This window comes from Glycine soja, chromosome 9 (genome assembly GCF_004193775.1).
Source record: "Glycine soja cultivar W05 chromosome 9, ASM419377v2, whole genome shotgun sequence".
In the NCBI taxonomy this organism is placed as follows: Eukaryota; Viridiplantae; Streptophyta; class Magnoliopsida; order Fabales; family Fabaceae; genus Glycine; species Glycine soja.
The window spans coordinates 7,450,458-7,572,720 of record NC_041010.1 but is presented as its reverse complement, the minus strand read 5'-3'; the positions used below and the strand labels follow the sequence as shown (position 1 = coordinate 7,572,720).

The 122,263-nt window shown below is 31.9% G+C and overlaps 8 protein-coding genes, 2 long non-coding RNA genes and 1 pseudogene across 19 annotated transcripts; 6 read left to right on the top strand and 5 right to left on the bottom strand.

Moving 5' to 3' along the window:
- Window positions 1–19,478: 19,478 nt before the first annotated feature.
- LOC114425934 lies at window positions 19,479–20,158 on the bottom strand. The gene is made up of 3 exons (XR_003669321.1): window positions 20,063–20,158; window positions 19,659–19,710; window positions 19,479–19,549 (listed from the first exon to the last, which is right to left on the bottom strand). It is a non-coding gene; the product is annotated as an uncharacterized LOC114425934 (long non-coding RNA).
- An 8,522-nt stretch (window positions 20,159–28,680) lies between these two features.
- Window positions 28,681–29,614, top strand: LOC114366880. The gene has a single exon (XM_028323904.1). The coding sequence runs from the start codon at window positions 28,806–28,808 to the stop codon at window positions 29,424–29,426; it is 621 nt and encodes a 206-aa protein (XP_028179705.1). The 5' UTR covers window positions 28,681–28,805; the 3' UTR covers window positions 29,427–29,614.
- A 4,451-nt stretch (window positions 29,615–34,065) lies between these two features.
- On the bottom strand, window positions 34,066–40,328 carry LOC114367322. Its single transcript, XM_028324482.1, has 3 exons — window positions 39,957–40,328; window positions 34,763–35,135; window positions 34,066–34,684 (listed from the first exon to the last, which is right to left on the bottom strand). The coding sequence occupies exons 2-3, from the start codon at window positions 35,129–35,131 to the stop codon at window positions 34,169–34,171; spliced, it is 885 nt and encodes a 294-aa protein (XP_028180283.1). The 5' UTR covers window positions 35,132–35,135; window positions 39,957–40,328; the 3' UTR covers window positions 34,066–34,168.
- LOC114367321 (protein ALP1-like) lies at window positions 35,211–36,897 on the bottom strand. Its single transcript, XM_028324480.1, has 3 exons — window positions 36,237–36,897; window positions 35,934–36,159; window positions 35,211–35,846 (listed from the first exon to the last, which is right to left on the bottom strand). Exons 1-3 carry the CDS (start codon window positions 36,771–36,773, stop codon window positions 35,353–35,355), a joined length of 1,257 nt encoding a protein of 418 aa, XP_028180281.1. The 5' UTR covers window positions 36,774–36,897; the 3' UTR covers window positions 35,211–35,352.
- Window positions 40,329–40,402: 74 nt separating the features above from the next.
- On the top strand, window positions 40,403–46,644 carry LOC114367312. The gene is made up of 3 exons (XM_028324468.1): window positions 40,403–40,753; window positions 45,575–45,947; window positions 46,026–46,644. Exons 2-3 carry the CDS (start codon window positions 45,579–45,581, stop codon window positions 46,539–46,541), a joined length of 885 nt encoding a protein of 294 aa, XP_028180269.1. The 5' UTR covers window positions 40,403–40,753; window positions 45,575–45,578; the 3' UTR covers window positions 46,542–46,644.
- Window positions 43,813–45,498, top strand: LOC114367311 (protein ALP1-like). Its single transcript, XM_028324467.1, has 3 exons — window positions 43,813–44,473; window positions 44,551–44,776; window positions 44,864–45,498. Exons 1-3 carry the CDS (start codon window positions 43,937–43,939, stop codon window positions 45,355–45,357), a joined length of 1,257 nt encoding a protein of 418 aa, XP_028180268.1. The 5' UTR covers window positions 43,813–43,936; the 3' UTR covers window positions 45,358–45,498.
- Window positions 46,645–47,403: 759 nt separating the features above from the next.
- Window positions 47,404–52,814, top strand: LOC114367482. The gene is made up of 3 exons (XR_003657219.1): window positions 47,404–48,092; window positions 48,298–48,428; window positions 49,007–52,814. It is a non-coding gene; the product is annotated as an uncharacterized LOC114367482 (long non-coding RNA).
- A 118-nt stretch (window positions 52,815–52,932) lies between these two features.
- Window positions 52,933–56,034, top strand: LOC114367443 (copper-transporting ATPase PAA1, chloroplastic-like). 10 transcript variants are annotated; one of them, XM_028324632.1, is made up of 3 exons: window positions 52,933–53,726; window positions 54,563–54,692; window positions 55,483–56,034. In XM_028324632.1, the coding sequence occupies exons 1-2, from the start codon at window positions 53,382–53,384 to the stop codon at window positions 54,671–54,673; spliced, it is 456 nt and encodes a 151-aa protein (XP_028180433.1). In that variant the 5' UTR covers window positions 52,933–53,381; the 3' UTR covers window positions 54,674–54,692; window positions 55,483–56,034. The 10 variants fall into 10 exon arrangements, with proteins under 10 accessions (XP_028180433.1, XP_028180434.1, XP_028180426.1 ...); XM_028324633.1 differs by having other exon boundaries at window positions 52,934–53,726; window positions 54,573–54,692; XM_028324625.1 differs by having other exon boundaries at window positions 52,937–53,789; window positions 54,563–54,687.
- Window positions 56,035–59,971: 3,937 nt separating this feature from the next.
- On the top strand, window positions 59,972–61,188 carry LOC114367258 (pectinesterase inhibitor 3-like). The gene has a single exon (XM_028324408.1). The coding sequence runs from the start codon at window positions 60,301–60,303 to the stop codon at window positions 60,943–60,945; it is 645 nt and encodes a 214-aa protein (XP_028180209.1). The 5' UTR covers window positions 59,972–60,300; the 3' UTR covers window positions 60,946–61,188.
- An 8,572-nt stretch (window positions 61,189–69,760) lies between these two features.
- LOC114368106 (3-oxoacyl-[acyl-carrier-protein] synthase II, chloroplastic-like) lies at window positions 69,761–72,749 on the bottom strand. Its single transcript, XM_028325466.1, has 5 exons — window positions 72,505–72,749; window positions 71,538–71,685; window positions 71,263–71,458; window positions 70,331–70,434; window positions 69,761–69,886 (listed from the first exon to the last, which is right to left on the bottom strand). Exons 1-5 carry the CDS (start codon window positions 72,747–72,749, stop codon window positions 69,761–69,763), a joined length of 819 nt encoding a protein of 272 aa, XP_028181267.1.
- Window positions 72,750–84,486: 11,737 nt separating this feature from the next.
- On the bottom strand, window positions 84,487–87,180 carry LOC114368105 (annotated as a pseudogene).
- Window positions 87,181–122,263: the final 35,083 nt, after the last annotated feature.

The window sequence follows — 122,263 nt, the reverse complement described above, 5'->3', positions numbered from 1 at the left end:
GTGTAGATCCTTGTTTGTTTTTGTTGTGCTTGTTCTTGTTTTTTTCTTTTTTTGTTCTAGTGCAGGTCTAACAGACTACAAGAACCAACAAGTGGCGTCGTCTGTGGGGACAAGATCAAGAAAGATGGGAACAACAAAGTACAATATTGAGAAGTTCTCAGGGGAAAATGACTTTGGGTTATGGAGGATCAAGATGGAAGCAATCTTGATTCAACATGGCTGTGCAAAAGATCTTAAAGGAGAAGAAAGGATGTCTGAATCTCTAAGCTCAAAGGAGAAATTAGAAATGATTGATAGAGCCAGAAGTGCAATCATTCTATGTCTTGGAGATAAAGCTTTAAGAGAAGTTGCAAGAGAAAAGATAGCAGCCTCAATGTGGTTGAAACTGGAGTCCTTGTATATGACAGAGTCCCTTGCAAATCGGCTATGCTTAAAGCAACAACTGTACACCTTCAAGATGACAGAATCAAGAATAGTCACTGAGCAATCGGCCGATTTCAATTAGATCCTTGATGATTTGGAAAATATTGAAGTAAAGCTTGAAGATGAGGATAAAGCTCTTTTGCTTTTGAATTCCTTACCAAAATCCTTTGAACATTTCAAGGATTCAATTATTTATGGCAAAGATCAAGACATTACCCTAAAAGAAGTCCATGCCTCAATAAGGACCAAGGAGATGCAAAAACAGCAAGACTCCAAATCTAAGGATAATGGTGAAAGCTTGAATGTTTCAAGGGGAAGGAGTGAAAAGAAGGGACCAAAAGGAAAAAAATCCAAATCAAGGTCAAGGGATTCACAGAATGGCCAGAAAACAAATTTCAAATGCTTTAATTTTCACAAGATTGCTCATTTCAAGAAAGACTGCCCAGACATGATTAAGAAAGGATCTATGGACTTTACTGACATAGTTGAAGCCTCTGATGGTTATGAGAGTGCAGATGTTTTAGTAGTATCAAATACCAAAACACAAACAAAATGGATTATGGATTCTGGATGCTCATATCACAGCTTCCTGAGGAATGACTATTTTGAAACTCTGGAATTAAAGACAACAGGAACTATATTACTAGGAGACAACTATCCTTGCAAGGTACAAGACATTGGAACTGTGAGATTAAAGATGTTTGATAATAGAGATTACCTACTAAAAGATGTAAGGTAAATTTCTGAACTCAAAAGAAATCTTATATCCATAAACATGTTTGATGATCTAGGATATTTTACTAAAACTTTGAATGGTGTTCTTAAGGTTTCAAATGGATCTTTAGTCATAGCTAAGGGTAACAAGAATAAAAGTAATGACTTGTTTATTCTTGAAGGTTCCACTATTATTGGACATGCATCAGTAACTAGTAATACTTTGATGAACAAAACTAAACTTTGGCATCTGAGATTAGGTCATGTTAGTGAAAGAGGATTACATGAACTTGAGAAACAAAATCTGTTAGGTGGTGATAAACTAGATAAACTTGAATTTTGTGATCATTTTGTACTTGGTAAATCACATAGAATAAGCTTTGGCACTGGTATTCATGTTTCATCTAGGCCTTTTGAGTATATGCATTCTGATTTATGGGGACCATCTAGAATAAACTTGAATTTCATGATCAATGTGATGATGATGAGCTGCCATCTCTCGTGGATGTAGGCACATTGTTGAACCACGTAAAATCTGGTGTAGATCCTTGTTTGTTTTTGTTGTGCTTGTTCTTGTTTTTTTCTTTTTTGATCTAGTGCAGGTCTAACAGACTACAAGAACCAACAGTAAGGCTACCTAATGGCTATGGAGTAATATGAAAATGAATATTGGTAATGGAAATAATGTGTTGTTCTAGAAAGATAGATGGCTACGAAGCCAAAACTTGCAGTCTAAATTTCCTAGACTGTATTTGAAATATGTGCAACAGGAAAGTTTGGTTAGAAACTTTAGTTTTTGGGCTTATGGGAGGTGATTTTGGAGTTTTCCCTTGAGGAGGGAGTTTTTTTATGTGAGGAAGGAAGTTTTTGGATGAGCTAACGGTAGAGATTAACTCTCTTACTCCTAAACAATTACTATAAGACTGTTGGAAATGGTTAGGGAATAGCTTCACAGTGAGAAGTGCTTATAATTCTGTTGGAACCCCAAAACTTGGATAATGCTAATTTTTTCAAGTAGTTGTGGTCAATTCCTATCCCATAAAAATGGCATCATGGGTTTGGCGATAAGCGCTTAATAGAATTCCATCAAACGATAACCTGATATAAAGAGGTGTTTCTATGAAAATTTCAGGTATTAATTGCCCCCTATGCCGATCTTAACAAATGTGTGGTGGCATTTTTGTTAATAAATGGAAGTTTTTAACATCAGTTTTGAGAGAACTGATGTTAAGTACTATACTCAACATTGGATTTATTTAAAACCAATGTTGAGTGTCATGCATCAACATCAGTTTTATGAGAATCGATGTTGAGTCTCGCTCGTTAACAACGGTTTTTTGTAAAAACCGATGTTGTGCTTGACCCTAAATATCTAAGTGTTCAATTTTGCTCACATTCCAGCTCTCACGTCCAAACCTCTTACATTGTCCCGTTTTTATGCCCAAAACTCTCGAGCCCTAGCCTTTCGTTGCCATCTTTGTTATTGTCGCTGCCATTGTTTTGCCAATCATTGCCTCTATCGTCGTGCTCCATCATCATCATCTTAGCCTATCCCCAAAGACACTCCTTCTAACTTATTGCCTTTGTTGGGTTCCAAACCTTAATCCTCAGTCATGAATCATGTGGTTATGTGCAACTTCAAGTCATGCTTCAAATTCCTTGATCCGTTCTCTCTCTCTCTCTCTCTTTCTCTCTCTCTCTCTTTGCATATTCATATTTGTGTGTGTGTGTGTGTGTGTTGGAATTTTTTCTTATGTTAATTTTTGTAGATTACGGAGAGGCTTTGAGATCCTCGAGGTCTTCACCAAGGTGCCTTGCCAGTTCTTATTCTCCACTCTAACAGTGTTTGCCAACGACCCTTTATTCGCTTTCTTACTGTTAGTATTCTCTTTCTCTCTCTCTCTTTGTTCGCCAATTCATTGTACTCATATATTCATTATTCACAGAGACAAGAATGATTCTGAAGATCAATAAGGATGGACATATACTTATTGGTTGCATAAATATACTTTCTATATTTTTATTTATTTATTTTGGTATTGTTTTATCTTTATTGACCCAAAGATATTAAAAGAAGAAAAGAAAAAGTAACATTTTAGATGGGGTGAACAATATTGTTTTTTCCTTGTGTAAAAGTTTAGAGAGAAATTTTCCATCTAAAACCATATTGTTGGATCGAGTGGCCTCAGAATAATTAAGAAGGGGGGGGGGGGGTTGAATTAATTATTCCTAGAACTTTACCAATTAAAAATTACTCTTTTAAGGCTTTTACTAAATTGTTAAAAGAATGAGGAGTAGAAGAGAAAACTTAACAGAAAGTAAAAGCGGAAATTAAATGCACAGCGGAAAGTAAAAGAGTAGGGAAGAAGGAAACAAACACACAAGAGTTTTTATACTGGTTCGGCAACAACCCGTGCCTACCTCCAGTCCCCAAGCGACCTGCGGTCCTTGATATTTCTTTCAACCTTGTAAAAATCCATTTACAAGCAAAGATCCACAAGGGATGTACCCTCCCTTGTTCTCTTTGAACCTAGTGGATGTACCTGCCACTAGAACTGATCCATAAGAGATGTACCCTCTCTTGTTCTCAGTCAAACCCAAGTAGATGTACCATCTACTTGTACCACAAAGGATGTACCCTCCAATGTGTTAAGACAAAGATCTCAGGCTGTTACACCTTTGATACTTTGTGAATGGGGATACAAAAGAATTCTCAGGCGGTTAAACCTTTGAACGCTTTTGTATTAGGGAATGGGAAGAATCAAAAGAATTCTTAGACTGTGTCGTTTTGAATTCTTTGACAAGGGAGAAGGGAGACACAAAAGAATTCAGGCGGTTAGTCCCTTGTTCTTTTGGAAAAGAGATAAGAGAGACACAAAAAGAATTCAGGCGATTAGTCCTTGGCAAATTCTTTTTGGCAAAGGGAGAAGAGAATGAAAAGATGAACAGCACAAGTTTTCAAGGTTTAGAAAACCAGAAAACTTCAGAAAGCTTTTGGTACAAAGAAGAAGAAGAAAAAGTTCAAAGAGATTTCAAGGCTTGTAAATGATTGATTGGAAAAGTAAAAAGTATTCAAGATTATTGAAATGTGAAACAAAGCCTTGCTTTTGTAGACTCTCCACGTCTGGTCAAGAAGACCATTCAGAAGAGTTATAACTTTTAGAAAAACTTAAAACCCATTTGAAAAAGTCAAAACCTTTTTGAAGAGTTACATCTTTTGATTTTTCAGAAACAGTCACTGGTAATCGATTACCAAATAAGTGTAATCGATTACACAAGGCTTTTGAGTGAAAGGATGTGACTCTTCACATTTAAATTTGAATTTCAACGTTCAAGGGCACTGGTAATCGATTACCAAAACATTGTAATCGATTACAGCCTTTTGAAAATATTTGGAACGTTGTAAATTCAGTTTGAAAACTTTTTCAAACTCATTTTGCTACTGGTAATCGATTACAACAATATGGTAATCGATTACCAGGGAGTAAAAACTCTTTGGTAAAGGTTTTTTCAAAAACTCATGTGCTATTCAAAGTTTTGAAAAAACTTTTTAATACTTATCTTGATTGAGTCTTTTCTTCATTCTTGAATGTTGAGTCTTGAATCTTGATCTTGATTCTTGAGATCTTGAGCCTTGATTCTTGATTCTTTATTGTAGGCTTTCTTCTTGAGTCTTGAATTCTTCTTGATTCTTGAACTCTTGACTTGTTCTTGATTCTCTTGAGATGGATGTTCTTTGATTCACTTGAGATGGATATTCTTTGATTCACTTGAGCTTTTTGTTCATCACTTTTGTCATCATCTTTGGTTGTCATCATTGTTATTATCAAAACACCTTTGAATCATTGTTGATTCATCATGAAGCTTTGCTTCCACACATATCATGTCAAAATATTTATAGGTCTTTGCAAAAAAAAGAAAAAAGACTACCAATTGAATAATATTCAAACTCATAACCTCACAAAACTAATTTAAAGTAATTAATTAAATGTGCAATATTACACTTTTTCTTCTTCTTTCAAGGAACCTATTCCTAAATTCCACTCTCTAAATTGGAAATATGCATGAAAACGCATTAAGCGCAAAAGGGGAAAAAATTATGCATTTCAGGAAATAAAGTTCCATAGAGGTACAATATTAAATAAACTGTGTTGAAATTATTAAAGGTTTGAGTTTTGAAAGCATCACTTGTGGAGAAAAGTTAACAATACTTGAATTGCTTCTTCATGCTCCTTCCTTCCCCCTCTTTGTTTTTCTCTACCAAACAAACATATTGGAAACCCTAACCTTATTTATTTAAACTTTGACATTAACGATGGAACTTCGTAAAATTTAGAGTTTTTTTATTTATTTAATTGGGCTCAAGTTCTAATAGAAAAACATCATTGGTCCCAATTGTATTCCACAAATCCTAGTAATCCTTTTTCCCCCTTTTATAGTCGTTTATGTCAAAAATGTCCAATAAAATAGAAAAAAATGCTTTTATTTCCTTTGTTAACTCATCAACTTAGTTCATTTATCGATTGCATAGCACTCAAAATTTTTGTTTCATTGTTTTTCTCATTTAAAGTAAAAAAATAAATTAAAATTTGCTTTTGGCCTTACTTATCATTAGACGACCCCCTGACCCAACTCTATTCCTATTTCGAAGCTTATGAAGTGTGTTTTCCCGGTCACTAACCCATTATCGACATCTGTAGTATAACACCAAATGGCCCAATGGGTGTAGCTCAATTAACACTTAGCAACACATGCTTAGTTTGTGGGAGGAGACATGGACTTGATTCCCGCATAATACACTCATGGGGAGGGATAATGAGCTTCAAGTGTGGCTAAGCCCCAACCAAGGATTAGTCTCATAGCTGGTCCAAGGATCGAAACTTGTAGGGATACCTTGACGTACCACTGGGGAGTCCAAGACCCTGATTATAGTAGTACCAAACCAAAAAAAAAAAGTATAATACCAAATGATCAAGTGTTTTCTGAATTTTAATGCAAATATCTAAGAGGGTGTTTTGGTTACTCAATAATGGCGCATGTATTTATAATTTGAACATTAAATCTATAAAGGACACAAAAGCTACTTGTATTTGATTCATTAGAACGAATGTCAATCTTCCCTCAACTTTCAGCCAAACACATTAATGTAGACACATCCAAATAAGTGTAAACAAACACATCTAGTAGTGTTATGTTATTATTCTTTTAACAGTTGCACACCCAGATATAAGCGGTTTCAAATCACCTGTTGCCTAACTGTGTCCTAAATTCTTGTCCCTCCAATAATACAGTGACACGTCATTTAAAATAGTATTATGGATTAATTTTATCTTTCTTACATTACCCTAATGCCCTCATCCTTGTTACTCTATTAACAACGCATGAGGACAAAGCACCAAATAGAACCAGACTAACTCATGCTACGAACACACCATCACCAACAATGCTTTGCTTTTAATCTCTTGTTGAATCATGAGATTGCTCCCGCGTTTTCATTGGAGAGTTGTAAGACACAAACCAATAAAGAACAGCCAAAGACACTTTTTTGTTGATGTCAGTGATGTGTTCGTTAAACTAAACCGAATGCAAGTTTGTTAAAGTGTAATATTGATGCTTCTATATTTACGGATATGAGAATCTATGGCATACGAGTGTGCATTCAAAATGAAGGTGAGTTTATTGTTGCTCGCATTTCCTATCATTCTAGAGTTATTCCCATTCTTGAAGCCAAGGCATTTGCTTTCTTGGCTTCCATATCTTGGACCCTTAATATGCGTCTTGATGGAACCCTGATTTGTGGATCCAATTTTTAGCATCAGCAAACTGGAAAACCAATTTGGGACTCTATGAAATTAGGGAAAATAAAAGGATAAAGTGGAATTAGAGAAGGAGATGGAAAAAACAACACCACAATCTTGAAAGATTGATAAGTTGAGGATGATTCGCCACAAAGAATAAAATTCTTCGATAAGAACCTAAGGTTTCACACAAGAACCAAGAAAGACATCCTTTTAATTGTGTCTAATATAAAATTTCATGAAAATTGCGGCAAATTTCCCCAGATGGGGTGCTTTTACAAAATATTTCCCCAAAGGGGGTCCTTTCGAAAAATATTACATGGGGGGGCTGTTTTCTACGTACTTTGCATGGGTTCTATAGCAAACCGCCACTTGTAGTGGCGAGTTTGCTGGGCAGAGCCACGTGGCCTGGAAAACGCCACTCGTAGTGGCGAGTTCCCTGCAGGTGGAAGTTGCCACCATGAGTGGCGAGTTAGGGCAGGCTTTTGGAAACCGCCAGTCAAACTGGCGGTTTGGCTGGTGCAGGCTTTTGCAGCGTTTACAGGTTGCTTTTGTAGGGGGTGCAGGCCTAAAGGGGAGTTGCAACTGCAACTGGCGATTTGAGTGCAAGTTGCAACTCCCATTGGCGATTTAGGGCAGAGTAAGGGCTATAAATACATACTCAAATATCAGTTTTTCTCACGCTGTTGTTGGCTGTTTACTCAAACTTCAATGTACTCAAATTTCAGTTTCTTACGTTGTTGCCTGTTTGCTCAAACTTCAGTTTTTAAAAATTGTGAGTGTCAAGGAATTCTTCAAGGTTTTCTATTTACTTCTTAAGTCTATATTTTAATCAAGTTTGTAGTTTTGAAATTAATAATTTATGTTATAATTTGTTTTTAAGTATCTTGTTGTTTGCTAAGATTTGTCCGCATAAGGTTATAGAATTTGCTTTAATTTCTGTAGTAATTTTTTTTTTCATAACTGTGAGTCTTTAGGGATTTATCTGCATAAGGTTTGATATTTGAGGGTTAAATATTTGAATCCATGCCTGTTACACATGCAGATGGCCTTATTTGATTTTGGGCTCAACTTCACACCGTCACTATCCATGTTTGCATTATTTTCAAATTGTCATAATAAATTTGTTTATTGTGTTATTGACAAGGAGGAAAGAAAAACAATAGTACTTACCATACAGCAAATTTTTTAGTATCATTAATATAGGTTAGGTCTAACTAGAAAAAAAACGTGCATTTTGAAGTTATGTTAAATTTAAACATACTACTTTATTTATAGGTTATTAAAGTTTTTTTAATAAATTAAATATCAAAACATTATTAGTGTAAATTATTTATATTATTACTAAAAAAATAATACATTTATTTTTTGGAAGTAAAAATAATTTGTTCCTTTTTGGAAATTAATAATTTGTGTTATAATTTTATGTCAGTAATTCTTTAAAGCAGTTTGAATGTATATTTTTTTATTAATTGTATAATTAAATTAGTTTTGTATTTTATTTTGTAGTTTCCAGTAAAATAATTTGTATGATAATTTTTTTTAAGTAATTATTAATTAAAACTAAATTTCAGCTTTCAAGTAATTTTTTTTAAGTAATTTTTTTTATTTCTTAGTTTCCAGTAAAATAATTTGTATTATAATTTTTTAAGTAATTTTTTTTATTTCTTAGTTTCCAGTAAAATAATTTGTATTATAATTTTTGTAAGTAATTTTTAATTAAAACTAGATTTCAACTTTCAAGTAATTTTTTTTAAGTAATTTATTTTATTTAGTAGTTTCTAGTAAAATAATTTGTATTATAATTTTTTTTAAGTAATTTTTAATTAAAACTAGTTTTCAGTAAAATGATTTGTGTCATCAAATTTTTAATTAAATTTCTTCAGTGTTGGAGTATATTAAAAACTAGATTTCAGCTTTGAAAAAGTGTGAGCGTTCTTGAGATTTAAATTTGTCCTCATAAGGTTGAAATTTGCTTCGTAAGACTTTTTGTGATTACATTTGACTATTTTAAATTTATTATGAATAATTCATTAAAATATTGTTTTTGTAGGTACACGATGAATTCGGTTATAACAGTGTTGTATTTCAATGGAAGGATATATGAAGATAATGATGATGTAATATTTGAAGGCAGTAAAAAAGCGATTCAGATTAAACGTGGAATTAGTTTCAATGCTTTGAAGAAAAAAATTGGAGACAAGGTAAAGTTAGAAAATAATGAAATTATTTCTGCTATCAGTTGTAGATTTTTAGTGTCAGGAAAATATATTGCTTTGCAAATTTGCGATGACGAAGACGTTGAAACGATGCTGGAAAGTTTTAAACAACAACAAGAAATGTCAGTTCTAGAATTATACATAGAAAAGGATGTGGCTGGTGGTTCAATGTTTCATTCTGCAAATTCCCTTACATCATGTAGAAATTATTTATCTAATGATGACACACAACCACCGACAAATATGAGCAATTTAAATCTTCACGAAGATGATGATCATGATGATGATGATTATCTTGTGTCTAACTCATACGTTGAAGAGTCGTTAGACAAAGATGACAGTGTTGACGGTATATCAGATACCGACAGTGAAGTCCCCGACATGATTCCACCAGTAAGAATTGTTCACCCAGCAGAAGGTATGATTTCCTCTTAAAAAATAATTCACTCAATACATTTATTATTTCACAACAATTGTATTTACCAATTTATTTTCCAATAAATAAAATTTAAATTATATTACATTTATTACACAAATAAATTTAAAAAAATCCAAAAAATACAATGGAAACAAAAATTTAAACAATATACTAAAAAAAATTAAAAAAAATTAAAAAAATAAACTAAATAATATCAACATTCTAACTAAACCTAACATACTATATATATAACATAAATAATATCATACAAATCTAAAAAAATCTAAACCAAATAATAATAACATATCAATTAAAAAAACTTAAATAAATTCATATTAACAAATTAACTACAACTAATGTACGTATAACACAAATAATTTTATTATTTTAGGATACTACTTAAAATTTAAAATTATCACCTAAACTAAACAAACGTACTATATATATACTAACCAAAATCTACACATATATAAAACAAATAATACCATACTAATTTATAAAATCTAAACAAAATAATATTATCAAAAACTAATCTAAAGCAAAATTAATACTAACTTAAGATATGTATATTAACCTAACTAATATTCTTAAAATAATATTTATAAATTAACTAAAACTAACCTAACATATATATAACTTACAGCTTACAAAAATCTAACCTAAATAACATTAATATCTCAACTAAAATTAATTTAACATATATGCATATAACATAAAAGTATATACCAAACAACATAAAAATAAATTAACTTACCTCAAATACGTACTAAGACAAGCAACCAAAAAGTGTAGGCCAAAGAAGAACAAAAACTTCACCTACAATATATAAAAAATTTATCAATTAATATTAATATATCACACAAAAAAAAAAAACAAAATTTCAGTTAACAGCATACTCACTAATAACCCAAACCCGTAGCAACAAAATAAGGGAGCACTGGAAGCAAATAGCAATGGCAGAAGAAGCAATTCAGTGAAGAGTGAATGCAAAAACGAAGCAGACAAAAGGGGCACCTACATTGCTTTCTTTATAGGCCAGAATTTTTTTTTTGAAAAAGCCCAAATCGCCACCATGACTGGCGATTTCTCTGCACCTGCAAAACTGCTCCTGCACCACTACACCGTAGCTACACCGCTAGCCTACGCCTGAAGCTCCCCCCTGCAAAGCCAACCCGCTAGTCAAACTAGCGGTTTCTAAGACGCAGAGCAGACTCGCCAGAAGGACTGGCGACTTGCAGGTTGCAGGCAACTCGCCACTACGAGTGGCGTTTTCCAGGCCACGTGGCTCTGCCCAGCAAACTCGCCACTACGAGTGGCGGTTTGCTATAGAACCCATGCAAAGTACGTAGAAAACAGCCCCCCCATGTAATATTTTTCGAAAGGACCCCCTTTGGGGAAATATTTTGTAAAAGCACCCCATCTGGGGAAATTTGCCGAAAATTGCCAACAAAGTGTTTAAGAAGTCTATTTATAACTCCTACTAATTATCTTAAATTAGGCCCAAGGCTCAAGAACTAATCTAATAATTAAAAGACTTAAAATAACAATAAAAAAGATAGCAGCCCATTACAAGTCCAAAAATAGGCCCAAAATATAATTAAAAACGAAAATAAATCTTATTCTAAAAGTTGGCTAAGATAAATAAGTTTTTCTTCTTCTTCTCTTTCCTCCATGAGAGAATTTGGTCTCTCACCAAGCTTTTCTTGAAATCTCTTACTCCTTGCTCTAGTGATTGGTCCATCCATGTTAAGCCCACGTAAGTCAAACTCTTCCTCCTTGGATAGTCCTCTATCATACCCTACTTCGTGGGAAGAATTCGCCCTTGAATTGATGTTAAAGGTATCTACATCACAAAGAGTCAAGTCAGTAACATTAAAAGTGTTGCTCACACCGTAGTCTAGTGGTAAAGCAATTTTATATGCATTATAGTTTATGTGCTTTAAAACTTGAAAAAGACCATCTCCCTTTTCTTGAAGTTTAGATTTCCTTTTGTAAGTAAACTTATTCTTACTCAAGTGAATCCAAACCCAATCACCCAGTTTGATAACCATTTTATTTCTCCCCTTATTGGAATATCTAGCATATTGTTCAATCTTTTTTGAATTTGTGCTTCCCTCTTCTCATGCAAACTCTTAACAAAATTGGCTTTACAAAGCCCATCCCTATGCATCATAGCTGAAGTGTTAGGAAAAGGTAACAAATTAAGAGGGGACAATGGACTAGAATGGTAAACTACCTCAAAAGGAGAATAAGTAGTAGAGTTTACTACCCTATTATAAGAAAATTCATCATGGGGTAGGCATTCATTCCAAGTTTTCAAATTCTTACCTACCACATGCCTTAGAAGTTGAGATAGATTTTGATTTACCAAGATGACAGGCATAGCACATGGGCTCAAGATTTCTTTCACCCATCCTTTTTCCATCAAGCTCTCCACTTGCCTTTGGATCTCTTTTATCTCTTCCGGATTGCTTCCATATGTTGGCTTATTTGGTAAGGATACTCCTAGAATGAGATCAATTTGGTGCTCTATCCCTCTCAAAGGAGGTAACCCATGAGGGGTGTCTTTAGGAAAGACATCCCCAAACTCTTTCAATAATTCTTCCACACCTATAGGCAAAAAACTAACAATAGAAGACAAATAATAATCATGAGGCATTAGTAAATACATAGGTTGCCTAGCTAGCATCACTCTTTTCACCTCTTTTTCTCTCATGAACAAGGTTTGTATTTTTCTCTCTTGATTTTCATCTTTTTTTTTAGTTTCACTCTTTTTTATCTCCACTCTTTTCTTTCTTTTCTCTCCTTTCATGTTTCTCTCTCTTTTCATCACTTTTGTTTTTCTCTTTTTTTCTCTCTTGTTCTTTTTTCACTCTCATTTTTTTTATCCTCACAAACCTCACTTAGAGACAAAGGTTTAAGGGTAACCTTTTGCCCTTTATTTACAAATGAAAAATTGTTTGTGACACCATTGTGGACAACATCCCTATCATACTGTCAAGGCCTTCCAAGTAAGAGATGACTAGCCTCCATAGGGACTACATCAAACAGTATCTCATCAACACATTTTCCAATGGAGAAGCATATCAAAACTTCTCTATCTACAACTAGCTCCCCAATCTCACTCAACCATTGTAGTTTGTAAGGCCTAGGGTGAGGGGAAGTTTTAAAAGCAAGCTTTTCAATCAATCTTTGGCTAGCTACATTAGTGCAACTACCGCCATCAATAATCAAAGAGCATATTTTCCCCATGACCATGCACATAGTATGAAAAATGTTCTCCCTTTGAGTGTCATCTCTATCCTTACACACACTCCTCATTAACCTCCTAACCATCAAAATATCACCTTCTAAGGGTTATACATCACATTCACTTTCACTCTCACTAGAAGAGCTAGAAGAAAATGCACTAGTGATATCCCCATTACCCAACACAAGCATAGTCCTTCTGTTAGGACATTGGGAGGCAATATGACCCTTTCCTAAACACTTAAAACATTTAATAGAACTCGCCTTTGAAGAAGTGGGAGTAGGGTTAGAATTATTTTTACCAAGGGCAACACCTTTTTCATGAGATTTGAATGAAGATCCTCCCTCCTTCTTGAATGTCTCCTTATCTTTCCAAGTTGAAGAGCCATAGGAGGACTTTTTGTATGTTTGCTTCCTCTTTAGTTGCTGCTCCACCTTGATAGCTTGATGAATGAGATCCTCCAAAGAGGTATAGTGGTGCAACTCTACAATGTCTTGGATTTCCCTATTGAGACCATGCAAAAACCTTGTCATGGTGGCCTCTTGAGACTCCTCAATTTGAGCCCTAATCAAGGAAATCTCTATCTCTTTGTAATACTCATCCACACTCTTATTTCCTTGAATTAATCTTTGGAGCTAGTTGTGAAGGTCTCTCCCATAATAGGACGACACAAATCTCTCTCTCAAAACTCTCTTCATGTCTTGCCAAGTATTAATCAACGGCCTTCTCATCCTCTCAACATCACTCCTCACTTGATTCCACCAAACTAAGACATATCCCTCAAACTCCGGGGAGGCCAATTTGATCTTTTTCTCTTCATTGTAGTTGTAGCAAGCAAAGACATGCTCAACCTTCATCTCTTACTCAAGATACACTTCTGGATCATAAGTCCCTTTTAAAGTAGGGATCTTCACCTTCACTCCCTTCCTTTCTTTGTCTACCTCCATATCTTCTATGATTTCTTCTCTCCCTATACCTCTCATTCTTCCATCCTCTCTCATCCTCTTCATACCCCTAATCTTATCCATGAGAATAATTAGATGATCTTACCTTTTTTCTTCGCTCTATATTTTCAATCCTTACACTTAAAACTTCTTTACTCCTATGTATTCTTCCCAAACTTTGCCCATTCTCCTTTCTCATTCTCTCCATCCTTTCTTCATTTTCATAACTCATTCTTCTCATTTGATCACCAAGTTTAATAATCTCCGGCATGAGCCTTGCGGTTTTTGGAGATGGTGGAGTAGCATCTCCACTTGTATCCTACAAGAAAAGTTAGTGCACAAGTAAAAAATTGAATAGGACCTCGCCACTCAACTTGGTGTTTCACTCAAGTTCACTCATGTATCACTCTTTCAAGGCTTTTTCTTTTATAATATGCGCTCTTGCCTTTTACCACTCTTGCTTCTTTTCAGTTCTTATGCAGAACCTTCAAGCTCAAAATCAAGAAATATTCAATGTGAAATATGTCACAAATCAAAACTCAACTCAAGAAGTCAAGAAAAGAAATACTCTAAGACAAAACTAAGGAATTTTAAAGACGGGCAAAAATAATGAAAGGAATACTCAAAAGGAATGTCAAGGAAGACAAACTAAAAGACTCCAGAATGAAGAAAAGGATTGTCCAAAAATTGAACTATACTAGATGTAAATAACCAACATGACACAATTTTTTTTGAAAAAGATGTAAAAACAATAAAGACTTTGAATGTTGATTTTGTTTTTTTTATACGTTTTATTTTGCTCTTTTTTCATTTTTTTCTTCTTCCTTTTTTTGGCACACAATTCAAATTTGAATGCAAATGTGATTGGGAAAATCCAAATCTAGACTGTAACAAAATTTTGCCTCCAAATCTGAAAACTGGATTTCTTTCTTTTTTTAACTTCTTTCTTTCCTTTTTTTTTGCACGAATTTTAATGCTATATTTATATAAAAAAAGATATTGATACTAGATATAGTTCAGAAAAGAAAGATAGACTCAAAGGAATAAAACAAAGGAAGATAAAATAATAATATAGAGTTAAACAAAAAAATTGATCGAACAAACAAAGGAGAAAACTCACGTGAAACAGAAAACACAAAGGATAGATAATACCTGATTTCAAGAACTAAAGCTCTGGTACCAATTGATGAAACCTCGATTTGTGGATCCAATTTTTGACATCATCAAACTGGAAAACCAATTTGGGACTCAATGAAATTGGAGAAAATAAAAGAATAAAGTGAAATTAGAAAGGAGATGGAAAGAACAACGTTGCAATCTTGGGAGATTGATAAGTTGAAGATGATTCGCCACAATGAATAGAATTCTTTGATAAGAACCTAATATTTCACACAAGAATCAAGAGAGACACTCTCTTAATTGTGTCTAACATGAAATTTCATGAAAACTGTCAATAAAGTGTTTAAAGAGTCTATTTATAATTCCTACTAATAATCCTAAATTAGGCCCAAGGCCCAATAACTAATCTAATAATTAAAAGACTTAAAATAACAATAAAAAAGATAGCAGCTCATTGCAAGTCCAAAAATAGGCTCAAAAATATAATTAAAAAAGAAAATAAATCTTATTCTATAAGTTGACTAAGATAAATGAGTTTCGCTTCTTCTCTTTCCTCCATGAGAGAATTTAGTCTCTCGCTAAGTTCTTCTTGAAATCTCTTACTCCTTACTCTTGGTTCATCCATGTTGAACCCACCTAAGTCAAACTCTTCTTCCTTGGATAGTCCTCTATCATGCGTCTCCACAATGTTGATTCTGAAATCAATTGCAAGCAAAGTTTATGAGAGCATGCTGGCCATCTCTTGCATGAACGCAAAGACTGACATGGCTTTATTTTGTCTTTATGTGGAGAAAATTTTCACTTGATTAACAACTCTTTAGTGAGTTTAGTTCATAGACAAGTAAATCTAGTCACTCATTTTTTTAGCAAGAGCATTTTGATTCTATGCTAGTCCAGAATCTTTTTAGAACATTCCTACATGTATAATTAATGTTATTCCTAGTTGGAGAAATTTATGTAAAGAGGCCCTAACACACCAACAAATGGAATAGAGCGAAAGCAAGAAGAGTGAGTGCATATTTAGTTATTCGTTTTGAAGGATTGGATTCACGCCAACTTGAATATTAGATTGTGTAGCTTCTAAATTTCATCCGTTTTAGATGTGAAAATCATAGGTTACATGCGTTGAAAATGTAAGACCAAACACAAGTAGAAACTCATTATTGACTTGTGTGATTGTCATGCTAACATGTCACTTATTTTTTTTATTATCATAATTATAAATGAACTTAAGCTTAATTTGTTCGGTATAATTTTTTTAATTTTATACAATTAAAATATCATGTAATTAACTAATTGTAATATTTTAATTTTTGTTTTAGAAAAATATAATTACTTTTATAAATAATAAAATTCGGTGTGTATAAGCAAATAGTTTAATTGAATGTTTTCGAAAAGATAGGATGACATCAATCATATCAATGTTCATATCTAGACGAACACCAACCAAGGACTGCCCCTACCAAACACCACTCTAAGTAGGGCCCATTTGAATGCAGCCCAAAAGATCTTTTATCATCTTATCTACTGGTAAAAGATCTTTTTTATTTTTTAAGAGTGTTTGGTTATTAATTTTTTTTTTAGCTTTTACAAAAGTAAAAGCTCTCAGCAGATCTTGTTCTGTAGCTCAAAATTTCCAGCTTGTGAAATTTTGCTTTTCAGGAATCTATCCCTTAAACAATGCTTGGACAATTATGTCCTCAAAAAATTTCAAAATGACAAAGCATGCCCTCCTCATTTTCTAAACCCTCAAAATTTCTCTCTCAGGTTCCTCACAACGTGCATGTTGTGCCTTCCTCAATTCTCTCTCGTGCTTCGATCTCCTTCCTCATCCTTTCCGATCTCCTTCCTCATCTCTTTCGATCATCCTTCGTCATCTCCTCTTCTTCCTTTGTTAGCATCTCATGTGATGTGCCATTATTTTCTCCTATTTCTTAACCCTTTTTGCACCATTTTAAGTACTGATTAGTCTTAATTGTCAAATTAATTAGGTAGTTTTATTATTTGGGCCCATTCAGCTAATTTGATGTTTTTAATCTAATTTCAGGAATTAATGAAGCATTGGGCTTGAATCCAGAATTGGGCTTGGACTTGAAAAGTGCAGACTATTTTATTCTACAAAATTAGATCTTATCTTATCTTTATCTTATCTAGATATTATTTAGATTTGATCTCATCTAAATGTTATTTAATCTAGATCTTATCTTATCTAGATTTGAATTTAATTTATTTATGGGCTTGGATTTAAAACAGATTTGTAAGCTTTGGGGCTGGAAAACTATATAACAGCACCAAGGTTCTAGTTTAGGCCCTTTCTCCTCTCTTCTCTTCTCTCTCCTATTTTCGTTTTTTAGTTTTAGGCTTTTCTTTGAGACATCTTTTCGTTTTACAATTCCAGTAGCAATAAAATTTTGTTCTTCAATTTATAAGTTCGTTCTCTATTGATTAATGGAAGGCTAAGTCCCCAGCGTTCCTTTCTCTTGAGGATCAAGCACAGTTCTCTTTGAGGTTTTATTATTACTGTTACATTCTGTTCAGTTTTTCCTCTTCACTAATTACTCTGAATTTGCTATTTTTAATTCATGCATGCTTAGTGTTTGATTAATTGTCTCTGCGCTTAATTTACGTTCATGCTTAATGATCATTTATGAGTAATTGGTGTATGTGATGCTTAATCACATAATGAATGCCTTATGTTGAATTTCGCTTAGTAATTTAATTTAGGGTTGGATTGAGTGGTTAAACTGATAAAGGATAAATTCTCGCAACCTAGGATAAGAGACTTGCTTGTGAATCAAGCGAAAGCAACATATTTTAATTATGATATTTTCTAATTCAATTGTACTCGTTGTTTAATTTACAAAAGCAAACAACCCCCCCCCCCCAATTCGTTACTATTTTCCTACTATCTGTTATGAACATTTGGTTTATCATTGCTCGTTGGGAAACGACCTAGGATCACTTCCTAGATACTACATTTTTAATGTTTATTTGATTCGGGTACGGCCTCGATCAACAAGTTAACCAATTCTTCATTAATTTCTTTTTCTTCTCATTAAATTTTGAATTGTTATTGATTAGGGTTGTACTTTTGTTTGTTTCATTAAGCTTGTGAAATGTCTCTCAATCAAGTTCCTGTGAAAAGAAAGAAAGCAGAATGGTGTGATAAAAATACTGAGGTTATGTTGAAAGTGTGCATAGAAGAGGTGAATGCTGGAAATAAACCTCATAGCCACTTCACTAAGCTTGGTTGGGCAAACATGCAGAAAAGTTCAATAAGACAACAAATTTGAAATATGAATATAAACAATTCAAAAATAGGTGGGATTCTTTAAAAAAGAAATGGCAATTATGGGCTAAGCTTATAGGGAAGGACACAGGTCTTGGCTGGGATGGGGAGAAGAAAACCATTGCAGCTAGTGATGAATGGTGAGAAGCCAAAATTCAGGTATGTATTATTCAACGAAAATAGAGTTTTTGTGCAGGCCACTCTTTTGTTTTTTATGTGTGATTCTTGACTTTGCGGCCAAAATTGGAGTTGCAGACTATTTTTTAGAAGCTTGTGTCTAAAATTTTGGTTGATAATTAGGTTGGTTATTACTCTATTACATGTTGCAATTGAGGTAGTTTACATGCAAAGAACTGAATGTGTTGATATAGTGATGTTTCTTTTAAAACCTAATGAAATGGAAATTTATTGGATAGTGCTATGTTCAAGAAGAGATTGTAATATGGTGAAGTAGCTGACATCAAATTGAATGGACATTGTCTGCTGCATGTTTATCTGCATCGTTTGGTATTGCATAAAGACATGTTTTGTTATCTGTAAATTTATAAAGGAATAATTCTCTTTCTATTGATTCATGTAAATCTATATAATATAACCAAAGATTGGTCTAATGGGTAAAAAATGAAATGCACCATGCTGGCAATTTGAGGTGTTGGTTGCCAGAACAATTTGAGGCTTGTGAGGAGCACAACCAATAAATCAGAGGGTAATGGTTCCTTTTGCAATGCTGATAGGACTTTGGGGGGGGGGAGTTGTTCTAAGTTGTTATGTGAGGAAAAACACATTAATTTTTTGGACCTAGGAAGACATTAGGTGCTGAACTATTTATCAACCATCCAAGTAGAATATATCATGTAAGTAGAATCACATTTAACTTTTTCCTAGGAAGACTTAGGGAAAACACATCAACCTTTTCCTAACCATTTATGGGTGCCATGAAGCCTGCATTTGCAGGGCATGGCCATATGATTGGTTTGTATTCTAGGCCTTCAAATGGGGACATGACAGGAACTAGCCACTGGTTCCCAGGTTGGGGGTAGACATAGCTTGGCGACTGTTTGGAATTTGAATTTGAATCTGCAGAGGCTAATGCAAGGTTTCCTAAATGATGGCCATAGTTTGGCAGCTAATTAGCATGACCTTTGGTTGTGTTGCTGATACAAGGAATGGGAATCTTCCCAACTACGCTGTTTGTAGTCTTCTCAACAGTATTGACCTTCACAAATTTATTGTCAAGTTTAACAACTGCTGATGGTTTTTGGCTGGCAAAGTCAGATTGAAACTTCTTGGTTGTGGATGTTTTTGGTGGTGGCTTGTTAAGTAAAAGGTTATCTTCAAGCAATACATGGGGTGAGCCTGCTATTAATCTTTGCACCTGCTTACAAGAAATGATTTAGTTACTTCTCATATTATGATGAGTGAAATTAAGGTGCATATATTTAATAGAACAAACAATCAAGAAGAATATCTAGTCTGGCAATTACCTTTATCAGTCTATGCAACTCAAACACTTGCTTGACAAAGATTTTCTATTGACTGAATAGAGCAATGTTCAGTATCAGGTCCAAGTAGGGATCAAAATACAAAAAAAAAACAAGACGATTTTAAAAAATGAAGGGACAAAAAGTGAGCACGTCAAGAAATAGTTCACTAGATTCAATCTGCATTAAAATTTGAGAAATGCAAGGTTGTAGGTTTGGAGGATGAATCTTGTTTGAGATTAAATAATGGAGGAAGACTAATGAAAAATTGAGGTTTGTCAAAAACTTAAAGAGATTATCTGTAAACAATAACAGACTCAACATAGTTCAGTTGTAAATTTAAGTAGCTTAACAAAAAGAGAGAAAGGCCATTTAATAAACACATATTACTAGACAAATAAACTTACTTAATGATAGTTCTTCTGACTTTCCAAACTTGTTGTTCACCTATAGCTCCTACAACATTGTCAGGGGAAATATCCATAGCCAATGTACATTCTGAGTTAGCTTTATTTACAGCATTAGAATGACTATATGTCTCTTCATCTTCATTCATGTCTATGTTGTCCAGGAAGCACTTTCTACCAATTTCTAACTCACCAGCACATTTATGTACATCACTAGTTATTGGCTTCTCAGTGTGATGGTCCCTTGAGTTTATTTGGTCCTCAAAAACTGCAAGCTCTTCATGTGTACGAACATTGCTACCTTGCAATGTTTTCAAGCTATCTATTAAAATACTTCTCTTTTCTTCCATCAAAGATCTATGCTTTTTATTCATTGATTTAGAATTCTTACCTTTCACCAATGAGATTAATGATGCATATGTCATGTCATCAAAACCATCTAATGAGTGAGGAAGCACTTTCTCTGGCTTCTGACCATTTTGACTCACTTCAGTATGATCCTCCATCCGGTTCTTCCCATATTGTGCTGACTTCAGGTCTACAGCACCAGGTGAATTCACCTTTCTAAATGAATTTGGACTTTTAAGCGAACAACTCAAATTACTATGAGAAAGTTTGTCTTCATCTTTAAAATTTTGGATGATGCTACAGGATGAGTTTTTTCTATGTGCAGAACCACAAGTTATAAAAGTATCTTCACCATCAAGTGTTCTCAGAGAATTCTTACTATTAATGAAATCATCTTGCTGAAACAAATCATGTTTACTGGTCAATGACAATGAGAACGAGAAGTTTAAATTTGGTAATTTGTAGGTTTCTTTGCTTCTCACTCATGACTCACCATGAATTTGGTTAAGTTAGTCTTTCTCGAATTATAGGTTTGACTCTTCTCAGCCATAATAGAAGGCACACTAAAGGTGCAAAATTGGATGCTTTGATTGCTACTGATCTGCAGCAGTGTAAACATCAAAAATAAAAATAGCTGCAAAGGATCAACAAAAAAACTTATTTTTAAAGATATGTAACTATGATCACATATGTGTTTATGTATGCTGCTAAGTGCTCCATGCTTTCCACTGAAGAAATGTGAAAAACAAAAATAAGAGAGATAGAAAGCAGAACTACTTGAGGGTTAAAAGATGGTACAACCATTTCCCTTTCCTTGCTTTCATCAGAAAAAAGAGTGATATTTATGATACAAAGATAAAAAAACATAAATATATAAGAAGGGAGCAGGAACAGATAGGTATTTGAGAATAAGACAATAAGAAAAATTGTTAAAAGAAAAGAGGTATGTCATTGTTGATACAATTATGTGCTTCCTTTGAATACCATTTTAAGAATACTTCAGTAGTATGAAAGCCGCCTATCCAATTAGAATTGTGAATAGGTTAGTCCAAGAGGCACCAAACTACTAACCAGTTAGGTGAAAGAAGAAGCACATATTGCAATTTAAGATTTCCATGTAAGCCGCATGAAAGCTGCATTTTATAGTTGAACAGACATAGTGGAGTACAATGAATGTAGCCATTGACTTATGCATAGTGTATACTTCAAATTTATCTTGTTGCGAGGATGGCGTGAATATATGCCAACTCCACTTTTTATAATAAACTACATTTTTTCTATTACTGCGAGAATCAAAGCTGCAAATATTTGCATCACTTGGGGACATGAAAACAGGAAAACCAACATATAAACCAAATAAAAGAACTGGCCAGTGGTGTGTATCCAAGTTAGAGTCAACTAAAGCCTTTTTTCTATACTAGAACATAATCAGCAATCTGCTACTAATAATTTATAAATGAGATTTTTCATCTAATGTGTTTTAGTGTGTTCAAGAGCTTATCTCATTTGTTTTTATTTTACCAAAGTACTCAACAAGAGAAGCAATAGCCTTTGGACTTATGCAGCAGTTTCTCATGACTATAAACAAACAAAACTTTTCTTCAAGTGGGGTTTGAGCAACTAGGTGTAGTGGCAAACAAGAAAGCAAGAGAAAGGCAAATGTAGTAAAAGGCTTACATGCTTTTTCTTGTCACTTCTAATTTGAGATCCAGGTTACTCACAACTTAAATGTTAGTATGAGTTAAGAGATAGAAAGTAGGGGAAAATATCAAGAAGTTGCGATTCCCTCTCCAATAGCAATTCTCAGTCATTTGTATTACCCAAATTTCTTTCTCTCTGATAATTTGAGGACACAAAAAGTGAAGGAAAAGAGAAAAAATAATTTAGTTTGAGGTTAATGGGTATCCATCAATCAATCAAGCAGGGGGAATTGATAAACAAATATGATCTTTACAAGCACAATGGTTATTCTTTCTTGTTTTCAGTAATATTCTCCAGCTTTTGTTGCTGTTATCTTTATTTTTTGGCCACAGCCCACAAGCATAGATTCCTCTGTCCTTACTATGTGCCTTAGAAATGGATGACGAGAATCTATGATGCAGGACTAAATGTAACCTGAGTAATATTTGAAGGCACTTCTATATATTATAACGAGATTGATTTTTATCTCTTAACTCTCATGCCAAATATATATTATAATTCTTATTTTTTATTTTATAGGAGGATCCTGAAGTAGCAAAGTTTAGAGAGCAAGGCCTCAAATTCTTACCTGAGATGGAATTCCTTTTTAAGGGTACTATTTGTATTGATTTTGCAGCATATGCACCATCTGAGGATTCAAGACAATACAAAGGATTCAACACAAGAACAGAAGAGACAAATGATAACATTGATGATAACACTGACATGGAAGTGAATGAGCCTGAGATAGACACGACAACTCAGAACACGTCTTTGGTAAAGGAAAATGGATAGAGGAAGAGAGGTAGAGAGGGTGACAAAAGAATTGGGTTTGCTGCCAAGATTTCCTCACAATTAGATCGTACTATTCAAACATTTGAATCTAGTGCATCTGCTCAAGACCCAACTAGCATTACTGCATGCATAGCAAAGTTGAAAGATCTACCAGGACTTGAGTGTGGGAGTGAACTATTTTACAAAGCTACTAGACTTATGAAAAAAAGGGCAAACATGATCACCTTTGTTGCTTTAGAAAAGCCTGAGCTACAACTTGGATGGATCAAGTCTGACACTTAAGCACAAGTTCCTTAGTTTCTCCTCTATCTGATATCATTGACACTTGCAAGTTTTCTTGGTTATGAACCTTGGTTGTGTTATGGATCTTAGTTTTTAATTTTAGTTATGTCATGGATCTTTGATTTTAATTTTTGTTATGTTATGGATCTTGGTTATGGTTTGGCTCTTGATTTTTATTTTCAGTTGTGTTATGAATTTTTTTTCCTTCTATAGGATGTCTTCATCATTATCATCAAATGACTCATCACTATCATCAAATGACTCTTCATCTGACGATGACGATCACATTACGAAGAACAAAGTGTTGATGTTTGTTGTAGCTAATGTTACCAATTACTTCATGAATTATGTTCTGAAAAATCCATGTAGGGATTCAAGCATGACAGGCCATCGTTGGGTATCTAAAATTCTAAATGGTCATCCAATACGTTGTTATCAGATGTTTAGAATGAAGAAACTTGTCTTTCTTGAATTATGTGATATCTTGGAAACCAAGTACAACTTAAAGAAAAATTGAAATGCCAGCATTTATGAGCAAGTTGGCTTGTTGTTATACATGTTGAGTCAACCAGGTTCTGTTCGTAATAGTGATAAAAGATTTCAACATTCAGGTGAAACAATATCTAGACATTTCCATAGTATCTTAGAAGTTGTGTGTATGTTTACAAAGGATATAATTAAGCCTGTTGATCCATTATTTAGAGATAATCCTGATGAGATTCTAAAAGATGCCAGATATCGCCCTTATTTTAGGGATTGTATTGGTGCAATATATGGTACTCATTGTTGGACCAAGTGGCCTTGGAATAATTAAGAATGGGGGGTTGAATTAATTATGAACGTGTCTTAACTAATTAAAAATCTATCATTCTTAATGTTACTAGATTCAATTAGGCTTTACTACTAAGTTATGTAATTTAAACAAAAGTAAAGTGTAAAATAAAAGTACACAACGGAAATTAATGAGTGTAGGGAAAAAGAAGACAAACACAAGAAGTTTATATTGGTTTGACAACAACCCATGCCTACATCCAGTCCCCAAGCAACTTGCGGTTCTTGAGATTTCTTTCAACCTTGTAAAATCCTTTACAAGCCAAAGATCCACAAGGGATGTACCCTCCCTTGTTCTCTTTGAAAACCCAAGTAGATGTACCCTCCACTTGAACTGGTCCACAAGAGATGTACCCTCTCTTATTCTCAGTATAACAATCCCCAAGTAGATGTACCCTCTACTTGTACCACAAAAGATGTACCCTCCAATGTGTTGGGACAAAGAATTCTCAGGCGGTTAGTCCTTTGAGATCTTTTGTTTAAGGGAAAGAGACAAATCAAAAGAATTCTCAGGCGGGGTCCTTTGAATTCTCTTGGAAAGGGAGAAGAGAGACACAAAAGAATTCAGGCGGTTAGTCCTTCGTTCTTTTGGAAAAGGGAGAAGAGAATGAAATAGATGATAGCACAAGTTTTTTAACAAAGAACTTTTCTTGGAAGAGAAAGTTTTGAACAAAAACTTTTAGAAAGATGAAGAGAAGATGAATAAGAAAAAATCTGTTGAAAGAGATGAAAGAAAATATTGAAAGATTGATTGAAAGAGATGATTAAAATCAATCTTTGTTTCATGCCAATGTCACATATTTATAATTTCTTGATGACTCAAGTCAAAACTTGTAACTCTTGGCAATTCCTTTAAAACTAATTACTTAAAAAGTTATGACTTTTAAAAGAATCTTTAGAAACAAGTCACTTGAAGAATTGTGACTTTTGGAAATGAGTTTTTCGAAAACAGTCACTGGTAATCGATTACCATTAAGGTGTAATCGATTACACATCAACAGATGTGACTCTTCATTTTGAATTTTGAAAATCTTAACTTTTTAAAACATTGGTAATCGATTACATCATTATGGTAATCGATTACAGCTTTGTAAATCAGTTTGAAAAATAATGCTGGCTACTGGTAATCGATTACTACCTTCTGGTAATCGATTACCAGAGAGTAAAACTCTTTGGTAAAAGATTTTGTGAAAACTTTATGTGCTACTCAATGTTTTGAAAAACTTTTTAGTACTTATCTTGATTGAGTCTTCTCTTGATTCTTGAATCTTGAGTCTTGAATCTTGATCTTGATTTTTCTTGAATCTTGATTCTTAAATCTTGATTCTTGAATCTTGATTCTTGAATCTTGAATCTTGAAACTTGAAACTTGATTCTTGAATCTTGAATCTTTGCTTGAAACTTTGCTTAACTCTTGATTCTTTGGCATCATCAAAATAACCTTGGAAGACATTGCTTCCACACTCATATACGAGTTTGTGTTCCCTCTCATCTACAAGAAGTCTATATTGGTCGGAAAGGCTACACTACCACTAATGTCATGGTTGTTTGTGACTTTAGCATGTGTTTCACTTATGTTTGGGCAGGTTATGCACATGATACTAAGATATTTATGGAGGCTTTACGTAAGCCTGCATTGCATTTTCTGCATCCTCCTCAAGGTAAATTGAAATTTATATATTATAAATATATGTATCATTATAATTTTGTGTTCTAACTTGCTCTATTGTTTTATTCTTTAGGTAAATATTATCTTGTTGATTCTAGTTACCCTACTTTTATGGGTTTTCTAGGACCGTGCAAGAAAACTAGGTATCATCTCTCACAATTTAGAATTTGGCCTAGAATCAAGGGGAGAGTTGAAGTTTTTAATTATTATCATTCTAGTCTTTGAAGTACAATTGAACGTGCATTTGGTTTATGTAAAGCAAGATGGAAGATATTGGGTAATATGCCACCTTTTGCTTTGAAAACACAAAACCAAATCATTGTTTCTTGCATGGCTATACATAACTTCATTCAAAGAAATGACAAGAGTGATGGAGAATTTGATTCACTAGATAAAGATAACGAATATATAGATAGTGATGAGGATGAAAGTGAAGTTGGTTCTAGTACTACAACATGAGAAGAATCGAATGCTCAAAGTACTCTATAAATGGAACGGTTTAGAGAATCTCTGAAGAGTATGTTTCCAACACGTATCTAATTTCTTTATTTTTTAATAATACAAGGTTGCATGTTTATGGCATGGGTACATTTGAACAATTTTTTATTGGAATGCATTATTGATCATATTATTACCAGGTTAATGACATTTTATATTTTGTTATAAATTATAATTACATAGATAATAATTAAATTATAAACTAGAATCTAAGTGATAATATTACTAAAATAATAATGTATTAATTACATTTTAAATATGAAAATTAATTATGTAGAAAGACATATAATTATATTTTTATAAGATACATTTATTTTATTTTTATAAAAATAGTTATTTTTAATCAAAAATTCTAAAAAATATATAACAATATTTTAAATATAATGATAAAGTTAAAATATTTTCATAAATGAAATAGAAGAAAAAGGTAATTTTTATTATTTTTAATAATATTTAATTATTTAATGCATTTAATAATTATATAATAATGTTTAAGTATTTAATTATTAGTTTTAATAATATCAAAGCATATAATATCCTTTTTGATAATTTTAATTATACAAAAGATCTTCTACAATTTCATCCAAACACCATATTATTTTAAATAAGCACTTATAAGAGTTTATCATCCAAATATCAAATTAATTTATATAAAAATAACTTTTCAGATAAGAACTTTTTGAATAAGTTCTTTACCTATAAGATCTTTTATAATAATGTATCTAAACATGCCCCTAATCACTTTCCTATAACATGCCAATATGTAATTATTATTATTATATTGATTTTTTTGTTTTTGAGAATGTATTATGTCGAACTTTGATTTTTTTCATAAATTTAGCATATGTTACCAACTAAATTATATGTTTTTCATAAATTTAACATATGTTACCTACTAAATTATATATATTGAATTATCATATTGATTATAATTCAATTAATTAATTATTCCTAGAATAATATACTAATATAAAGTAGCTAGCTTGTTTGTCTTGTTCTCTCCTACTGCCGCTGACTCACATCCACCAACATTTTTTTTTCATGCATTAAAAAGTTAATTAAATATAAGTTAAAAAGAACTTAGTTCATTCATTATAAAAAAATTAAAAAAAAAAACTTAGTTCATTAGATTATGAACGTGAGACCACCCAGAATTATCTCTGGGAGCAGATCAAGGTTTAGCCTAAGCATGTAAAAAAGATTCGCGCACATCCTTACGTGCCGCCACGTGTAATTAAATAACCCCTCACTAAAATTCAGATTTCCTCTATCTTATTCTTTCATTCTGCCGTGTACGGTGGGGAGGTAAAAAATGTGAAAAATAAAATAATTAAAAATAAGAAAGAAAGAAATAGATGAAAATAGAGTTAAAATATAAGTGTTTGATTTAAGAAAAATAGTTAAATGATTTTTTAAAACAATTGATTGTTAAAAGAATTGATTGCCTCTTTCAAGCAAACAGCATTCACTTAGCAAATGGTAGACAATCAATTATCAACAATTCATAATCTATTTTTTATATATAAGATATCTCCTATTCATTTCTTTGTTGTTTTGCAAAGAATTAAGAAAGTGTGGGATTTATTCACTTTTATTTCTCTCATCTGGTGGTTTAATATTACCAAACACATGTTTTTGTCTCATCTTATTTGAATGCAAGTGTGAATATAAAATTCTCATTAAGTATCAATAGATAAGTTGAATAATATATAAAAAAGACCCACAAATCTAATGTTTTATAAAATTTTGAATTGAATACAATATCAAATTTACTTGTTTTGCTTTACTCCCGTTAGTGGAGTTCTTTTCGATATTTTATCTGACTCATGTATATTTTTACTATATTTCTAAGTATTAAACTTAAGCGTAAGTCTTTCCCTAACACTTCCTAAAATAGTCATATTAATATATTATTGTTGTTGTGGCAATGGAGTGAATAAAGAGACTTGTGCTATGAAATAATACATAAATTTAATAAAATGTAAAATTTCTAAAGCTAAAAGATATAAAAAAGGAGAGAGTAAAGAATTTGATCTATCCAATAAAAAAGTAAATATATTTTAACAAATACATATTATGAGATGAGATTCTGAGGCTGTAAATACTTCATTTTTAACTCCAGAAATCCAATTTACTATACTTCTATAAAGCATGTAATATAGTAACTAATTATGCAATCCGTTTAATTAAAAACATATTATTAAATCAAATTAAATTAAATAATTACAAATCTATATAAGTTGTATTTTAAAACTTCACAGACTGAGCTAAGGAACAGTGCAGGCGACGAGAGTGGAACTGAAAGTCTGAAACAGATTCTTAACCACACACGTGTGAATGTGTTACTTCCAAAATGGTATTATCATATCATATTATATTATATATATTTTTATTTTTTTATTCTTAAAATAAAAATAACACCAATAAATAATAATTTTATTTATTTATTTATTGTGACTACTGACAGCTTACACTGTAACTGGCATCTTAGGTTCCGATTCTGGCATCTTTATTAGAGATCCCTACCTCACTTGTCGCTTCTCCCACCCTTTAAATCCTTTCCTTTCCTCTCACACAACACAAAAATTGTTAAATTCCCAATCCAATAGTTTTATTAGTTCATAAAAGGAAAAAGAAAATATGAATGTCTTGGATTCTAATGTGGAAGCTCTAGCCTTCAACTACTTGAGCTTCGGTTTTCTCACTGCCCTCAACAACCTATGGACCTGGCTCGCTCTCTTAACCGCCGCCCTCAGCTTCTGGAAGATTCGCTCCGCGGGCTGCCCCAAGCCCAGGCCCAAGACCGAGGCCCAAGCCCAACCTTTTTTCAGGCCTGAGGCTGTCGCGGATTTGTTAATAGTGGAGAAAACGGAGCCGACGAAACAACATGCAGCGACGGCTCCGTTTTCTCCACCGTTATTACGAGGAGAAAATAACAGTGAAGAAAACGGCGAGAGGAAGGGGAAGTTTACCGTTTATTACGAGGAGGAGGACATGGGCATGCAATGCACGTGCGATGAGAATGAGGGGTTGTTAACGGCGTGGAAAGAGAAAGAGGGGACCGAAACGGAGTGGTGGAATAGGTGGGAGAGGTTGTTGCAGTTGAGAAATGGGGAGAGCGAGAACGGGTGGTACAGGTGGCAGGACTTGACGGAGCTTAACGGCAGCGTCGTTAGGATATGGGACGGTGGGTTAAGTGGTTCTTCCGTTAGGGAATCGTGGTACAACAACTACAACTCTAGCTGTATGCATGTCTGGTAATGATAATAAGAATAGTGATGAAAAATAATAGTCCTTGTGTTGGATTTTAACTATTAAGCTTCTCTCCTTCAAGACTTTGGAGAGGTTGTTGAGATTTGAGAATTTGTATATATATGGTATTTTGGTAGTGGATATGCAATTTTTTATGAAGAAATTATGAAGTAGAGCAATAAATTAATTAAGCATCATCGTTGTTGTCGTTCACGCATTTGGGTTTTAATATTTGACACACAAATGCTCGAAATCGAGCTTTGTTTATGTTTTTTCTTAGGCTTGTTTATGTTTTTTAATTTGTATTTATCGGTCATTATTGTTTCTTTGGGAGTTGTGATGATACTAGTTTGCAATTTTTTTTATAATTTTAGTTTTTTTTTAATATAAATGCATTTTCACTAGGAATGAGATTAATTTTTTATTACAACCAGTTGATCCAATTAGTTATATGTAACTGCATTAAAAACCATTATCCTACTCAACTTGAATATAATATAATTGTCTTGGATAGAAGATTTATATCAAAAGTTTAATTAGATATCTCGAGTTCTTAGTATACAATCTAGAAATTTTGTTCAGTAGCAATAAAAAATAGTCTAATATTTTTTAAAAGCAAAAATCATATAAGCTTTATTAAAATGGTAATAAAAAATTAAAAATAATAAAATTTAAAAGAATAAAGGGATAAATTTGGTATTAATTTATTTTTTCTTTTATTTTTTATAACTATTAACATTCATCTTATTAAAAAAATTATCTTATGGGGATAATATTTATTTTTTGTGGAAAAAAATATTTATGCAATATATTCTAATAAAAGGAATTATTTTATGAAAACAATTATCTTAATTATCCTTCATATAGATCCGCCGCTGAAAGTGATATTATTGATAATAATTGTATTCGAACAAAATTGTTTTCTATAGAAGATAAATGTGATCCATTGTAAAATATAAATGTGTAACCACGAGGAGAGAAAATGAAGTTTGGAAGGGGCAAAGATTTATTGAAGAGTGAGATGGTTATTGTGTGTGGACGCAAAATGCCCAATATGTGTGACGTGAAAGAACGCAGAAGAAAAGGCCACATAGTACATTCTGAGAGTTTAGCTGAGTTGGGTAATGTCCCTTATGAGTCATTTTCATAATGGTCGTGGGGCCACTATATATGTTTGAAAAATTGACTGTTCCGTTAAGTGGACGTGGTTCCGGGTAACATCCGTCCGTTCTTAATCACATTACCTATGGAATTATGCTTAATTTTATAATGTTATAAATGAGAAAACTAACCCAAAAGTGAAGAGAAAGTTAAAAAATTAATTGATAAGTTGAAAGTTGAAAAATTAACTTTTTAAATTATAAATATTTTGTAAAATTAACGGTTGAAATATTTAAAAAAATATAAAATGACAAAAAAATAATAAAATTATAATTTATTTAAAAAATAACTAGAAAAATGAATGAATATATTACAGGGTGAAAAAAAATATAAAAAATTAAAGTTAGAAACTAACGTTTTAAAAAACATTACTTCTGTTATATTCGACAAAACATTTTATTTAATTTTTAACTTTTTTTACCGGTGAAATGTTTGTTTAATTATTTGACAAACAATTTTTTTTAGTAATTTTTAATTTTTTTTAAATGTTACTTGAATTAATGTCTCTAAAATGATAACTTTTAGCTAATTTTTAATTTTTGTGTTATTTTACACTTTTCACCTACTTCAATAGTTAGTTTTACCAAAAAATTTTAATTTAATAAATTAATTTTTTAACTTTTAATTAGTTTTCCAACTTCTAACTAATTTTTTGACTTGTTTTGGCAAATATAACCAGTTAACTTTTTAATTTTCAGATAGTTTTATCAACACATGTTTAAAAAATAATAGAATCTATTAAAAAATGTTTATTTATCAAATAGTTAAACGAATGATGTCTAGCTCCAAAATCAAACATGGACAATTACAATTCAAATGATATCAGCATGCCTTCTTCCATCATCAATTACTGGATACAAGAATGTAATCAAATTAACTATAATATTATTTTGATTACAATTAAAAAAATTAATTTATGGTATTATTAATTTAAATTTAAATAAAAAATTAATTTATGTAATAATTAATTTGATTACCGTTAAAAAACATAATATGTGTTGCCATTAATATAATTTATATTAAAATTAATTCAGATAAAAAAGATAACTTAATTTTGTAATTAATTTTTGTGAAAAAATACCTAATAAAACATATTTCCATTGTATATAAAGGAGTGCAAAAAAATTATACAACAAAAAATGTGTTTTCATTTTAGATTTTGTAAGCGGAAACAGGTTTTTATTGAATATTTTGTACTAACCTCCTCCTGTACTACACAAAAAACGTGATTTTGTTATTACATCTGGGCAAAAAAAAATATACAATGAAATTATGATTATGTTATAATAAGAGGGTGCAAAAATCATATAACAACGAAATCATAATTTTGTTATGTATTTTATTCAATAAAATCATAATTTCGTAGGAAAGATAATTCTGAAATAAAAAAAAATTCAACTCCTTGATAGGGGCCAAGAATAATTTGCATGGGATCAATAGTAATTCTCAAAATAGAATTGTGCCAATGAAGGAAATTAGCCTTCAAAATTTTAAACTTATAGCACTTTATTAGGTCCATAGGTAATCGGCCCCAACCAACCGAACGAGCACACATCCTTAGTGGATAAGGTGGTGGGATGGTTACCAACTCGATGATCTTCTCGAGTGGCAGATCCAAAAATTTTGTTTAGTAGGAATAAAAAATAATTTAATATTTCTTAAACGAAAACAATATAAACTCTATTAGAAGAGTATTAAAGAAAATAAAAAAAGTAAAAAATAAAAAGATAAAGTAAATACCATTTTTTGTTGATTATAACTTTTTATATTTATCTTTTTTAAGCAATTATCTTATTGGAGCAATACCTATTATTTGATGGGGGCAAAAATAATATTTATTTAATATATTCAAATACAAAAATTTACTTTGTGGGAACGATTGTGATCCGTGCTTTGCACATAGATCCACCTCTAAATTCTTCTCCATATACAGAGGCAGGGTAAGTTACACTCAATTCATCAATACACACCTCAGATAAATATTGACTTTACGATTAAAGTTCTTTTTCACGTACCTCTCCCGTATTAGAAAAGGAGCTTTGGACTGATAAAGTCCAACGGATTGGACAAGTGAAGAACTTAGAAATAACACTTATATTTAATTAGTTTTTAATTTTAAATAGTTGTAATTTTAATTTTTTAAATTAATTAATCAAAGACCCCTAAATTTTTTGGATGTACCCAAGAAAGTCTCTTATCACGTTTGTATTTTACTTTTAATTTTATGTTCATTTAATTTTAAAAAAAGAAAAATTAGTTAATAAGGAAAGATAAATATAAAATATAATAAAAAATTCTAAATAAGTTTTAAGAAAATAAATCCATAAAAATAGTTTTTTTTAGTTCGTAATTAATTTATATACTGAATAGAAAATATATTTTTTAAGGAAAATATAAAATACTAGAGACTTAGAATTCAGTCAGATATTTTCAAATATTTAAATATGTCGTCTCTCCATCTGATACGAGACGATTCATTACACAGCTTTTAACATGTAGACAGATGAATTTATACTAGGTACAATGTTTGAATATTCCTCCCTCGTGTCATGTTGAACGAGAATGATGGCTAATTGATAAGGATGAGAAGCCTATTTGTCTCTGAGATGAATATTTAAGTTGATTCTTTTTAATATCAAATTACTCTAAGAGTGTGTTTGGATGGGGGAATTTAATAGGGTAATTCAATTTTTTAAAGGATTTTAATTACTTTCCAATCAAATAAGATGTTTGGATAAAAAATTTTAAAAAAATTGAAATTTGAGGATTTTGATAAGAGTGTGTTTGGATGAGGAAATTTAAAATTCTAGAGAATTTTAAATTTTGAGAATTTCAAATTCTTTAATTTAAATTCCTTCATTTCTAAAATTTTGTGTTTGGATAAGAAATTAGATTTCTTCATTTTTAAAATTTTGTGTTTGGATGATGAAATTAAATTTCTTCATTTTCAAAATTTTGTGTTTGGATAAGGAAATTGAATTTCTTTATTTTTAAAATTTCTTATTTTGATAAAATAATCAAATGCATTCTCTTTTAAAATTTTATATTTTAATAAAACAATTTTTAATAAAATAATTATTTTTTTCATTAATAAATTCTATGTATTATTTGTCGAGTGTGATATTCCAATAAATATATACTATTTTAATCTATTTCAATTAAAAATATATAATTTAACTATTTAAATTATTATTTCATTTACGACACACTACACCACTCACAACATAAACAATATTTAGTATCATTTCACCTTAGAATGTTATTTAGAGGTCTATAGATGAAACTTATTTTTTTGCCAAAGTCATTGGTCAGTAATGCAATTACACCAAAAAAACTTAGACGGAAATAAAATCTAGTCACAAAATAAGTCCAACTTCCAAAATAATTTTAAATTTTCTAATTGCATTTGCTTCAACACAGGAATTCCTTCACATATTTTCTGCAAAAGAAGACATAATGTTAAGTGTCACTAAATAAATCATATTTATTAAAACATAATTTGTTATATAAAATGAAAGATATAAATGTAAAACATAATTATACAACATCAACATACTTGTCATGATATCAAACGTACCTGTAATTTGACATCAAGGCATAAAAGATAAGATGTAATCCTCTTTCTCATCCAATGGAAGAGCTTTTATAATCGCAAACTTAATGGGATTTTCTGTCAACCAATCAATTGCTCTATGTCTAAGTGCACCATTAAAATTAGGTATATTATCTAGCTCACTCACCACTTCATGTACCACTTCTTGAGCTTCTTTTATCTCCATCTTTTTTTTGTTCTCCATCTTCTTCTTAGTCACTTCAACAAATTCTTTCAATGACTCGGCTACTTCTTTCATTGAGGAAATCATCCCTTCTTTCTCTCCACTCTTACTTGGGCGAATGTTTTTTCTCGTGGCAGAACTTGATCCCTCTAAGTCAAAACTCACACTATGAATTGCTTCCTCTTCATTTGTTTCTTTGCTCATGATATCATCTGCATCTAATGCATTTTCTGCTCCGAGTCCAGTAGCTCTATCCTTTGCACATAGGTCAACAATATCATCCCAATTAGGAATGACTTTGAATCGAAATCGTTTGGCCTCTTCATGTGACTTGAAAAAAATAGAAACATGTTAATAACAACACAAATAATAACTACTATTGAATAAAATTAAAAGATAATTGGCTACCTTAACATATTCATTCCATGCAATTTCATTTTCAACGGTAATCATGTACTTTGTGCTATCCCAGTCAAATCCACTTTGACTAAGAATGTCACTCACAATTCCATACCATGTTCTCCAAAGCTTAAAACGATTCTTAACATTATCTGCCATGAGGTGAACTCCAAAACGCTTGGACAAAATTTGAGCTGCAGTACTGTATGCTACTGCTTTCCAATTTCCATCACCTTTATTGCCCAAATTTCTTTGATCTCTAAGCACATCAGCTAGCACACGTTCCATTTCCAAGTTCCATGCGAAGTAACTTCTTGTGTCCTCACTAGACATCTTTCTTTTTCCACCTGACTTGTTCTTCACATTGCTTGATTCCATTTCTCTAGACAAAAAAAAATAATCTCACATATATAATTACATATATATAAAGGTGAGACATGCCAAATTAGCATTCTACGAAAGTATAAAATTAACTACACATAGAAAGAAAACAAAATCCAAAGTATTATGAAATACAAAAATCCAAAGTATCACACATACATGAGTATAGAGTCAATTACACATAAGAAACAAAATCCAAATCCACTAAAAACATCTCTCTAATCAAAGTTTCTTCTTATTTGATAGGTGGCAAACATATTCATTGCTAAAGTATCACGGAATCTTGTCCATTCCTCAGTTGCTTGGATAGTTGTGACTTCATCTCCAATATTATTTGTGACTCTTTCCATTTGTTGATTGATTAACTCATTATCAACAATAGATAAAAGTTCCAAGTCTTGGGCTTCCAAAATTGGATCACTATGTTGTTCATCTCTTATGAAATTATGTAGCATGAAACAAGCATTAATAATTCTTATTTGTGTTTTTATATCAAAAAAAGAAGGAGTTCTTAATATACTCCATCTTTTCTTCAATACCCCAAATGACCTTTCAATAACATTCCTTGCACTTGCATGACGAAGATTAAATAACTCCTTGTAGTTTTGAGGAGTGTTTCCGATCCACTCATTAAGATGATATCTAGTCCCTCGATAAGGTGCTAAAAATCCAGGGCCATTTGTATACCCCGCATCCACAAGAAAATATTTACCTACAATGGTTAAAAAAAATATTATATATAAAAATATGCATATTTCTTTTATATGTTAAATAAAGTTTCATCATTTCATGATATTACCATTTGGTATATGGAGACAATTTTGACGACGCAAAGCATCTCGCAATACTCGAGAATCTCCTGCTGACCCTTCCCACCCGGGCAACACATATATAAACCTTAAATCTGGACCACAAACTCCTAAAACATTTGTAGAGATATCACCCTTTCTATTACGATATCTAGGTCTATCTTCTGCAGAAACTGTTACTGGAATATGTATCCCATCAAGTGCTCCAATCGAATTCTAAAAACATTCCAAAATAAAAAATAAGTCACAATCACTTAAAGTACCTTATAATTACTAACAAATGACAAACTTACCTTAAACCATCTCCATTTGTTTTCCACCGAGCCCTCTAGATTATACTCATAGAACTTCAAATATTCTTTGCTTACTTTCATTATAGCTCGCAGGACATTCTTGAATTGCCTACTAATTGTTTCCATGGATCTACAATAACTAAAGTGCACAACTCTATACTTTAGGTTGTGAGCAAGGATATGCAAAAACATTGCCACAGCTTCATCTATAGGAACATTTTTTGTTTTTACCAATTGCCCTTTCTCTTGTAAAATTCTACAAAGCTTAAAAAATGCCTTTTTACTGACCCTTAATTGTTCAATGCAATCAGTTTCTGTTCCCCTGTATAGACGATTGAGGAAACTATGCCTTTCTAATTCCAAATTTCGGGCAGGTTCCTTAACAAAATACTTGTCATGATACCAAGTCAGTGCACCCAAAAGCATAGTGACAACACTAACAATAATGAAAAATATTTGTTCAAGTTCTTCTTCCTCCTCTTCATCTCTTCTACGTTTTCTTGAAGTAGCCGAAGCATTAACTATACTACTTTCCATTTCTTGACTATCCACACTATATAACTAAAAGAAAAATAATATAATAACAAAGGATTAATTAAGAAGCTGATGCATATGCTTATCAAGAATAATGATAAAAATTCAATTGAACAATCAATAGAAATTCAAATACATCATTAACATCTCTTATCAAACATGTGTCATACTCAAGAAAAAAACAGACAAAGCAAGATGTGAAGGCAGAAAAGGACCACGTATATGCACTTTCTTCCTTCGTATGTAGTCCTCTCTTTTTTATGTTTATATATTGAAACACTAATCAATGCCAGGATATATCCATCTTAATTATACCGTTTAACTTGGTAGCACCAGTGTACTCTTTATCCTAGCTAAGAAGCCATGTATTAACAATTTAACATCTGGTTCAGGTTTAAGGCTCTACTATAAGACCCAGGACCAATATATCAATTACATAAAAATAAATTTTGCTTTCAAAATCATACATATAATAAAAAGAAATAAATTAAAGGAGTATAAAATAATTTAAAATTCAGTCCTACTGACGTGTGCTCAAAAAATTATAAAGAATTAATAAAGAATTAATATCTGAAACTTTACTCATTAAAAATACTATAACTAATGTTTTGTTTGACGACCAAAAAACTCTGAAAAAGAATCTAGCTACGTAATATATGAAGAATCCTGAAACTTTGCTTGATCAATTTTTTATGGAGGCACATGGCAGGGTTGTTGTCGGCTTGAGAATGGATAAAAGCATATCTGACAAGGATTCGGGAGCTCTTGTAGAAGGTTTTGATTTTTGTTTGCCTGAGGTTTTGATTCATGGGAGGTTCTTCTGAGTTTGAGACTTTGGATAGATAATATTGATCTTTACTCAATCCTTTCAAGGTCAGTTAATTAAGTCATTCATGTAATTAATTATTTCAATTTGTTTACTGTTATATCATTGCTATGTATTAAATATAAGGATTCATCACATCCAACAATAATTGATTCTTTTATTGGATTATTGAGCTAACCCAGTTGGCATTTCTGGTAGAATATTGGTTTATTCATTTTCTGTAAACAGGAAATGCAAGTTGGGTTATTTAAGTTCTACATTATTCTTTTCTTTAAGGAGAAGATTGGATTTTTTTTTTTTACTTCTGATTTAGTGTTTCTGGACTGGATCTGATTATATTCATTTTTTTCTTTATCAGTTGAACTCCATATGGTTTATTCATATACGATTGTAACACAAACTTAATACATACATGCTTTTAGTTTCTAACCAACATTCATGTATGACACAATGCTAGGACACCCTACATCTGCAAAAAAAAATATATTATTCATACATATGGTTTATTCATACATGCTTTAAGTAATTTGCACATATCTGGTGTACTCATAAATATATGGTTTATTCATACATGGTCAATTAGGATTATTATATAAATATATTCCTCTATGAGGAAATCAATAAATGAAAAATGAGTTTCTATTTTATCTTCTTCATAGTTTTTCTATAGTCTTTTATTGTGTTTTCTTAGGAGTAGTGGTAGTGTAGTATTCTGCACTCTAGTTTAGGCGTAGTTCAATATTACAAAATTAGTTTTTCTTGACTTATATATTTTAATTTTATCATACCTAAAGGCAGCCTAAAATAAGAAAGCGGGGGTGAACTTAAATTCCTAGAAGCCTAAAATTAGAAGGCGTTTATGAACTTAAACCCCATCAAGGAATGAATACCATGGTCCATATTCTATTTAGTATTGTATCAACAAATTTCCAATTACTAACATTGCTAATATATATAGTCTTTAATAGTGGTACAAGGATTTTAAAAGTGTCATGAGCACCTTAAAGTCTGAAATCCTGCAATAAGAAGACCTCTTCTCATTAAGTTCAGCTTTGGACATTTCTGTTCGATATAGGAGTAAACTATAGCAAACTAAATTAAGTGAAACCTAGCTGAAATAGCTCAATTAGGAAAGGGAAATTATGTCAAGATAAATGGCAAATCTGGTGTACTGTGAGTTATCCCTAGAAAGTTTGGAAACCGTATCATATAGTGTAATGGAAAAGGCAGAGACATATCAGATTATTGGAGATACCAAAATTCTTGTATTCAATAAGAGCAAGGATATCACTTTAAAGTTTAAACCAGCAGAATATATGCTAATGCTATGCTATCATTGTCAATCCAGCTTCATCATTACTGCATTTTGAAAACCATAGCAAAAAGTCTCTTTTTTCTCTATTTCTATAAGGTTCATCAGAGTATATATCCTAGTGTTTTAACTTGTTACATTCAAATTGTTCGTCTAGGACATGGGACATGAATCGAAGTTAACATATGTTGGATATCAATACTGTATATTTTAAAGTATAAGCATACAAAAAAAACAAAAAAACTGGTTCTTTTATTAATATACTAGAGAACTTCATTCTTAAATTCTGGATTGATAATCCTCTGTTAACACGAGTATAAAAAGCTACTCAAGAAGGAATTTATCAGCATGATGAGAAAGTTATTCACCTTCAACTTTGAAAGAAATTCCTGTAACTTGTAACAAATTTACAGGCTTCACTGTAAAGAACATGACAGGGCTCTCAGGTAAGATTTGTTTGGTTTTATTCCAATTTCTTTTGAAATATATTTTAAGCTGTTGAGATTATTGGTTCATTCCAATCTAGCAAAACTTACAATCTCACAGGAAGTAAAGTTAAGTTATATGAAGTGTAGTGGGGACATGCATGAATTTTATTTTGGTTTGGTTTTCAGATGATCTGAGGAACACGCACTTGAAAGAGTTTGAAGGAGCTTTCAAGTTAAGTCATATAGAATACATCTTGAAGCAATGTATAAATTAGTGACCAATATTTGTTTTAACAGCAACTAAATTCTTAAATTGATAAGATTTTCTCACTCTAAAGAAGAACAAGACAAAAACAACAGGAAGATCATAAACAACTAGTAAATAAATCTTGAAAATAGAATCTGTTGCACGAACAAGGCACAATAAGAATTAGAAATTCCAGCACAAACTACATATCATATGAAAATAGACAAGAAATAGATGAACACTGTGATTTCTAGATCTACGCCTTATTACGCTTAGATTGAACAATAAAGATAGAGATAGAAATAATAATCGTAGGAATAATGAAAAATGAACCATCTATTTGAAAAATGCATTGATGGAGGCGAGAACTGACCTTCCTTGTGATCGGCACCTTTTTCGGAATAATGCAGAGGGAGAAACGAAACTGTTGCAAGAGAAAGAGAAGAGTGAAAAACTTAGCAAGAATGAAGGATCGAGAGAGAACCTATCAAAATCCTAACACAATCACCTTCTTTTTCTTCTTCCTTTCCGATGCAGTCACCAGAAACCACCGATGCAGTCACCAGAAACCACCGCCGGCAGCTGAACAAGTGTGGAGGTTTCCGGCAGAAGCTGTTGCAAGAGAGAGAACGAAGGATTTTGAAAGAAGTTGTTGCAAGAGAATGAAAGAGCCAGAGAATGAAGGAGCCACAGAATGAAGGGTTTCGGGAGAAGCTACCTCAGAAAAGAATTTCAAATTCTTTCATAAATGGAAAGAATTTAAAATGCTAATATTTAAGTTAACTAAAAATCCATTTATGAAAGAATTTGAAATTCTTTTCTGAGGTAGCTTCTCCCGAAACCCTTCATTCTGTGGCTCCTTCATTCTCTGGCTCTTTCATTCTCTTGCAACAACTTCTTTCAAAATCCTTCGTTCTCTCTCTTGCAACAGCTTCTGCCGGAAACCTCCACACTTGTTCAGCTGCCGGCGGTGGTTTCTGGTGACTGCATCGGTGGTTTCTGGTGACTGCATCGGAAAGGAAGAAGAAAAAGAAGGTGATTGTGTTAGGATTTTGATAGGTTCTCTCTCGATCCTTCATTCTTGCTAAGTTTTTCACTCTTCTCTTTCTCTTGCAACAGTTTCGTTTCTCCCTCTGCATTATTCCGAAAAAGGTGCCGATCACAAGGAAGGTCAGTTCTCGCCTCCATCAATGCATTTTTCAAATAGATGGTTCATTTTTCATTATTCCTACGATTATTATTTCTATCTCTATCTTTATTGTTCAATCTAAGCGTAATAAGGCGTAGATCTAGAAATCACAGTGTTCATCTATTTCTTGTCTATTTTCATATGATATGTAGTTTGTGCTGGAATTTCTAATTCTTATTGTGCCTTGTTCGTGCAACAGATTCTATTTTCAAGATTTATTTACTAGTTGTTTATGATCTTCCTGTTGTTTTTGTCTTGTTCTTCTTTAGAGTGAGAAAATCTTATCAATTTAAGAATTTAGTTGCTGTTAAAACAAATATTGGTCACTAATTTATACATTGCTTCAAGATGTATTCTATATGACTTAACTTGAAAGCTCCTTCAAACTCTTTCAAGTGCGTGTTCCTCAGATCATCTGAAAACCAAACCAAAATAAAATTCATGCATGTCCCCACTACACTTCATATAACTTAACTTTACTTCCTGTGAGATTGTAAGTTTTGCTAGATTGGAATGAACCAATAATCTCAACAGCTTAAAATATATTTCAAAAGAAATTGGAATAAAACCAAACAAATCTTACCTGAGAGCCCTGTCATGTTCTTTACAGTGAAGCCTGTAAATTTGTTACAAGTTACAGGAATTTCTTTCAAAGTTGAAGGTGAATAACTTTCTCATCATGCTGATAAATTCCTTCTTGAGTAGCTTTTTATACTCGTGTTAACAGAGGATTATCAATCCAGAATTTAAGAATGAAGTTCTCTAGTATATTAATAAAAGAACCAGTTTTTTTGTTTTTTTTGTATGCTTATACTTTAAAATATACAGTATTGATATCCAACATATGTTAACTTCGATTCATGTCCCATGTCCTAGACGAACAATTTGAATGTAACAAGTTAAAACACTAGGATATATACTCTGATGAACCTTATAGAAATAGAGAAAAAAGAGACTTTTTGCTATGGTTTTCAAAATGCAGTAATGATGAAGCTGGATTGACAATGATAGCATAGCATTAGCATATATTCTGCTGGTTTAAACTTTAAAGTGATATCCTTGCTCTTATTGAATACAAGAATTTTGGTATCTCCAATAATCTGATATGTCTCTGCCTTTTCCATTACACTATATGATACGGTTTCCAAACTTTCTAGGGATAACTCACAGTACACCAGATTTGCCATTTATCTTGACATAATTTCCCTTTCCTAATTGAGCTATTTCAGCTAGGTTTCACTTAATTTAGTTTGCTATAGTTTACTCCTATATCGAACAGAAATGTCCAAAGCTGAACTTAATGAGAAGAGGTCTTCTTATTGCAGGATTTCAGACTTTAAGGTGCTCATGACACTTTTAAAATCCTTGTACCACTATTAAAGACTATATATATTAGCAATGTTAGTAATTGGAAATTTGTTGATACAATACTAAATAGAATATGGACCATGGTATTCATTCCTTGATGGGGTTTAAGTTCATAAACGCCTTCTAATTTTAGGCTTCTAGGAATTTAAGTTCACCCCCGCTTTCTTATTTTAGGCTGCCTTTAGGTATGATAAAATTAAAATATATAAGTCAAGAAAAACTAATTTTGTAATATTGAACTACGCCTAAACTAGAGTGCAGAATACTACACTACCACTACTCCTAAGAAAACACAATAAAAGACTATAGAAAAACTATGAAGAAGATAAAATAGAAACTCATTTTTCATTTATTGATTTCCTCATAGAGGAATATATTTATATAATAATCCTAATTGACCATGTATGAATAAACCATATATTTATGAGTACACCAGATATGTGCAAATTACTTAAAGCATGTATGAATAAACCATATGTATGAATAATATATTTTTTTTTGCAGATGTAGGGTGTCCTAGCATTGTGTCATACATGAATGTTGGTTAGAAACTAAAAGCATGTATGTATTAAGTTTGTGTTACAATCGTATATGAATAAACCATATGGAGTTCAACTGATAAAGAAAAAAATGAATATAATCAGATCCAGTCCAGAAACACTAAATCAGAAGTAAAAAAAAAAAATCCAATCTTCTCCTTAAAGAAAAGAATAATGTAGAACTTAAATAACCCAACTTGCATTTCCTGTTTACAGAAAATGAATAAACCAATATTCTACCAGAAATGCCAACTGGGTTAGCTCAATAATCCAATAAAAGAATCAATTATTGTTGGATGTGATGAATCCTTATATTTAATACATAGCAATGATATAACAGTAAACAAATTGAAATAATTAATTACATGAATGACTTAATTAACTGACCTTGAAAGGATTGAGTAAAGATCAATATTATCTATCCAAAGTCTCAAACTCAGAAGAACCTCCCATGAATCAAAACCTCAGGCAAACAAAAATCAAAACCTTCTACAAGAGCTCCCGAATCCTTGTCAGATATGCTTTTATCCATTCTCAAGCCGACAACAACCCTGCCATGTGCCTCCATAAAAAATTGATCAAGCAAAGTTTCAGGATTCTTCATATATTACGTAGCTAGATTCTTTTTCAGAGTTTTTTGGTCGTCAAACAAAACATTAGTTATAGTATTTTTAATGAGTAAAGTTTCAGATATTAATTCTTTATTAATTCTTTATAATTTTTTGAGCACACGTCAGTAGGACTGAATTTTAAATTATTTTATACTCCTTTAATTTATTTCTTTTTATTATATGTATGATTTTGAAAGCAAAATTTATTTTTATGTAATTGATATATTGGTCCTGGGTCTTATAGTAGAGCCTTAAACCTGAACCAGATGTTAAATTGTTAATACATGGCTTCTTAGCTAGGATAAAGAGTACACTGGTGCTACCAAGTTAAACGGTATAATTAAGATGGATATATCCTGGCATTGATTAGTGTTTCAATATATAAACATAAAAAAGAGAGGACTACATACGAAGGAAGAAAGTGCATATACGTGGTCCTTTTCTGCCTTCACATCTTGCTTTGTCTGTTTTTTTCTTGAGTATGACACATGTTTGATAAGAGATGTTAATGATGTATTTGAATTTCTATTGATTGTTCAATTGAATTTTTATCATTATTCTTGATAAGCATATGCATCAGCTTCTTAATTAATCCTTTGTTATTATATTATTTTTCTTTTAGTTATATAGTGTGGATAGTCAAGAAATGGAAAGTAGTATAGTTAATGCTTCGGCTACTTCAAGAAAACGTAGAAGAGATGAAGAGGAGGAAGAAGAACTTGAACAAATATTTTTCATTATTGTTAGTGTTGTCACTATGCTTTTGGGTGCACTGACTTGGTATCATGACAAGTATTTTGTTAAGGAACCTGCCCGAAATTTGGAATTAGAAAGGCATAGTTTCCTCAATCGTCTATACAGGGGAACAGAAACTGATTGCATTGAACAATTAAGGGTCAGTAAAAAGGCATTTTTTAAGCTTTGTAGAATTTTACAAGAGAAAGGGCAATTGGTAAAAACAAAAAATGTTCCTATAGATGAAGCTGTGGCAATGTTTTTGCATATCCTTGCTCACAACCTAAAGTATAGAGTTGTGCACTTTAGTTATTGTAGATCCATGGAAACAATTAGTAGGCAATTCAAGAATGTCCTGCGAGCTATAATGAAAGTAAGCAAAGAATATTTGAAGTTCTATGAGTATAATCTAGAGGGCTCGGTGGAAAACAAATGGAGATGGTTTAAGGTAAGTTTGTCATTTGTTAGTAATTATAAGGTACTTTAAGTGATTGTGACTTATTTTTTATTTTGGAATGTTTTTAGAATTCGATTGGAGCACTTGATGGGATACATATTCCAGTAACAGTTTCTGCAGAAGATAGACCTAGATATCGTAATAGAAAGGGTGATATCTCTACAAATGTTTTAGGAGTTTGTGGTCCAGATTTAAGGTTTATATATGTGTTGCCCGGGTGGGAAGGGTCAGCAGGAGATTCTCGAGTATTGCGAGATGCTTTGCGTCGTCAAAATTGTCTCCATATACCAAATGGTAATATCATGAAATGATGAAACTTTATTTAACATATAAAAGAAATATGCATATTTTTATATATAATATTTTTTTTAACCATTGTAGGTAAATATTTTCTTGTGGATGCGGGGTATACAAATGGCCCTGGATTTTTAGCACCTTATCGAGGGACTAGATATCATCTTAATGAGTGGATCGGAAACACTCCTCAAAACTACAAGGAGTTATTTAATCTTCGTCATGCAAGTGCAAGGAATGTTATTGAAAGGTCATTTGGGGTATTGAAGAAAAGATGGAGTATATTAAGAACTCCTTCTTTTTTTGATATAAAAACACAAATAAGAATTATTAATGCTTGTTTCATGCTACATAATTTCATAAGAGATGAACAACATAGTGATCCAATTTTGGAAGCCCAAGACTTGGAACTTTTATCTATTGTTGATAATGAGTTAATCAATCAACAAATGGAAAGAGTCACAAATAATATTGGAGATGAAGTCACAACTATCCAAGCAACTGAGGAATGGACAAGATTCCGTGATACTTTAGCAATGAATATGTTTGCCACCTATCAAATAAGAAGAAACTTTGATTAGAGAGATGTTTTTAGTGGATTTGGATTTTGTTTCTTATGTGTAATTGACTCTATACTCATGTATGTGTGATACTTTGGATTTTTGTATTTCATAATACTTTGGATTTTGTTTTCTTTCTATGTGTAGTTAATTTTATACTTTCGTAGAATGCTAATTTGGCATGTCTCACCTTTATATATATGTAATTATATATGTGAGATTATTTTTTTTTGTCTAGAGAAATGGAATCAAGCAATGTGAAGAACAAGTCAGGTGGAAAAAGAAAGATGTCTAGTGAGGACACAAGAAGTTACTTCGCATGGAACTTGGAAATGGAACGTGTGCTAGCTGATGTGCTTAGAGATCAAAGAAATTTGGGCAATAAAGGTGATGGAAATTGGAAAGCAGTAGCATACAGTACTGCAGCTCAAATTTTGTCCAAGCGTTTTGGAGTTCACCTCATGGCAGATAATGTTAAGAATCGTTTTAAGCTTTGGAGAACATGGTATGGAATTGTGAGTGACATTCTTAGTCAAAGTGGATTTGACTGGGATAGCACAAAGTACATGATTACCGTTGAAAATGAAATTGCATGGAATGAATATGTTAAGGTAGCCAATTATCTTTTAATTTTATTCAATAGTAGTTATTATTTGTGTTGTTATTAACATGTTTCTATTTTTTTCAAGTCACATGAAGAGGCCAAACGATTTCGATTCAAAGTCATTCCTAATTGGGATGATATTGTTGACCTATGTGCAAAGGATAGAGCTACTGGACTCGGAGCAGAAAATGCATTAGATGCAGATGATATCATGAGCAAAGAAACAAATGAAGAGGAAGCAATTCATAGTGTGAGTTTTGACTTAGAGGGATCAAGTTCTGCCACGAGAAAAAACATTCGCCCAAGTAAGAGTGGAGAGAAAGAAGGGATGATTTCCTCAATGAAAGAAGTAGCCGAGTCATTGAAAGAATTTGTTGAAGTGACTAAGAAGAAGATGGAGAACAAAAAAAAGATGGAGATAAAAGAAGCTCAAGAAGTGGTACATGAAGTGGTGAGTGAGCTAGATAATATACCTAATTTTAATGGTGCACTTAGACATAGAGCAATTGATTGGTTGACAGAAAATCCCATTAAGTTTGCGATTATAAAAGCTCTTCCATTGGATGAGAAAGAGGATTACATCTTATCTTTTATGCCTTGATGTCAAATTACAGGTACGTTTGATATCATGACAAGTATGTTGATGTTGTATAATTATGTTTTACATTTATATCTTTCATTTTATATAACAAATTATGTTTTAATAAATATGATTTATTTAGTGACACTTAACATTATGTCTTCTTTTGCAGAAAATATGTGAAGGAATTCCTGTGTTGAAGCAAATGCAATTAGAAAATTCAAAATTATTTTGGAAGTTGGACTTATTTTGTGACTAGATTTTATTTCCGTCTAAGTTTTTTTGGTGTAATTGCATTACTGACCAATGACTTTGGCAAAAAAATAAGTTTCATCTATAGACCTCTAAATAACATTCTAAGGTGAAATGATACTAAATATTGTTTATGTTGTGAGTGGTGTAGTGTGTCGTAAATGAAATAATAATTTAAATAGTTAAATTATATATTTTTAATTGAAATAGATTAAAATAGTATATATTTATTGGAATATCACACTCGACAAATAATACATAGAATTTATTAATGAAAAAAATAATTATTTTATTAAAAATTGTTTTATTAAAATATAAAATTTTAAAAGAGAATGCATTTGATTATTTTATCAAAATAAGAAATTTTAAAAATAAAGAAATTCAATTTCCTTATCCAAACACAAAATTTTGAAAATGAAGAAATTTAATTTCATCATCCAAACACAAAATTTTAAAAATGAAGAAATCTAATTTCTTATCCAAACACAAAATTTTAGAAATGAAGGAATTTAAATTAAAGAATTTGAAATTCTCAAAATTCAAAATTCTCTAGAATTTTAAATTTCCTCATCCAAACACACTCTAAGAGTAACTAAAAGACTTAATCCTCATTTTTATCATTCATATTTGTATTTCACATCTCTCAACCACTGCCTCCTACAGCGTTACGTTACAATTGCTCAGACGAGTCCTTTTACAGACTTGCAACGTACACAATGGCAAGGTTTTTGGAATAACATGAGAAGATGAAACTGAGTATAAAGGGAGGATGATACACTCACTCTTTTTTCCCTCACGGGCACCACCCTCACCTTCTTTCCCACTCTCTACACTCTAACTGAATTCTCTCACCCAAGATCAATGACCACATTATTTGCCTTTAAGCTATACCATGAGTTATCCCTAGCACCAATTGCTCAACCACTCTTTCACTTTCATCTCTTCCTCTCATGTTCTTTTCTCTCATACCCAGCACATACACCCCCTCACATATATATCACCCTCCTCACACAGCATAAAAAAAAAAAAGCATCACCTATTGGCAGCTAGCTATGCAAATATGAAACACCACAAGTGATAGAAAGTTTTCCACCCACTTACCCGTTCCAACACTTGGATCATACAGTAACTATATGGATTTGGTTAGAGGAATAGATTATCATCTAATTATGTTCTCTCTACCTAGCTAGACATCAAATTTATGAACAAAAATAAATCTATGGAAGAACTCTCTGCAAAAACTGTTGCTGTGAACATTATTTGTCGGCTTATTATCTTCCATTATTCTAAATGAGTTCTGGAAAAGCCATGCGTATAGAGGTAATTTTGTGATCTTTTATGCTTTTTTTTTAATATTTATGTGTCAACATATTTGATAAGTGTGCTTTTTGAATTTTGAATATAAAAAAATAGCATGGTTTCTAACACAAATGATTGTTATTGTTGTAGCAAGAGAATAAGTACCTATTGTTCTTTAATAACAGTCCATAAATTTAATTTGAATTCGGTTCATGAGAGAGGTTAGGTTTTCTAGAGTTGTTGTACAGAAAGAGAGAAATCGGAAGAGTTCCTTGCCGTGACAACTGACAAGGCAAATATGAAGAGAGGGCCATGGTTAAATTCCACCACTGCTTCTGATCCTCCAGTGCAAACTCAGTGAGTCTATCTTTTATGAGATTGATTTCTATAGCAGCCAGTTAGTTTTTCCTTATTTATTTTATCTGGTTTCCCAACTACAAAGTATGATGGTTTTGTGGGATACATTTGGTTATGGTACTAGTCATGTAAATGAAATTGAGATTATGTCATGTAAGTTGTTTTGTGGCTCCTTAATTATCATAACCATCATCATGCCATCATTCTTTTTCTTTTGGCTCATAAACATTGTTGGGATGAGTTGTTTGTCATTGACATATTGTCCCCTTTCTTGTCATCAAGCCTTCTAACAAATGCCTCTGCATCATTTTTGTAGTGTGTCTATATGTAGATAGATACTTATGGTCAGGCTATTTCGAATTTATTTGCTGATTTTAATCTTGTGCGAACTATTCAGCAAATTGGGTGGTGGCAATTGGGACAGATACACTCAATTGTGCTCTTCGAGCAGCTTATAATAACCCAGAGCGTGCTATAGATTACTCGTATTTTGTATGTCTTAATTGCTTATACTTTTTGACTGCTTAAATTTACTATTGTACATGTTAGGATTTATTCTTTTGCGTTTTTTTGGCAAGGAATCCCTGAAGCAGCAGAAGTTGTTGTGCCAGCCATTTCCTCACTGGTCAGGTAGTTAGACAACTGAAACAACTGGGATTTCTTCTGGAACAGTTTCTGTAGGATCTAATTCATCTCCCTTATATGTTTCCACAGGTTAATGAGAGTGCTTTTCCTTTTTTTCTCAATTTAAAAGGCTAAAAATGATAGAAATGGAATTTGACCTCAGAACATCCATGAACTAGTGCCCAAACTCATGAATCTGTTAGGCTTGTATCGGGAATTTAATTATATTTTTTTTAATATAAATATAGGAGAGTTCTTTTGATGTTTTCATAATAGAGTTCTGTGTGGGAAGAGAGGGGAGTAGCGACAACATAGTATTTTTCCATTATAAAAGGCCTGGTACATGAATCAAATAATGCTATGGGCTCTGTTAGAACTAAGTTTTCAATAAATCCATTTAGAGTAAACTCTTTTCAAATGGTTTTTCAGTAAGTTTTCTTTGATCTTCATCTGGCCTTTTGATTCCACCACTGCATTTTTATTATTAATTAAAAAAATCAACACCTTTTTTCAACACATTCTTACTATTAATTATTAATTAAACAAATTCAACGCATTTTTATGTTATTTTTTATATTTTCTTTACTATTATTTTTTATATTAGCTGCATCAAATGTATCATTGATGCGTTAATGCCTCCTGTTGCAGCTATATTGTAACAAAACATAGTATCATTGGGCTGTGTATCTAATTCTAGCATGATCCAGAGTAATTGATATGAAATTGTAAGCAGGCCATTCCTCATCAAGCATGTCACCTAAATTTATTGGGGTTTATAATAATACTTATGGTTGATTATTTCACCCCTTGACTGGGTGACATTTCTCAACTTCTCTTTTCAATGGATAGAAGGAATCCTATCCTTATTTTTTCATATGGGATCCCTTTTATCCACTCGAAAGAGGGGTTGAAAAATGTCGTCAGGCCAAGGTACAAAATAAACACTCATAAGTATTATAACCTCGATGAATTTAGGTAATATGCTTGAAGAGGAGTGGTCGATCTGCTTACGATTTCATATCAACAACTCTGGATCCCACTAGAATTAGCTACACACTACAACCCAATGAAACTATGTTTTGTTATAATATAGCTACACCAGGAGGCATTAGCATCAATGGTACATTTGATGCAACTAATGAAGCCTATCTCTATGTATGAATAAGAAGTCAGCTTTGTCGACAAGATTTCTACTAGCTACAACCACTTTGTTACCCCTTTCACTAATGCAGAGCCTAAAACACTTTTAGAGTTGGTTCAAGGGGTAAGAATTGAAAACCTCTTCTTTGATAACAACGCCAATGCCCACATTTTTGGATTGGATGACTGACTATTTCTCTAATGTTAGACTTTCATTATGCTTCCATTCTGTAACATTCAAGTAAGAAGGGTTGGATGGTGATTAAAATAGATCTAGAAAAAGCCTATGATAGATTGAACTATACGTTGGATAGAGAAACACTACAGGATATTGGCCTTCCTAATTCTTTCTTGGATCTAGTTTGGACTTGCATTATTACTCCTAGTATGTGTATGCTCTAGAATAGAGATGTTCTTAAGGAGTTTTGTCCTTCTCGTGTCATAAAACAAGGAGATCCTTTTCCTCATTATCTCTCTATCTTATGCATGGAAAGATTATCCCATATTATTAATTTGTTGGTGGATCATAAATTATGGATGCCCTTTCGTATTTCAAGACGAAGGCCTTACTTGTCTCATTTAGCCTTTGCTAATGACCTTATTCTAATTAGTAAGGTTTCTTTGAACCGGGTGGATAATATTCAAAATTTTCTCAAAATTTTTGGCAACAACTCAAGACAAGCGGTTAGACAAGAAAAAACCAATATCTTTTTCTCTAACAATATTCCCTTTAATGTAAATTAAAATCCAAATTAGTGATGCCTTTGACTTTCAAAGAACTGATAATCTAGGAAAGTATCTCGAGGTTTCTCTCTTGCACCACAAGGTAAATCGAGTTACGTATTAAGCAGTTTTGGATAATATGAACCAACGACTAAGTAGCTAGAAGGATAAACAACTTTCTTTTGTTGGGAGGTTAACTCTTACTAAATCAGTTTTGGCAACTTTAGCTTCATATACCATGCAAACAATCTTCTTACCTCGCCTTCTTTGTAAGGACCTAAATAAGAAGTCTAGAGGGTTCATATGGGGCGACATTGATGACCAAAGGAATATTCATATGGTGGCTTGGGAGAACATCTTCAAACCCAAATGTGAAGAAGGATTAGGCATTCATTCATCTCGCCATGCAAATAAAACATTTATGGTGAAAAGTTGTTGACAAATTTGTACTTTTCTTAATAAGTTGCAGGTCCACATGGTCAAATTAAAGTATATATAAATGAGGTTGAGATGTGCTCCCTCTTATATCTAACTGTCCTAATAGCCCCAACTTGACGTGGCATGTTAGGGATGGCAATAAAACCAACTTCTGGATGGATTTGTGGCTTCCTAAAGTGGATTAATGATAACCTGGTTGTCCAAAGTTTGCATGGAACCATCAAAATATCACTTTTGTAGTGTCTCTTTATGCCATTTGGTTCATAAGAAGTAATTTTGTGTTTCATCATCTTTTGTAGTTTTCAGTTTGGCCCAACTCAATGTAACCTTTGTGGCAAAATTGGACATCAAGTGTTCAAATGCATCCATAAGAAGACAGAAAAAGTTAGAAAGGCTGAGTACTTTTTTTTAGGACCCAAAAATATTTGGGTATCAAAATCTCAAACTATTCCTATTACATTTATCATTGGTAGGAAAAGGGTATGGTTTAAGCTCGTACCTAAAAAGTGGGTGCTCAAGGCACAAGACGAGGAAAAGGTCTATGTTCCTAGACCTAAAATCACTTGAAGGAGGATTTGTCACCTTTGAAGGGATGGGTAAAGAAGGCACTGTTGGTAAAGGAAAAATTGGTAAGACTCGACTACCCACCATAGATAACATCTTATGTGTTGAAGGAATCAAATATAATTTGTGAAGCGTAAGTCATTTTTTGCGAAAGTGGTTGCTCAAGGCACTGTTAGGAAAGGCAAAATTGGTAAGCTCTCTCTAAAAGTGACAATTTCTTACTTTTATTGTGGTTCATGCTCTAGAGATGGTAAAAGGAAGCTGATAGGGGCTGTTGAATGATGTGGTTGCTAAATGTGTAGACTCTTAAGGTAGAAAGCCAGAGCACCAAGGGCTAACACTATAGTAAGATATTGAACTTTAGTTGTAAATAATGGCATTTTGGTTGTGTCTATTTATATGAATAAAACTCTGTTCTTGCTTTTAAATAGCATTTTCCTATGAAAATATGAATTGGTCCTCTAAGTAATAAGAAATTAAATGTAAGACTATTGCAATTTCTTATTTCTCTTTGATTTTCTTATATTCATTAATTATTAACTAACTTTGTTTTTCTTAGTCTTAAATTACTCATGTTTATGTCCTCAACAAATTTTTCTTCCAGATTAGTTCTACAAGAAGTTCTAGACCAGAAGAGTGCATTTCCATGCTATATTTTGGAATGTTACCTTAATTCATCATGCTATGCAATATGCACACTGATTGTGATCGTAGTTTTTGCTTCTCAATTAGATAGTGTTAAGACCAAATTCTATCAAACTTTGTGATTTAAATTTTGTAAAATTTGGTGATAAATATAAGTGGCAAAACATTGAGGGATGTAATATGGCTTGAGCTATTTAGGGGCATTGGGATTAGATTTTAAATTAAAATTGTAATTTTTTTTTAAAAAAAAAACTTTCCACAACAATTGTAGAAGATCATTTGTGAAAGTTGTTTTTCCTAACGGTTTTCTTCAAAATCATATTTGAAAACGTATATTTTACATCGATTTTGGAGAAAATCATTATAAAAAACAACTTTCAAAGACGGTTTTCAAGAATGTTGTTTAGAGACTTTTTCTAATACCTTTCACTACTACAAAAGTCATTTATTATGACGAACCAACAAGGACGATCGACAGACTTCCGTCTTAGAATCTTAAGATTGTAAGTTCAAAGACGGTTATTTAAAAACCCGTCTTTGTATACATTGACCCTTCATTTTTTCTCTCTCTTATCTTATCTTCTCGGGTACTATGTACGTCTTTGTATACACATCGACCCTTTATTTTTTCTCTCTCTTATCTTATCTTCTCAAGTACTACGTCTTTGTATTCACTGACCCTTCATTTTCCTCTCTCTCATTGTTGCCTTCTGTATCTCCCTTTGTCTTTGTCGCTTTCTCTCTCTAGCAAGAACGACATGGGTGGATGTGGACGCCCTCGACGGCATCGATGAGGAGGATGCTTCACCCCACGTGCACATGAATTCTGTGTTCTCCATCAACACCACCGCGCACGTGGCGCTCTTCAGAGCGCTCCATCGAGCTCCTCAATGCGCCTTGCTCTGCCACAACCTAAAATGCCTCGTTACTTTCTATAACAGCAGCAACAACTACTGCCGCATTCCGTGCTCTTTTGGCTTCGTGCCGTCGCCGTCCTCGCTTCGATCCGTCCGCGGACTGCTCCTGCGAACGCTGCGTTGCATTTCGAGCTTCACGGCTTCCTTTGCTTCTCCTGCTGGTGGTGGAAATGGCAGCGCTGGAACCGGCGACAGTGGCAGAGGTGACGATTCTGGCAGTGAGTCTGGAGATGCTAATCTCAAACTGGTAGGAGACGCGACTCAGGAGCTTTCCGGACTTTCGCCTAATGTTATCATTCTTGATGTTTTGGTGTGAACTCTTCTTCACTCTGAGTAGATTTTTTTTGTTATTATTTTTATTTTTAGTAAAATAATAATTTAGTTTTGTTTATGTGTGTGATTGGGAATGGTATGTGGGGGATGTGCTACACTGACCTTGGAATTGCTTTGGGAACTTTATGTGCCTTGGAATTAAAAGCAGAAGACCTTGGAATTGCTTTGGGAACTTTATGTGCCTTGGAATTAAAAGCAGAAGGCAACAATGCCAGTATAAATTTATCAACTTTATCCTTTACCCTTGGAATTAAGTTGGATCACGTGATGCACATAATGATTTATACCTTAATAGATGGATGGTTTCACTTAGTGAACTTTGCTTCATATACCACTAATAAGAAAATTTTGTTTGTAGCAGATCAATTTAATTATGATTATGACTTAATTGCCCTTTGGTTTTCTGTCATAGACATAGGTTTAGTTTGGATAAACTTCTCCTTAAATACTTATAGGAGAAGAAACAAAGGTAAATTGAATCAAACTTCTCCTATAAGTTGAAACCGATATATACACTTTAAGTTAAAACAAGAGCTTCCAAAAAGGGTAAAGTGTATAAGTTGATTTTAACCTATCACTGATGTGCTGATGTTTTATTCCTTTTACTGCCTTATTTTCTTTTTCCATAAGTGCTTGTTAAGAAGTTTATCCAAACTTGGCCATAGTCATTTTTCTTTGTCTGAATTGATCTTGTGTTTACTCTATCAAGTTTAAATCATTTTATTCATTAATTAACTTACATTTGCTTAGGAACTTGCAGGGATCATTAAACTGTCAACATACTCAAGCTTTAGCTTGTTTGAATGTCGTAAAGTTGTTACCAGCTCCAAATCACCTGATTCTGGGAATAGACTGATTTAGTTCAACAAGGTCAGGTAAGGTATGTTCACATTTCTGTTTTAGTTGTATATACAATAAGTTTTTTAAGGAAAAAATATTTTAGTAATAAAACATATTTTTAGAAAAAAAATAGTTTGAACCAAATAATTTTTTTAAAATATTCTCGAGAATTTAAAAAGAAATTTCCAACTAATTTTAATAGTTAAATACATATTTTTTAAAGATACTCAAAAATATCATTTTCATCTAATATTTCTGGAAATATTATTTTCAGGAATCCTATATAAAGTTCTGTGAAACAAAAACTACCTAAAATTTGGATCAATGACCTTTTAATAGTGGCATGTGTACGTGATGAGTAGTATATTAACATCAACATCTATTAAACAACTTATAACTTAACAAAGGTGAGGATCAATTATGAAAATAAAAGGATGAATTATGAAAATAAAAGGAAAAATCAATAGAGATCAAAATCGAAATTTACTAATTTTATTGGGACAAACATATTTTACTTTTTACATTTGTCATGTTTAATTGCTGATATAACACTATTATTGGAAACTTGGAGAGGACTAGTTTTGCATACATTGACTTAATAAGGGACAATATTTACTAGTATAAATATTATAAATATTATGATTTGACATGAAAAGATAGATAAAAAAAATAAAAATTATTTATTAGATATTTAAAAAATATAATTGTTCATGTATGATCACTCTTTTCATTATACCAAGCTAGCAATTATGAAACAGCAAAGTTTCTCAATTATTTTATTGGTCCATACTACGTTGCAACCCAGCTATTCTTTCTATGATATGAGCTAGGTTACTTGTCTAATTATTACTGGCACGAACCTCTACAATTGCTGAATACGAGCCTTTCGTCCATAGGAACCCCACATTCAATTACCAGAAAGATGGTAGCTACTTTTCAGGGATGCATGGCTACCTAATGGTACAGTTTCACGTGGACATTGGGGCTACTCTCCTTATATTAATACAGCCAAACTTCAATAGTTGCTTATTCTTCTTGGCATGTTTAATTTTCGATTCCAATCACTTTCAGAGTTCCCGTTTTTCAAGTTTGTCAATTGGATTACGAAAAACTTCACAATCCGTAATCAAGCCAAGGGCACAAATTAAAAATGTTGGAGCCAATGGTGACTATGCTATGACCGATCGGGTCTTCCTACCCTAGTATATATGAACATTTATGATTATGGACAATGATGTTGGGTTCCTATGTCTTTCAGATATTCACATTCTTGCTTTTATTGATTGAGCCTAATTAAAAGGGCTATTGAATGGACCCCTATTGTGTATACTAGATATAACGTGATCATTATCTAATCCAAGGCTAGGTTTGTTTTCTGTCTAGTTTAATTAGTATGAGATTTTTATTTTTATGTATATATTATGCACTATAAAATTGTTGTGTTAGGAAAACTTTTTTTATAACATTTTATGTAACAAACATTAAATTGCAAATATATTGTAGGTCTATATATTACTAGTAATGCATACTAATAGTATGATTAAAATTAATGATAAATATTAGGATAAAATATTTTTTACTCATTGTAAATATAATTAAATTTATTTTTTCTTTAAAAAATGTATACTTGTTATAATTTAAAGTCAAATAAAGTGTCATGTAACTATTAGATAAATAGATATTCAAACTTTTGCAATATCATAAGAAATAAAATATGACATGAATAATAGTATAGTAAAGATAAAATTAAATTTTCTATTAATAATAATAAATCTTCTAATTTATTAATATTTGTAGTTTATTTATTTCTAAATTAATATTAAAAGCATGTAAAAATAAGAAGAGAGAGAAAACCTTTAGACTATCAGTGATTGCAAGTAAAAGTTACACTTAAAAGAAAATAAAATATAGATAATAAATTAATTGAAAGAATGAAAAAAATGTAAAAAAAATCATTTTTTATCAACAAAAGATAAAATATATTAAACTTAATTATACTATGGCGTTTAAGTATCATAATAATACAATTTTAGTCTCCAAAGTTTTAATTGTGTGAATTGAATTTCTGATATATTACAAATATCTAATTTTAGTCTCATAAGTTTCAATTGTATAAATTAAGTCCCTCAAATATAAGTAATTATGTGATTTTAATTTCTTCATTAGATAAAATTTGTTGATGTGATATTGATTAATGATATCTCACCTAATGAGATACTTATGTGATGTCATCATGATATGGTGATTAATTTAATATACTTGTGTGATTGATGATTTGACATTATAATTTTAGTTTCCTAAATTTCATAATTATATGATTTTAATCTCTCAAATTTTATAATTATACTATTTTAACATATTAACATGATGTCGTCATACAAATATCATATTAAATAACATATTATATATCAATTAATGTCACGTAAGTAAATTTTGATGGATTAAAGAACTAAAATCATATTTTTTAATGATAAAAAACATTAATATTAATAGAAAACAAAGAGGAGAGAAAAGAAGTGACCACCAGATAGCTTAAAAGCATTAGAGTCACAGTCATGCTTAATTAATGCAAAGTCACGGTTGGTGCCATGAACCCTATACATAAAATAACAATTCTAATTAGGAACCCTACTGGCACAATGAAACTCAATTGGAGGACTAAAATTGTAGTTTATTAAACTTTTATTTATATTCTATATCTAACAATGTTCTTCATGCAAAAAAATTATTAAGACTTCAATAAACGAGGCCCATATATATGCCTCAAATAAAGCACTTAAAGAAATATATATACATATGTGCATCTCTACATATGTTTATTTGGCAAGGAATATACATATTAGACTTAATATAAAAGGAACTTTTACCGAAACTTGATATAATTGTTAGTAATAGTACCGGTCTTAAATATGTAAGCTATAATCTAAATGTTTCATTAAACAAAAATCTAAATGTCAGTAAATATTTTAGCGATCATTTATACTGTCACTAGAACTTATAATAATTGTTGCATGCAATAAAAAAAAAACTTTTGCTGTAATTTTTTTAAAGATTAATATTATATGTTAATTTGTTAGTTTTTGTTGATAAAAAAAATTCAAATTCGATGATGACCTCTCCCTTTCCTTCTCCCTTCACTTTTGGTGTAGTTGTATACTTTATATATTAATTTTTTTTTAACTTTACAAATATCTTTAAAATGTACACGAGAAATTTATTAATAAGTGGAATAAAATTCCTTTTTTTTAACATAACATTTGCTGCATAAACACCGCCGATTTGACCTAATGTGGGGCACTTGCTTTTCACGCAATGCCATGAACTATTGTGGATTGCAGATATTGCAGATGCCTTGTTCCCAAGAGCTATATATACGTAGGTAGTTACATCGAGGATAACATATATATACTCTCTCTCTTTGCCGGCACTTAATGTTTAGGTTCAATAAAGAGGACTGAGAAAGGAGAAAGGAAAATGAAATGAAGTTATATACTACTATACATGCGAGTGCTGCAAGAAAAACCGTGTATCATTTAAGGGTACAACACAAATAATTCCTCCATAGTCTTCAATTATGAACACGCGTGCGTTACTCATTATTTTTCAAGCCTTATAATAATTAATGAAGATGAAACGGAATGATCCTTCATTGCCTACTAGAGTGCTTAGTAATGCAAAAGAAACTTACACATGCAACAAGTAACACATGTTTCACGACTCGGACCTTCACTTCTATGATCTTTAATAATATTTTTTTATATAATATTAAATAAAAATATTATTAAAACTTTTTCGACATTTAAAAAATATCATAAAATTATTAATATGTTTTATAGCATTTATCAAATGTTATATATAGTGTAAAAAAAATTGTGATATTTTTAAGCTTTAGTAACATAAACTTGATAAAATGTCAAACATTCAAACATTTGACAAAATTATTTGATATGTAGTAGTACTTATATATTTACTCTCTTCAACCTGCGCACAATTATTAAACATTCAAACTCGCCTTAATTAAAAACCTTGTCCCAATCCCTTGCCAATGCATAATAGTTGTCAAAGTAAATATCTTAATTCTTTAGTGCACTACTAAGCACTCATGCATTATTACACTTAATATTCTCAAAGCACACACATCGTATAAATAATTGTGTAAACATCGACCATCACGAGTAAGTTTCTTTTGCTGAGTCTTTTTATGCGGATTTGATAAAATCTGAAGTCCAACCTAAGCGTATATTAACCCCTAACTAACTACTATAACCATGACAGTCAACTTTAATTTGCTTGACTAATGCCGAATATAAGTACATAGTGCTCATTATACACTGTCCGGGACAACGTCTTTATTTATCAATTTATTATTTATTAACTTTTACAATATTCACTGTGACCTTGAGATAAGGTTGTGATACTTCACTTTCCACATACATTAATATTAAAAATATATATAACATGAGAATTGCACTTTTTATAATAAATTGTAAAATCAAGTTAATCACCAAGTTAAATAATTCTTTAGCTTATACTAATTAGCATAATTACAATTGAAATCTTACCAAAACATTACTGTATATATCACCAGCTGACTTGTTCTTTTTCTTGCAAATCAAACCCTCTTCACTGGTTAAGAAGCCAAATAATTATCATTTCATATAGGCTTGATTATAAATTTTATCATAACACTTTTATTATTTTACAAATTTTATTTTCACATATTTTACTACTCAACTTTCATATTTTCGTGAATTATATTAGTCAAGTTTTTATTTCACAAAATTTAGCGTCCAACTTTCCACACTTTCTACATTTCACAATTTTTGCAATCCAATATTTTTATTTTTGTTATACCATCACTTTGGTAACAAAATGATATAAAAAGTTTTTATTTTTTATTTTTTATAGTGATTGTAATTATAATTAATATAGAAATGTGATTTTTTATATCTGCTGTGGTTATAATCGATGTAAAAAGTTTTTTTTTTTTCTATCTCAAATATAATTACAATTGATATTAAAATATCAAAATCATCTATATTTGATAAAAAAAATTTGAAATCACCTAATTTGATATAAAATTTTACAAAACCATCTAATTTGATATTAAAAAAGTCATGTGGTGATCAAATAAGTAAAAATTGAAAACTTAGATGATAAAATTGATAAAAATAAAACTTAAATGATAAAAATTATCAAATAATAAAATTTACAATTAATCCTTCATATTATTTTCCCATGAAAGTATTCTTCCAGCTTTAAATAGAGTAGACTCGTGCCATTTCAATCCCAACATGAATATTTGAAGAAAAGCAAAATGTCGAAAAGGAGCATTCAGTGTAGCAAAACCTCTCATCATTAGCGTGGGATATGAATCATATATGATAGGCATTTCCCTAATTCCAAGATTTAAATAATACACCACTCTGAAGACCCATACACAATAGTGACAATACCCCTATAAAAACCCTATAATATTCCACCGCAAATACTGCTACAAAAGCATGATACAAAGTCCCTTCATTTATTGATTTCACAAAATCAAATCTCGCAGTACCAACAATACTGCCACCCCTAAAGCACTGACAACTCTTCTTCTTCACACTTCTCTTTCAGATCTACACAACACACACCAAAAAATAAATAAAATGCAACTCCAACTCACACTCTCCAGTCTCTTCCTCTCCCTTTTGTTAACAATAACATTAACATCTCCAACCTTGGCAGCACAAAGCAAGCCGCAGGATCTGGTCCGGTCCTCGTGCGTGCACGCGCGGTACCCGCGTCTGTGCCTGCACACCCTCTCCAACTATCCGGGCTCCGCCAACACGCCATTAGACGTGGCCCGGACAGCGCTGAAGGTGAGCCTAGCGCACACACGCCGGGCCTCCAAGTTCCTGCACGCGCTTTCTCATGACGATTCAATCATCATGAGAAAGCGTGAGCGCTCCGCGCTGCGAGACTGCACGGAGCAGATCTCGGACTCTATTGATCAGCTTCGGCGGAGTCTCGACGAGCTGCAGCATCTCCGCTCGGAGACATTCCGGTGGCAGATGAGCAACGCCCTGACGTGGGTCAGCGCCGCCCTCACCGATGGCGACACCTGCCTCGAAGGCTTCGGAGGGAATGCCAGGCCCGACGTCAAACGGAGAGTCACGGATGTTGCGAGGGTCACTAGCAATGCTTTGTATATGATTAATCGGCTGGGTCAAAGTAGGACCGGAAAGCCCAAGTACAAGCCCAGGCCCAGGACTCAGCCTGGCTCTGCCTCAAGTACTGAAAAATTGAATTAGATGGTCGCTGCGGGCTTGGAAGGATGAGCGTGGGAACTGGGAAGTGAAGCTACTTGGTCAAGAATAGTACGTGAAACTGTGATGTCTTGTTAATTAATTAGGTAACAACCACCGTCTGTTGTTAGTACCTAGTACACCGTGACCACTTTTGCATTTGTGTTTCTTGCTACAAATAAAATGATGTATATTATTACTATGTGTTATAATTATAATTATAATAATGCTAAATCCTTATTCAGTGTAGTAGTAGCTTTTTATTGGGAGGTATGTTTGTTTATTATTGATTAAAAATTATCAAAAATTAAAATTATAACAAGTTTTATTAAATATGAAAAGAAATTTATAAAAATATGAAAGGAAAAACATGTATAAAATTAAGGATTAAACCAAAATTGAAAAGTTTCTAAAATGTAAGAACTAGTAAAATTATAGTACGAAGGACAATGCATGTACCTAGCAATAGCATGGGGCTTTATTTATAATTGCTTAGATATGTGCGAGTCACAACCTTAACATCCAAGCACAATTATAAGGTAATTCAAACTTATCAGTCCGTTTAATTGTCGAATATCTTAGAATTGATCCCTAGTGTCTAGTGTCGAGGTGTTAGGGATCCTTTAAGTTATTTGAACTTAGCTACTAATGGTTGCTTTAAGTTGTGCTTTAAAATACAAGACTAAATTCAAAAGCATGGAGAAGATGTGAAGCATTGACCTACAATGAAAGTTTTTTAGACATACATCCTGCATAATAAAAAGTAGAACCACTAGAAAGAAAACTATTCAAAAATTGGGAAGACAATCATGTTTTTTATTCAAAGTACAAATATAAGCAATTATGTATGATTATAAGCATGATTTTAGGGGTAGCTTTAGTCAAGGGGTAGATATTAGAAGCTACACACAACTAATTAGGAATCATCAGAAGATGCACTCTAGAATAATTAAGTGAAGACAAATGTGTCTATGTTATTCAAAAGGACACACCACATCCTACAAGTCAAAAGGCATATACTAGTGTATTGAAACATTGATTTTGAAGCTAGAAGTTCTCTAGAAGACTTGAAGAAATTCAAAAGAAGGGATCTTACAGAAGACAACAAGTCCAAGCCAAAAACAAGCAACTAGAAGACTAAAGATTGAAGCACAATGCATTACAATAATCAAAGCATCTCCAGAGGACGTACTGCAGATCAATCTTTAGAAGAGTTCACATGCTGCAAAAGATAGAAAGCACACAATGGATACATTTCAAATTTGAAATGTGCAAGCTATCAATAACGACAAAGAAAAGTAAAACGACTCTAGAAGAGTTTGAAGTTGCAAAAGACTTGGAGGAGAAGATCAGAGTTGAACCACTAGTTGCATGAACTTGGACAACTCGTACAATATTTTGAATTTTCAAATTCTACCTCTAACAACCGTAAACAAATAACTCCAAGGTCAATATAAGCATTCAAATTTGAAGGAACAAATTGCAAGGAAGGAGCTCCAAATAGAGAGGGTAAGGTCGAAAAGGAGTCAATCTAGAATATCCCTATAAAAAGAATCCTTTCTAGCAAAAACACTTTATGCTAGAGCCAAATCCAAAAGAGTGTTTGTAAGCAATTTCATCATATAGGCCTCAGTAAAAGGTACCCCAAAAGATATAGTGTTCATCATCTTAGGATACATAAAGAGATTATTACTTTTGAAGTTGTGTACATACAAAGTAAGGGTTGTGTGAATCCAATAACAGTTGCTATTGAGGGTGTGAAGCTTGGAGAGGGTTTTTTGAAAAAATATTTGGGTAGATTTTGAAAAGGCTTAGAAAATACTTAAGGTTTTTCCTACAAAGGCAAGTAAAGAATATTGAGTGGAACTTGCAAATGATTAAAAAATTGGGTTATGGGTTTGCCTACAAAGGCAAGTAAAGAATACTAAGTGAAACCTATAAAAGTTTAGAATACTAGGTGTAAGAGCCCGCATGTGGAGGCTTTAGAAGAAAGAATACTACAATTGTGTGTTTGAGCTTAGTGGATAAAGCCTACAGATGTTAGTACTAGACATAGCCCAGATTGGGATAAATCAATATAATTAATTAGTATGTTGTATCCTTCTTTATTGTTTCTCTTTTACATAAACTTGTTGCATATCTCTTTTAGGTTTAGGAAAACCTTGTTTTAGAAAATTATAACTTTAATATTCCATTCAAAGGTTTTTCTAAATCAATTTCAACATTCAGAAGAAACAAGAAACATCTACTCCGCATCAAAAAGATAAAACCAAAACCTATGAAAAAAAATTGAGATTTTTCAGAGTAGCTTTTGAAACAATATTTAATGTTTTAATTTGGAGATGTTTTACTAGATCATTATTTTATCGAAGTTCATTAGAAGGATATAAATTGCTTCTAGCAACACTTCTCATTTCCTTATATATTGACATGTTGATGTGTCAAATCAAGACTAGAGTTAAAAAAATAATTTTTAATTAGACACCTATTAAAGAGTGTCACTATTAGAAAATATGCTTTCTACATCGGTTATTTATGACTTTCAACATCGGTTTTTAAACCGATGTTGAAAGTACCGACGTTGATAGTATTATCGTTAACATCGGTTTTTGAAAAACCGATGTTAACGTAAAATTACCAACATCGGTTATATAAATAATCGATGTTGCTAATATGAATTACACCCAGAAAATGTATATTAATGTTGAAAGTTAACATCGGTTTTTACAAAAAACCGATGTTAACGAATGTGTTACTGTTGACAGTTAACATCGGTTTTTACAGAAAAACCGATGTTAACCCACGTTAACATCGGTTCTTATAAAAAACCGATGTTAACGAATGTGTTATTATTGACAGTTAACATCGGTTTTTTCAAAAAACCGATGTTAACGGATGTGTTACTATTGACAGTTAACATCGGTTTTTTCAAAAAACCGATGTTAACGGATGTGTTATTATTGACAGTTAACATCGGTTTTTATAAAAAACCGATGTTAACGAATGTGTTACCATTGACAGTTAACATCGGTTGTTATAAAAAACCGATGTTAACCAAGTTAACATCGGGTTTTGCAAAAAACCGATGTTAACGGATGTGTTGCTATTGACAGTTAACATCGGTTATTTTTATAAAAAAAAAACCGATGTTAACCCACGTTAACATCGGTTTTTTATAAAAACCGATGTTGTTTTCAGGAATTTTTTTTAAATAATGTCTCTGTTTTTACAAAAAGAAACCAAAATTTAACCTGTAAATTTAAAATCAGACCACACAGCACACAACATATATCATTTGCATTCAGTTTTCAAATATATTTTAGCAAAAAACTAGCTATCAACAAAGGTTGTTCAATGTTAAGATGAAACTACAATTGTAAAAAATGTAATGTAAAGTACGTAAACTAATTAATTAAGCTAAAGTTACATAGTTGCCTAACATCCTATGTTTGATTTCTAACTTTTAGATAATACTGTGCCCACTGTATGCGAAGTGCCTTGAATCTCTCTGCTTCCAATGGTCTAACTTCATTAAAATACTGCATGATCAAATAAAAAAATAAATTAATGATGTAATAACAATTATAAAAAAACCAAATTTGTTTGTAATAAACAATTACCGTCTCCCAATTATTCCTGAAAGATCCTAAGATTATCGTGGACATCCAGTGCATCACGTAGTAGCCACATTCAGTGATTCCTTTTTGTCTATTACACTAAATACATAATGAAATTTGGATATTAATTAAACGTTAACTACAATTAGTGTACACACACATAAAATATATATAAGTAGAACTTTTATTTAAATCACGTACCTTAACAACAATCCACCTAGCAGCAGCCTTGGATTTCGGTTGTGGAGTATCATCAAGTCCTTTCAAAGCACTAGTGTTGAATATGAGGAACATTAAAATATTAATGTTGTTGAGTTATGCCAATGAAAATGTATTGAAAACAATACTGACCTGTTAATTATTCCCTTAAGGTAGTTGTCTGGCCTGTTATGTAAAAAACAAAACCAGACAACTAGGTTTTCCTTAGGCAGAATGATGACCATTTGCCAGTGTCCGCTGCAGTAGAGACGAATATGGGTTATTGTAGTAGTATAGATTATTTAAATTCAATTATTGTGTTTAACTTACCCATTCAAATAGGCTCCAAGGTAAACATCTCGTTTTGAACTCTGTATCCAACTCTTGATGTAACTTTCAGATTCAAATTGTGATTGCCCAGATCTCTGAATGGACTGTGGCTCGAGGAATCCATACACATCAGAATTCCCCGCTCGCACACTTGTCTCGGTCAGATGGCTGTGTTGTTAAGTCAAAGTTAATTATGTATGAATTTAAAACAATTACTTTGGTAATTAATAGTAATCTAAAATGACTTACAGAATCCACAACTGTATAACAGATATGCTGAGACATTGACCACCGTGTGCAATTTCAGGGAGATCTTCGTGCTTTATATACAACGGGAAGTTTTGATTAAACACCCCGAATATGGTAGCATCCCACATAACCTGGAGCGGCTTCAAAAACAGTTGTGGGATGGTCAATGTCATCAGGTACAGGGGATCGTCGACCTCTTCATCCGGGCTTTCTAGAGATTTTGCTGGAGACACAGCTGCCTGTTGATAAAACATAGTTAATTAGCAAGTTTTGATTATAGTGAACAAAATAATTGAAAAAAATAAACATATAATCAGAGTAAAATAATTGAAATAAATAAAATATTAAATAGAAAAAAAGATTTTCTTTCTAACCAATTAATATTTATTTTTTCACAAAGGTCAATTAATATTTAATTAATTCGACATTAACTTTTAGAAGGCGTTAGTATAAAAAAAAGCTTTTAAGAAACCGAAATTAAATGTGAATACATATGGAGAAACCGAAAAGATTTTCTCTCAATCTTTCTCTAATTTCCACCTACAACCCAACATCGGTATATGCTCATACTTTTCCTTTGCTAAATGAATAAAGTTAGTATTAAGGAATTAAAACAACAATGGCTTCATACCACATTCATCAGAAATGAGCATATAAATTCAACAATGTTTATTCGTCTTTGAAATCGTGAATAGAAGTCTCATTTTTCTAATTCCTCTTCTAGAACCATCTTTAAAATTTTGAGTATATTTTTTTTTACTAATCTCTTTTTAAATTAATCCTTGAAAATCTGAACATACTTCTCATTCTAATAGCTCTATCCCTAACACTCGCGTAAACTCCAACAACAACATCTTAACACACATTCCATGGAAGAGAATCAAAGTTTACAAGAAAACTAAAACATCCAAAAAAAGCCCTTTTACAATTTCGGATAATGTATGACTGATTTTGAAGTTGCTAAACTAAATCCTCACAAGTAGCTAGTGTGTTCAACAATTGAATAAGAGCAAAACAAGAAAAACAAAAACAAAGCCATTGCAATGCTTACCCGGTTGAAGACCATGAAACCAAGGTCAATATCAACCCCCTCGTCACTTTCTCCTGCTTATACATTTTATCATTCATAAACAGAAGAATAATAATACATAGTTTAATAGCAGCATAAAAACTGCCCAAAAAAACGGCATAAAAACTTTACGCAAAAAATAAAATCAAATGTAATCACATGAGATTACCTGGTTTGTGCTGAACGTGCAAGTGAAGGGTAACAAAGGAAGGTGAGTGAGTGAGTGAGAGTGGGGAAGGAAACAAAACAAAAGAGTGAGAGTCTTTGTCACTTCACGGAACTCAACTCCAGAGAAGAAAATCGGTTTCAACTATCACTTTGCGTCCGTATTATACCTCCACTTTTTTTTAAAAGAAAAGAAAACAATCTTATACCTCTCTTTATAAAGCGTTGCTTCCTTTCATTCTTTAAGCTGGGTTTGTTTTTAAGAAGAAAAAAAATAATACTACAGAGAAATTTTATATTTTTTATACTCTATTTGAATTTTAAAAAATTATTATATTTTTTATATTTCAGTAAATATAAAAAACTGGTAAAACAGTGAATTAGTAATTTCCTACTAGTATCATTCTTTAAGCTGGGTTTGTTTTTAAGAAGAAAAAAAATAATACTGCAGAGAAATTTTATATTTTTTATACTTTATTTGAATTTTAAAAAATTATTATATTTTTTATATTTCAGTAAATATAAAAAACTGGTAAAACAGTGATTAAAAAATCGGTTTCAGAATTTCCTACTAGTAGTTGGTTAAATTCTTGTAAAGTCATTAGTAAATTTTTTATCTGAAAAAATTACTTTATTCCAAGAGTCTATCTTTATTTATTTTTTAATGATAAATTAAAAATTCTAAGGGGAAGGAATGATATTTCTGTTTTCAAATTCTTTAATGAGCAATCACGTCATTCTGCTGTCTAGACCAAATTCTTTAATGAGCAATCACTTTATCCTTTTAAATTTTATAGTTTTTAATTTTTTATTACCATTTTTAGAAAAACTTATATAATTTTTTATTTGATATCAGTTTTGTAAAAAAAGTCACATACCTTAACTAAAAGATCCCACAAATCACTATTTTCTTTAAAGTAGAAAATCCTTTCTCAATTTACGTTTTAAGCTTCATTTTATGTTAGGCTGACATTGAATTGGTGCTCATAGAATATTAATTAAAAAATTTTAAAAAAATTATTATATAAATCACAAGAGATTATAAATACTTATCAGTATAATTTTTATTTAATTTTATTGAATACTACTACCAGTATAATTTTTATTTAATTTTATTATAAATACTTATCAATCAGTTGTTTTTAAGTGTATTTTCGGTTTAGCATCTCCTAATGTGAAATCCACGATTGCAGTGAAACTGTTAACTGATTTTATTTTTTTTTAATTTTTAACCAATTGACGTGGTATTTTATGTTCTTTAACATTTTTTTCTAAAAATATGTATCTTTTTAACGGCATGTATTTAATATTATGCAAGAATCATATCTTAAATTAATTTTTAGAATTTTTTTTATAAATAACAATGATTTTATATTTATTCTGAAATATGTCCATTGAAATAAATTATTTTATTGGTCAAAGAGATCTGACTAAACAATTATTTTTTTTTGTCTTTTCTTGGTTGAATAGTTATTATATATTTTTATGTTTAATTTTTACGAATAAAAAAAATTAATCAATCCGACCCTACACTTACTTGGATAGTAGTCATACACTACATTTGGACATTTGCAGTAGATCGATCTTTGACAAAGAAAAGTTACGCAAGATTTTGATTTCTATAAAGAAACCATATAATTTTTTTATATCATTCATTAGTTAAAATTTATTATTACTACAATTTTTAGGATAACTAACATGAAAAAAAAATTGTACATAATAATTTATTATTAAATATTAGTGTAAAAAATTAAATTATTAACATACACTATTTACTCTTTTTTTTAGTAGCATCCACTATTTACTCTTAACACAATGCATTTGGTAATAACCAAAATATTAAATTTCACCTCCATTTGTATGTTGGTCATTTAAGCAGTGAAGAAAAAACTTTGCTTAATCAAATGACAAAAAATATGGCGAAGTCTGATCAAATTTTGTTGATTAAATAATAATAAAATTAAATTTACGAAATTCATTTTAAAAATTTAGTTTAATTTTTAAATGTTTACCTTTTGAATTTATAATTGTTTCTTAATTATTATATTTTTTTAATTAAAATATAATTAATAACGCAATATATGATTTTTTAAAAATATATAAAAATTAAAAAAAAGTTTATATTAACATCGGTTTTTTGGAAAACCGATGTTAACATATCATACGTTAACATCGTTTTTTCAAAAACCGATGTTAACTAATGATGTTAACATCGGTTTTCCAAAAAACCGATGTTAACGTGTATGCATTAACATCGGTTTTTTGGAAAACCGATGTTAACATATTACACGTTAACATCAGTTTTTCAAAAACCGATGTTAACATCATTAGTTAACATCGATTTTTGAAAAACCGATGTTAACGTGTATGCATTAACATCGGTTTTTTGGAAAACCGATGTTAACATATTACACGTTAACATCGGTTTTTGAAAAACCGATGTTAACATGTATGCATTAACATCGGTTTTTTGGAAAACCGATGTTAACATATTATACGTTAACATCGGTTTTTTGGAAAACCGATGTTAAGAATGATACTTTATTTACAAATATGCCACCGCGTTTAACTTAACATCGGTTTTATACAAAATCGATGTTAATAAGCCGATGTTAAAACAACTTTTTGTAATAGTGTGTGTCACATGTGTCATACAAGTTTAATTCAATGTCATGAAATATATTTGAGACTTCAAGTAGTAAAATATTTGGACTTCATGTACATAATGTGAACTTTTGACACTTCAAAGTAATTATTGTCAAATCTTTTATAAGATACAATTTTGGGTTGATGAGAATCTTGAAAATCTTGCACTTTACTAATTTAATACAATAAGTTCCCTTAATTGTAGAAGACATTATTTCAACTTTTAATGGCAATATAGATTTATATTTTGTTAATAATAATAATAATAATAATAATAATAATAATAATAATAATAATGGGAAAAATAAATAAGAAAACAATAGGATTGTTATAGTAGTACAATATCCCAAGGGCGTGAAGCTTTAGAAGGATTACTATTTCTCCGTGAGAGTATATAAACAATGATTTGTGATTGAATGATAATGTAAAATTATATAATTATTTTACATTATTGGTGCATAACCATTTAACTCATAAAATAATTATATAATTATTCTAAACTTGTTTTAAGAAATAAAAGGTTGGTAAAATATGAGAAATCTACTATCTAAAGCAAATGTTGAAGAAAAATACTTACAGCTTCACCTCTAATGATATGGTTTGCAGCATTCAATATACAAAAATTGCTAGTGGCACGTGCTATAAAGATTGAATAATTAGGGCCCATCCACCCCTAAAGCTTTTATATGATAAATAAATAATTCGTTAGAAGCTATAGACAAATTAAAATTCAAGGCACCTATATAAATGTAATAATTTGGTCTGTATGTCTTGAAAAATCAAGTACTCCATCAGTTTTGGAGTTGAAAAGCCAAATGTTGAATGTCTACTAATGGGTGGTAATGACTATTAATGAGTGGTAATGCCAACTAATTGGTGGTAATGAGCTCACAACTTTCAATTTTCGTCTGATACACCATCTACAGAGAGAAAGTAAGAGCTTGGAAGAACCAAAACAAGACAGCTCTTTCATGGTAATGGCTAGAGGTATATTTTAATTTTTGTTTTTCCGCATTTATTAATGACCTGTGTTTCATTTTATAGTTTTTAACATCACATGTTAGAGATTTTAGTCTAACATGGTGTCAATAATATGTGCTAAATTTTATACACAAACCAGATCCACTGCGAGTATGGCCGAACTCATATTTGTTGTTGCAAGGGGTATAGTAAAAGGATTAATCCTCTTATATGAGACTCGAAAAGCATCATAAAATATATGTTCAACACAAATAAGATAGTAAGTATTTTGTAGAATATAGTGATAGCCTAACTATATTTGGATTGGTAGAAAGGGATATGATCAAATAAATTGAAATAAAATGGAACATAATAAAATAAAGGCTTAAATAATCTTTTGGTCACTATAAAAAAGAATTTTTATTTTATTTTAGTCCTTTAAAGATTATTTTTTTAGTCCTTATTGTTTATAAGCAACAAATGTTAGCTAATTACATTGACATTTCATTAACTTGTCACATTATCAAAGAGTCTAACTGAGTAGTCACATGTAATTTTTTTATATACTGCAGTTTTAACTTCCTCATCAATTAGTCTAATGTCATTAACTATTTTGAACAAGTAAAAATTTTGAAATGCAGCTCACAAAGTAAAAATTACATATAATGGTGTTGTTAGGTTTTTTGATGACGTGACAAGTCAGGAAGATATAAATATCATTGTTACTCTTCATTTAGCTTTGTTACTTGACAATAGTAACTAAAAGTCTAAAACCAATTTTTTTAAAAGGACTAAAATCAAAATAATTTTTTTTAGGACTAAAATTATAAAAAAAAAACTATTTTATAGGAATTATTTAAGTCTAAAATAAAACTTTTATTTCATTTACTTGGATGCTTTGCGATGTAATAAAACAAAATTTCAATTCATCTCATTTTTTCCAAATTGGGGAGAAAGATGAACGAAGGTAAATAATTGAATAAGACATAATAGGTGTCACATGCACATTTTCATTTCATTATTCTCATATTACCAATTCAAACAACAAAAACAAATTCCATTATATTTGTGTAAATGATTTACCTGTATGCCACCCAATTGAACCAATCAAAATCCCACATTTTTCTTTATTTAACTCATCCATTTTGTCATGAGTAATTCCACCATCCGCCAAGGCCTTTTTCCCTACTGTTAGCAAATACAACATATATTTATCCATCCTTTTTGAAAGTTTTCGTGCTACCCAACTATCAGTTGAAAAGGACTTGATCTCACCACCTATTCTCTGCAAACATAAATTATTGAGAACAAAAACTACACCACACAACAACGGAGAATGCGATTTGAAATAAAATATTATGTACCATTGAAAATTCTTCACAGTCAAAAGTATCAATCTTGATTATCCCACTAACACCCTCAAGTAAATTACTATAGAAGACATCTGGATCATGACCAAGTGATGTAACAACACTCATGCCTGTCATAACTACTTGCCTATGTTTTGCAAAGCTACAACCATCACTTTACCTTAAATTTTACAAATGCAAGGTACAATTCAATGATTATATGAATAATTGATCATGATTTAAACCATGGTCAAAGAATGGTTTTCATGCCAACACAATTGAGGAGTTTAAACTCCTACCATTTAAGAAATACTACTGGAAAAAACGTTTTCTATGTTGGTTAATTTACACATTCGACGTCGATTATTAACCGTTGTCATAAGCAACGTCATAGAAAGTCTCAACTTTTTACGACGGTTTCATAAAAAACCATCTTAGAAAAACATGTCCTTCTAAGATGATTATTAGCAAAAGAACCCTTTATAAGAACCGTTTTAGAATGATAGCATTCAAAGACGATTTTTAGCAAAGAACCACCTTAGAATGTTTTTTTAAAATATATATATATATATATATATATATATATATATATATATATATATATATATATATATATATTGACAATTCTAAGACGGTTTTTTAGATAACTGTCTTAGAATGTGTTTTTTTATAAAAAGAATTAAAAATTTAAGCAATTCTTTGAAATATTTTGCTTGACTAATAAAGAATCCATTTTTGGTTTGTTTTATTTGTAGTCCAAGTAAGAAATTCAACTCACCCATCATGGACATTTCAAATTCACTTTGCATATCATTAGAGAATTTTTTGCACAAGGAATCATTAGTAGCTCCAAAGATTATATCATCTATATATATTTGAACTAGGAGAATATCATGCATTTTTTTTTTTAAGGAAAAGTGTGGTATCAACCTTTTCTCTTGTAAAGCCCTTTTCTAAAAGAAATTTGCTCAATCGCTCATACCAAGCCTTAGGGGCTTGTTTTAAACCATATACAGCCTTCTTCAATTTAAAAACATGATTGAGCAAATCTGAATTTTCAAATCCATGAGGTTGATCAACATACACTTTTTCTTGAATAAATCCATTCAAAAATTCACTTTTAACGTCCATTTGATAAAGTTTGAAATCCAGTATTGATGCAAAGGCAAGTAACATTCTAATAGCTTCTAGTCTAGCTATAGGAGCATAAGTTTCTTCATAATCCATTCCTTCCTCTTGGTTATATCCTTTAGCCACTAATCTAGCCTTATTTCTAATGACTATTCCATGTTCATCCAATTTATTTCTAAATATCAATTTAGTTCCAATAATTGGATGTTCATTAGGTCTATCAACTAATTCACATACTTGATTTCTTTCAAATTGATTTAATTCTTCTTGCATAGTGTTAGTCGTCATTTACGACTAACTTTTGTATTGAAAATTTTTATAAAATTTATGGTTCTTTTTGTAGGTTTGTACATATTTTCATGACTAGTTTAATTTTTCCTCAGTAGATATTCCATATTTTGTGAATTAATGTGGTTCAACTTCAGTTTCAAGTAAAAAAAAGAATAAGAAAGTTAAAGCAGCTGGTGTCTCGCTAAGCAAGGCATATGTGCTTAACAAGTAACATCTACTAAGCGAGGCACTCAGCTCGCTTAGCGGGTTGAGAGAATCTGGAAGGAAATCTCAACTTTCAAGAGGATTCTAGGTTTAGGAGTGATTTTTAGGTTTCTAGAGGTGGAGGAGACATCCTCACCACAGTGTAATCTTAATTTTACTTCAAAAACCTCATCTTGTTGCCGAAAGGTGATAACTTGCAATGGAAGGCTAAGTCTCTTGTTGGGGATTTCTGCTGAGTTTTGATGTAAAACTTTTCACTATCTATTTTAAAGTTATTTTTATGTGTTCATTACTTCTATCTGCAATTAATTCTTGCATGTTTGTGGCTTAATCACCCATTTGTGTGTAAAGTTTGGATTTTTGGCATTGGAAAATGTTTTAAATCCTTAGAACTGGATAGAGCAGGCTAGAGAACTATATGTCTAGACATGGAGTGTAGGGATTTAGTTTTTAATATGCGGTAATCTTAATGCAATTCGTTTAGGCTAAGTTTGACGAGGAATCCTAGAACAAAGTTTAAATAGAATTAGTCCATTCACGCGAGGAATCAGTGTTTGGGGTATTTGCTCTCGGCATGAACACAAAAACAACCTTAAATAGAGAAAAACACATAATTACATCAAGTTGTTCAGCAGAAGGACCCAACGTTTTAATCATCTGTTTATCTCTCACGATTAGATAGCAAATTTTGTAGTTATTTTTAGAATTACATAAATTATCTTTTGTTATATTTTTTGGTTCCATACAAATGTCTGCTTATTGAACGAACTCTTTTCTGAATGAAACAAACTCCCTGTGATTCGATACTCGGTTCTTACCATTTTATATTACTTGCACGACTTAGTACACTTGCTGATTAATATCACAGTTGGGCGAGTCCAGCGAACACATAACAATAATCCAATGTTCTTCGATTATGGCTTCATTTATGTTTTTAGGTTCAATTAAAGAGACAAAATCCATGTTGTTGCATGCATCTTTAAGAGAACATCGAGTTGTTGCCCCTTTTGAGATGTCACCTATGATATTATCAAGAGGGTGATACCTTGAAGTTCTCCACTCCCTTGGAAGATCCACATTTATTTGATTTTCTTTGGATTGAGAATCTCTACTATTTCCATCTTCTTTATCTTTGTGGACTTCTTCATGAATATGCGTATCTTCTAATGTATCTGTAATATCATCAAGTATATCCTTTCTTGGCCTAATAGAATTAGTCTCATCAAAAGTGACATGAATTGATTCTTAAATAGTCATAGTTCTTTTATTATATATTCTAAAAGCTTTACTATTCAAAGAATAATCAAGAAATATACCTTCATCCGACTTTGCATCAAACTTGCCCAAGTTGTCTTTTCCATTATTTAACATAAAGCATTTACATCCAAAAATATGAAGATGGGAAATATTTGGTTTTCTCTCCTTATATAGTTCATATGGTGTTTTCTTTAAAATAGGTTTAATTAATGCTTTATTCATTTTATAACATGTAGTATTAACAGCCTCGACCCAAAAGTATTTAAGAAGATTTGTATCATTAAGCATGGTTCTTGCTAATTCTTCTAATGATCTATTTTTCCTTTCAACTACTCCATTTTGTTGAGGGGTTCTAGGTACAGAAAAATTAGTTCTATTCCATATTCATCACAAAATAATTCAAAGTCTTTATTCTCAAATTCCCCTCCATGATCACTTCTAATGGATGCAATGTTAAGATTTTTCTTATTTTGAATGATTTTGGCAAGTTTCTTAAAAGCATGAAATGCATCTCTTTTGTGAGCAAGAAATAGACTCCATGTAAATCTAGAATAATCATCTACTATGACAAGAGCATAATAATTTTCACCAAAGCTCATAGTTCTAGAAGGACCAAAGAGATCCATGTGCAAAAGGTGTAAGGGTCGAGTGGTTGAAACAACATTCTTTGATTTGAAAGAAACCCTTACTTGTTTTCCCTTTTGACATGCATCACACAATCTATCCTTTTCAAATTTGAGTTTTGGCAAGCCAATTACTAAATCTTTTGAAATTAATTTATTTAAGTGTTCCATATTTATATGAGCAATTCTCCTATGCCACAACCATGATTCATCCTCTTTACTTAGAAAGCATTGAGCATGATTTGGGATTTTATCTAGATTTATCATGTATACATTATTAGTCCTAGGTGCTACATATTTTATATTTTTTGTCATGTTTACTTTCAATAAAGCAGTAATGAGAATCAAATAACACACAAAAGCCTTTATCACATAGTTAACTAACACTTAATAAACTATGCCTACGACCATCAACAAGTAAAACATTTTCTATGGAGCTAGAGGGATTCGTACCTATTTTTCCAACTCTAAGAATTTTACCTTTGTTGTTGTCTCCATAGGTCACATGTCCACTATTTTTGGGAGAAATATGAGTAAACTTTGCTGCATCTCCCATCATGTTTTTGGAGCAACCACTATTAATGTACCAACTTTGCTTCAAGGAGTGCTTCAATCATATAACCATATTTTTTATTTAGGTACCCAAATTTTCTTGGGTCCTTGAATGTTAGTTTTGACTAATGATCCTTTTGGAATCCATACCATTTTTCCAATGTAATTATTATTCTTCCTAATATAACATGTTGAGGCACTATGACCTTTCTTACCACAGTAAAAGCATGTTAAGCAGGGAGAACTAGTCATTTGAGTAGAGGCAAATAAATTTTTGTACGCCTTTGTTGTTTTTCAGGATTATACCCTAAATCAGTCTTGTCAAAGACACATCTTTGTCTTCCTAATATAATATCTAAGTTATTTTTACCAAGAGTAAATTTTGCAAGAGCATTTTTTAAATCTACAATTTCTTCTTTAAATTTATTACAACATTTACATGAATAAGATGCTTCATTGTTTTCTAGTATTAAGCATTTTGTAGAAGGTTGGTTTTTATCTATTGATTTTAATGTTTTAACTTCAGATCTAAGATTTTCTAATTCTTTATTTAATTTCAAAATTTCCTTTTCTAAATTTTAGATGATTTTCTTAGAAAATGAAACTAATTTGGCAAGTTTAATAAATTCTTTATGCAAATCATTGAATGCATCTTGAAGATCATCAAAAGAAATAGATAAATCATAGTAAGAAGATGTTACCTCTTCTTCGCTTTCATAGTCTTTGGCCATGAAGCTTAGATTTACAATTTCATTTACTGAATCAGTTGATGAATCTTTGTCATTATCTTTCCAAGTGATATATTCTTTCTTTCCTTTCTTATCTTTGAAAGTTTTCTTGTCAGATTTTTCCATTTTTCTTCTAAAGATAGGACAATCAACTCTCAGGTGCCTAGGTTGATCGCATTCATAGCATTTTGGAACTGAGGAGGAATCTTCTCCCTTCTTCTTTGGATTGAGGTTCAATCTCATTCGATTTCCTTTGTTCCTCAGAAAATTATTTAATCCTTTTACAAAGAGACTGAAATCATCATCTTCTTCTAAATTATTTTTTTCATTCAAGTCTTCTTTGCCACTTTCTTCATGAATAGAAGATGAGGTTTTGAATGAAATTCCTTTCTTCTTTTTTTCATTCTCTTCATGTTGGTTGAGTTTCATAAGTTCAATTTCATGTTCTTGAAGCTTCCCAAAGAAAGTGGCAAAAGAATATTCAAAATAAATTTCTTTCAAACCAAAGATAAATAGTAATAAATAAAAGAAGTTTAAGGGAAGAGAGAAATGCAAACTTGATTTATACTGGTTCGGCCACTTCCCGTGCCTACGTCCAGTCCTCAAGCAACCCACTTGAGATTTTCCACTCTCTTGTAAAATCCTTTTACAAGTTCTGAACACACAAGGACAATCCTTCCTTTGTATTCAGAATTCCTTTACAACAAGAGACCATCGGTCTCTTAATCCCTTTTCAGAAGTAAGAAGAAGAGAAGAAGAAATCTCTCTTGAAAGAGATAGATTGTACAATGAAGATCAATCACAATTCCTTATTGCATATGCAAGTGTTTGACCAAGGAATCTTCAAGAGGATAAGACATTTTAATTCAGAAAAACTCTCTTAATCTTTTGAGAGGATAAAACTTTTTGAGCAATCAAAACTCTCTTACAATTCGTGTTTCCAAGTCACATATAAATAGACCTTTGATGGCCATTCATAAACCATTTGAATAGATGTAACTCTTGGAAGTTATTTCCTGAAAATCTCCTCTGGTAATCGATTACAGGATTTGTGTAATCGATTACAGGTTTTAATATTTGAATTAAAACGTTTATTAACTGCTGGTAATCGATTACCAATATTGTGTAATCGATTACACAGTCTAAAATTTGAATTCAAATATTTAGTAGCTGTTGTAAATCATTTTTGGCCACTGGTATTTGATTACATCCTCTGGTAATCGATTACTAGAGAGTAAATCTCTTGAAAAAGACTTTTTAACTTAAATTTCTTGGCCAAACCTTTTGCTACTTCAATAGGAATTCCCTTCCTATTTTAATATACTCTTTCTAAGACTCTAGAAACTGTCTTGATCATCCATCTTGAATATCTTTGTCTTGAATAAAGCTTTGAGAAACATGTAACCCTTTGGCAAGCTTTCCCTTTGGCATCATCAAAACATTCAACTTGATCCTTTGTCTACAATCTCCCCCTTTTTGATGATGACAATCCCTGAAATCAAGGCAAGTTATATACAAGATGATAGCACGTTCACACAACCCTTACTCCCCCTATCTTTTGGCATGTATGCCTAACTTTACTTAATGATAAATTTCTAATTGATTTCTAACCCAAGTTAAGTTCTCTCAAGTTCACTCCCCCTTTGGCAACATCAAAAAGAACTAAGCAACACAATCAAAATCCAAACAGAGCCAAACATTAAACCAAAATAAATCCATACATGGTCATAACCAACCAAAGCAAAGTCTAGAAATATAATAATTGTGCAAGAGTACGATAACTAGAGCAATAAAAAGCCAAATAAACGGCGATAAAGCAAAGTACTAATAATACTTAATTACTAATAAGACTTAGTCATAATAATAACAATTAAGCTAAGAGGATGATGGAGGCGGTGGTGGTGGATCAAAGCAAGTACGGATGAAGGAGACATCTTCTTTAACTTGTGTGAGGCGAATATCCATGTCGGCAAAGTGTGTATCCAATGAGTCGAAACGTTCACCAACATAAGAACGAAGACCTCATAATTCGGTAAGGACTTCATTCAGGAGTGCTAAATCTACACGCTGAGGAGGAGGTGAAGGAGTACGCTCATCTTGAGGAGGGAGTGCGTCTTTCTTCAACCATTGACCATTCTGATCCTTACGGTAACCAAAGGAAGTCACAGCACCAGCACCAATTGCAAAGGAACGCTTGACTTGAACAAATGGCTCATCATCAAGCGGAATTTGAAAATGACGCAGAAACAAAGTTATCAACTATGGATAAGGTAAAGGTGCATTGGCCCGTAATGCCTTATGCATTCGGTACCGAACCAAATGGGCCCAGTCGATCTGACGACCGGTGAGAAAAACCCACATCAAAATCAAATCTTCCTCAGAGGCTTGTGCTAAATTTGAAGACCGGGGAAGCAAAATTCTAACAATTATATAGTGCATGATGCGATTATCAAAAGTTAATGATCCGGCCAGCAATCTACCGGTCATTTCAGCCTGGTCATTGCAGACCATTCGGCGAGCATCATGACTAGAATAATCAAATTTCCAGTCATCAACAATGGTGCCCTCAAAAGGTGCACCTTGACTGGGTAAATGAGTTAAAGAAAAGAATAAGGACTGATCAATGATCATAGGAATACCATGCACCTCAGAGGAAATAATGTCATCCTGAATTTTCAAATTGCAGTAGAAGACCTTTACAAGTTCAGGATAATGTGGCAGTTTTAATGACATGAAATCAACAAGACCAGAATTTTGAAACACTTGATAGCAATCAAACGTTTCATCATTAAAGAACTCTACGTCTAGGTACTTAGGGTCTAAGATGATTCTAGAAGAAAATTGAGAGAGGTACCATAGATGCTGATCATCGGAAGAAAACAATATGGATGATCTTGGAGATGATAAAGATGGATGAATAGGTGCTGTGGATACTTCAGATGGTCTGTGGCGGCAATGGGCAGCAGCAGCGGCGGCGGTGGAGGATGATCCCTTTCTCTTCTTCGATGGCTCTGCCATTTGATGAAGTTTTAGTGGATTTTAATCGGTGAAAGTGAAAGAGGAGTGAAAAAGAGGAAGATTGGGCTTTACGAGACGTGATTTGGTGAAGATTTGAGTGAGATATGAAGATTTGAAGTTCTAGGTATGGAGGAGGCGTGAGGGGAGACCGTGGCTGCGCAGCAACTCTGATTTCGTGAGAATTTATAGACGAGGACGAGTTGTAATCGATTACAAGGCTTGGTAATCAATTACAGGAGTAATGAGCCTTCTGGTAATCGATTACAAGATGTTGTAATCGATTACAGGTTGTTTGTTCTTGTGTAATCGATTACAGTGGATGGTAATCGATTACCAAAACATAACCTAGGCTAGTTTCTTAAAGAAATATCTATGTCTATGCTAAAACACATCTAATATGATTAATCATCACTACTAATGCACTTGATTCAATCATTCAACTAAAAAACACACAGGAATACATAAATTTTATCATCATAACAAGAATTTAAACAAAATCAATCAAAGTAACATATAAACAATCAATTATAGGAGTAAATTAATCAATCAATCCTAAACATTACCTATCCAAATCACTAAGGTCTAAAAGGCCTAATTCTCTTCTTATTGAAAAGAATATATCCTTTGGGAGAGGTTTTGTAAAGATATCAGCAAGCTGATTCTTTGTATCAACAAACTCTAGCAAACAATTTCTCTTTAGAACATAGTCTCTTAGAAAATGGTGCCTAATTTCTATATGTTTCGTTCTAGAATGTTGTACAGGGTTTTTGGATAGATTTATGGCATTAGTATTATCACACCTAATAGGTATGCGATCAAGAAGGATACCATAGTAAGATAATTGTTGCTTCATCCATAAAATCTGTGCACAACAACTGTCAGCAAAGATATACTCCACTTCAATAGTGGATAAAGCAACACTGTTTTGTTTCTTGCTATGCCATGAGACAAGAGCCGATCCAATGAATTGACAAGTTCCACTTGTGCTTTTTCTATCAGTTTTAGATCCGGCAAAATCAGAATCAGAATATCCTATTAAGTTACATGTTGAATTCTTAGGATACCATAATCCTAAATTGATTGTACCTAATAGATATCTCATAATTCTCTTTACTGCACTCAAATGTGATTGTTTGGGGTTGGATTGAAACCTAGCACACATGCATACACTAAACATAATATCAGGTCTACTAGCAGATAAATAGAGAAGAGATCCGATCATACCTCGATATTGTTTCATGTCTATAGACTGACCAGATTCATCTTTATCTAAGTAACAGCTAGTGCTCATCGGTGTAGCCATGTGTTTTGCACTTTCCATCCCAAATCTTTTGATCAATTCCTTGCAGTACTTGGCTTGGTTGATGAATATACCTCCTTGAGTTTGATTGATTTGTAATCCCAGGAAGTAATTTAGTTCTCCCATCATTGACATTTCAAATTCACTTTGCATATCAAGGGAAAACTCCTTGCACAATGAATCATTAGTGGATCCAAAAATTATATCATCAACATATATTTGAACCAACAAAATATCATTATGCTTTCTCTTTATGAACAATGTGGTATCCACTTTTCCTCTAGAAAATTCTTTTCTTAGGAGAAAATTGCTTAAACGTTCATACCACGCCCTAGTGGCTTGTTTCAAACCATAAAGAGCCTTTTGCAATTTATAAACATGATTTGGTTTATCCGGGATTTCAAAACCTGGAGGTTGTTCAACATATACTTCTTCTTGATTTAGAAAAGCACTTTTAACATCCATTTGATAGAGCTTAAAATCCATTATGGATGCATATGCTAAGAGCATTCTAATGGCTTCTAATCTTGCAACTGGAGCATATGTTTCTTCATAGTCTATTCCCTCTTCTTGATTATACCCTTTTGCTACTAACATAGCCTTATTTCTAATAATTATGCCATGTTCATCTAATTTATTTCTAAAACCCATTTTGTTCCTATGACAGGATAATTTTCAGGTTTTTCTACATAACTATAAAAAAATATTAATGAAAATCAAATGTTTAAGGAGTAAACAAGCATCAAAACTCATTCAAAAGTTAACAAAAGTCATCAAAGTAATCAATCAAAGACAAAGTGACATGTTTGTATCATTTGATATTACTTGTAGGGATTGTTGATCAAGTGGCCTTTGTTTGTTGAATAAACTTTGATGCATGGCATGTGTTTGGAGAAATTGCTATCAATATATCGCTTTTGCTCTTCTCCGTTTTCATAGTCTTTCATCATGATACCCAGATTTATGATTTTATTTTTCTGAATCACTTGAAGAATTTTTTTTTATTTATTTTCTTCCCAAGTGATCTATGTTTTCTTTTCTTTCTTTTCTTTGAGATTCCTCTTGTCGGATTTTTCAATTCTTCTTTCAAAGACAAGATAATCGGATCTCATGTGCCCAGGTTGATTACTTTCATAGCATGATGGGGCTAAGGAGGAGTCTTCTTCTTTCTTCTTTGTATTGATGTTTGATTTCCTTTTATTTCTTTTGTTTCTCATAAGTTTATTGAACCTTTTCACAAAGAGTCTGAAATCATCATCATCTTCTTCTGTTTCAGTCAAGTCCTCTTTGTCACTTTCTTCTTGAATAAAAGATGATGAGGCTCTGAGTGCTATTCCTTTTCTCTTTATATCATTCTCTTCATGTTGATGGAGTCTCATAAGTTCCATTTCATGTTCTTGAAGTTTTCCAAAGAGAGTGGCAAAAGATATATTAGTGAGATCTCTTGATTCTGCAATTGCTTTTACTTTTGGTTGTCATTGTCTGCTTAAACATCTCAACACTTTGTTAATAAGATCTTCATTAGGAAATATTTTTCCCAATGATGCAAGATGATTAACTATATGAGTAAATCTCTTTTGCATATCTTCTATGGTCTCATATTGAAACATTTTGAACAGTTCATATTCATGTGTGAGAGTGTTTATTCTAGATCTCTTGACATCAGTTGTGCCTTCATAGGTTACTTGCAATGTATCCCACATTTCTTTTGCATTTTTACAATTTGAGACTCTAAAAAATTCATCCATGCCTAATGCAGAAGTGATTATATTTTTGGCCTTTAAATTGTATTGAACCTTTCTTCTTTCATCATCATTCCATTCTTCTCTTGGTTTTTCTATAGTTGCATTTCTCACTACCTTTGTAGGAATAAAAGGACCAACTTCAATGGCATCCCATATATTTAAATCTATGGCCTCAATAAGGATCTGCATTCGGGTTTTCCAATAGTAATAACCTTCGCCATTGAACATAAGAGGCCTATTAATAGAATTTCCCTCAAGAAATGGAAAGTTGGATGAGGCCATTTCTATTCTTGAAGTTTTTAAACTTTATACAAGAATCCTGCTCTGATACCACTTGTTAGACAAATGGCCTTAGTTATCTTAAGAAGGGGGGGGGGGGTTGAATTAAGATAACAAGAACTATTCCCCAATTAAAATTTTACTCTTTCTTTTTAGATTAACAATGCACCCTTCATATGAATTACTCAAAAGAATATTCAAAATAAACTTCTTTCAAACCAAAGATAAATAGTAATAAATAAAAGAAGTTTAAGGGAAGAGAGAAATGCAAACTTGATTTATACTGGTTCGGCCACTTCCCGTGCCTACGTCCAGTCCTCAAGCAACCCACTTGAGATTTTCCACTCTCTTGTAAAATCCTTTTACAAGTTCTGAACACACAAGGACAATCCTTCCTTTGTATTCAGAATTCCTTTACAACAAGAGACCATCGGTCTCTTAATCCCTTTTCAGAAGTAAGAAGAAGAGAAGAAGAAATCTCTCTTGAAAGAGATAGATTGTACAATGAAGATCAATCACAATTCCTTATTGCATATGCAAGTGTTTGACCAAGGAATCTTCAAGAGGATAAGACATTTTAATTCAGAAAAACTCTCTTAATCTTTTGAGAGGATAAAACTTTTTGAGCAATCAAAACTCTCTTACAATTCGTGTTTCCAAGTCACATATAAATAGACCTTTGATGGCCATTCATAAACCATTTGAATAGATGTAACTCTTGGAAGTTATTTCCTGAAAATCTCCTCTGGTAATCGATTACAGGATTTGTGTAATCGATTACAGGTTTTAATATTTGAATTAAAACGTTTATTAACTGCTGGTAATCGATTACCAATATTGTGTAATCGATTACACAGTCTAAAATTTGAATTCAAATATTTAGTAGCTGTTGTAAATCATTTTTGGCCACTGGTATTTGATTACATCCTCTGGTAATCGATTACTAGAGAGTAAATCTCTTGAAAAAGACTTTTTAACTTAAATTTCTTGGCCAAACCTTTTGCTACTTCAATAGGAATTCCCTTCCTATTTTAATATACTCTTTCTAAGACTCTAGAAACTGTCTTGATCATCCATCTTGAATATCTTTGTCTTGAATAAAGCTTTGAGAAACATGTAACCCTTTGGCAAGCTTTCCCTTTGGCATCATCAAAACATTCAACTTGATCCTTTGTCTACATAGACAAACAATCTCTTGATTACAACTGAGTTTTATAAGATGAACAAAATGATTTCTTTCTTTTAGAGTAGATGATACAACTTGAAGTTCCTAGAAGAATTCTCAATAATTTGCAAGATTTTGCCCAATGATGTTTAGAGGGGTTTTGAAAATTAAGTTCTCTGAGGATCTCTGTACTTTTTGAAGAAAGGACACACACATATATATAGGCCCATTGTGCATGTTCAAAATAGTTTGAAGAGATGTGTCTTTTCAAAAAAAAAATTGAAATTTTTTCACTGATAATCGATTACATGATTCTGGTAATTGATTACACAGTTGTATTTTGGAAGAGTTGTGACTTTTCAATATTTTCTTTGAAATTTCTTCGCTGGTAGTCAATTACATAACTCTTGTAATCAATTACACAGATCAAAATTCAAATAATTTTGTGTCGTTGGTTCATCAATTCAAAATTTTCAATATGCCATTTTCACAAACTCTCTGGTAATCGATTACCAGTTCTAAAAGATATTTTTGAACTGATTTTAACTTTAAAAAAAGAATTTTGATAGTAAATATTTTGAGGCCAAACTATAGCAATCAAATTGAGATTCTTTTAACAAATTTACTAAGTTCTTATCTTAGATTTTCTTGATCTTGTTCTTTGACTTGATTCAATCCGTGCTCATCAAGTAAACTTTTGGGATCATTGAAACCTGCATAATATACATTCACATTTAACAATATGTCCACTAGCTTTTTCCATAAATAGGTATATGGTAAGTTGGTAAATAAGATGTGTGCTAGACCTAAACATTTGAGAAGTCAGAAATTATAAACCAACAAGGCAATATTAATCATTTGAGATAGTAACTATGATGTAAAAAGGCATAAGGAAATATATACCCCTATAAAGATTTATAAACCAACAAAAAATCCCATAGCAACTTGCCCACACTGCCCACACCAAAATAAAACCATCCAAAGCTAGTGAGTTATTTTCACCACTATTTTATTGCAATTATACCGTTAACTCTCAAATATTATTCTTAATGTAATCAGTTACATGATATAAATGCATGCACACCTTCCTATAATCAAGTATTCCTTCAAAAGGAAGCTCCAACTCATCACTTATTATAACTGGAATGCATCCATTGACAATAACATCAAATAATCTAGCAGAGGATGGAGTGTCCTCAGCTGGGCTTAAGCAAATTAGACACTTGATGATGTGCAAAGCAAGCAAATAAACACAACAAAATAAGTAACCAATGTATATTAGTACAAGTGCTGAACTTATATTACTTGCACATGCCCTTTTGAGCAACATCCTTTCCCCCATCTCCAGTTGTTCCCTCCTCTATAACCACACCATCAACTCCACTTAATTCAGCTCCAAGTTTAAAGCGTATCTTCCCTCCCTGAAATGGGAAGATCACCAAAAAAAAAAAAGCAACTAAACTCAGAATAATAGAACACGCAGATCACAAAAAAAATTGAGAATGCCACATACACAATTTGGGCAAAACAAGATGAGACTTCTACCTATAAACTATAAGATCAGACAACCAAACAATAAAAAGCCAATAACCAGTCATGGTAATACCCCAAATGCCATAAGGCCTTCATTATATATATAATTAATGAGTTCAACAAAAGTATTCTGATTTTAGTTGCATAAGTCAGTTCTAACTCCTAAGGGCTGATGTTGACAAATCCCAGAAAAATGTACTACTAAATAGATGTTCTCCACCGTTGACAATAGTTGTATCTCCAACATGAGATTGAATAGAAAAGTTAATAAAAATAAATAATATTCCTTGATTTCAAGTTACATCATATGTAGATAGAACTTTCAAAGCTTTCACCTGCCAGTCAATCAAGTAATAATGCTTACCATATTTCTCTTGAGCCGGCCTCAAAAGAAAAGTAGTGTGCTTCTCTTTGGATTCGTCTCTCAGATAAACACTTGGCATCACATAAATCAACATTGGGAACATAAGGGAGAACTGGGTCTCTCCCCAGATAAACTTGTCCTGGCTTGTACCTAAAAGAAGAAAAAGATCCACCAGTCGATTCCAATTCCAACAAATAATAGCATTACATTGCATTCATAGAGTTACAAGAAAACTAACAAGTTTCCTATGGAATCCATATCAGGAAGGAGCCATATTGCATTCTTCACGTATCTACGAACAGAGACTTGAAAGACCGGGGATGATGCACGGGGAGTATGTGATCTTTGCCACCAGAGTGCTTCCATGCACATACATAATATAATAAAAAAATATACAGATTTGAATAATCTATGCATCCGAAACAATCATAACACATACATAATTTAATAAGAAATATACATATTTTTACTTGAGACTAAGCATTGACAGAGTTTTCCTTTAAAAAACATAACATAGCTTAAAAATGTAAATACCCATTATCCCGATTATTCACTTGAGCTTTTCAAACATGGGAAGAATTAGCCACATGCTTAACAACAGGGATATCAGTCACTCAACAGCTATTATAAAAAAATTACCTCCATTAGTTTCCCAAGATCAAACTTAGGTGCTTTCAGGATCTTGACTTTACGATCAAACACATTCTTCACAGGGTCAATACTAGATGTTGCCTTCCCAATGTCTTTTCCAATAATCTCAGGAATAAACTTACGGACCAACTCCTTCAAATCACAGGATGTTGCCTGGTTTGTCATGATCTCCCTCATCTTCCTATGAATCTAAAAAGATAAAGGTGTAATTTTAATTACTAATATGCAATATTATATAAAACACCACAACATACTTTACATTTAAAAGCCACTAATTTCTTCTGGTTATTATATATATATATATATATATATATATATATATATATATATATATATATATATATATATATATATATGCACTTCAGTTGGAGAAGCATGTGTTAAGGATACCATGTTGACTTTGTACCATAAGTTTCTAAATGGAAAATTAACGAGATTGTTAGTGAACAGAAGTAGCATCTAACTACCAAACATTAGTCCTCAATGTGTGGTTATCAATTGTCTTCACATGCACATGAGCTTCAATTAGAGTTTGCCATTTTCGCACCAATGACCTCAGCTTGTCAGTTGTTAAATCCATTCCCTAGAAATTCAAAGAATAAAAAAAAATTAAAAATTGATTAGTATAATGCATTACAATATTACAATCAAAAGAAGCTTCATGCATCACCCATCATACCCATAAATTTGTTAAAACATTTTTTCCTTGCACATTTTCAGCTCTCAACCTAATCTTCTTGAATGCATGATCCTCATCCCCTTGAAGATCAACCAAGGAGACCTTAAACACTCTATGTTTGAGTTCTTCAGAAGCAATATGTCATTTGAAACAACCAAAATCTAAATAACCATACAAAGTTCATATCACCAAATCACACATCATAAAAATAGACAACTTGGAAGATTCATAAACCCTCGTTCTCCCATAGAATCAAAATGCAATAAGCACACACTTCAAAACAAATATTATTTTTTCCCATATCACATAGAGATCTGACGCGAATGGCAAACATCAAAGAGGGAGCTACCATTCTATTTAGCTTCTCTAAGTTCACTTAGTACATCAAAAACAAAAAAAAATCAGCCATTCCATGAAACGCCCCAAAATAGAATAGAAACAAAGTCCCGTAGCAAAATGAAAGCAAGCATTTATAATAGATTCAACTCAAAAATCAGAACACAAGTCGAAGCTATATCAAAACAAATCTGATTTTGAAAACCCATACAACTGACCCACAACACAAAATCAATAAATTTACAATAGAAAATGACGGCGACTTTTTCTAGGGTTTTGTGGTGAGTTATGGCGATGGAGACGCTATCGAGGATGACATCGACAACGACATTGGTGAGGTGCTTATGCTTATTGAGAGGGACGCTGAGCTTGTCAAAGTAGCGGAGAAGCTCGGGGCCGTTGAGGGATTGGAGTGAGGGCTTCTTCTTCAACTCAGAGTAGTAGCAGATGTTCTGGAACTAGATTGGGGGGGTAAATGTTGTCGGACCACATGGGTTCCTTCATGGACTAGAATTTGTTGAAGGCCTTGAGGCGGAATGCAAGCATCCATTGGGGATTCCCTTTTAGGGACGAGATTAAAGCGAGAGCAAGAACGTTCAATGACGGTGGGTTTGACGGCAACAGAGGGTTCGACACCGACGACAGACGAGAGTGACAACACAGAGAGCGAGGGTGAGAGATGAGAAAAACTAGGTTAGCAAAGAAGAAAGGAGTAGGAAAAAGATGATTTTTACAAAATCATCATCATATAACCTTTATTATTTACAAAATTGTCACTGGCTGACATTCTAAGATGGTTCTGTATAATCGTCTTAGAATGTGTCTGTAAAAAATAATGTTTTTAATAGTGAAAGTCAATAGTGTTGCATGAAATTTCAAGTGAATACCTTCCACTAAGAAACAAGTAATAGATGCATATTTTATGAGTTAAGAAACTATAATCCTAATTAAAGGTTTACTGAAAATTGAGTAAGTATAAGACAATAAAAGTTTAAGACATCACATTTTGGTTCATAGTTGCAATTTTTTAAACTTTTTCTTATACTCATTTTCTAAAGTCATCTAAGCATTTACATCTAGATGTTTTAAAACTGTTACAAAACTAAAACTAGTGGAGTAAAATGGATAAAAGGAGATTTTTACTGTTTTTAACCACCATCTATTTGCTATATTATAAAACAAGTTCTTTCTTGCCAAGTGTCTTCTCTTTGTCACACGTCACAATTTTTCTCTCCCCCCTCACTTGCTTCATTTCTTCCTTCTTTTTTTTCCTTTTTTCCTTCTTCACTCTCACACACACTCATGTACTCCTTCCCTTCTCTCTAGTGGCGGAGCTATATTAAGGAGCAGGGGAGCCACAACCCCCCCCCCCCCCCCCCCCCCCAACTTTTTTTTCCAAACTTGTATAGGTATAGGTAATTGGCCCCCTCATGAATGATATATTTTAATATGTGATTTTAAAAAACAATGAATGAGACTTTTCTTAAGGATTGGTGTTATCATGTCTCGTACATAGTTATTGGCCATGAATTTGAGAGACAACAACTTAAACTTGAAAGGAAAAAGCAGAAAAAAAATAGTTTTATATAAAGACAAATCCTCATTCTTGATCAATTGTGGAAATTAAAATATATATTGGGGACAACCTTTGAGGTTATTATGTCACTTAATTTAAAAGGTTTTAAATAGAAAATGATTAGATTTAATTTTAATAAATTTTTATTTTGGTTTTATTTATCACATATGTGCAGAAGTAACATAACTTATCATATGATATTATTATCTTAAGATTTAGTAACTCATTTAATCATTATACTTACACAAATTTTACCTTACTAAGTATTTTAAAGTTTCAATTGTTACACATATTATTTTTTAATCTTTTTTATTTGTCTCTTATTTTAATTAGTTCAAATAGCTTTTATTTGTTGAATTAGTTTAATATGTGTTGATATTTTTTTATCACTTTTTTATTTTTTATCAATAAATATTAATTTTTTTATGTTAATGGGATCAAACATGCAACTTTTCTCCCTCTCTTCCTTCTTTTTTTATCACTCAATCAACCTTATAACTCTTAAATCACTTTTTTATTATTTTATGTTTTGAGTTATCGAATTATGTTTTCACCCAAAAAAAAATTATATGATTATGTTATTCAAAAAATTTTAATATATGAATATTTTTTACTATTCTGCCCCCCAAAAATTATGGGCAAGCTGTGCCACTGCTTCTCTCCTTCCATATTAATCTCAACTACACTCACTACTGGAAAAGCGGATTTTTAAGACGGTTATTTTTTACTTTTTAAGATGGTTACGAGCCGTCGTCAAAACGGCCGTCGTAAATTGTCAACGATGCTACTACGACGGTTATCAACCCGTCTTAGAAAGTCAATGATTCTAAGATGGTTATAATTAAAACCGTCTTAGAATAATTTATATTCTAATACGGGTTTTAAGGATAACCCGTCTTAGTATGTATGATATTCTAAGACGATTTTTTGGTATAATCGTCGTAGAAATCCATACACACTAAAAGGGGTTCTGATCAATACTCGTCTTAGTAGATAAACTATTCTAAGACGGTTTCATGCATAACCGTCTTAGTATATATGTTAATCTAAGATGGTTTTGTATTGTAACCGTCGTAAAAAATAATACATATTAAGACAGTTTCGTGCATAACCGTCTAAAATTGTTTGGTATTCTAAGACGGTTATTTCAAAAACCGTTTTAGAATGAACTACATTCTAAGACGGTTTTTGACATAATCATCGTAGAATTTTCTTTTTTTTTTTAGTTTTGCACGTATTTTACAATTATTCATATAAATCATACGATGCATTTCATTAATGAAACATATAAGTTGTGAAACAACTAAAACCATATTAAGGGTCATTCTGCTATATGCAATTTTTATTATTGACAACTGAAAAAAGTATACAAACTCATTCATAATTGTAGGAATGAAAAACATTTAATCTTTAAAGTTTTTGTTGCTTTATTCTACAATGAAGTTGTGCCTACAACATAATCTCTCTAAGGACAACAAAATATTTCACCTCTTCCACAAACAACAGAATCTTTAAAGTCTTTGTCTTAAGATGCTAAACATGTTTTTAGTTTTATGAAATCCTCTAAGGACACGATCTCCACAGGCCTTTACATTAATCCGTCTAAGGTACTGAAAAATGCATCAGTCAACTGATCATTATAAATAACATCAGTAGCCACCAACTCATTGACCTATTAAATGCTAGAAAAGGTTAATTTATTGCTCCGGGAAAACTAAGACATGTTAGGCTGATGTTTACATACAAAGCATAGCAAGTTAAGTATTTGACAAGTAGTGTAAAATATTAGTTGGTCATTTCTAAGAAACCTCACAATTTAGATAACTGGCCAAAACAGGTCAAAATTTATGTATATTATGAGAACTAATGTTGTAAATGAAACATTTCGTTATAAAACTTGAGAAGACATGGATGGATTATTATGTAAATTATCAAAAAGAAGAAACAGGGGAGTTGTGGTATACCAAGGAAGATGTAGTATACCAGAATATATTCATAAGATTCCTCACATATTTGTAATATGCATTGTAACATCTCAGTTGACAAGGTAAAGCCAACTTCACACATTTTTTCAACAATATCAAGAGTTATGCCCACCTACATTGAAAAATAAAAAGAAAATAATTTAATTAAAATGCAGTCATAATTTATAAAATAAATAAATAAATTGTACAATAAATCCAACCCATTGACATCTATTAGAATTGAGAATAGAGTAGCCTAACTCAATCTCAAAAGTTAGCTCAAGTAGAAAAGATTAAGGTCATATATGGTAGGTGCTAGACGAAACTTGGCAACCCATGGCCTTTAGTTACTGCTTTGACTTGTTTCCATATTTTTAGAATTCGAAGAGAGAAACTGAAAATGTTCTTGTAATTGCATTATTGTGAATGAGTTTATAAAGAGGAGTATTTCTACACTTATGACTAATTCCCTTCATACTCTAATGTCTAATTATAAATAATACGCATGTATACCGATGAGACAACATTTAAAAATCATCTCTGTAGGCGTAAACAACTGAATTTATCTCCACATCATAACTGGCCCTAACTCTCGATTCCCATCAAAAAGAGATTGGGATATTATAATTTCTAGACCAATGATTAACCTTTTTGAAATATCTTCTGCTTCTCTATCCAATTGAAGATATAGATGACTTCTATGTGAGAGGTAAAAAAGGGATGTGAAATTACTTTCTGAAAAAAGACCAGCCTCTCCACTCTCCAACAATAACGGAATCAACGGAAGAAAAAAAAATAAAAGAAGCAATAGCATTGTTGGAGCATGAACTAGCTCTATGTCCTATTCAAATTTTATCATGTTAAATAAAAAAAAATTAGCAGCCTGAAACAATGAAACCATGATCCAAAGACGTCACCAATTGAATCTTGGATTTAGTTTTCAAAACATTACAGTAAACACGGTGTTGGGTTACGACACTTTCTCCAGCTATGTTCTATAGGTGTAATTACAAATCCTTGAGACTAGTCAAGCCTTTAAAACTCAATGGACAAGGCAAAGGCTGTGATCCTGAAATATTTCCTATGAGTCAGGATAAATGTCAGTAATAAAAAAGGAAGAAGCAGAAAGGTCACTTATGATGGGGGGGGGGAACTAAAAGAATCGAAGAAAATTTTATTATGTGATAAATTGTCATGATAAATTTTAAGGAATAATAAACAGATTACTATTTCCATTTGTCCAATTTTAGATTTTGGTTAGGCAAGTGATGGATGTATGGAACAGGTTTGAGTGTTCTATAAGAGATCACTCAATACTCTCGTCTTGTAATCATTTTCCTTCTTGCTTTTTTTTCTTCTCATGAACAAGGTTCTTGCAACCAATTGATAACCACAATAGGTGATATAAGGTTGGTTTGATGGTTGGGAAGGTGGGATAAAGGGTCAATAGAGACCAACTTGAATAGAGGTGTAGAGATGAGATTACAACTATAGGGAGGGATGCAAACTAGTTTAAAACTGATATGAGACTGAAAAGTACAACAGCAACAGAATCAAAATCATTACAAATGTATTGCTCCTCACACTCACTCTATATATATAATTTTCCCACTTATAATTTCAGAAACAGAAAAATTTATGACAACTTAAATCAAAAGCTTTATGTCTATCCACAATCAATTCAAACAACATGCAAGCCACCACAAAGTTTCATGTTGCATGGATATATTTCAATTTAGGCACACATAATTCAGATTTCAAAACGAAAGGAAACATTAGTGAATTGACTTACCAGATATCACAAGACCAAGAATGATAAATGCCTGCATCCACAAGAGAAAGAAATGTATATTATATCTTCTATTGGAGATTATATTAGATATATAGAGCACAAATGCTTGATACAGACAAGAAGATGAAAACATTGCCCCGTGCAAGGTATCTTAAGTATTTATCAACGTAAAAGACAACAAATCTAACAAATACTTGAAAGGCTCATTATATAAGTAATGGAGGATAACATCTCTTACCCTTCAAAATCCTTTGAGAAGTTGCCCCAAACATGTGTCACATGACAAAGATCTTGATGAGTTGTTCCAACATAAACAAGTGCCAGTGTTATTGCCTGCAACAGTAACAATATCAAGTATTAACGTTGTAATTGGCATGCTATCTACTCAACTATAAGAAGACACAAATAGTATTTTCTTCCACCAAGCCAAAAGGGGAACATATATAATACTAAATTAGTAACAAAAGCAATTTTACCAACTTTAACAGTTCAAAATCGTTTTCATTAAAATCAATTTTTACTAAATAGTAACTCAAACAACGCTACATCTTTAAAATTGGGTGGTTTACAAATTTGTTTTTCATTTTTTCCCTATTTCTGTACTATCTTAACATTTGTGTCAAACTAAAACCAACTTTTTGTCTTGCTTTTATAGGTTTTGATGGGAGATAATGTAAAGATTACATATGTGGCCTCTTGAAGAATGGTGAGGATTAGAGAAAGACCACTTCAAGGCAACAAATGGCACAAAATGGACCAATCATATCCCATTCCTTACTATTGTCAGCCTGAGGCATTTCAGGGCAAGTTTGAGATTCTATTTCTCACCCTTACAATGCCAAAGAAGGCCACTTCTCAAGTTGCTCCTAAACAACAAGAAGTGGGAACATCCCATGAGATAGGTGAAGTAAAGCACACAGAAAATGTACAAGACACCACTCCACCACAACCTACAACAACTGCTTGTAAAGTGGAAGAAGCAATTCAAGAGAAGATTAAGTGTTTCACCACCAAGTCCTGACTTAAAGGCACAACAAAAAAAGGATTCTCAAATCCTTTTAGAACCAATTAAGGATCAAAAGGTGAAAAAAGAATTGGTGCCAAAACCAACACCACCACCAAGGGTAGCGACAATGCAAACATATGAAAAGTCTCAAAAGGGTCAAGAGGTGAGTGAGTCAAAACCAACAACAACAATGCTAACCAATTTCAAAACAACTGAAATATCACAAAAGGGTGAAGAGGAATCTGAAGCAAAATTAGAACCAACAATGTTGACAAAAGTCAAAACAGCTAAAAGAGCCCAAAAGGGTGAAGAGGAGTTTCAAGCAAAACAAACACCAACAATGCTGACCAAAGTCAACACAGCTGAAAGCCCTCAGAAGGGTGAAGAGGAATTTGAAGCAAAACCAACACCAACAATACTAACCAAAGTCAAAACATCTGAAAGACCCCAAAAGGATGAAGAGGAATTTGAAGCAAAATTGTCACTATTCTCCCCTGTTTTTTGTAGATATATACACAAAATTGTTGTTTTTTAAGTACACTTATATAAATACCAACTAGTTAGATAAATACCTATATGAATCCTGAATATAATTTATTATAGGCACAAAATATACCATCATTCCTAACCAAGAACCCAACATGTATTCCCCTATTGAAACAAGAGTCACGGACAAGAGATAAATTCCTAAAAAGCATTTGCTAAAAGTGAATGAATTGACTTTGGAAAACAATTTCGCAAACCCATCATAGATACTAAGCAAGCATACAGAATTGAAGGAGACCGTGAAACATGAAAATGCGCCACAGACAATAACACTATTTGGAAAATGCACAATCTACAAAAAATTAACGTGCAAGAGATTGACAACTGAGTGGAAGTCAGTAAAATAAAAACCCTTGTTTCATAGCCTCTTGATAGTACTAAATTAAAAGGGAAATAAATTGAGCGTTTGATGACATTACCTATATGACGACCTAACACACTTTTGATAGTATGGAGGCGCGCGAACACACACTTTTGATGGTTGCTAAGCTAACAAAGTGAAAAGGGGTTTGACGGAGAGACTATTTGAGGTATGCTCCACTTCGATGCGGCTGAGTTTGAGGGAGAGAATGGTTGAGGGCTAACGTTATAAGGGAACAACGGAGGAGATTGTTTGAGGGAGGGCGACGTTAGGTCGTTCTTCGTAGGGGAATGTCACAATTAATGAATATGGTCTACGAAGATGATCTTAGGTCAAAACCGTCGTTGTATTAATTTATCATAATTACAATATTGTCACCAACTGACATTCTAAGACGATTATTGATGTAAAAAATAAGTTTTATTTTCCTAATTACAAAATTGTCATTGTTTCCTATTCTAAGACGGTTCTGCAGAACCGTCTTAGAATGCGCGTCGTAAATAACCTCTTTTGTAGTAGTGACTTCACAATTTTTTGTCTTTGCTTTTCCTTTTTTATATTATAGCTTTTATTATAACTACTATTTTATTTATTTTATATTGTTGTGATTTTTCCGACATGCTATTTAACTTTTGTTTATATTATAATAATATGCTAAATATTATATAAAAATATGTTAACGTTATAAGGTTGAAATTTTATAATTAAAATTAATTAGTTTAGTTAATATATATTACAAACTAATATTTTGACTCTATTATAAAATTCATATATTCAATATATTTTTATTACAAAATAAATTTAAATTAATTTATCAATAATATCATAAATTAAATTAGTTTTATTTTCTTATGATACGTAAACTATTTCAATCTCATCAAAATTCCAAACAAAATTATTTAAATAGGATATTCAAGTAATTTTATCATAACATGTATTTAACGAGTACCTATGAGGTATACCTTAATATTTGTTCTAAATTATTTGTGAGTGGATATATAAGATTGATTTGATATGAAGGATGAAAGAAGAAGCGAGGAGGAGAAATAACAAATTCAAATTTTTCTTAGAAAACTAACATTTACCAATAAATTTATTTCCTTATATCAACATTATATCTGTTGTTAATTGTATCTAAGTGCGGGGGTTTTGTCATCCTATTCAGAACATGGGATCATTTATATATATATATATATATATATATATAAATTGAGGATAATTTTACATTATCAAGTATAAACTAATTGTGTTTATGATTTTATTCATATTTTTTTAACTTATTATATATTTTATCATATCCATTTTTAATAGATACACATGACAACATTTTTACAAATTATAAAATAAAAAATGTGACCCGTGCAATCACACGGATATCCCTGCTAGTAAATTAAAAAAAAACGAGGCTTTGTTGTGGTGATTCATCAACCAGGACCAACGTAGAGCCATGTGCAACAATTTTCATGAACGAGTCAAAGAGTTTTGTTGGCCTGGTGCATGTTGGGGCTAACCTTGCAATGACTTTTTTTTTTTACACCACCAAATCCAATTATGTATTGGTTTTAAAAAATCTGGATGTAACTACTTTAGACAGTAAAGACTAAATGAGAGGTAAAAGGTTACAACTATAAGAATCAAAATAAGATATTTTAAACAAAGAATTATAAGGGAAAATTATTACAATAGGAGCCAAAATGGTAATTAAAAGAGGAAAAGGTAAAATTTCGGTAATAAGGAGCTACAATTTACTTTGGTTTCAATCATATATAGTATATAATATATACTAATTTCTTTGTCATTTCCACTGGGATCAATCTGGATTAGTTAAAAATTATAGGTTTAAGTAGGTTGAAAATATTAATAAATGATCAAATTTTATTCTAAGTCTTTAATAATATTTTTTGTTTTTTTTTTAATTTTAAATATATTAAAAAAAAAATTTGAATATTTATCATTAATTAAATAATAACATGCCATCTTACAATTTAATCTTTCAAATATTATCATCATCACATAACTTTGACCACATAGATACAAAATAAAAACTTTAATATATCAAATATTCAAAATAAGAAAAAAAATTAATAGAATCCAAAACAAAATTCAATTATTTATCGGATACCTTAAATATTTAAGCCAGAAGGTTGGAGTTGGGAATGAGAAGGTGCTTCCTCTAAGTGGCAACCAGGCACGTACAAAAGGGAGAGGGTATGAGAGCCATGGAGAAAATGGGGAGTGCAGATTGACTGAGTTTACCGAGTTAGTGACAGTGAAGGAGAAGTAGAACATTGCAACGTTCCATTTCTTTTATGAAAACTCAGAAGACGTTGGGTTCATGAACAATAAATGGCGGTTGCTTTGCCTAAAAATATTTAGGTTAAATTAATTATTTGGTTTTCACCATTCCTATCTTTTAATCTAGTTTGAAAGTAAGTTTTTAATCCCTAGGATTTATATTTTTATTCTCCTTTACTCCTTTTAGTTTAAAAGTGATATTTTTAGTCTTTATAATTTATATTTTAATTCTGTTTTAATTCCTATAGTTTAAAAGTGATTTTTTTAATTTCTGTAATTTATATTTTAATTACAATACTTGTTTTAAAAATATATATATAAATAATTAGTTACAAATTAATTATAAATTATCAAGTATTTTTTTATAACAAATTATCTTGCAATAAATTAATTACAAATTACTTGTTAATATTTTTGTAGTTAATTGTAATTAATAATATTATTCATATTTTGATGATAAAGACTAAAAGAAAATTAAAATGTAAACCATAAAAATTAAAAAAAAAATCATTTTAAAACTATAGAAATTAAAAGCAAATTAAAATACAAATTATAAGGACTAAAAAAATCACTTTCAAATTTATTTTAAAACTATAAGGACAAAAAAAAAATACAAATGATAAAATTATTGGACCAAATAAGTAATTAAACCAAATATTTATTAATGAACTATCTATATCTACCACTATCTCAACTTCAACTACTTTTAAACAACACTTGCTATATTTTTTTAATGTACCACAGAACAGGCCTACGAATCACATAAAAGCATAAGATCTACGGTGACATTTTTTTCAAAATAAATGTTGGTTAAAATAATTATAAAAATATAAAAGAAAACTATAGATAGAAATGTAATCACCTTTCTTGGTTTAGAGTTTCTTTTCACTTTCAGACATAATGTTAATTTAAATGACATACAATTGATATATACTCACATCTAATTAAAAAAATTCATGCACGGTGAATTTGTAGAATATAATTTTTTTCACTACAATATATATATATATATATATATATATATATATATATATATATATATATAATATTGAACTCAATATTTTCCTGCCCAATTGCCAATTCAGTGTATTAGTAGAAATTCTACAACTAATTAACTTGAGAATCTTGCCCCAACATCATACATACAAAACCCACTCACGTATGTTTCATATTAATGACTGATAATGCAACAGTAGGAAAAAGAATAAGGGAACTAAATTATTTTGCTTGAGTTGTTTTTCATAAATTATCAATATATAAAGATTTTTATATTGATGATTATGATTACAAATAATCTTAAATTTTATTATTATTATTATTATTATTATTATTATTATATATATATAACAATATATTTTTTAGACTATTAGTATATTTTATTAAATTTATTTTACCCTAAAAAAATTAAATTGATTTTGTTTATTTATAATTAAGAGATTTACATGTGGTACGTGGGTGGCCATGGCAAAGGTTTTTTTAGCAATGTAACACAACTCCACAGAATACCATGCTTGTTGCTAGGGGTGGAAATGAGCCGAACAGCTTGTCGAGGGTCTTCGGCTCGACCTATGTAAGGCTCGGCTCGGCTTGACTTGTTTACTATAAAGGTCAAGCTTAAGCTTTTTAAAAAGTCTTTTTAGATTAAAAAAAAAGTCAAGCTCAAACCATAAAAAAAGCTTGTTAAGCTTGACAACCCGACTTGTTTAACTAATAATAATAATAATAACTTTATTTTATTAAATCTTATCTTATCCAGATTTTATTCTATCTAGATTTTATTTTGTCCAGATTTTATTTCATCCCATCTTATCTTATCTTGTCTAGATTTTATTTTATTTCGTTTATGAGCTTGAACTTAAAATAGATTTGTAAGCTTTGGGGCTGAGAACCTATATAACAGCACTAAGGTTTTAGTTTAGGGAGTTTTTTTTCAGAGAGAAGAATAATTCTATGATTTTAGAATTCCAATTTTTATTACTGTTCATACACACTGTTCACGTACAATAAAATTCATTCTCTGCAAATCATCTCTAATCCATACATTTTTTAATATTATGCTCTTTTTATTTTCTTTTGATATACTTTGTGTTTTAACGACTTGAATTCAATATGATTTTATTTATCAATTATTTTTGGATTTGTACATTACTTATACGAAATTTTATAAGTTTCTTTTTTTAGTTAGTATTTCACTAGGTTTTAAAATAATTAATTTATCAAAGACGTCTTTAAGCAGGCTTTTAAATAGGCTCGTGGGCCAAGCCAGGCTTTTATATAAGCCGAGCTGAGCCTTAAAAAAAAGCCTATGACAAGTAATGAGTCAAGCTCAAGCCTTACGTATTCAACTCAGGCCGAGCTCAAGCCTAGTAAAGCTTGGCTTGACTTGGCTCATTTCCACCCCTAGTTGTTGCTAACAAGTAACAAGATTATTTGTTGAATACCTTTCCTTTTTTATTTTTCTTACGAGCGTACAGGTAGGCATATTAATATTATGTAACCTTACTATATAATAGCAGAAAAAACAAATACTACTAAACACGGACTTGGCGAATTGCACGAATATCGTTATCGAAAACGAAATTTCAACTTGAACCACTACATAAAGTTTCCACCTGCCAGTGTTGGAAATAAAATTGCATAATATTAGGTAAGGTTATAATAGGATAACAGGAGGTTCATGATTTGTAGCGTGATGCTAGGTGCACCAATTTTATTGCTTCTACATCCAATATTTTTTGTTAATTTTAAAATTATCCTATGATTGATCCGTATGATTTGTATGGATGAACTTAATCCATAAATATAATTTAAACATACGAATCAATTTGATCCGTATGAAATCCATGTGAAATTCATATGATTCATACGGATCAACATGATTTTATGAGTCATACGGATCAACTTGAGTGAAGGACATTTTCGTCCATTCACTTAAAATGTTGGGTGTACCTAGCATCACCCTTTGTACCCCTCTTGGGGTTGCCAAAACTATTATTTGGGTTACTGGCCTTACTAGGCATTAATTTGTTTTATATATATATATATATATATATATATATATATATATATATATATATATATATATATATATATATATATATATATAGAGAGAGAGAGAGAGAGGAGGGTTTTATTATGAGAGGTGCGAGGATTAAATAGTAGTCCTTAAATTAAAATAGAAAGTCCAGATTTAATTGTTAATTAAAACTACACGTCCTCTCACCTAATATACCCTCATATATAAATAACTTTAATTACTTTTTTTTTAAGCAAAGTGACATTAATTACTAGTTACTGTATAATAACAGATAAGATAAATTCTCTAAGAAAATATATATAAGATACATAATTCATAACATAGTCTCGATGAATTACAAACAAACATATGTTGAAAAAAAATATTAAAAATTATTCACATTAAATAGCATCACTGCCAACAAGGAGCTCCTGAGATAGTGAGCCTCAAGAGAAGTCTTTCACAAGTTGTTGCCCTAATGTGAACATGATAGAAGTGTCACATTCTTTCCTATATTTATAATGGGTTCTCCTTGATTGGAAATTTTTACTAATACACACACCCTTTCTCTAAAAAAAATCTCAATCTATACTAGTTTGACTTTTATTTCTTAAAGTGCACCATTTGATTTAGAAGTCGAGATTTGTCAACCCGACTTTCGAAAGGTGCTTTTATTTTTTTTAAACAGTACTTTTTTATTTTAAATATTGTAATATAAAAAAGTATATTTAATTGATTTTAAAAATAATTTTTTATCAAAATAATTTTTATTTGTTTTAGAAAATGATGTTCTTAAATATCATTTTTTATATTATTTAATTTTTAAAAAGTGATAATAGACTTTGTTTGATAATATTTAATTTATACAAGACTTTTTTTTAGTTAACATTTTAATTTTTAATAAAAAAAATCTGATTTTTTTAATATTATTTTTGCATTAATAAAAAGTTTAAAACTTTTAAGATTATTATTTTACTAAATATAATTTGTTTGCTTATATCATTTTTTTTAAAAAAAATGATAATATTTTTTTAACAATTTATTTATAGAAGAACATTACATTACATTATAAATAAAATACTTAAACAATAATACTTGTATAAGGGAAAAATTGGAGATGAAGTTTTGTTAAGACAATTATGTGCCTTGTTACTGACAGATTCCACATTCTTTTATTACTTTCACGTTCATTTGTCCATCTCAATAGGAATGAGGGTTGAGATCAAACGACCCTTTACACTCCTTCTCCTTGGATCATGACCCAAATGATCTCCTTCATATCCTCATTATGTCTGGGTGTTTGAAGTGAGGCTTGGATCTCTGTTACAATAAATGTGTGGTTGTATCTGTCGAATTCGTTAACAATGTGCGTATTTAATTCTTGTTGACCACTAATCATTGCCTCGAAGATGACTTCGGAATATTGAGCCAGAGTTGATCATTGTCTAGGTTTGTCGACCTCTAATAGCAAAGAGTTTTGCGATCTTGAAGTGCGTCTCCTCCTCAACCAACAACGATGGCATCGACAAATGTCTTGTGTTTTTTAACATGGAATTAACCGACTTAGACAAATTTGTAGTCATATGTCCCCAACGTTTCCCCTCATCGAAAGCATTGTACCCAATATTTTTTGGGTAACTAATGAAGCCATTTAGCTACACTTGACTTATATGCACGGATATCCCCAAGATGTTGCCAATGCATCTTCTCCGTGTATGCGTATCTTGTAAATATTCAATCAGTCTATTACGTTATGAAATTTGATTCAAATTAAAGTTTAACGAAGAAATAAAATAGATTCTTAGCAGCTAGCATGAGTGGTTTCCTCAAATGTTTACAGTTTAAGTTACCGCGAAGGAAATTTTGTGCAATGTGGCGCAGGTAGAAGAAATGGGATGTTTCCTGAATCCATAAGTTAGTTGGGGTGTTGTAGGCCCTCGAGGGGTGCCTATCTGAAATGAGAGAAATGTTAATTTGTGGAGTAACATGTCTTATCAGATTCTTCAAAAAAAAAACCCCACGCTAAAGCTGTCTCCCCTTCTACAATGGCGTAGGCAATCAAGAAGATATGGTGAGCTTCGTCTTGTGTTGTAGCTATCAATAATGTGCCAGTATACTTCCCGTAAAGCCATGTACCATCTACTTATACTATGGGTTTGCAATATGCAAACCCATAATGCATACCAAAACACACTTTTAAGGATTTTTTGGTTAGATACTATTTCTTCCCCCTTAAACAAGGATTATGTTTGAGCAGCGACCACAACCCTGAGAACACAAGATTGCAAAGCTCCCAAAAGTTTTGGCAGATTGGCATATGATTCTTCCTAGTTTCTATGAATCATCTCCAACGCTCTTTGCTTTGCTAGCCAAGGCTTTTTGTAGGATGTAGTATAATTCATGAACGTTTTGTTATTTGTCATCAACGTTTTGATGGAGACTATTGGGTTTGTTTTGAAAATGGGTTGGATGATCTGTGCTATGACGTGTTGGTCGAGTTACCGATGATCTTGTCTGAGCATTGGCGTGAGACAAGTGTGATAACGTCTGATACTCTTGATAATCCATTTCTTATGCCCCTTTGAGTTGCATGCGCCTAAGCTCTATGTACAACCATTTTCATGTGATTTACACACAAAGTTTAGCCTTCTCTGGTCAGAATATATTTTTTTGCATTCACAATGATTTCTAATGTTGTATTGTATTTTTTGATTGCCAACCAACACTCGAATACATTGTGCTTTTTCATCAAAGTTCATGCCAACCTCGAGTGCACCGGTTGGTGGTTGTACACTATCTTGTTGTTGAACAAAATGGTGTCGTAGGTGGTCAAGGTTCAACTCCATTGAACACCTAGGTTGGTGATATTTCAATGGAGGTGACGTTGGTCCGCCAACACCCTCGTCATCGCTTTGGTCATTGATGTGATCAAAGAACTGTTGATCCTCATGTTCACTAAAATCATCCATGTTTTCTTCATGAAATTGTATAATGGGATCTTCGTTAGTGATGAGATGTTCATTTCAGTTTGATGTTTGTGGTTGTTGTGAGGGTGACGTAAAATTTTGTGAGGGGAGATGGTTTTGCTGGTCAAAGGAAGTTTGTTGGGCATTGGAAAAAGAATCATTTTGGGATAATAATTGTGTGTATGAAGTATAAATGTCAAAGGTGACTTGTGTTTCAAGGTTGTTATATAAAGACACTGGATCATTGAGATCCAGGTTGTTGTAAGGTGATTATTGTGGAGGCGGTAGTTGTAGTTGTGGACAAGACGGTTTTGGAGATGGTAATTGTGGTTGTGGAAATGATGGTTGTAGTTGAAGAATAAGGTCAATAACAAAATTGTCCAGTAGTTGTGGATTTTGGATAATTGTTTCCCCCACGCCTCTGAGATTGTCATTGTCAAGTAGTTGTGCTAAAATAAAGCGTGTCTGACCCTGATGAAATGAAATAGGGACACAATATAATAATTGAGCAACTTTTTCAGTTGCTCGAGTAGAGAGACGGTTGTTTATTTTCCAAATCAATTGTATTAACGTAATAGAACAACTCACGTATAGAAATATTGGGTTCGCACATGAGTATACCGATCCCTGAACTGGGTCATCTGCAATGTGACCATGGTGGCAAATGACAATCGAAATTTCTTTAGGTGGAGCCATGAGTGATGCTTGTGGGATATAGGTGGAAAGACTGTGAGAGTTACAAACAGAGTTTTGTTTTGTGAGAATGTTATTGTGTGTGATGTGTTGTGAAATGGTGAGATTATATATAGGGTGAGAAAGTTTGGTATGAGAATTAGGTAACAAAGTTAGGTATGAGAGTTAGGTGGGAAGGATAGATAGGAGGGTTAGGTGACAAAGTTAGGTAAGAAAGTTAGGTGAGAGGCATAAGTAGGATATTCAGTGCATGTGAGTGAACATTGTGCAGTGGCCTAAATTTCCAAAGATGACAATCTATTTTTTGCATCATGACTGTTGACCGCACTGTGCTGCATCATGTACGAAACCCACACAAATTATTGAGAACCACATTAATGGGGTTCTCGATGCATGTGAGTGAACAGTGTGCAGTAGTGCACATTAAAGACAACAGTCTGTCTATTGCATCATAAGTGTTGAGTGCACTGTTCTACATCACGCATCGAGCCCACACGGATTATTTAGAACCATATTAATATGGTAAATGTATGCATGTGAGTGAACAGTGTGCAACAACGCACATTAAAGGTGACAGTCTGTCCGTTGCATCATGAGTGTTGACCGTACTATTTTACATTGCGCGCCGAGCCCACGCAGATTATTGAGAACCACGTTAATGGAGTTCTCTATGCATGTGAGTGAACAACGTGCTGCATCACACGTTAAAGGTGACAGACTGTCCTTTGCATCATGAGTGTTGACCATAGTGTTTCACATCACACCGAGCCTGCGCGGATTATTGAGAACCACATTCATGCGGTAAATGTACGCATGTGAGTGAAGAGTATGCAACAGCGCACATTTAAGGCGATAGTTTATCCGTTGCATCATGAGTATTGACCACAATGTTCTACATCACGCGCCGAGCCCACGTGGATTATTGAGAACCATGTTAATATGATAAACATACGCATGTGAATGAATAGTGTGTAGCAGCACACATTTAAGGTGATAGTCTATTCGTTGCATTATGAGTGTTGACCGCCATGTTCCACATCGCGTACTGAGCCCATGTGGATTATTTAGAACCATATTAATGGGGTTTTCAGTGCATGTGAGTGAACAGTATGCAACAACACACATTAAAGGCGACAGACTGTTCGTTGCATCATGAGTGTTGACTGCAGTGTTCTGCATCGGGTGTCGAGCCCACGTGGATTATTGAGAACCATATTAATTTGGTTCTCGGTGCATGTGAGTGAACACTGTGCAACACCACACATTAATGGGGTTCTCGGTGCATGTGAGAGTTAGGTACGACAATGTTCTACATCTCTGCAATCATGCATGTAGGCTATTATTATTGAAGTAAATTGAAAAAAACAACTTCAAAGCATGGAACAACTATAAATACATACTAAAGACTGAGAAAAACTTAAACGCAATACAACAAAAAAATATGTCAAATTATTTATTCTAATTTCAGGGAATTGTGAAGCTTCTACTCCATCTCGGCCCAACTTAGGTCATTAACTTGAGAATGTGATAATGAATTATGAACATCAACTTTAAGTTTCATACATATTACACTTGTCATATTCACAAATGTATTAAACATGCACAAAACACCTTCTTCGTCAATAATTTGAATTGCTTTATATTGAACTTGACCATTGAATTGATATATAGGACAACGATACCAAAGTGCAATAATTATAGGCGTAACATCATTATCTCTAATTGATGACTATATTGTGGTGATTATGTTTGGCAGCATCATTGTTGAATTCAACAGTAACGATTTTTTCTTGCCACCTCTGAAAACTACATTTGCACTTGAACTTTGAATTATTTCACCATTGATATAAATGTACACAAAAATTGGCTCTAACCTCATTTTTCTAGCTCTACTCTCACAATTTGATTTCAGGCAGCTGTGCATTTGTTGATATGATGCATTTATATATACAATCAATCACGGGTCCATGGTTCACGTGAATTGGAATCTAGATGCATAACACTAGCACAGTCGTGTTAACGTACTTTCAAATCTCAAGGCCTTACAATGAGACAAATTGTAAATGTGCTTTGGAATCTCGAGGCCTTACAATGAGATAAAGTGTAAATGTGTTTTAGAATCTTAAGACCTTACAATGAGATAAAGTATAAATGTGCTTTGGAATCTCAACATAATTTATATTATAAATAGATGGGAGGTGCATGTCAATATCACATTTTCATCACCAAACTTCAAATTTTATATCATTTCTACCCGGATTACAATTTAACATCGTTGTCATGACTCAAAAACCTCTATTGCATCATCAACACATTCACCGTTCACGTACCACAATTAATGACTTAATCACTTCATATTATCATACAATACCTTAACCAAAACCACACAAATTATACCATTATTATCGTCTATCGGGTTCCAACATATTGCCCTAATCAAACAGTGCAAAATTGATCCTGCATTGATCACTACATTGGTTGAACGATGGAGGCCTGAAACACACACCTTTCACCTGCCATGGGGTGAGTGCATTGCATCTAGGCATTAGAGTCGATGGTCGTGTTTTGACTGGACCTAGCTTCTTACATTGGGATGAGTTATGCGATGAGCTACTAGGGGAAGTCCCTCCAAAAAATTCACGTAAGGGAGTGTTAGTCGTCTTATACGACTAACTTTTGTATAGAAAACTTTTACAAAATGTATATATTTTTCCCAATTTATGGTTCTTTTTGTAGAATTGTAAATAAATTTTGCTTTGCTTTTATCTGTGCTCAATAGAAGCCTTGTGTATGGAATTAATGTCAATTCCTCTTCAATTTCTGGTAAAAAGGAGTTATTTTTAAGAAGTGCTAAAGTTGATGTCTCGCTAAGCGAGCTCAATATGCTTAGCAAGTGTCATCCGCTAAGCAAGGCATCAACGCGCTTAGCGGACAAGAGGAATCTGGAAGGGAATCTGTCATGCAAGCACACGCTCGGCGTGTCATCAGCTCGCGCAACGAGTCATTTGTCACCTTCCAGGCTTAGCGCGAGTTTGGCACTGAGCGAAAATTCACTTACTCGCGCTAAGCGTGAGAATGGTGCTAAGCACGACGTCGAGGTCAATGAGCCCTTTTTTAAGCCTGACTTGCAGAGAATGAAGGGAGGTCTGGAAAAAAGGGCTGGAGAGAACGCTGAATAAATGTAAGAGCCTGAAGAGTGAAATACACAGAGGCAAAGAATAGAGCAAAGAAGCCAAGTTTTGATCTTTTAGGAAGATTTGTAAGTTTTTGAGTTATTGTGAGATTCCTAGAGGTGGAGGAGACATCCCCACTCCTTTGTAAGCAAGCAATTCCTCCTAATTCCTCTTCTTCATTGTAAAAAGAGTTTCCTTGCTATGGAAGGCTAAATCCTCAGTTGGGGATTCTTGCTTAGTAATTGATGTAAACTTTTTCCCTATCTAATTAAGGTTGTTTTATGTGTTCATTGTTTCTATCAGTACTTTATTATTATTGCATGCTTGTGGCTTGATCACCCATATGTGTGTACTGTTAGGGGCTTTAGCATTGAAAGATGTATTGTCTCCTTAGAACTTGATATAGCAAGATTAGGTTACCGTATGTCTGGACACGGAGTGCGGTAATTTAGTTTTTATTATGTCGTGATCATAAAGCTGTTCAATTAGGCTAAGTTCAACAAGAGACATTTGCGAACGAAGTTTAATTAGAATTAGGCTAAACTCACGAGACATCGGTGTTTAGTACTTGAGCCTTCAACATAGAACACAAAACATCTTTAATTAGAGAAACATCCGTAATTGCATCAATTTGCTCACTAAGAGGACCCAACGCCTTTAGATATTTGTTTTCACACTTACTTGCTCATGTTTATTGCTTTGCAATTAGAATAGAACATACTTTTACTTTCATTCACAATCACGATTACTGTTTGCAAATGCTTGCTTATTGAACAAACCTTTACCAAATGAACAAGTTCCCTGAGTTCGATACTCGGTTCACACCGTTTTAATTATTTACTTGACGATCTCGTGCACTTGCCGGTAAATTTCAGATCCACACAAACAAGTAGTATCCCAGAAAGCGAAACAGGGAGCTGCACTGAAGCTGACATGGTTGCTTAGCATCTTGCACAAACCATTGCCTAAAGAACCAACAATACACCAACTACAATACAGGTGTAAAGCTTACATAATATAAATGATTGGTGGTGCTTTAATTTTTGATAAATATGGAAATAAAATTCATCTAATGTATTTGAACCTATTACGTGATTTCAACAACATAAAAAATATAGTTGGAGTTATGCTTGTTTAGCAAACCTGTACAATGAATTGTGTCGGGCATCATCGGAGGTTGGTAGAGTTATGGGTGGTTGTGCCATACTATTGCAGTCATGGGCATGGTATAACATGCCTTTTATTGCACCAAGAGTCCCACAATCTGAAACAACTTATCCACTCGCTAAAAATTTATTTACATATAGTGAAATCTAAATTTTTAATTTGAATGACGTGCATTATAACATTACAATGAATAGTGGTTTTGTTTCTTTACATTTTAGATGAAGTAGTGGTAGATTTGAATGTAGGGTCACGCCTCATGGTGACTTGGTCGGGTATAGATCTCTTATAGATCATATGGAGATCCATGAGGTATAATACTATCATGAACTGCACCACCAATATGTACATATTAATATTTATTAATGTTGTTAGCATATATTTTAGTTTTCTTGGGTCCCATATAGAGGATTTGAAGACCACCTACTAAGACATGCATATAGAGTCAGGGAGATTTGGTCTGCATTTACTGCAATTATTTGTTTTCCGATTGTGGAATGACATCAAACAAATTGGGTCAAGCTACAATTTGGACAATAACAAGATATCCCTGTTGATCCCATGAATCTTGATCGACTTCACTAGATTGACATGCGAGGCAATCATCACAATGATTGGATGGAATATCATGCAGAGTGGATTAATATCTGGAAAAACAAACGCAATGATGTTTTAACTGGACAATGGGTTAAAGGAATAGTGACACATACACTGAGTACATGGAATGGTATAGGAAAAACACTATTATGTTCTTGTCTGTTGCACAACAATTGAATGATCCACGCACAACAATTACCCATAATGTTGCAAGGACAAGTGTTGAACAAACACATTTCGAAATTCCACATCCTCAATCAATGTATTGTACTCCTTCACCTATTCATCAAACTTTTGGCTAGGCTAGTGAGTCAATCAACGCAACTAGCCATGAATGGATAACTAATTTATTTGGTGTCGATTTGAATACACCAAATTCTGCGACATCATATTTAGCTTTTTTACAACAGTTCGATGCACCATATTCATTTGGAGAGCAAGGACAAAGTTCTTCAGCTGCAGCAATCCACACTAAATACACTAACACAGAACAACAACATAACCATCGTGAGAGAGAACCAGTCATACAGGAAAGAAGAAATTCGCGACATAATCGACGTCCACCGCCCTGTGGGACTGGTCATCGTCTTGGTCACTGAAGTATAAAATGTTGTGATAATGAGATCAACTATGTTTAACTACCCCTGTAATGGTTTCATCAAAAAATACCACAAATTAAGAGTAAAAAATAAATAAAAAGTATATTTTCCACCCTTAAAATAATGTTTAAGTGGTCATCTTACGCAATTTTTTAAATTTATGCCAAATACATTAAAAATTTCTGTGGGAAGTTTATTTCATAGTCCTCACATCAAAGAATCCAAAAAAATATATTGTGTAACAATTTAATAAAAAAAAGAACTCAAATTAAGAGTAAAAATTTTAAAAAAAAAGTATGTTTCCCACCCTTAAAATAATATTTAAGTGGTCATCTTATGTAATTTTTTAAATTTATGTCCAACACATTAAAAATTTCCATGGGAAGTTTATTTCATAGTCCTCACGTCAAAGAATAAAAAAATAGTGTAACCGTTTCATCAAAAAAGACCTCAAATTAAAAGTAAAAATTCAAAAAAAAGTATATTTCTCATTCTTAAAATAATGTTTAAGTGGTCATCTAATGCAATTTTTTTAAATTTATGTCCAATACATTAAAAACTTTCGTGAGAAGTTTATTTCATAGTTCTCACATCAAAGAATCCAAAAAAAATATATATCGTATAACAGTTTTATAAAAAAAGATCTCAAATTACGAGTAAAAAATCAAAAAAAGTATGTGATGGACATACTCACATGTCATTTACTAGTGCATGTGACTAAACAGTGAACGCCTGCTTACAATTGAAAAATTCTATAAATATGACTATCAGTTGAAGACATTCGTAGAACTTTCAAATATTCATCTTAACCCCTACAACAATGTGTCACCTAACTGCATATGTTTGTGTTTACTACAATGGTGAAATCTACAACACTAATGAGGGCACCACTTTCACTAGTAACAACACAAAAAAATTCATGATCAATAAGGTCATAGTCCTTACGCAATTGCTTGAACTTGTTCACCATAAAATAAGCATTGAACCAAACCAACATATTGAAGAACTCCGCTTTCGATGCCCCATATTTGAGCTAGGACAACCATATATGTACACATGTTTTATTCTAGGAAATGATGCTAACATTCAACAAATGTTCATCATTTTTTACAACAACCCAACATTACCATTCATGGAGTTATTTGTCACAATTTGTGACAACAATAACCCACCAAACAACCAACATGACTCAACCTCAAATGTTGATGAACTCTTGTAAGAATACAAGAGTTATTGGGTCAAAGACCATGGTAATGATAATGACTCCTCTTTCGGGCCGGAAGGATGCAACATGTCTCCTTCCCACGAACCAATATTCAAACGAAGTTGGTAATCTGGGGATGATAGGTGTGTTGTTTCTGTTTTGAGGTTATCCAATGGTGTGCCATGTCGGTGTTCAGTGCTTTAACATTAAGTCATTGTGAGTTTAAATTGCCTACTTCATTTCGTGTTTGTTATTTGTAGTACTTAATTTAGCTAATGAACTAAATCATTTGTTTCAGTTTATGTTGTAATTTGGTATAAAAAAAATGAGAACCCACTAAAACACAGACACTTATTTCTTATAAGTCTGTGCAAATTAATCAATTTTCTATTATTTACAAAAAAACTAACATTGAATTGACAACTCACAATTTAAATTTAAGTATGAAAATAATAATAATAATAGACGTCTGGAGCACAACGTAGCAGAGTAAAATCAAATTCAAACACACATCTCTGAAAAAAATAATATATGTTTCACCAACAAAACTGACATTGAATTATCAACTCACAATTAAAATTTAAGTATGAAAATAATAATAATGGACGTCTGGTGCACCAGGCAACAGGATAAAATCACAGTCGAAATTCACAACACTTCGTAATTTACCCAAGTCTCTGAAAAAATAATATATGTTTCACCAGCACAACTGACATTGAATTGCGAACTCACAACTCACCATTTAGTAGGGTAAAATCACAGTCGAAATTGATAACACTTTGTAATTTACCCAAGTCTCTGAAAAAACAATAGATGCTTCATCAACAAAACTGACATTGATTTGATAACTCACAATTTAAATTCAAGTCTCAAAGTGATAACGGGCGGTCTGTACACCAAGTAGTAGACTAATATTACAGTCGAAATTGACAACACTTTACAATTTACTTGCCTCTAAAAAAACAATAGATGTTTCACCAACAAAACTGACATTTATTTGACAACTCATAATTTGCATTCAATTCTCAATAATGACATGTGTCAATAAACATCAATGGGGTGAAGCTTCAAACAACTATAAATAACAAAAAACACCTTCAATATAGCCACACACTTCCGCACAACATACTTTCACAAACCATATTCAATCTCAATACTATGGCATTCTTAGGAGAAACAAATACTCAGACCATTTCTAACTCGAGATTAGCATTCATTTTCCCAAATGGATCAATCATTCACAACCAAACTGATGTTTATTTTCAATTTCCTACCCCAATACCGATGCGAGTTCCTAAAAATTGTTCTTTTGAGACACTAAAGAGTAGAATTCACAACACCCTTCAACTAACCAATGACCAATTTATGGATGAAATCTACTACCGACAACCATCCATAGATGCAGGTCAACAATCTTTTTTTCATTCTCTACAATTGAAAAATGATGATGATGTTTGCACAATGTTAATGTGCAATGAACAATATTCATGTGTTGGCCTTATAGAATTATTATGTATCGTCAACAGAATACCCGATGGTATACTCAACCTACTTCAGGATACAATGTTGTATTACAACAAGTGGAAGATACCACGACAAGGCAATTTTTTGGGTTATTCCTTCACTGTAACAAATCTAATAAGATTTCAAATTCCTTTGGGATGTAGCATCGAAAAACTCAAGGATGTCATCAAGAAAGTTGCGCCTATAAGGGCTCCCCCTTATGGAATTCACGAATCATAACTGGTCGAACAATTTTTTTTCAACAACTAGACCATACAAAATATTCCAAAAATTTAATCGAATATCAAATGATAGAGTTGAAAATCAATGAAGACATGTTAAAGGTGTTAATAGAATCTAACTACTGAAAGCTCTTTTTTCCAATCGAAATTTTAGTTCTTTTTAACAAACCAATAATCCAACTATTGGAAGAAGACATGTCCGCTGCACAACATCTTTCAAACTAAGATGACTTTTGTCATTTTCATGTTAAAATTGTTATTGTTAGTACATTGCATTATTTTCATTTTATTATGTTTCATTATTATGTTTCAATTTCATTTTATTATTTTCAATTTTTATTTGAAAGTTTTAATTTCTTCATAAAATATAACTAAACTGCGATAACTACATGTTTATTGTGTTCTTTATAAAATATTTTTAAAAAAATCAAAAGTTCAAAAGTCTTGTATAAATTAAATATTATCAAAGTTTATTATCAACTTTTAAAAATTAAATAATATAAGAAAAAAAATTATATTTAATAACATGATTTTCTTAAACAAATAAAAATTATTTTAATAAAAAAATATTTTTAAAATCAATTAAATATTTTTTTATATAATATAATATTAAAAAAAGAACTATTTGAAAGAAAAAGCACCCTTTAAAAGTTGGGTTGGATTCACAAATCCCAACTTCTCGACGTCAGGACGGTGGACTTTAGAAAATAAGAGTCAAATTGATGTAAATTGTGATTTTTTTTTAGAGATGGTGTGTATATAGATAAAAAAAAACTTCCCTTGATGGTGTGTGATAGGTTTGGTTTGCCACTGTGAGAATCTTATTCCCATAGATGAAACAGTCTCTACGAACTCAGAAATATATTCAATAGTTAGTTGGTCTGACTATACCTCTGAAGAAGAAGAACCTAATAAAGATTATAAAATCTTAAACCAATTCACTAGAAATGAGTATACAAATCTATACCCAGTAGATGATAAATACAATCAGTATGGAGAAATCCTTGATAATTTGGGATATAGTTTAATGTTTAAAACATAATTAAATGATTGTGAACATGAAATATAATTCCACATAGGACCAGATCATAAGGAATGTCATTTCTGTAAAAGATATCCCCATAAAACGCTAAGAGCTCACTGTAGCCTATGCTACAAGAACTTTTGTAAAACTTGCATACAAACTGTATTGAAAATAGAATTTCCTGATTTCAAGAAGGAAAATGATTCTGGAAATAAAATTATGAATAATCGGATTTCCACCCTGGAGATCAGGTTAAATCAAATAGAAAAAACAGTAGATTTTCTTTATGAAAATTTTGAAAAAGGTAAAAATCCAAACTATTTAGTGGAACATACTAGTGGGCTTATGGAACTACAAAACAAAGATTGCATCCCTATAGTTTGCAATAAAAAGAAAAACAAAAGCCTACATATTCGGGTAAAAATAAATTTTCCTAAAATAAGTAAATTTAACCAAACAGAAATAATTTTACAAGCCTTGGTAGATACTGGTTGTTCTTTTATTTCTATATGCCAAAGTGTTGTACCCCAACACAATTGCTTCAAAAGTAATATAATAACCAAAACTAGAAAAATGTCTGGAAACATAATAACAAATGATACAGAAACACGAAATTTCACCATTCAATTATCCACAAATTATGAAATTTTTGGTAATAAAATTTTTATAAATAAAGCAGATGTTGTAGACTTACGACCTGCTAAAGAAAAAATTATTTTAGGACTCGATTTTATCATACATGATAATAGATCAATTACTATTACAAAAGATTATCTGTTAATTTCCACAAACTCACAAATGTCATCCATAATAGATGAATTCACATTAGATAATATAATATAGATCAGCAAAGGTGGCAGCGCCTCCTAGTTAGATTTATATTCTATTAAAACACCCAGATTAATATATAGTTAAGGGTAATTTATAACAGTTAAGAGTAAGCGGTATGCGGAAGAAAAAGATCAAATTAGATGGATAGAGGGCACTCCTCAAGTGGACACTGTAAGTTATCTTATTTGAGAAAAATATAAAATATGATGAACCCAGACTTTTTTTTTTTTTTTGAAGAACAAATATACAAGATCCTTATCAGTTTTCTGGATATTAAGCCGAGTACTGAAGATCGCTACCAGCCCACACTTATTTAGGTCTTACGTTGATCTTATTTTCTTCCAAGCACCAGCCTAACCAAAGAGGACTTTCACAGTTTTTCAAAAACAGCTATCAAGGGCACACCTTTGTAGGCTTTCCAATCCCAGGTTTTCAAAAAACAAGCAGAAAGAGAAAGAAGGAAGAAAAAAAACATTGTTTACAACAACTGGGTTCTAAATCATATTCGCATTTTCTAAATAAAGATAACTAAGTCCCCTTGAGGGTACCTTCAAAAAGATTAGCCAGACATAGTGAGATTCATACTTACAGTTTAACAGAGGAAAAAAGGGGAAGAGGGGGAGGATCCAGAAAAGAACTTGATATTATTGCACAGACAACTATTACAAGCTTTTCTTCCTTTAGTTTCTTTCACTATTGGGTCTAGTGTTTTTTCAGCATGTCCACAACTGAACCTCAAGACCCTTTTATATAAAGAAAATTGATAGAATAAGACAAAAACCCCTACAGTCAAGAACAGTAAAGTTACTGTTTATTTACTTTGTCACAGGGCTGTCTTTTACCAATAAAGTTTTGTAGATAAGCTCAATGTCATAATCTATGCAACAGTAAAGATCGCCTTGAATTTTGACTGTGTTTAGGCAGGGTGCTTCTGTCTTTAATTCTTGGTTGATTTTGTGATAGTAACATCTTCTTCGTCTTGGATATTCCCAGAACAGAAGATGTCGGATGAGTCTTCCATTGAGAGGTCGATGGATGGGAAAGGAGGGGTTTGTTGTCCATGACATCCGCTGGCTTCGTAAATCTCCTTATCTTTTTTCTCTTTTCTGGAAGAATTGAACCAGTTTGTGATCAACCGGGAAAGGAATGAAAAACTTCCCATTGTATAAGGGCAGGAAAAGCTTTGTGTCATGAGTTTCTTTTATTAGATCAAACTCACGTTTATTTGATTCTGAGAAGAACCACTTGTAACCTTGAATTTGTGCCCTCATGAGACTATATTGATACTGTGTATTACCCTGTACATCCCAACTTTCGTATTCATCATTGGATAGACAGGGATAGTCTCTATGATCCTCTGGTAAGAGTTTCATAACATGGCATGGGTAATTCTGAGCAGTAAAGTTGCTTGGGCAAGTTGTTATTTTGATGGCAATGTAGTCCATCATTTCTGCCTGGATCAGGTTTATGGCCTCATTGATTGAGGGATTGAATCCCTCGAATCTACCAGATGGAGGAATCATGATTGATTCCAAACATCCATAGTCCAATAGACTTTTCGCGAAAATTGCTAGGTCCTCATATCCAAAGGACTTAAACTGGTCCAAGTCTAGTCTGGCTTTTCTAAAGATGAATTTTATCTTGCAAGGACAATTGGTTTTGTCTTGGCAGTATGGGGTTTTATTGATGCATACAAATTTTTGGTTGAAATAAGCATGCACACCTATGTAGAGACCCGGAATTTGGGTTTGGTTATTGTGTACCTTAAACAATAAACTATGTATTTTCTTAAAATTGTCTATTGGTCCTAGGATATTTGGGCTGACTAAGCCTTTATAGGTTTTCTGGCTAGTCTTGGTTTGGCCAGCATTTATGACTATAGTCGGTTTTCTGGTTCAAGAGCCTTTTTTATTTTATTGATGTTTATGGTATTTAGTTCAAGGGCTTTTTCTGCTTCTTCCCTCGAATAGAAACCTTTATAGATTGGGCTTTGAATACCCTCCTTTGCAAGGCAAAGGTCTTTAAAATCGGTCTAAACACCTTTATGAGGTCCTGATAATATGACAAAAGTTGTATAACCTTTTCTAGAAGGATAGGCTTTTGTAAGGAGAGGAACTCCTTGGTTATCAGCTATGCAGAAATTGTATAGAGCACAGATTATGCCTTTCTTTACTGAATAGACAAACTGTTCATTATTATTTGTATTTTTTGGAATATTTCAAATATTATCAATGAGACAATTGAATTTGTCATTAACAGCTTCTCTAACAGGGTAGTGAAACTCATTTGTAAGTACAGGCAATCCTTGATTGCCGAACTTCATTTTCTGCTTTATGTTTTGATAGGAAACCTTACTAGGCTTCATTTTGTTGTATCCCTATAAAACGAGAGAGAGAGAATATCAGCAACAACATTTTTTACTCCTTTTATGTATTCAAAATTTATTTTTATTCCATTATGCTAAACATACTCTTGGAATAAAAGCCATCTTTTATGGGATTTTTTTATCAGTATTTATCTGTTGGCTACCATAAGCCACTATTGTTTCACAATCTGTTCTTATGGTAATTTCACTTTTATTAATCAAGAAGAGTTTAAATCATTCTAAAGCATTTATCACAACATTTACTTCATAGTCTGTAGATGTTGAGTATACCAGTGGTTTTGTATGGTATTTTCCTTAAGCATACCTACAAATTTCTTCATCATGAATTTTTTCATATTTGTTTTTCTTTTTCTTTAGGATGGCTCCCCATCCTTGTTCATAACCATCACATTCTATAACTAGATAGTCAGAATCTAATGTAAGGATAGATATGGCAGGTTATTAACCATTTCTTTTATCTTCTGGACTAGTTTTACATCCTCCGTATTGAATTTTCTCTGTCCAGTCAAAGATATTTTGTTGTAAAGAGGAGTTGTATATTTTCCTAGGTCTTTGATAAAATTTCTTGCATAATTAAGCAGGCATATAAAAGCTCTCAAGGTTTTTATATCTTCCATTTTATCTGGGAAACCAAGAATTTTTTGGGAGATATGAGGCTGTAACCTTATTTTTCCGTTTCCTATTTTTGTTCCTAGGAAAGAAATATCGATTTTACAAATTTTCATTTTTGATTTTGAAATAATCAATCCAAATTTTTCAAATAAATGAAGACCTTGTTTAAGATATAAATAATATTCTTCTTTAGTTTTTGAAAAGACAAGTACGTCATCTATATACATACAAGTGAATTCTTTATAATTTCCAAAAATATTATCCATTTTTCTTTGAAAAATTTGTGGTGCATTTTTTAGTCCGAAATTTTTTTTATTGGGTGGCAGAGGTTATTTGGGGTACTGGTAGGTTATTCTTTTGACTCTCGTCCTCCCCTCCAAGGTAGTTTGTACCTAGTGACAGAGCTTAAATAGGAAAATTGGATCAAAAAATTATTTGTAAATTATCTGCCTATTTCATAACTTCATTTAAATTTCTTAACTTTTTCTTTAGTTTACATAGAAAAAAAAGAAAAGAAAAATTCTTAAAAAAATTCATGATGCGATAATTTTCTATCATATGTTCTTTTGTCCATCACATCAAAGCTAGAACAAAATGAAAAAAAATGTTAAAAATAATAACTGTAAAGTTGTAAAAATAAATTTATATATATACAATACAAAAAAAGTTAAAAATAATTACAATAAATTTTTAGCATTGCAAAAATTTAGAGAAGAAAAAAAATATGTTAACAAATTTAGTTTTTGTAAGGACACTCTGACTTCAATATATTGCTTCACAGAAAAGACTAACAGTGTTACACCCTTTTTTTATATAGAAATATAGTGTCACACTCATTTTTAATCATTATATTTATTATAATATAACAGTACTAATATAATCAATTTAGTAATTCATGTGTCCAAAACTTATCTACTATCATCATCGCAATAGGGTTGTTGTTTTAATGTTTTCTGCACATTCAATTATGGCTTCTGGTATTTCAGAAAACCCAATTCAAAATACAATTTTACATTGAAAAGGACTTTTCAAAATAGAAATGCAGGAAGTAATATTTGGAAGTGCAGAAAGTGTTAAGCTCTTAATAGCCCATGGCCACAAGGCCCACAATCTGTCACTATACTTAACATTGCAAATAAAAAAACTAAAAGTGATATTTAACTTTTTTTTTATGTAAATTAATAATTGTTGTACTTGTACCCGAAACTTAAATTCCTTTAAAATGGGAAACAAGTCCCCCGTCCCTAAATATGAAAAATAAGTTGCATACCTAAAAACGAATGGGTATTACCCACTTTTGTATTGTAGCATTTGTTTATTACAACACTTTTTTTTTAAATCCATAACAGTGAATTTACTCCTTAGTTCAGTTGGGTCCTTATAAAGTTGGGTGATTGACTCTTCTGGGTCTTTTTTTTATAGATTTATCATCAAAACACATCTGTTTTAAAACATATTATTAGTATAAGTCTGTTTTTGATCAAGGAATTAGTGAATAAGCAATTTTGACTTGTTTGATTTTCTCGTAACAATTCTTTGTTACAAAAAATTAAGGAGAATGAGGATGTGGCTTCCACTTTAGCATGATAAATGTCACCCCTTCGCAACCAGCAAAAGAAAATTGTTGGTTCAACCTAGTGCAATACAATGTCACATCAATAAGTAGAAGAGAAATAACAAAGTTTATCTCCTGCTTTGTCAGAGAATTGATGCGTGTCACCATTAAAAAATAACACAAAATATGATGTTGCAATTTTGCTACTTCAATTAATTTTGCTGCTTATAATTTGAAAAATATTGAAAACAATTTCCTTTGCTACTTTATTGTAATACAATACATGTTTAGTTATAGAATATATTTTGCTGAACAAAAAAATAAACGCGTAGAACAGAATCACATATTGTTGGTAATGGTTGGATTCGGTCAACATCTTGATATGGATTTATTTTGGCCACACTATATCGGGCAAACAGAGCACCAAAACTAGTTTCAATAGTCACAAAAAAAATGTAGTTTTTACATAAGAAAATAAATATATAGTTTTTTTTGCTGGCTAAAGTAAATATGTAGTGTTATTGAATAAAGTGTAAATTCGTATAATTATTTTTCCACATCAAAAAAGTAATTTTAACTGTAAAGAAAAATGTAAAATTTAAAATGTAAGCCATTACTTACAATTTTTTTCACTTGTTGAAATTGACTATCCTATTTGAAGTAGCAATTAAAATTTGCTACTTCATATTTTGTGTAATTTTTTAATCCGAGCATGTGTTCCAAGCAAAGTTTGAAAACCCGGACCGACCAGACATATTGCGATTCGGCGGCTAGATTGGGTCGAGTTTGTTGCTTGATCGGCCATGCTTTCCACCTAAAGCGATCCCGCTAAGTCTGTGGTCGAACCGGTGACCCGTTAATCCAGACCGAGTCATTTATTCTTTTTTTTTTTCTCTATGGAGTGTGAAACAACGTTGTTTTGATTTCTAGGTTTTTTAGTTTAGAAACTCTAATCTGTCGTTTTCTTGCTCTCGCTTCGTCGCAAGCTCGCAGCTTCTAGGTTCCTTCCTCTCACGGCTTCTCTCGGGGCGTCGTCGTCCATCGTCCATCATCTTCTCGTTCTTGCTTCGTCGCAACTTCTAGGTTCCTTCCTCTCGCGGCATCGTCATCCATGCTTTGTCACCTGTCGTCCCAAAGGTATAATTCTTCTCTAAAGTGCATTTTCTTCTTCTCTCTCGTCAAAGCAAAGACTGCTACATGTTTGTTTTAAGGCAAATTCGGATTTTGGTTTTTTCCATTTTGCTCCTTCATATTTTTCCAATGTTTGTGATTGTGCGTGTGCTGTGACACCCTCTACCTCGCATACATATATGCAATAAAAGAAATATAAATGCAAAACTAATTAAAAGTTCATCAAACACATAGTATCTAAAACATTTTCAAGGGTAAAAGGTTCACTTTCACTTCTCATGTATAGAAATAGAACTAGCCCAAATAAGGAAATCGAATTGTCTCGGCTCCAAACTCAGTCGTCCAAGTTTATGAAAATGAATTCAACTAACAGTGGAAACCATAAAACAACTAATACGATTCTTGTCACTTCACCACATTATCATTTAAAATTTATTTTTCAATCTCCAATCACATTACACATGAATCACACACTCAACTCAACGACATTCACAATTTCATAGTAAACAATTCAAAAATATTATGCAACAATTATACTAAGACTCAAGCCTATGTGTAATTCGGTACCATGTCAGTAAAAAATAACACTAGAGCGCTTAAGAGTACCTAATAAGATACGTCATACAATGGGTATGTCAGGTTACTCTCACTAAGTGAAATCATAAGGTGACCAATCAATGTCACTCTGTTTTGCGAGAATGTTCCAACCATATGGGATAAACATATGCTTAAAGGAACACTCAAACCGAGTGTATTTAGCCCAAAGGCCTAGATTTCGAAGAATTCGTTAGGGTCTCACCTTCCTGATTCAAGTCCAATACCTAAAACTATTTTTACATGCATACACTGTCCATAAATTATACAATACCCACGACCTCACACTTATTTTCAAACACATTTAACACAATGCGCTACAATTTAACACCTTAGGTTCATAACTTAGAATCCTACACACTTTTCTTTTAATACCTCGTGCAATTGCTTTACAATTTAACACCTCAAGTTCTTAACTTGGAACCCTACACTTTCCTTTTAACACCTCGTACATAAATATTTTTCTCAAGGTAAACACGAGTTGTGTTATTGTATAATTCATAACCCACAACCAAGTTCCATGTCCACAGTTTTAGCGTCTCACAATTTAACACATATTCAATTTATCTCTTACACACAATTTCACAATCCCAATATAACAATTTATTACACCTCATGAATCATATAGATGACACAAAACAGGTATATATTAAATCAAACTATATTATTTTTAATTAAAAAAAACATCTATAACAATTAAATGAAAGTGTAGTAGAATGATTATTATTAGGAAATTTTTATACTTTATTTAATTTATTACTATTTTTATTACTGGTATTATTTGGAATATTATTTATTATATATATATATATATAGTATATAGTATATACATGAATAACTAAACACACAAATATTATCATCAATTTACAAAATGAAATATATAATTAAACAAAATTACACCAAAAATTTATTAAAACTTTCAAAAAAAATCTTATAATTAAATAGACTTTAACTAATTTTAAAAAGTAACAATATAAAATAATATATAAACTTATACTAAATATTAAAATTAAAATAATAAAAAAAATCATTCTATTAGCCTATTCAAATTCCTAATTATAATATAACACAATCCTAATGTAAAAGCAAAACCCCATATATATATATATATATATATATATATATATATATATATATATTAGGTGAATGATACAACTTAGTGCAGCATTACTGACAAGGTGACTTTAACCTATACAGCCACACAAATTTAGGTTTTATTATTTAATAATGATTTTGGGTAAATTCTAAATTCACGTTTTGCCTTTGTGGTTCCAGCACACGTAGCATGCATGACTAGACTAATGATTCCTACATTTATATATAATAGCTGAAAAAACTTTTATTTTATATATATATATATATACATATAGATATAGATATATATACTGCCAAATTCAAGTCAGCGTTGATCTATCCGTAAGTTCAGTACTTTCGAAAGCAATGATGGCAAATTTTTTTCTTTTCGGCCGAAATCAAACTTATAAAGCACCGCTACCCAATTTCCTTGCATTTGATAATGATTTATCACGTCCCTAATTTATAAAGAGAAAGCAGACAAGCCTAAATTTTCAGTTTTGTATATAGAGATAAGGAATTTGCTTTCAAGAAATTTCACTCAATCAACGAAATAAAATTACCTTAATAAGTCGACACCCTGCATGAACGATTTCAATCATTTGGAAAAAGGTATAGTTCCTATGCATGAATATTCAACACACTCAAATCATAATATTAATTTCAATAATTCACGCTAAATAAATAAAAACCTTAATTCATAGGATTTATACTCAACACAAAATCATATCAATTTCTCAATAAATTTCACAATGGGACACCAATTGATTTATCAAACACAATCAATCCGCGATTAAAAACATAACAAAATTGAATTTCATAATACAACCTAAAATAACAAAAAAAAAATGGATCCTTTAGGGATCCTAGACATGTTCATTCTAATCCTCAAGCATGAGTAACTTATCTCTTATTTCGATGTAGTCGTTCAAGTGTTTTCCGTTAGCAATGATGACATTTCTAGTGCTCTCTAAAGCTCTT

Coding starts and splice junctions, on each gene's coding strand:
- LOC114366880 (XM_028323904.1), top strand. CDS start 28,806: ATGAATGTCTTGGATTCTAATGTGGAAGCTCTAGCCTTCAACTACTTG.
- LOC114367322 (XM_028324482.1), bottom strand. CDS start 35,131: ATGGAATCAAGCAATGTGAAGAACAAGTCAGGTGGAAAAAGAAAGATG. Junction 34,685..34,762: donor CATGGAATGAATATGTTAAG/GTAGCCAATTAT, acceptor ATTTTTTTCAAG/TCACATGAAGAGGCCAAACG.
- LOC114367321 (XM_028324480.1), bottom strand. CDS start 36,773: ATGGAAAGTAGTATAGTTAATGCTTCGGCTACTTCAAGAAAACGTAGA. Junction 36,160..36,236: donor ACAAATGGAGATGGTTTAAG/GTAAGTTTGTCA, acceptor GAATGTTTTTAG/AATTCGATTGGAGCACTTGA. Junction 35,847..35,933: donor TTGTCTCCATATACCAAATG/GTAATATCATGA, acceptor TAACCATTGTAG/GTAAATATTTTCTTGTGGAT.
- LOC114367311 (XM_028324467.1), top strand. CDS start 43,937: ATGGAAAGTAGTATAGTTAATGCTTCGGCTACTTCAAGAAAACGTAGA. Junction 44,474..44,550: donor ACAAATGGAGATGGTTTAAG/GTAAGTTTGTCA, acceptor GAATGTTTTTAG/AATTCGATTGGAGCACTTGA. Junction 44,777..44,863: donor TTGTCTCCATATACCAAATG/GTAATATCATGA, acceptor TAACCATTGTAG/GTAAATATTTTCTTGTGGAT.
- LOC114367312 (XM_028324468.1), top strand. CDS start 45,579: ATGGAATCAAGCAATGTGAAGAACAAGTCAGGTGGAAAAAGAAAGATG. Junction 45,948..46,025: donor CATGGAATGAATATGTTAAG/GTAGCCAATTAT, acceptor ATTTTTTTCAAG/TCACATGAAGAGGCCAAACG.
- LOC114367443 (XM_028324625.1), top strand. CDS start 53,382: ATGAATTCTGTGTTCTCCATCAACACCACCGCGCACGTGGCGCTCTTC. Junction 53,790..54,562: donor TTATCATTCTTGATGTTTTG/GTGTGAACTCTT, acceptor ACATTTGCTTAG/GAACTTGCAGGGATCATTAA.
- LOC114367258 (XM_028324408.1), top strand. CDS start 60,301: ATGCAACTCCAACTCACACTCTCCAGTCTCTTCCTCTCCCTTTTGTTA.
- LOC114368106 (XM_028325466.1), bottom strand. CDS start 72,749: ATGGATTATGAAGAAACTTATGCTCCTATAGCTAGACTAGAAGCTATT. Junction 71,459..71,537: donor ACTGTGAAGAATTTTCAATG/GTACATAATATT, acceptor TTATGTTTGCAG/AGAATAGGTGGTGAGATCAA. Junction 69,887..70,330: donor CCATACTCGCAGTGGATCTG/GTTTGTGTATAA, acceptor TAAAAGCTTTAG/GGGTGGATGGGCCCTAATTA.